The 141,334-nt window shown below is 40.9% G+C and overlaps 9 protein-coding genes and 1 long non-coding RNA gene across 12 annotated transcripts; 5 read left to right on the top strand and 5 right to left on the bottom strand.

Moving 5' to 3' along the window:
• The first annotated feature begins 29,647 nt into the window (after positions 1-29,647).
• On the top strand, positions 29,648-38,724 carry LOC110014428 (adhesion G-protein coupled receptor G2-like). The gene is made up of 9 exons (XM_078944683.1): positions 29,648-30,104; positions 32,323-32,368; positions 32,482-32,576; positions 33,472-33,587; positions 33,718-33,986; positions 34,075-34,174; positions 34,282-34,411; positions 36,840-36,996; positions 37,153-38,724. The coding sequence occupies exons 1-9, from the start codon at positions 30,081-30,083 to the stop codon at positions 37,260-37,262; spliced, it is 1,047 nt and encodes a 348-aa protein (XP_078800809.1). The 5' UTR covers positions 29,648-30,080; the 3' UTR covers positions 37,263-38,724.
• A 136-nt stretch (positions 38,725-38,860) lies between these two features.
• LOC105358498 (adhesion G-protein coupled receptor G5) lies at positions 38,861-50,183 on the top strand. The gene is made up of 14 exons (XM_011494142.4): positions 38,861-40,145; positions 40,320-40,381; positions 40,504-40,725; positions 42,283-42,451; positions 42,646-42,805; positions 42,885-43,007; positions 43,095-43,220; positions 43,333-43,375; positions 43,970-44,064; positions 45,042-45,160; positions 45,956-46,224; positions 46,292-46,397; positions 49,453-49,760; positions 49,839-50,183. Exons 1-14 carry the CDS (start codon positions 40,132-40,134, stop codon positions 49,949-49,951), a joined length of 1,929 nt encoding a protein of 642 aa, XP_011492444.1. The 5' UTR covers positions 38,861-40,131; the 3' UTR covers positions 49,952-50,183.
• Positions 50,184-51,800: 1,617 nt separating this feature from the next.
• Positions 51,801-63,321, top strand: LOC101168278 (adhesion G protein-coupled receptor G3). The gene is made up of 12 exons (XM_004067537.5): positions 51,801-51,936; positions 52,191-52,248; positions 54,163-54,253; positions 54,339-54,467; positions 56,099-56,257; positions 56,344-56,398; positions 56,473-56,564; positions 61,213-61,331; positions 62,071-62,354; positions 62,436-62,538; positions 62,610-62,920; positions 63,006-63,321. Exons 1-12 carry the CDS (start codon positions 51,879-51,881, stop codon positions 63,119-63,121), a joined length of 1,575 nt encoding a protein of 524 aa, XP_004067585.2. The 5' UTR covers positions 51,801-51,878; the 3' UTR covers positions 63,122-63,321.
• A 5,654-nt stretch (positions 63,322-68,975) lies between these two features.
• slc7a6os (solute carrier family 7 member 6 opposite strand) lies at positions 68,976-76,082 on the top strand. The gene is made up of 5 exons (XM_023953701.2): positions 68,976-69,237; positions 71,606-71,932; positions 73,762-73,968; positions 74,263-74,389; positions 75,403-76,082. The coding sequence occupies exons 1-5, from the start codon at positions 69,049-69,051 to the stop codon at positions 75,525-75,527; spliced, it is 975 nt and encodes a 324-aa protein (XP_023809469.1). The 5' UTR covers positions 68,976-69,048; the 3' UTR covers positions 75,528-76,082.
• Positions 76,083-77,284: 1,202 nt separating this feature from the next.
• On the bottom strand, positions 77,285-84,048 carry slc7a6 (solute carrier family 7 member 6). The gene is made up of 10 exons (XM_004067482.5): positions 83,701-84,048; positions 80,277-80,828; positions 80,067-80,192; positions 79,059-79,203; positions 78,862-78,985; positions 78,685-78,788; positions 78,490-78,586; positions 78,241-78,390; positions 77,850-78,033; positions 77,285-77,771 (listed from the first exon to the last, which is right to left on the bottom strand). The coding sequence occupies exons 2-10, from the start codon at positions 80,764-80,766 to the stop codon at positions 77,704-77,706; spliced, it is 1,488 nt and encodes a 495-aa protein (XP_004067530.1). The 5' UTR covers positions 80,767-80,828; positions 83,701-84,048; the 3' UTR covers positions 77,285-77,703.
• A 4,650-nt stretch (positions 84,049-88,698) lies between these two features.
• Positions 88,699-108,720, bottom strand: adgrg1 (adhesion G protein-coupled receptor G1). 3 transcript variants are annotated; one of them, XM_011494133.4, is made up of 15 exons: positions 108,595-108,720; positions 98,845-98,919; positions 95,557-95,822; positions 94,586-94,772; positions 94,473-94,512; positions 94,203-94,290; positions 93,146-93,268; positions 92,927-93,043; positions 92,671-92,710; positions 92,492-92,598; positions 92,288-92,403; positions 91,955-92,217; positions 91,783-91,882; positions 91,433-91,707; positions 88,699-89,867 (listed from the first exon to the last, which is right to left on the bottom strand). In XM_011494133.4, the coding sequence occupies exons 2-15, from the start codon at positions 98,909-98,911 to the stop codon at positions 89,740-89,742; spliced, it is 1,917 nt and encodes a 638-aa protein (XP_011492435.1). In that variant the 5' UTR covers positions 98,912-98,919; positions 108,595-108,720; the 3' UTR covers positions 88,699-89,739. The 3 variants fall into 3 exon arrangements, with proteins under 3 accessions (XP_011492435.1, XP_011492433.1, XP_078800808.1); XM_011494131.4 differs by lacking the exon at positions 108,595-108,720 and adding an exon at positions 106,888-107,283; XM_078944682.1 differs by lacking the exon at positions 108,595-108,720 and adding an exon at positions 100,847-100,933.
• A 4,020-nt stretch (positions 108,721-112,740) lies between these two features.
• LOC144991034 (uncharacterized) lies at positions 112,741-114,860 on the bottom strand. Its single transcript, XR_013654947.1, has 3 exons — positions 114,722-114,860; positions 112,962-113,003; positions 112,741-112,882 (listed from the first exon to the last, which is right to left on the bottom strand). It is a non-coding gene; the product is annotated as an uncharacterized LOC144991034 (long non-coding RNA).
• A 1,430-nt stretch (positions 114,861-116,290) lies between these two features.
• LOC101174736 (adhesion G protein-coupled receptor G3) lies at positions 116,291-125,500 on the bottom strand. Its single transcript, XM_004067481.5, has 12 exons — positions 125,334-125,500; positions 123,083-123,137; positions 122,571-122,661; positions 122,087-122,215; positions 121,769-121,927; positions 121,629-121,683; positions 121,467-121,558; positions 119,996-120,114; positions 119,490-119,773; positions 119,250-119,352; positions 118,850-119,172; positions 116,291-118,752 (listed from the first exon to the last, which is right to left on the bottom strand). Exons 1-12 carry the CDS (start codon positions 125,470-125,472, stop codon positions 118,637-118,639), a joined length of 1,665 nt encoding a protein of 554 aa, XP_004067529.2. The 5' UTR covers positions 125,473-125,500; the 3' UTR covers positions 116,291-118,636.
• Positions 125,501-127,758: 2,258 nt separating this feature from the next.
• Positions 127,759-133,911, bottom strand: syap1 (synapse associated protein 1). Its single transcript, XM_004067480.5, has 9 exons — positions 133,583-133,911; positions 132,287-132,405; positions 132,140-132,206; positions 130,615-130,688; positions 130,392-130,531; positions 130,164-130,318; positions 128,640-128,689; positions 128,409-128,556; positions 127,759-128,333 (listed from the first exon to the last, which is right to left on the bottom strand). The coding sequence occupies exons 1-9, from the start codon at positions 133,782-133,784 to the stop codon at positions 128,203-128,205; spliced, it is 1,086 nt and encodes a 361-aa protein (XP_004067528.1). The 5' UTR covers positions 133,785-133,911; the 3' UTR covers positions 127,759-128,202.
• Positions 133,912-136,040: 2,129 nt separating this feature from the next.
• On the top strand, positions 136,041-139,471 carry phospho2 (phosphatase, orphan 2). The gene is made up of 4 exons (XM_004067479.5): positions 136,041-136,131; positions 137,453-137,530; positions 137,606-137,700; positions 137,775-139,471. The coding sequence occupies exons 2-4, from the start codon at positions 137,460-137,462 to the stop codon at positions 138,341-138,343; spliced, it is 735 nt and encodes a 244-aa protein (XP_004067527.1). The 5' UTR covers positions 136,041-136,131; positions 137,453-137,459; the 3' UTR covers positions 138,344-139,471.
• The last annotated feature ends 1,863 nt before the right edge of the window (positions 139,472-141,334 follow it).

Below are 141,334 nucleotides of genomic sequence, written 5' to 3'. Positions count from 1 at the left end.
AACCACGAAGATTGGTGTAGCGTCATATACAAGGATAAGTGACAAATCAAGTACTGAGAGCACTGCAAAGACCGGTAACAGGTCAAGTACTAAAAGCAGTGAGGAGTTTAGTACAAATAACAGTGAGGGATCACGAACAATAGGCAGTGAGGAGTCAAGTACTAAAAGAGGTGCGGAGTCTAGTGAGAATACCACTGAGGAGTCAGGTACAAAGAGCATTGTAGATTTCAAAATAGAATCAAGTACAAAGACCACTGAGGAGCTGAGTACAAGAGGGAATACCAGTGATGAGTCAAATACAAAAAGCAATGAGAAGCCAACCACCAAGAGTGGTGTAGGGTCAAACACAAGGATCAATAACGATTCAACTACTGAGAGCACTGCAAATACCAGTGAGGACGCAAGTACAAAAAGCAGTGAAATGCCAACCACAAAGAGCGGTATAGGGTCAAACAGAAGGATCACTAACAATTTAACTACTGATAGCATTGCAAGTACCAGTGAGGAGTCACGTACGAAAAGCCGTGAAGAGTCATTAACAAGTAGCAGTAAGGATTCAATTAGGAATACCAGTGAGGAGTCAAGTACAACTACTAGTGAGGAACCAAGTACAAAAAGCAGTGAGGATTCAAGCATTGAAAGCACTGCAAAGTCAATAGCAAAGATAGCAAAGACCACTGAGGAGTCGAGTACAAGAGGGAATACCAGTGAGGAGTCAAGTACGAAAATCATTGAGGAGTCAGTTACAAAAAGCAATGACTATACAACCACGAAGATTGGTGTAGCGTCATATACAAGGATAAGTGACGAATCAAGTACTGAGAGCACTGCAAAGACCGGTAAAGGGTCAAGTACTAAAAGCAGTGAGGAGTTTAGTACAAATAACAGTGAGGGATCACGAACAATAGGCAGTGAGGAGTCAAGTACTAAAAGAGGTGCGGAGTCTAGTGAGAATACCACTGAGGAGTCGGGTACAAAGAGCATTGTAGATTTCAAAATAGAATCAAGTACAAAGACCACTGAGGAGCTGAGTACAAGAAGGAATACCAGTGAGGAGTCAAGTACGAAAATCATTGAGGAGTCAGTTACAAAAAGCAATGACTATCCAACCACGAAGATTGGTGTAGCGTCATATACAAGGATAAGTGACAAATCAAGTACTGAGAGCACTGCAAAGACCGGTAACGGGTCAAGTACTAAAAGCAGTGAGGAATTTAGTACAAATAACAGTGAGGGATCACGAACAATAGGCAGTGAGGAGTCAAGTACTAAAAGAGGTGCGGAGTCTAGTGAGAATACCACTGAGGAGTCAGGTACAAAGAGCATTGTAGATTTCAAAATAGAATCAAGTACAAAGACCACTGAGGAGCTGAGTACAAGAAAGAATACCAGTGAGGAGTCAAGTACGAAAATCATTGAGGAGTCAGTTACAAAAAGCAATGACTATCCAACCACGAAGATTGGTGTAGCGTCATATACAAGGATAAGTGACGAATCAAGTACTGAGAGCACTGCAAAGACCGGTAAGGGGTCAAGTACTAAAAGCAGTGAGGAATTTAGTACAAATAACAGTGAGGGATCACGAACAATAGGCAGTGAGGAGTCAAGTACTAAAAGAGGTGCGGAGTCTAGTGAGAATACCACTGAGGAGTCAGGTACAAAGAGCATTGTAGATTTCAAAATAGAATCAAGTACAAAGACCACTGAGGAGCTGAGTACAAGAGGGAATACCAGTGATGAGTCAAATACAAAGAGCAATGAGAAGCCAACCAACAAGAGTGGTGTAGGGTCAAACACAAGGATCAATAACGATTCAACTACTGAGAGCACTGCAAATACCAGTGAGGACGCAAGTACAAAAAGCAGTGAAATGCCAACCACAAAGAGCGGTGTAGGGTCAAACAGAAGGATCACTAACAATTTAACTACTGATAGCATTGCAAGTACCAGTGAGGAGTCACGTACGAAAAGCCGTGAAGAGTCATTAACAAGTAGCAGTAAGGATTCAATTAGGAATACCAGTGAGGAGTCAAGTACAACTACTAGTGAGGAACCAAATACAAAAAGCAGTGAGGATTCAAGCATTGAAAGCACTGCAAAGTCAATAGCAAAGATAGCAAAGACCACTGAGGAGTCGAGTACAAGAGGGAATACCAGTGAGGAGTCAAGTATGAAAATCATTGAGGAGTCAGTTACAAAAAGCAATGACTATACAACCACGAAGATTGGTGTAGCGTCATATACAAGGATAAGTGACAAATCAAGTACTGAGAGCACTGCAAAGACCGGTAAAGGGTCAAGTACTAAAAGCAGTGAGGAGTTTAGTACAAATAACAGTGAGGGATCACGAACAATAGGCAGTGAGGAGTCAAGTACTAAAAGAGGTGCGGAGTCTAGTGAGAATACCACTGAGGAGTCAGGTACAAAGAGCATTGTCGATTTCAAAATACAATCAAGTACAAAGACCACTGAGGAGCTGAGTACAAGAGGGAATACCAGTGATGAGTCAAATACAAAAAGCAATGAGAAGCCAACCACCAAGAGTGGTGTAGGGTCAAACACAAGGATTAATAACGATTCAACTACTGAGAGCACTGCAAATACCAGTGAGGAGTCAAGTACAAAAATCAGTGAAATGCCAACCACAAAGAATGGTGTAGGGTCACACAGAAGGATCAGTAACGATTTAACTACTGATAGCACTGCAAGTACCAGTGAGGAGTCACGTACGAAAAGCAATAAAGAGTCAATAACAAGTAGCAGTAAGGATTCAATTAGGAATACCAGTGAGGAGTCAAGTACAACTACTAGTGAGGAACCAAGTACAAAAAGCAGTGAGGAGTCAAGTATGAAATGCAGTAAGGAGTCAAGCACAAACAGTCCTAGAGAGACAAGTACAAGGAGCAGTGAGGATTCAAGTATTAAGAGCACTGCAAAGTCAATAGCAAAGACCACTGAGGAGTCGAGTACAAGAGGGAATACCAGTGAGGAGTCAAGTACGAAAATCATTGAGGAGTCAGTTACAAAAAGCAATGACTATCCAACCACAAAGATTGGTGTAGCGTCATATACAAGGATAAGTGTCAAATCAAGTACTGAAAGCACTGCAAAGACCGGTAAGGGGTCAAGTACTAAAAGCAGTGAGGAGTTTAGTACAAATAACAGTGAGGGATCACGAATAATAGGCAGTGAGGTGTCAAGTACTAAAAGAGGTGCGGAGTCTAGTAAGAATACCACTGAGGAGTCAGGTACAAAGAGCATTGTAGATTTCAAAATAGAATCAAGTACAAAGACCACTGAGGAGCTGAGTACAAGAAGGAATACCAGTGAGGAGTCAAGTACAAAAAGCAGTGAAATGCCAACCACAAAGAGTGGTGTAGGGTCAAACAGAAGGATCAGTAACAATTTAACTACTGATGGCATTGCAAGTACCAGTGAGGAGTCACGTACGAAAAGCCGTGAAGAGTCATTAACAAGTAGCAGTAAGGATTCAATTAGGAATACCAGTGAGGAGTCAAGTACAACTACTAGTGAGGAACCAAGTACAAAAAGCAGTGAGGATTCAAGTATTGAAAGCACTGCAAAGTCAATAGCAAAGATAGCAAAGACCACGGAGGAGTCGAGTACAAGAGGGAATACCAGTGAGGAGTCAAGTACGAAAATCATTGAGGAGTCAGGTACAAAAAGCAATGACTATCCAACCACGAAGATTGGTGTAGCGTCATATACAAGGATAAGTGACAAATCAAGTACTGAGAGCACTGCAAAGACCGGTAACAGGTCAAGTACTAAAAGCAGTGAGGAGTTTAGTACAAATAACAGTGAGGGATCACGAACAATAGGCAGTGAGGAGTCAAGTACTAAAAGAGGTGCGGAGTCTAGTGAGAATACCACTGAGGAGTCAGGTACAAAGAGCATTGTAGATTTCAAAATAGAATCAAGTACAAAGACCACTGAGGAGCTGAGTACAAGAGGGAATACCAGTGATGAGTCAAATACAAAAAGCAATGAGAAGCCAACCACCAAGAGTGGTGTAGGGTCAAACACAAGGATCAATAACGATTCAACTACTGAGAGCACTGCAAATACCAGTGAGGACGCAAGTACAAAAAGCAGTGAAATGCCAACCACAAAGAGCGGTATAGGGTCAAACAGAAGGATCACTAACAATTTAACTACTGATAGCATTGCAAGTACCAGTGAGGAGTCACGTACGAAAAGCCGTGAAGAGTCATTAACAAGTAGCAGTAAGGATTCAATTAGGAATACCAGTGAGGAGTCAAGTACAACTACTAGTGAGGAACCAAGTACAAAAAGCAGTGAGGATTCAAGCATTGAAAGCACTGCAAAGTCAATAGCAAAGATAGCAAAGACCACTGAGGAGTCGAGTACAAGAGGGAATACCAGTGAGGAGTCAAGTACGAAAATCATTGAGGAGTCAGTTACAAAAAGCAATGACTATACAACCACGAAGATTGGTGTAGCGTCATATACAAGGATAAGTGACGAATCAAGTACTGAGAGCACTGCAAAGACCGGTAAAGGGTCAAGTACTAAAAGCAGTGAGGAGTTTAGTACAAATAACAGTGAGGGATCACGAACAATAGGCAGTGAGGAGTCAAGTACTAAAAGAGGTGCGGAGTCTAGTGAGAATACCACTGAGGAGTCGGGTACAAAGAGCATTGTAGATTTCAAAATAGAATCAAGTACAAAGACCACTGAGGAGCTGAGTACAAGAAGGAATACCAGTGAGGAGTCAAGTACGAAAATCATTGAGGAGTCAGTTACAAAAAGCAATGACTATCCAACCACGAAGATTGGTGTAGCGTCATATACAAGGATAAGTGACAAATCAAGTACTGAGAGCACTGCAAAGACCGGTAACGGGTCAAGTACTAAAAGCAGTGAGGAATTTAGTACAAATAACAGTGAGGGATCACGAACAATAGGCAGTGAGGAGTCAAGTACTAAAAGAGGTGCGGAGTCTAGTGAGAATACCACTGAGGAGTCAGGTACAAAGAGCATTGTAGATTTCAAAATAGAATCAAGTACAAAGACCACTGAGGAGCTGAGTACAAGAAAGAATACCAGTGAGGAGTCAAGTACGAAAATCATTGAGGAGTCAGTTACAAAAAGCAATGACTATCCAACCACGAAGATTGGTGTAGCGTCATATACAAGGATAAGTGACGAATCAAGTACTGAGAGCACTGCAAAGACCGGTAAGGGGTCAAGTACTAAAAGCAGTGAGGAATTTAGTACAAATAACAGTGAGGGATCACGAACAATAGGCAGTGAGGAGTCAAGTACTAAAAGAGGTGCGGAGTCTAGTGAGAATACCACTGAGGAGTCAGGTACAAAGAGCATTGTAGATTTCAAAATAGAATCAAGTACAAAGACCACTGAGGAGCTGAGTACAAGAGGGAATACCAGTGATGAGTCAAATACAAAGAGCAATGAGAAGCCAACCAACAAGAGTGGTGTAGGGTCAAACACAAGGATCAATAACGATTCAACTACTGAGAGCACTGCAAATACCAGTGAGGACGCAAGTACAAAAAGCAGTGAAATGCCAACCACAAAGAGCGGTGTAGGGTCAAACAGAAGGATCACTAACAATTTAACTACTGATAGCATTGCAAGTACCAGTGAGGAGTCACGTACGAAAAGCCGTGAAGAGTCATTAACAAGTAGCAGTAAGGATTCAATTAGGAATACCAGTGAGGAGTCAAGTACAACTACTAGTGAGGAACCAAATACAAAAAGCAGTGAGGATTCAAGCATTGAAAGCACTGCAAAGTCAATAGCAAAGATAGCAAAGACCACTGAGGAGTCGAGTACAAGAGGGAATACCAGTGAGGAGTCAAGTATGAAAATCATTGAGGAGTCAGTTACAAAAAGCAATGACTATACAACCACGAAGATTGGTGTAGCGTCATATACAAGGATAAGTGACAAATCAAGTACTGAGAGCACTGCAAAGACCGGTAAAGGGTCAAGTGCTAAAAGCAGTGAGGAGTTTAGTACAAATAACAGTGAGGGATCACGAACAATAGGCAGTGAGGAGTCAAGTACTAAAAGAGGTGCGGAGTCTAGTGAGAATACCACTGAGGAGTCAGGTACAAAGAGCATTGTCGATTTCAAAATACAATCAAGTACAAAGACCACTGAGGAGCTGAGTACAAGAGGGAATACCAGTGATGAGTCAAATACAAAAAGCAATGAGAAGCCAACCACCAAGAGTGGTGTAGGGTCAAACACAAGGATTAATAACGATTCAACTACTGAGAGCACTGCAAATACCAGTGAGGAGTCAAGTACAAAAATCAGTGAAATGCCAACCACAAAGAATGGTGTAGGGTCACACAGAAGGATCAGTAACGATTTAACTACTGATAGCACTGCAAGTACCAGTGAGGAGTCACGTACGAAAAGCAATAAAGAGTCAATAACAAGTAGCAGTAAGGATTCAATTAGGAATACCAGTGAGGAGTCAAGTACAACTACTAGTGAGGAACCAAGTACAAAAAGCAGTGAGGAGTCAAGTATGAAATGCAGTAAGGAGTCAAGCACAAACAGTCCTAGAGAGACAAGTACAAGGAGCAGTGAGGATTCAAGTATTAAGAGCACTGCAAAGTCAATAGCAAAGACCACTGAGGAGTCGAGTACAAGAGGGAATACCAGTGAGGAGTCAAGTACGAAAATCATTGAGGAGTCAGTTACAAAAAGCAATGACTATCCAACCACGACGATCGGTGTAGCATCATATGCTAGGATAAGTGACGAATCAAGTACTGAGAGCACTGCAAAGACCGGTAAGGGGTCAAGTACTAAAAGCAGTGAGGAGTTTAGTACAAATAACAGTGAGGGATCACGAACAATAGGCAGTGAGGAGTCAAGTACTAAAAGAGGTGCGGAGTCTAGTGAGAATACCACTGAGGAGTCAGGTACAAAGAGCATTGTAGATTTCAAAATAGAATCAAGTACAAAGACCACTGAGGAGCTGAGTACAAGAGGGAATACCAGTGATGAGTCAAATACAAAGAGCAATGAGAAGCCAACCAACAAGAGTGGTGTAGGGTCAAACACAAGGATCAATAACAATTCAACTACTGAGAGCACTGCAAATACCAGTGAGGACGCAAGTACAAAAAGCAGTGAAATGCCAACCACAAAGAGCGGTGTAGGGTCAAACAGAAGGATCACTAACAATTTAACTACTGATAGCATTGCAAGTACCAGTGAGGAGTCACGTACGAAAAGCCGTGAAGAGTCATTAACAAGTAGCAGTAAGGATTCAATTAGGAATACCAGTGAGGAGTCAAGTACAACTACTAGTGAGGAACCAAGTACAAAAAGCAGTGAGGATTCAAGTATTGAAAGCACTGCAAAGTCAATAGCAAAGATAGCAAAGACCACGGAGGAGTCGAGTACAAGAGGGAATACCAGTGAGGAGTCAAGTACGAAAATCATTGAGGAGTCAGGTACAAAAAGCAATGACTATCCAACCACGAAGATTGGTGTAGCGTCATATACAAGGATAAGTGACAAATCAAGTACTGAGAGCACTGCAAAGACCGGTAACAGGTCAAGTACTAAAAGCAGTGAGGAGTTTAGTACAAATAACAGTGAGGGATCACGAACAATAGGCAGTGAGGAGTCAAGTACTAAAAGAGGTGCGGAGTCTAGTGAGAATACCACTGAGGAGTCAGGTACAAAGAGCATTGTAGATTTCAAAATAGAATCAAGTACAAAGACCACTGAGGAGCTGAGTACAAGAGGGAATACCAGTGATGAGTCAAATACAAAAAGCAATGAGAAGCCAACCACCAAGAGTGGTGTAGGGTCAAACACAAGGATCAATAACGATTCAACTACTGAGAGCACTGCAAATACCAGTGAGGACGCAAGTACAAAAAGCAGTGAAATGCCAACCACAAAGAGCGGTATAGGGTCAAACAGAAGGATCACTAACAATTTAACTACTGATAGCATTGCAAGTACCAGTGAGGAGTCACGTACGAAAAGCCGTGAAGAGTCATTAACAAGTAGCAGTAAGGATTCAATTAGGAATACCAGTGAGGAGTCAAGTACAACTACTAGTGAGGAACCAAATACAAAAAGCAGTGAGGATTCAAGCATTGAAAGCACTGCAAAGTCAATAGCAAAGATAGCAAAGACCACTGAGGAGTCGAGTACAAGAGGGAATACCAGTGAGGAGTCAAGTACGAAAATCATTGAGGAGTCAGTTACAAAAAGCAATGACTATACAACCACGAAGATTGGTGTAGCGTCATATACAAGGATAAGTGACAAATCAAGTACTGAGAGCACTGCAAAGACCGGTAAAGGGTCAAGTACTAAAAGCAGTGAGGAGTTTAGTACAAATAACAGTGAGGGATCACGAACAATAGGCAGTGAGGAGTCAAGTACTAAAAGAGGTGCGGAGTCTAGTGAGAATACCACTGAGGAGTCAGGTACAAAGAGCATTGTCGATTTCAAAATACAATCAAGTACAAAGACCACTGAGGAGCTGAGTACAAGAGGGAATACCAGTGATGAGTCAAATACAAAAAGCAATGAGAAGCCAACCACCAAGAGTGGTGTAGGGTCAAACACAAGGATCAATAACGATTCAACTACTGAGAGCACTGCAAATACCAGTGAGGAGTCAAGTACAAAAATCAGTGAAATGCCAACCACAAAGAATGGTGTAGGGTCACACAGAAGGATCAGTAACGATTTAACTACTGATAGCACTGCAAGTACCAGTGAGGAGTCACGTACGAAAAGCAATAAAGAGTCAATAACAAGTAGCAGTAAGGATTCAATTAGGAATACCAGTGAGGAGTCAAGTACAACTACTAGTGAGGAACCAAGTACAAAAAGCAGTGAGGAGTCAAGTATGAAATGCAGTAAGGAGTCAAGCACAAACAGTCCTAGAGAGACAAGTACAAGGAGCAGTGAGGATTCAAGTATTAAGAGCACTGCAAAGTCAATAGCAAAGACCACTGAGGAGTCGAGTACAAGAGGGAATACCAGTGAGGAGTCAAGTACGAAAATCATTGAGGAGTCAGTTACAAAAAGCAATGACTATCCAACCACGACGATCGGTGTAGCGTCATATGCTAGGATAAGTGACGAATCAAGTACTGAGAGCACTGCAAAAACCGGTAAGGGGTCAAGTACTAAAAGCAGTGAGGAGTTTAGTACAAATAACAGTGAGGGATCACGAACAATAGGCAGTGAGGAGTCAAGTACTAAAAGAGGTGCGAAGTCTAGTGAGAATACCACTGAGGAGTCAGGTACAAAGAGCATTGTAGATTTGAAAATAGAATCAAGTACAAAGACCACTGAGGAGCTGAGTACAAGAGGGAACACCAGTGATGAGTCAGGTACAGAAAGCAATGAAAAGCCATCTACAAAGAGTTGTGTAGGGTTAAATGCAAGTATCAATTGCGATGCAACTATTAATAACACTGCAAAGACAATTAAGGAGTCAAGTACGAAAATCAGTAAAGAGTCAAGTACGAAAATCTGTAAAGAGTCAAGTACAGAAAGCAGTTACGAGTCAAGTACATTTACCAGTAAAGAGTCAAAAAGCAGTGAAAAGCCAACCACAAAGATTGGTGTAGGGTCAAACACAAGGATAAATAACGATTCAACTACTGAGAGAACTGCAAATAACAGTGAGGAGTCAAGTACAAGAAGCAGTAAGGATTCAATTAGGAATACCAGTGAGGAGTCAAGTACAACTACTAGTGAGGAACCAAGTACAAAAAGTAGTGAGGAGTTAAGTATGAAAAGCAGTAAGGAGTCAAGCACAAACAGTCCTAGAGAGACAAGTTCAAAGAACAGTGAGGATTCAAGTATTGCCAGCACTGCAAAGTCAACAGCAAAGACCAGTGAGGACTTAACTACATTCAGCAGTGAAGAAAAAACCACAAAGAGCAATTTAGACTTGAATTCAGAATCAACTTCAAAGACCAGTGAGCAGTCAAGTACCAGAATAAATGAGGAATCAAGTACGAAAAGCAGTGGGAAGTCAGGTACAAAAAACAATGGGACGCCAACCACAAAGATTGGTGTAGGGTCAAACACAAGGATCAATAACGGTTCAACTACTGAGAGCACTGCAAATACCAGTGAGGAGTCAAGTACAAAAATCAGTGAAATGCCAACCACAGAGAATGGTGTAGGGTCAAACAGAAGGATCAGTAACGATTTAACTACTGATAGCACTGCAAGTACCAGTGAGGAGTCACGTACGAAAAGCCGTGAAGAGTCATTAACAAGTAGCAGTAAGGATTCAATTAGGAATACCAGTGAGGAGTCAAGTACAACTACTAGTGAGGAACCAAGTACAAAAAGCAGTGAGGAGTCAAGTATTGAGAGCACTTCAAAGTCAATAGCAAAGATAGAAAAGACCACTGAGGAGTCTAGTACAAGAGGGAATACCAGTGAGGAGTCAAGTACGAAAATCATTGAGTCAGGTACAAAAAGCAATGACTATCCAACCACGAAGATTGGTGTAGCGTCATATACAAGGATAAGTGACGAATCAAGTACTGAGAGCACTGCAAAGACCGGTAACGGGTCAAGTACTAAAAGCAGTGAGGAGTTTAGTACAAATAATAGTGAGGGATCACGAACAATAGGCAGTGAGGAGTCAAGTACTAAAAGAGGTGCGGAGTCTAGTGAGAATACCACTGAGGAGTCAGGTACAAAGAGCATTGTAGATTTCAAAATAGAATCAAGTACAAAGACCACTGAGGAGCTGAGTACAAGAAGGAATACCAGTGAGGAGTCAAGTACGAAAATCATTGAGGAGTCAGTTACAAAAAGCAATGACTATCCAACTACGAAGATTGGTGTAGCGTCATATACAAGGATAAGTGACGAATCAAGTACTGAGAGCACTGCAAAGACCGGTAAGGGGTCAAGTACTAAAAGCAGTGAGGAATTTAGTACAAATAACAGTGAGGGATCAAGAACAATAGGCAGTGAGGAGTCAAGTACTAAAAGAGGTGCGGAGTCTAGTGAGAATACCACTGAGGAGTCAGGTACAAAGAGCATTGTCGATTTCAAAATACAATCAAGTACAAAGACCACTGAGGAGCTGAGTACAAGAGGGAATACCAGTGATGAGTCAAATACAAAAAGTAATGAGAAGCCAACCACCAAGAGTGGTGTAGGGTCAAACACAAGGATTAATAACGATTCAACTACTGAGAGCACTGCAAATACCAGTGAGGAGTCAAGTACAAAAATCAGTGAAATGCCAACCACAAAGAATGGTGTAGGGTCACACAGAAGGATCAGTAACAATTTAACTACTGATAGCATTGCAAGTACCAGTGAGGAGTCACGTACGAAAAGCCATAAAGAGTCAATAACAAGTAGCAGTAAGGATTCAATTAGGAATACCAGTGAGGAGTCAAGTACAACTACTAGTGAGGAACCAAGTACAAAAAGCAGTGAGGAGTCAAGTATGAAATGCAGTAAGGAGTCAAGCACAAACAGTCCTAGAGAGACAAGTACAAGGAGCAGTGAGGATTCAAGTATTAAGAGCACTGCAAAGTCAATAGCAAAGACCACTGAGGAGTCGAGTACAAGAGGGAATACCAGTGAGGAGTCAAGTACGAAAATCATTGAGGAGTCAGTTACAAAAAGCAATGACTATCCAACCACGACGATCGGTGTAGCGTCATATGCTAGGATAAGTGACGAATCAAGTACTGAGAGCACTGCAAAGACCGGTAAGGGGTCAAGTACTAAAAGCAGTGAGGAGTTTAGTACAAATAACAGTGAGGGATCACGAACAATAGGCAGTGAGGAGTCAAGTACTAAAAGAGGTGCGAAGTCTAGTGAGAATACCACTGAGGAGTCAGGTACAAAGAGCATTGTAGATTTGAAAATAGAATCAAGTACAAAGACCACTGAGGAGCTGAGTACAAGAGGGAACACCAGTGATGAGTCAGGTACAGAAAGCAATGAAAAGCCATCTACAAAGAGTTGTGTAGGGTTAAATGCAAGTATCAATTGCGATGCAACTATTAATAACACTGCAAAGACAATTAAGGAGTCAAGTACGAAAATCAGTAAAGAGTCAAGTACAGAAAGCAGTTACGAGTCAAGTACATTTACCAGTAAAGAGTCAAAAAGCAGTGAAAAGCCAACCACAAAGATTGGTGTAGGGTCAAACACAAGGATAAATAACGATTCAACTACTGAGAGAACTGCAAATAACAGTGAGGAGTCAAGTACAAGAAGCAGTAAGGATTCAATTAGGAATACCAGTGAGGAGTCAAGTACAACTACTAGTGAGGAACCAAGTACAAAAAGTAGTGAGGAGTTAAGTATGAAAAGCAGTAAGGAGTCAAGCACAAACAGTCCTAGAGAGACAAGTTCAAAGAGCAGTGAGGATTCAAGTATTGCCAGCACTGCAAAGTCAACAGCAAAGACCAGTGAGGACTTAACTACATTCAGCAGTGAAGAAAAAACCACAAAGAGCAATTTAGACTTGAATTCAGAATCAACTTCAAAGACCAGTGAGCAGTCAAGTACCAGAATAAATGAGGAATCAAGTACGAAAAGCAGTGGGAAGTCAGGTACAAAAAGCAATGAGAAGCCAACCAACAAGAGTGGTGTAGGGTCAAACACAAGGATCAATAACGGTTCAACTACTGAGAGCACTGCAAATACCAGTGAGGAGTCAAGTACAAAAAGCAGTGAAATGCCAACCACAAAGAGTGGTGTAGGGTCAAACAGAAGGATCAGTAACAATTTAACTACTGATAGCACTGCAAGTACCAGTGAGGAGTCACGTACGAAAAGCCGTGAACAGTCAATAACAAGTAGCAGTAAGGATTCAATTAGGAATACCAGTGAGGAGTCACGTACAACTACTAGTGAGGAACCAAGTACAAAAAGCAATGACGAGTCAAGTATGAAAAGCAGTAACGATTCAAGCACAAACAGTCCTAGAGAGACAATTACAAGGAGCAGTGAGGATTCAAGTATTGAGAGCACTGCAAAGTCAATAGCAAAGACCACTGAGGAGTCGAGTATAAGAGGGAATACCAGTGAGGAGTCAAGTACGAAAATCATTGAGGAGTCAGTTACAAAAAGCAATGACTATCCAACCACGAAGATTGGTGTAGCGTCATATACAAGGATAAGTGACGAATCAAGTACTGAGAGCACTGCAAAGACCGGTAAGGGGTCAAGTACTAAAAGCAGTGAGGAGTTTAGTACAAATAACAGTGAGGGATCACGAACAATAGGCAGTGAGGAGTCAAATACTAAAAGAGGTGCGGAGTCTAGTGAGAATACCACTGAGGAGTCAGGTACAAAGAGCATTGTAGATTTTAAAATACAATCAAGTACAAAGACCACTGAGGAGCTGAGTACAAGAGGGAATACCAGTGATGAGTCAAATACAAAAAGCAATGAGAAGCCAACCACCAAGAGTGGTGTAGGGTCAAACACAAGGATCAATAACGATTCAACTACTGAGAGCACTGCAAATACCAGTGAGGAGTCAAGTACAAAAAGAAGTGAAATGCCAACCAAAAAGAGTGGTGTAGGGTCAAACAGAAGGATCAGTAACGATTTAACTACTGATAGCACTGCAAGTACCAGTGAGGAGTCACGTACGAAAAGCCGTGAAGAGTCATTAACAAGTAGCAGTAAGGATTCAATTAAGAATACCAGTGAGGAGTCAAGTACAACTACTAGTGAGGAACCAAGTACAAAAAGCAGTGAGGAGTCAAGTATTGAGAGCACTTCAAAGTCAATAGCAAAGATAGCAAAGACCACTGAGGAGTCGAGTACAAGAGGGAATACCAGTGAGGAGTCAAGTACGAAAATCATTGAGGAGTCAGTTACAAAAAGCAATGACTATCCATCCACGAAGATTGGTGTAGCGTCATATACAAGTATAAGTGACGAATCAAGTACTGAGAGCACTGCAAAGACCGGTAAGGGGTCAAGTACCAAAAGCAGTGAGGAGTTTAGTACAAATAACAGTGAGGGATCACGAACAATAGGCAGTGAGGAGTCAAGTACTAAAAGAGGTGCGGAGTCTAGTGAGAATACCACTGAGGAGTCAGGTACAAAGAGCATTGTAGATTTCAAAATACAATCAAGTACAAAGACCACTGAGGAGCTGAGTACAAGAGGGAATACCAGTGATGAGTCAAATACAAAAAGCAATGAGAAGCCAACCACAAAGAGTGGTGTAGGGTCAAACACAAGGATCAATAACGATTCAACTACTGAGAGCACTGCAAATACCAGTGAGGAGTCAAGTACAAAAAGAAGTGAAGTGCCAACCACAAAGAGTGGTGTAGGGTCAAACAGAAGGATCAGTAACGATTTAACTACTGATAGCACTGCAAGTACCAGTGAGGAGTCACGTACGAAAAGCCGTGAAGAGTCATTAACAAGTAGCAGTAAGGATTCAATTAGGAATACCAGTGAGGAGTCAAGTACAACTACTAGTGAGGAACCAAGTACAAAAAGCAGTGAGGAGTCAAGTATGAAATGCAGTAAGGAGTCAAGCACAAACAGTCCTAGAGAGACAAGTACAAGGAGCAGTGAGGATTCAAGTATTAAGAGCACTGCAAAGTCAATAGCAAAGACCACTGAGGAGTCGAGTACAAGAGGGAATACCAGTGAGGAGTCAAGTACGAAAATCATTGAGGAGTCAGTTACAAAAAGCAATGACTATCCAACCACGACGATCGGTGTAGCGTCATATGCTAGGATAAGTGACGAATCAAGTACTGAGAGCACTGCAAAGACCGGTAAGGGGTCAAGTACTAAAAGCAGTGAGGAGTTTAGTACAAATAACAGTGAGGGATCACGAACAATAGGCAGTGAGGAGTCAAGTACTAAAAGAGGTGCGAAGTCTAGTGAGAATACCACTGAGGAGTCAGGTACAAAGAGCATTGTAGATTTGAAAATAGAATCAAGTACAAAGACCACTGAGGAGCTGAGTACAAGAGGGAACACCAGTGATGAGTCAGGTACAGAAAGCAATGAAAAGCCATCTACAAAGAGTTGTGTAGGGTTAAATGCAAGTATCAATTGCGATGCAACTATTAATAACACTGCAAAGACAATTAAGGGGTCAAGTACGAAAATCAGTAAAGAGTCAAGTACAGAAAGCAGTTACGAGTCAAGTACATTTACCAGTAAAGAGTCAAAAAGCAGTGAAAAGCCAACCACAAAGATTGGTGTAGGGTCAAACACAAGGATAAATAACGATTCAACTACTGAGAGAACTGCAAATAACAGTGAGGAGTCAAGTACAAGAAGCAGTAAGGATTCAATTAGGAATACCAGTGAGGAGTCAAGTACAACTACTAGTGAGGAACCAAGTACAAAAAGTAGTGAGGAGTTAAGTATGAAAAGCAGTAAGGAGTCAAGCACAAACAGTCCTAGAGAGACAAGTTCAAAGAGCAGTGAGGATTCAAGTATTGCCAGCACTGCAAAGTCAACAGCAAAGACCAGTGAGGACTTAACTACATTCAGCAGTGAAGAAAAAACCACAAAGAGCAATTTAGACTTGAATTCAGAATCAACTTCAAAGACCAGTGAGCAGTCAAGTACCAGAATAAATGAGGAATCAAGTACGAAAAGCAGTGGGAAGTCAGGTACAAAAAGCAATGGGACGCCAACCACAAAGATTGGTGTAGGGTCAAACACAAGGATCAATAACGGTTCAACTACTGAGAGCACTGCAAATACCAGTGAGGAGTCAAGTACAAAAATCAGTGAAATGCCAACCACAGAGAATGGTGTAGGGTCAAACAGAAGGATCAGTAACGATTTAACTATTAGTGAGGAACCAAGTACAAAAAGCAGTAAGGAGTCAAGCACAAATAGTCCTAGAGAGACAAGTACAAGGAGCAGTGAGGATTCAAGTATTGAGAGCACTGCAAAGTCAATAGCAAAGACCACTGAGGAGTCGAGTTCAAGAGGGAATACCAGTGAGGAGTCAAGTACGAAAATCCTTGAGGAGTCAGTTACAAAAAGCAATGACTATCCAACCACGAAGATAGGTGTCGCGTCATATACAAGGATAAGTGACGAATCAAGTACTGAGAGCACTGCAAATACCAGTGAGGAGTCAAGTGATAAGTCCTTTGCGACAAACGGTGAGTATTTCAAAACTGAAACCATTCTACTCCTGTTTTCAGTTTTCTTTGGAGTCTGCCATGAGACAAGTCTAACAAAACTAGATAAATGATTACAATATATCATTTGAGGCTATTATATTAAAATAAAAGTGGAAATGGATGCATATGAAATAAGAGTAGTAAGAGAAATATTGGATAAGAAGCTGTCATAGCTGACAAAGCATTTAAAAAGTCAGTGGTTATAGGGGTGGGGCTCGGGCCCTTCCAGTTCCCAGTGGGGCAGGCGGTGGGGACCTAGTTAGACGGAAGGTCGGATCCGTTGCCTGGGTGGGGCAGGCTGGGGTGCTGTGCGGTCTTTCGGGCTCGCTTTTTTTGTTGTTGTTTTTTTCTTTGGGGGGGGGGGGGTTGATTGGTGGTCTGGTTTGGCTTGGGGAGTGGTCTTTTTGCCTGTGCCGGTGGGGATTGGCGGGGGACGTGCTCGGGGGGGATCCAGCAGCGCTGGATGGGCTGCCCATCTGCACCTGGGGCTAGGATCACTCCTTCCCTGGCTCTGGGACAGGGCGGGGCAACCCTCTTGGGGCCCGCAGTCGCTCTGGGTGACATCCACCAGGGCTGCGGGGTCTGGGGGTTGGCTGCCTGGGGAAGGGGGAGGGTCCACTAACAGTACGGGACCTTAAGAGCTTTTAATTTCAGACTGTAGCAATAGCTATGGTACAGGATACAACCAAAGAAATGACGGTCAAGGAGAAGACGGTATGGCAGAGACGAGAAATATACAGACAGAACTGACAAGACAAAGGTGAAAGCAATCAAGGGAGATTGGGACAAGAGAAGTAGATCTCAAAACCATGACATGCAGGAAAACTTTCAAAATAAAACAGCAAACAGAACTCAAACATGACAAAAAACAAAATGGATGTCATGGTTTTGAGTTGTTGTCTTGTTTTTCGTCTTAGTTCTTGTTCTGTCTTGTTTTCTGTTTCCTGTTTTATTTTATAAAGGTCCTGTCTTGTCTTGTTTCTTGAGTTTTACTTCCTTTGGTCCCCATCAGCCCTGATCGTGTCCACCTGTGTCTTGTCTGCCCTGTCTGTATTTAAGTCTTGTCTTTGCCTTCCTCCTGTGCTGGTTCATTATTCCTGTCTTGGTGTTCATGTCATGCTGTATAGTTCCATGTTCCTTGCCATGCTCTCGTTTCATGTTTCACGCCACGCCAATGTAAGTTTTGTTCTGACATCCTGCTCTGCAGCGCTTTTTGTTTGTTTTTGTGAATTAAATCCGTTAGACTCTGATCCTCATGCCTCCGCCTCTGCATCTGGGTCCAACCGACTCTCGAGCCACCCTCCACCGTGACAATGGAAGCCAAAAACTAAGGCAAAGAAACCCAAACCATGACACAATCAGAGGATAGCGTGATGTTGAGAGTAAAATGAGAAAATTAGGATGCTTCCCTATGTTTAGATAGACCAGGAGTCTGCAACCTGAGTTTTCAAGGTCACATTCTTTTACTTCGCAACTGTGGCTAAAGAAGAATAAAATAATAGAAATTTTATTTGATGTAATTTTAGTCAGATTAATGAATTATGGTAAATGGCGTATACTTATATAGCGCTTTTCTACCTACAAGGCCCAAAGCGCTTTACAGTCACAGACCCATTCACACAGTCACACACACATTCACACACTGGTGGCGGCTCTGCTGCCGAACACTGGCACCAACCTCCCACCAGAGGCAAGGTGGGATTCAGTGTCTTGACCAAGGACACTTTGACTCATGGGCGTGCAAGACGGGAATCAAACCTGCAATGTTACGATCAAGGGTCGACCGCCCTACCGCTGCATGGCCACCCACGACCGGGCCAATTATATCTGAAGTACTTGTTTTTTTTCCACCACTTCTAACATTGTAATAAACCAAAAGGCTTTGTGTGATCAACCATTGAATGCACAGATTTCAAATACTGAGCAACATTTAGACGATGTGTTTTATCTTCTCCAAGCTTTGTTTGTAATTGAAAACTGTTAAAATCACATTATCTTGTGCTTCTAATCAATGTTTAGTTGCTGCCCAGATAGGTTTAGCTAAAAATACTTTTACATGTTTTAAAAACGCTTCTATTATTCTCACGCCTTATATAGCAAATTATCTATCTATAAGCATAGATACGCCGAACGAGGCAGCAACTGACCTGAAAGACAAGATCATGTATAGAATGAACACTAGACAACCCAGACACCAGCTACAACGATTAAGTGATGTACTGCCTGAAAATCTCCTGGAAGCTGGGAATGAAGCATTGAGGGCAATCCCTATCACAACAATCACAGAAACCAATGAACTGGTTTACACCTCAGCAACAGTAATTCTTGAGATGCTTGGATATAAGAGAAACCATGGGAGAAAACAATACCCACCATGGAAGCAACGGTTAGAGGCCAAAATCAAGGCAACTCGGAAGGATGTGAGTAAGATGACAGAGACTCAAAGAGGTACAGTGAGAAAGCAAGTACCTAAGAGATACAGCCAGATGCCCATACCTGAAGCACTGGAAACTGCCAAACAAAGGCTCTTAGCCTTGAGCAGCCGCCTAAAAAGGTACACAAGAGACAATGAAGTCAGACAGATAAACAGGCTGTTCGTTACTCAACCTGCGAAAGTGTACGCTCAATGGCAGGGTCAAAACAGCCGAGCAGAACCACCAAGGCTGGAAACTGAACAGTACTGGAAAAGTATATGGGAGACAGAGACAGCACATAACAGCAATGCCCAGTGGCTGGTCTCTCTGAGAAAAGAACATAGCAACCTCCCTGAACAGAATCCAGTAACCATCGCAGTGGCAGACATCCAAGAAAGAGTTTCAGGTATGAAGAACTGGACAGCACCGGGCCCTGACATGAGACATGCCTACTGGCTAAAGAAACTCACCGCACTCCACGAGCACCTGGCAGCACAAATTAACCAGCTGCTAAGAGATGGGACTCACCCCGAATGGCTAACGGAAGGGCAAACGATCCTGATCCAGAAGGATCCCTCAAAGGGTGCAGTCCCATCCAACTATCAGCCAATAACCCAATAACCTGTCTCTCCACAGCATGTAAGCTCATGTCAGGCATCATTGCAACCAAGAAAAATAGGCACATAGATCAATACATGAGCAACACACAAAAGGGCATTGGTAGAGACTCCAGAGGAGCCAAACACCAACTCCTGGTTGACAGAACAGTCGCTCAAGACTGCAGACACGACACACCAACCTGTGCACAGCCTGGATTGATTACAAGAAAGCCTATGACTCAATGTCACACACGTGGATCACTGAACAACAGTACTCTAAGAGCCTTCATGGGAAACTCGGTGAAGCTGTGGAAAACCATCCTTGAAGCCAATGGCTAGCCACTTGCACAAGTGTCCATCAAATGTGGGATATACCAAGGTGATGCTCTGTCCCCACTGCTGTTCTACATAGGTCTGAACCCCCTCAGCCAAATAATCAAGAAGACTGGCTATGGTTACCGACTCAGAAATGGGGCCAACATCAGTCACCTCCTCTATATGGATGACATCAAGCTATATGCTAAGAGCGATCGTGACATTGACTCCCTGATCCACACCACAAGGGATCTACATCGGGATGTCATTTGGGCTCGAGACATGCAGCCGAAGGGCGACAAAGAGAGGCAAGGTAGTCCATACAGGAGGGGTCTCACTCCTAGAAGGAACAATACCAGACATTGAGGACAGTTACAAGTACATTGGAATTCCTCAGGCAAATGGCAACCTGGAGCAGGCAACAAGGAAAGCTGCAACAGCTAAGTACCTCCAACGAGTAAGGCAAGTCCTGAGAAGCCAGCTCAATGGCAAGAACAAGACCCGGGCAATAAACAGCTACGCACTGCAAGTTATCAGATACCCTGCAGGAACAATATGATGGCCAAAGGAAGAGATACAGACCACGGATGTTAAAACACGAAAGCTCATAACCATGCATGGAGGGTTCCATACCAAATCCAGCATCCTGAGACTGTATGCTAGCTGCAAGGAAAGAGGCCGAGGACTAGTGAGCGTAGAAGCCACTATCCAGGATGAAACATCCAAGATGCATGAATACATCAAGCTCAAGGCCCCAACTGACAATGTGTTCAGTGAATGTCTCAGGCAATGGAGAGCAGAGGAAGCAGTGCTGGAGGACAGATCCTCATGGAAGGACAAACCCCTGCATGGGATGTACCACCTGACCATAACTGAAGAAGCTGATATCAAGAAGTCCTACCAATGGCTAGAAAGGGCTGGCCTACAGGACAGCACTGAAGCACTCCTCCTAGCAGCTCAGGAACAAGCCCTGGGCACCACAGCAATAAAGGCTCAGATCTACCACACCAGACAAGACCCAAGGTGCAGGCTGTGCAAAGAGGCACCTGAAAAAAACCAGCGCATAACTGCAGGGTGTAAGATGCTGGCAGGTAAAGCATACATGGAGCACCCCTATCAAGTGGCTGGAATAATATACAGTAACATGTGTGCAGAATATGGACTGAAAACCCGAAGGTCTAAATGGGAAACACCTCCGAAGGTAGTAGAAAATTAGAGGGCAAAGATCCTGTGGGACTTCCAGACCCAGACTGATAGGATGGTAATGGCGAACCAACCAGACATTGTAGTGGTGGACAAAGAACGGAAGAAAGCCGTTGTGGTGGATGTGGCAGTGCCAAGCGATGGGAACATCAGGAAAAAGGAACATGAGAAACTGGAGAAATACCAGGGACTCTGAGAATAACTGGAGAAAGCCTGGAAAGTGAAGGTGACAGTGGTGCCTGTGGTAATTGGAGCACTCGGGGCAGTAACCCCCAAGCTGGAGGAGTGGCTACAACAGATACCTGGAAAGACCTCAAACCCCTCAGTCCAGAAAAGCGCACTGCTAGGAACAAATAAGATACTGCGCAGGACCCCCAAGCTCCCAGGCCTCCCAGGACCTAAGCTTGTGTGAGAAACCACCCGTGGAAGGGTGCGAGGGGTGTTTTTTTTTAATACATATATGATAATATATTACCTTTGGCACACAAAAGAACAATTTTTAAATTAAATATTAGTTATTTTCCTTAGTTCTTTTCCAACCCAGAGGTAAGATGCCTGGATCTCTGAGGCACCGCCTTTTGTTCCTTGTTGATGCCGCCCATTTCATGACGTCAACCTAGTGCCGGCCTCAGCAGTGTGTCTGCATGTTGCCCACGAAAACAAACAACATCCGAACTTTTACTAAGATGGATTTGCATATTGTGCATATAAAAGTAAATTGTTATTGCCAAACACCACTTGCTGAGTCCCGTTTGACTGCAGAAAGTGAGTGTTGTGACGGCTTCACGGTTACTGTTCACAAGCCTGTCCCTGAAGGTGAATGGACATTTAAACAGCGCATCCACTTAAAAAGAAAAATCAATAAATGAACAGACAAAAAGTTCTGATAATAAACACAGATTGTTTATTTTGATGGCTACATTGCTGTCAAAATATTTCCTCCATCCATCTTGTAATCCGTTTAATCCCTACAGGGGTTATGGGGGTCTTGGTGTCACGGGCATCACACTCTGAAACTGTTCAAAACTCCAACTGGGAAGCGAATCCCAACAAGAATTGTGCACAGATGTTTGAGAACGGCCGAGAATTTTGTTGTTGCCGGTAGGGCCAACAACGCAGAAGAAGAGTGAGCACTGATGTCATCGCCCCGCCTCCCCCCTGTAACTGCTGACTGGAATTTATTTATTTATTTATTTATTTATTTATTTATTTATTTATTTATTTATTTATTTATTTATTTATTTTTTAACTTGTCCTGTCCAACAGCTAGGCAAACAGATGAGAGCTGAGGGCCTTTTGTGTTGGACATATTTTATTTTAACAAGAGGGGTTATTCATCTTCAGACAAACCAAAGGTATGTCTGAATAAACCCCTTTTGTAATTGAGGCCAAACTTTATTAATTTCAATCATGTTTGAAAATCTTTGGTGTTGGACCGGACGGAAAAGGAAAGAGAGGAAGAAGAGAGAGGGACGTTAGAGAGAGGGGGGGGGTAGGAGGGTGATAATCGGAGGGGAAAGGGGGTAAGACCATGAAGCAGTATAGAGCAGACAGACTTACTGGTTGTTTATCGTTACGGTACGGTTCAAATGTAGTACAAAAAAGGCGGGGCCTGTTCACACACACTAAAATATTATCAACACACCTGCTAGCCGCAAAAATGTTCACGTCAACATGCACACAAAACAGATAGTGTTCACGAACGCATACCTATGCCTTTAAACCAACTAGTGTGAAATCTTTCATTCATTCAATCATGCAAACTATTAGTGCAAAGGTGAGCCAACACCTGTGCTCAGGTGAGTGTTTATGTTCTTCTAAAATGGGTGGTGGAATGTGGAAAGAAGGAGGAGGAGCGCCCAGCCACCCCCACACCCACACCCCCGCCGCAGCAGCAGCGGCAGCCGGAATTCCCCCAACGCCACACGGGAACAGGCAGGGAACAACCGCCCCCCGGGCGACCAAGACCGCCACCCAGGCCAGGGCCAGCAGGACCGCCGCGAGGCCCCCAGAGCCAGAGAGCAGGGAGGCGCAGAGGGAAAGAGAGCGCCGCCCCAGCCCAGCCAGGAAAGCAGCCCCCCGCCGCGCCGGAAGAGCCCAACGCAGGGCCCCACCGGAGAGGGACGCCCACAGCCCCAGACTAGCACCCCACCACCACCCAGGAGTTCCGGGCATCCCCCCGCCCCGACCCCAGGTACGAGCCAGGACCCCCCAAGGGAGACCCGCTCCGCACTCCAGGCAGCCACCCACCCGGCCCACGGTTGGTCCAGGTAGGAGCAAGGCAGGGGCCCGCCGCCCCCGCCCAGGAGGGGGGAACCCCGGGGAAAAAAGGGCGGCCCACAAGGGGTGTTATAAATATGGCCCGACCAGGCTCGGCCATGTTGGAAGTTTGGCGGGGCCCAGCGCCCAGGGGCAAGGACCAGGACCCACCCCCCAGGGACACGAACACCCCCGGCTCTGGTGTAATATGAACCCCCCCACCGCGCGGAGAGAGCACCGCCGGGCCCAGGGAGCCGGCACCCAAGGGACACGGCCGCCATCGCCAAGGGGCCCACACCCCCCACCAGGGAAGGGGTAGGGGACAGATGGACCCAGGTCCCACCTTCCTTGTAAAATGTGTGTGCGTGTATGGGTGCTTGAGAGGGTGTTTGTGTGCATGTGGGTGTGTTTATGTTTGAATGTATATATTGAAGGGGGAGGGGTGTGTGTACTAAGGGGGGTGCAGTTAAAATTGGCGAGTAGGGCACTAAGGGGACATCTCCTGATTACTCACAGTGATGTCCCTTCACCCTCCACACCAAGGGGCCCTAAATGTCTAAGGTGCGGTTAAAATTGGCGGGTAGGGTGCCAGGAGGACATCTGCTGCTTGCTTGCAGTGATGTCCAAGCACCCCCCCTACCAAGGACCCTACATGTCTAAGGTGCAAATAAAACCGAAAGAGGGGGGGCCCACTCCATACGGCAACCATAGGAGGGGGGCCACTCCCAAGTAGCCCCCCCCCAAGGCGCATCGCAGGCTAGACCCCCCACCCCCTCACCCTAATATGAGGTTATATAAGGAAGGGGGTAAGTTGGGGACAGCTGGTAAACTGTCCCCCGGTGGTCAAACTGCCGTCCCCCAGCCCACCCCCAGCAAAAGGGCCAGGGCCACCCAGCCCAGGGGCCCACCCCCGGAGGCGCCGACACCCCAGGCCCGGCACCACCCGCCCCACACAGAGAGAAAGGAGCCAGAAAGCGTCGCCCCCCCCGGAGCAAGCCCAGGCCCCCACCCCCAGACGCCGGCCCTAGAAGAGCTCTGGTCAGGCCTCGACGGGATCGAGGAGGCCAACCGGCCGAGGCAACCACTGATTGCCTCAGCGGAGACCCCGACCCGCTAGCCCCCCCGACCCGTACTAATAATGGGCCCCCCCTCCCCCCCAGAACGCCCCCCCACAGGACAGGGCAGACAAGCCCCCCACCCCACCCCAGACCCCGCAGCCGAAGCGGGTGACACCCAGAGCGACCGGGGGCCCCGAGAGGGTTGTCCCGTCCCGTCCCAGAGCCAGGGAAGGGCCGATCCCAGCCCCAGGTGCAGATGGGCAGCCCATCCGGCGCCGCTGGGCCCCCCCCAGCCGAGCAGGGCCCCCCGCCAACCCCCCCCCAGCACAGGCAAAGGGACCACCCCCCCAAGCCAAGCCAGACCACCACCCCACCCCCCACCACGCACCCCCACACCCAAGCCCAGAGGACCACGCAGCGCCCCAGCCCGCCCCACCCAGGCACCGGACCCGACCCCCCGACCAACGGAGCCCCCCACCGCCCCCGCCAGGCACCGGAAGCCCCGACCCCCACCCCAAACCACGGCAGAAGGGCAAGGAGCAGCGACGACCAAGCCCCCCACCCCCTAAGTCATGGAGTCAACCACAGGAGACCAGAGAGACTGAATTCTTTCAAAGTTACTTGAGCTTTGGGCTGACATTTTTTCCAAGCTGATATGATCAAACAGCAGATTTCTGTGTTGACTTATGTTTATATTTTTCTTGTTTTTCCAATTTATTAAAATAGTTTTTTTGGCAATACAAAGAGTTATGAAAATGATAGATGCTAATCCTTCTTCTATATCGATGGCACTCATGTCACCAAGCACACAAAGTGACGGTGAGGCAGTGAAATTGCAGTGGAATTGATTTTTGCGTGGTGGACGTGAAAATGAAAATGCGATCCCCTCTTTGCATTATCCATTTAATTGTGTCACAGAATGAGCAGTGTTAAAGTAGAAAATGAAAAAGCATTTTTGAGGATTGATTTTCAGTTTTATTTTTGAGTCAATTAATGCAGTTACATTATGAAAATGAAAAAGCATTTCTGTTAGTCCATTTTCAAAAGATTTTTCTAATTGAATTTTGGTATACATTGAACTTTTTGAAAATGAAATGTCAAATACCATTATCTTTGTCATTTTAATTGACAGAATAAGCGGTGTTGAAGAAGAAAAAGAAAAAGACGTTTGGCAGATTTTTTTATTTTATTTTATTTTTTTATCAAACAACTTTATTGTGAAAATGAAAAAGCATTTCCAGGATAGACTTTTAATTTGAAATATGAGACATACTCAGAAATGAATGAGTGGATCCAAATAACACTTTGGCGTTTCACTTTGTATGGAATTAACATTATCGTACACTTTAAAGATTATAAAAATTGATTTTGCATGGTATTGGCCCTTTGAGGCAGTGGTCCCCAACCCCCGGGCCGGTACCGGTCCGTGGGTCATTTGCTACCGGGCCGCACAGAAAAAAATCATTTCTTTATTTTCTAAATCAATTATTTATTTCGGAATCTGAAAAACGCAGGCCAATTCGCCCGTCTCGGTCACGTGATAGGATACCGCTAAAATAAAACCCAGGAACTAGCAAAATGAATAGAAAACAAACGTCTTTGGAAAGTTTCTTTGCCAAGTGGAAAAGGCCCAGCCAGGAGACAGAAGAGGAGCCTTCGACTTCCAAAAAAAAAGAAAGCTACATTTAATAGACAGTATCAGGAGGCCTACTTAAAATACTGATTTATCCCAAAGGAAGATTCCCTGGAACCATTCAGCCTTGAATGGATTTTCCATGCACTTATTTTTAAGGCATGTTCAAATGTTATCATAGCGACCAGAGAGTGTTGCTGGCATAGAGGACGTTGCTCATGTCATAATTCGTGTTAATTGTTAGGTTTAGAAAATACCACAGTTTTCTTGCAAGTCATATTATTTTGTTGTACTGTAGTGTTGGTCACGTGCACGTTTGGTCTGCTGTTGGAGTTCCGCAGGCTGCAGGGGTTACTGTCGGAGCTGGCAGCACAGGGAATTAAATCAATCCCCTTTGCCTGCTTTGGTCAAAATAGGGTTGAGCACAGGTGTTTCTTTTTGCCTACGTGTCCTTTCATCTGGCAGTTATGTTGTTTCACCCTTAGTTATTTCTTCCTGTTTTGTTTACTTCTTTTTAGCACCATGAGTGTGGGAAGGGGAGAGGATGATGACACCTGTGCGATGTACAATGTTTAGCGTGTCAAAATAAAAGCGCACGTCAGTGACGTGCGGTGAGGTTGATGAATGGTGAGGCACTGATTCCTCTGGAGTCATATTTACAATTTTCATTATTTCACCATTCATCCAACGGCAGCTAACAGCTTATAAAATACACACAAGAACATATTTGTCCTACAGAGAATATTTATAGATGGATAGAACACTCTTCTTGTGTATAAATGATTCATATATACTGTATACAAATTAAAGAATAATACAGATGTGTGCAGCACACATTTGACCCTCAGTAACTATTTCCGGTATTTTTCCAACTTCAATTCTGGTTCTTGATCAGTGTTACTAAATGTTGTCTGTAAAAATGTTCATAACAAATAAAATAAATTATTTTACTTACATTTTTATCCACTTACTCCCATGATATTTAAAAAAAAACAAATGTTGAAAAACGTATTTGGCCTTACTTTTTGAGTCCATGTGTTGATCCTTCTCCACAAAAATCTCTATGATCTGTTGGAAAGGTCTTCTATATTTTCCTTTATTTTATGAGTTTCTCCCTCTCAATGAAGACAGACGTTCTTAGTCTTTTTCTACGGCACCAGTGTAGCTACAAAGCAGCTGTCAGCTCACGTCTGCCCCCTGCTGGTGAGGCATGCCTCATCTGAAGCCTATTTTGCATACCTGGAGCAGCATTTTGACCGCACATCTGTGTTAACATTGAGCCCTACCATCAGAAGTGAGGCACAGCGCTGTCGAGCCTCACCCGGATATTCAGCTCTGTCTGTGATCGCGCAACACTCAAATTCGGCCATTTTAACGTCAAAAACTGTGGAAAACATGTTGAGTTGACTGAAAATGTAGATTTAACACAGATCAGTGGAAAATAATATTTACTTAATTTACCTTTTTCTATTTTACCACGATTATGACAGGTGATTAGACGTCACTGGAGTATGTCTAATCACGTGTCTTTGCCTTTATTGCAGCATTGCTGCAGTGTGTGTCTGCCACATATAACATACCGGTCCGTGAGAATTTTGCCAGGCATCAAACCGGTCCGTGGCGCAATAAAGGTTGGGGACCGCTGCTTTAAGGTATAAAACAAGGATATGCCTTTTTTTAGCTTGTGTTTTTTAAAGGTTTTCATTGGAGTACCTTTGCTACAAGATGATAAAGCATGGTGGGGCAGTGGTTAGTGCTCTTGCCTCACAGAAAAAAAGGCCCCTGGTTCAAGTCCCGGCTGGGAGACCTGAAACAGAACATCAATGGGGGACATTTCTGTGTGGAGTTTGCATGTTCTCCCCGTGCATGAGTGCGTTTTCTCCAGGGACTCCGACTTCCTCACACCATTCAAAAATATAATAGAATAGGTTAATTGGTTGCTCTACGTTGTCCATTGGTGTGAATGGGTGTATGATATGTGGCCCTGCGACAGACTGGCTACCTGTCAAGGATGTCCCCAGCCTTCCCCCACAAGTGGCCGGAATAGGCTCCGGCAGCCCCGTGACCCCGAAAGCAAACAAACGGATTACAAGATTAATAAATGAATGATAATCCTATGTTGCACAAGATGTTTAAATTTGAAAGGAACTTAAATGTAACATGTAGAAAAAGATCTGTTTTTATTCGTGACATATTTCATTTATGTTTAGCATAAAAGAAACCAGAACATAAATACAGAGCTATTTCATATTTTTTAAAGGGTGAAGTAAAGATTTTTGGCTCTTACTAGGTTTTGGTCAAAGAGCAATCAGCCTGAGTGTTGAAGGTTGCAGACCCCTAAAATTGTCCTATCAGGGGATTGTAGATGGTCATCAGGTGATCAAGACTTAGTTCTTCTTTTAAACGTTAGTTAACTTAGTTCACATTAACTCTGTTCATTGTCTTTACAGATAATTCTACGACTGTAATTTTAGGAAATTTGATCAGTGACATGAGTAATTCAGGCGGGAATGACATTTACAGGTAATATTTTATTTGTCATAAAAAAAATGTACCACAAAGTAAATGAAAGTTTATATTAAAGTTGTTCTCACAATCTTCTGTTTTGTATTTCATATAGATTTGCAAGGAACATAGAAACCCTTTTGGAGAGCAAAAGCGTGAACAAAACTACAACCATTTCTGGCAAGAATTATGTTGTGATGTTGTACAAGCACACCAATCCCTTCAACGGGGCGGTATTTTATGCCAGTGAGACTCAGGTAAATGATTTTTGACTGATCAAAGACTATGTTCACTATTTACCTGAAGAAGTTGGTTCACCACAGGACTGCTCAGTCATGGTCAACAAGCTCTACCACCCCACTAGTTTTCCAGCTACCTCTGCCGTACTTGCTGCTGACATAAGCAGGAAAAGAGATGATGGATTTTGGTTGACTGATCATGCCAGATCCAGGTGATCAGCAGTAAGTAGGACAGATATAGTGTAGCTGGAAAAGTAGAATGGAATTTGAATGCACAGTAAATATTCAGGGTTCTAAATTTCAGACATTAGCTCACATTTAATGCAGTTGCTCTTCTCTTATAAATCCAGAGTTTATGTAGGCTTTTAATGCAAATGCACTCTTTGAGAAAGCCATTGTGAAACATAGAAAAAGCTACAACAGAGAATCAAAAATTGCTACTTTCAATAAACTGCACTACTTAAGAAAATGGATTGTGATTAGTAACTTATCTTCTGATGTGTGTGTTTGTGTGTTAAGTTGCGTGGCCATCTCTCTGAGCTGTACAGTAGAACTGTAAACTGCTGTTAGTAATTTTCTATTGATCTCACATTAACGCATAACATGTTTCATTTTCTGTTTCTTTTACTCACAGGCAGATTCTGATAAACCTGTCTACAATCCTACTATAACTGTTCAACTGCCGGGAGAGTTAAATCTTAGCAAGACGGAGGACATGATTGTTTTCATCAATCTCAAACTTTCGGATTCGGTCAGAAATTACAGTTTTTGGACTATAAGTACTAACATAGTAGTCAGAAAGGAGTACATCAAATATTTTTATTTTATAAAATTTCAACTACACAAAGCCATCCTTTTTTAAGTTATCAAGTTTTTTTTTTGTCAAGGCAGCATGCAGAAAAAGCTACCTCTGCATCTTGTTACCAACCGATATGTAATTCTGCCCCATTGCTGTAGTGCTGTCTGTTCCTGCTTTAAGTACTCCGTCACTGTACTCATGCACACTTGCAACTTCATTGGTTGCAATGGTCCCTGACATGAGCTTCCATGCTGTGGAGAGACAGCTTATTGTTCAGGAAAGTTCCCCTTTCTATTAGCCATTTGTGGTGAGTCCCATCTGAAATGAAATGAACCAGCTCCTATAGGAGCTGGTTCATTTATGCTGCTAGGCGCTCATGAAGTGAGTTTCCTTAGCCAGTGGCCAAGTATCCTGTACGGGCCCGGTGCTGTCCGGTTCCTGATACCTGAGACTCTTTCTTGGATGTCTGCCACTGTGACATGTCATCTTATTAAAGAAAAGTAATGTTTAATATAAGTTTCCTTGTCAAAATAATGGAGCATAATAACAAAAAGGAACCAAACATGTCTATAAACATTTATGTTTGTCACCACATTACCTTGATACAGTTGTGAATTCAGCCCATCTAGTGTACCAAAGGGTATTTCAAACATTTACTAAGGAATTGCTTAAATCATGGTATTCATATAATAATAACAACAGTAACTTTCAATTGTGCTTTTGCTCTAAAATAGTATTTAAAATCCCTTAACATTTTTTTTCTTTCATTGTAGAATAATAGCTTCCCTCAGTTAAATGAAAACAGACTGGTTGGCCTGAGTGTGAAAAACAGAAGCATCACTGGACTTAAGACACCTGTCAATATTACCATGAGTTACTCAGCGGGACTAAATGTAAGTACACCTTTGACTCTTCTTAAAAAATTTAACTGAAACAACAACAGGGCATCTTTATATCTTCTTTAATGAAGCACTTTTTACATCTCAGGAAATGTTCCCAAAAGAAAATTTGATAAAAAACCGATTCAGGTCCATTTTTATTGTTGTTCATCTCTCGGCATATCCCTATAGGGTTCGCCACAGAAAATCAGCTTTCACTGATTCACACAGGTGGTTTGGCAGAGAGTTTTACGCCAGATGCCCTTCCTGACACAACCCTGTATTTTGTCTGGGCTGGGGTCCAGCACAGAGAGACTCAGACTTGGGCCCCATGTGGCTACATAGCTAGGCAGTAGCGTGAAAGGTCTTGCCTAAGGACCCACACTAGATGGAGCTCATTGTTGCGCACCACTTCAATCGAATCCTGGTTTCCTGCACGCCAGTGGTTATTTAAATTGAAAAGAATCCCTGGAACTTTCAGCATCTGCTGCAATTTCTCCCTCCCCTTCTCAAAGTAGTGTTGTTGTGATCACACTAATGACTGGACCTTTGAGTTACAAATTAGATCTGGGTCGTACAGCAGAACACACTTTTGCTCCCTTCTCCCTCTCAGGTGTACTACACACATTTAAAAAAGCAGGTTTTGAGGACCAGGCAGACCTGGCCTACATGGCCAAGTCTACAAGGAAAGACTTTTCTCCAGTGCTCCTGCGTTGTTGGCACCGTTGTTTGTCTGTAACATGCTGATTGCCTTTCTTAAATTGGGAAGACTTATACAGGTGAAGTCTTCTCCTCATCGTCCTCTTTCCCAATTATCAGCCTTTTAGTCTGCTAACATTTAAGTCTCATGTGGTGAAGCTGTTTCGGCTATGAATCCATTGATACTGGCATGTCTTCATCAGAGGAGGAATCGGAGAGGATGAACTCTGATTCCTCAACAAAAGACCCTTCTTCACAAGCCCAGAGTCCACATCTGGGAGTGCTTGGAAAAGAGCTTCCAGAGGAGTGACTTTCTTGACTGACGTCTTGCTGCCATTGGGGCGTTTGTCTTCTTGACTTGAAGATGTGTCTACTTTTATAAACATAAGTCCACATACATCAAGTAACTCCAACCCGACACAAACTGTTAGTTGTGGTGGGTTGTTAGTTCAAGTGCACATTGGGTACTGAATGCTGGATTAACATATAAATGAGCAAGTGAATGGCTCATTAGTCAACCAGTGTCCCAAACCCAGACTGGAAAACAAATTTATTTTGCTGCTCATCTAAGTAGCATTAAGCCTCTTGGATGAGCAGCAAAACGTTTTAAGGAAAAATTTCAAGACACACCAATTGATACTTAATTACTAAGCAGACATTGAGCTTTTATCAAATTTGATAAAATTCAAAGAACTTCAAGACATTTGAATTTGAAATGTAAATCTCTAATGTTAACTTTTATTTAGCTTTAAGTTTGAGCTATTTCCACACTAAGATCGTTTTAGCTAAAAAAATAAGTACATGATCTGAAGGCCCGTACACACCGGGACGTTACACACCGGGACGGGCGTTATTCGCCAGCGTTTTTCGCCACGTTTTTTGTGTTCACACCCAGGCGATTTTCGCTGACGATGAGCCGAGCGAACATGCAATTTCATTCCCTGACATTAGATGGCGCTTAATGTAAACAGAAATACCCCTGTACACAAGGTGGCGCTGCGCAACTTTACGCTTCTTAAACTCGCTTTTCCCTCAGAAGAAGAGAGCAAGTATTTACGCGCTTGTCAGAATCATACAAAGAAAACATGAATATTTCAAACACCAGTTGCTCCAACTGGTGTTTGGTTCGGGGATATTTTAGAATGTCTGTCATTATTTCTTCGCGGCAGTGTAGACGCTATTTGGCGTCTATCTTCTTCGCTGGTATATGTGCTCAGCAAGGCAGTTTTGTGTTTGAGCGCCCCCAAGTTGTGTTTTACTGTAACTTCAGAAGCTCCAGACACGTGTGCAAAAGCGCCATTCTCATTGGTCGTATAATTTCGAAGTGACGCGTCAAAAAAAAAACAACGAACCCGAGGCGTTTTTTTTTTTTGACGCTTTGACGCTTGGCGTTTTTTCGCGTCGGTGTGCACACTCTCATTGGTGCCCTTTGTTTAGTCACGAGGCGTTAAACGTCGAAAATCGCACGCGAAATTCGTCCCGGTGTGTACGGGCCTTGAAATCTATGTAACCATCTTGTGCCTTTTTCACACAGAAAACTACAAGACCTCAATGTGTGTTCCTGAACAATACAAGTCAAGGTCAGTGACCCAAAAGAGTATAAATCATCGATAACTGCTTTTGTAATCATGTAAAATTATAATTATTGGTGCATCTTAATTGTATTTACAATATAAATGTGTTTCATCACCAGCATTTAGCACAGAGGGCTGCAAAACACAGTGGGAGTACGGTCAGCATCAGGTGATCTGCTCTTGTGATCATCTTACATACTTTGGCATTCTCATGGTAAGATTAGATTCTGTATTTTAAATAAAATAATATTTGATTAATTCATTTATTACAGAAAAAAATGCTAAACAAAAAAGAAAAGTAAAAGTAGTTTCAGCTATAAGGGTGATTATCGCTACAATTGTTTAAAGAAATCTCTTCAGGTTTGTGTGAAAGTGTAAAGCACATTTAAAGGAAATTAGAAACACATTTTTACTATATTAGGCCAAATTGTTGGGAAGTTGCTCTGATTTCAGAAATTATTCTTCTTTTAAAAATATTCACTTCTGACCACAAGGAACTTTTATTCAATCTGCCCTCATGTTTAAAAGAAACCATGAGGTGTTTTCATTTGCATCTTTTATGACAAATATTTGTACAGAATAACACACAATCTGTTCAGATTATGATTTTGAATACTAGATTTAGATTACGGTGAAACACAACTTTTTCTCCAGCCTACCTTCTATTGATTTAAGCTGTTTGTCTTAAAGAAGTCAGCCAAAGAGAAACTCTTTTCCAAACTCCCTATTTAATTCTTAAGAAGTATGCTACAAAAAAACCAATAACAATTAATTTCTGTCAGTGCATGAAACCCAAAACAGCACAAACATCTGTGAAGAAGGCAAAAGTGTTTTGAATTTTTCCAGTTTTTACAGAAATCAGACACAAGATAGGAAGATAAAAAGCAAAATATAAGACTTGCCTTTCCCCAAAGAGGGCTGTACAGTCAGAAATCCTGGAGGGAAGGCTGAGATATTCCTAATAGATTAGGTGTTTAAAGTCACATTGCGAAGCCACTGAACAGCCTGACTTCTACTTGCTGGGGGTCTGACACAATGATTGATCTGGTTACATTTGTAGCTCTGATGTTTAATATATGGATCAATATCAAAATGAACTTTCCCTGCAGGTATCCTCTTCCCTGTCCTCCACCGACCAGCAGATATTGTCACGCATTACTGATTTCGGCTGCGGTATTTCTCTTTTTTGTCTAGTGGTCACAGTTTTTATCTTCTACACAAGGAGGTACTGAAATCATTTTTGTTAGATATCCTACATCCAATAAGCTCCATTTAAAATGTTCTTGTTGCCAAGCTTTCTTACTACCCATATATGGTATTTATTAATTATTGCTCATCACATCTCTGTTCAACAGGAAAATCAAAGTTGATGATTCTAAAAAGATCCACATAAACCTGGCAATCGCTTTGATCCTCCTCAACCTACATTTCCTTACCAGTGAGATGGTTGCAGAATCCTCCTCTTCTGGTCTTTGTGTTTACATGGCTCTTGCTCTCCACTACTCTCTGTTGGCTACCTTCTGTTGGATGGGCTTGGAGGGGTTCCACCTCTACCTTCTAATCATCAAAGTCTTCAACATCTACATCAATAGATACATGTTGAAGATTAGCATGGTGGGATGGGGTGAGTGTTGTTTGTTGAATGGAGACATGTTTCATGTTGAACGTTTCACTTGAAGAACCAGTTTTCTTGTTCGGTTTTTGTGTTTCAGGTGTTCCAGCGGTAATTGTGTTGCTTTTGCTGTCAATAAACACAGAATTTTATGGCAGATATACATTTGTGGACTCATCCAACTCCACTAGTAGTACAATGTAAGAAAAACTAAAGAACAAAGTTGAACATCTAAATATTTATAGTATTATAACTTATTAAGTAACTTATTAAGTTATAAAAGTTTTCTTTCCTTTCTTTTTTGTAGATGCTACATAACCAACAAGAACGTAAAGTGGGTGACCACAGTGGGAGTGTTTGGTCTTATATTCCTCTTTGTCATTGTCGTGTTTTTGCTAACAGTCAGAAATATGATGCCAAACTGCTGTCAGAAAAAGGTGAGAGCCTCAAATTAGTTTATTATTTTCTATTCATTTTTAGAACACTAGCTTATTGAATGATGTTGAAATTATTTGGCGGCAATGGTGGGGTGGTCGACCTCTGATCGGAAGACTTCAGGTTCGAGTTACGCCTTGAAGTGTTGTTGAAGTGTTGACCTCACCTTGCCTTTGGTGTAAGTTTGGCACCAGTGTGTGTAAAATGGGAATGGAGAGTTAAATGTGTGAATGGGACTGTGACTGTAAAGCACATTGAGGATTTTGTGTTTTACATTTCACCCATTTCATGAAAATGTTTCTTTATTTGATCATAACCACCAATGAGCCTGTATGTAACAGAGATGCTAACGAAATGAAATGAAAAATGAAATACCTTTTTTGTCATCATTGTACATGCACAACGAAATTACAGTGCAATTTTTCCGGTGGTCTGTAGTTGGTTAGATGTTTGATCCCTTGCCACACCTGTCGTGTGTTGTTTGTGCTGAGGTTGTCCTCTATCCTCTGTTTGTAGTCCATTTTGGCCTGTCGGATGCCTCTCTTCAGGTTGGCTCTGGCAGAGCTGTACAGGTTCCTGTCACCAGACCTGAAGGCTGTGTTCATCTCCCGCAGCAGTAGCTGGACCTCTCTGGTCATCCAGGGTTTTTGGTTTGGATACACTCGGATGCACTTGTCCACAGTAACATTGTCTGTGCAGTGGTTGATATAGCACAGGACTGCTGCTGTGTGCTCCTCCAGGTCTGGGTGGTCAAAAATCTCCCAATTAGTTCTCTCAAAGCAATCCTGCAGCTGATGAGAGGCACCTTCGGGCCAAGTTTTGATGGTCCTTCTTTTGGTAGGAGCCCGTGGTGACATGTGGTCTGACTGGCCCAGGTGTGGGAGCTGTATAGCTCTGTAGCCATGTTTTATGTTGGAGTAAACCTTATCTAATGTCTTATCTCCTCTGGTGGCACATTTCACATGCTGATAGAACATAGGGGAACATAGGGGAACAAGTTCCATTTTGCAAGTCCAAGTCAAATCCTCAATGCAAGACTCATGAAATTAGGTGAAATTACCCACAGTATTTCCATTTTTCTTCGTTTAAAACTAATCAAACTTAAAAAGTCCAATTATATTTAGATTTTTTAAAAAGGCTGAATGTTACTTAATAAAAGGTGGTTAATATTTATTAGATGGATTAGTTTCACTGCCATTTGCAAATGCTTTTTTATTATTTTGTGCATTTTTTCACTTTAAAAAAAGAACCAGTGAGTAAAATTTCATTATAATTGGTGAATGTGGATGATCCATCAAATAGATAATAATAAAAAAGAAAATATTAGCTAAAAAAGAAATATCCTGCAGGACTTTGAGCTGATAGAAATGTGATATTTTACTAATTTATCTTTAGCTACCAAGAACCAGCAGTAAAAAAGAATGAAGGGCCATGCAACGTATTAGTCCACTTTAGCGTTGCTGAGGCAGAGACTTGAGCTAAAGCGATTAGCATGGAGGGACAGCGGATCGGCTTAAAACGTGGGCGTGCAAAAAAATGACTTCATTCAGTCCTGCCTCTTTTCAACATATTTGTAACGTCCAATTCAGATTGAGTTAACTCCAGCCAATGTGGCTGTGCCCGTGAGCTGACAATTTAGGCTTCAATTAGGAGACTGTAGAAGTCAATGGGTGATGTCAGAGATGCTCCGTCCTATAATATATATGTCTATGGATTAGGTTCAGACCGGTTCAGAGTTAGACCATAAACTGCACGGCCGGTTCAGAGTGGTTGGCAAAAAAATTTAAAATAAAATATAAGTGCATTTCCACATATCAGTACACTGGTACATTGTGAGATGATTTAAAAAAAAACTATCCTGCACTGGTTGCACTCATTCCTGTTATGTGTAATTAAAATGTCTAAATGATGTTTTCTGTTAAACTAAAATGGACAGTAAATTAGGTTATTGTTGAACATAAAATACTGGACAAAATATATACATTGTAGGCCGATAGACATCTAGAACTGGTTTTCGACAGACAGACGCTAAATTGCTGGATCTGCATGTCCGTATGATGTCTAACAAAAATGTCAATCTGATGTTCAAATGTTGAACTGTAATTGACGTTGAAGTGAGTTCGTGATTAGACCTATGTTATTAGAATGTATGTATATGAGTAAGTATATACAGTATGTATGTGTGAGTGAGAATATAGGTCTGTGTCATTGGTTCCGAAATAAATATGTCTTGTACAGCCCCTCAAAAAATTGTAAAATTTAATAGCACAGACTAAACAGTTTTAATTTAGAACACTGTTATGGACAAAATAAGCCCTTTTAAAAAGTGCATTTACATCAAGCAAATTCCATTGCAATGATGGTTTTAGGCATCAATATCCTGGTACAGAAAATGCTTTGATTGTGTTTTGATTATATTTGGTTAATCAGTTCAGGCAGAAGAACAGGAGTGGACTGAAGCAGAACGTTTGCACCGTGCTGGTCCTCATCACTCTGCTTGGGATTACCTGGGGAATCATCTTCTTCTCGTTTGGACAACTGACCACTCCTGGCCTCTACGTCTTCTGCATTTTGAACTCACTGCAAGGTGTGGACAGTTTAAAATTTTACTTTTTAACCACATACAGCATTTAAAGATGGTCCCCACAGTGAAAGCAAAAGTCAATCTCTGTTTCTTCTTCTATGACATCATGCTTTCTCCTGTATGAGTTCTTCAGCTTTATTTCTCTTTTGTCTCCTGCAGGTTTTTTCATCTTTCTCTACTTCGTTTTCTCTCTAAGAAAAACCAAAGACATCCCAACTTCATCAAGTGAGAAACCAACCACCACAAAGTCCCTGGATATTTTGAAGTAGCATCTCATCCAAGTGGACTTGTGTTCTTAAATCACGGACCTGAGTTCGGTGATTCTGACATTTTTAACTTTTGCTTTCTTTGCAACATTTTTTTACTCCGGCGTTGTGCATTTTGCAGATATTTAGCCGCAAGTTACTTTTCAACAGGTGTTACAGTTACATGGGTCTGTATGGGATGTTATTCTGGAGAAGCATGAAAAAAATCCACAGAAAAACTTTGAGCGATGCTACAAAAATGCCCACAAGGAACTGTCCAGTATTCAAAAAAATCCTGTCAATGTTAAACATTAGTACACCTTCATACATTACAATTGCTATAATTATTTTGTCTTGAAAAACAGGAAAGTCTTTATTTTATTTTTAGAATGCATTTTATTTAAAATGGAAATCATCTGGAAAATTGCTTGCATTTAGCCTACAGTGCAATCTAAAAAATCTCCCTTTTTTGCATGTGATTGTTTTGCACAGAATTTCAAAAGTATTTGGGGAATGGTGTTTAAATATATTCTGTTTTTAATGGCAAGGCCTTATTTTATTGCCAATTATTGGAATGTTATGGATTTAAAATGACTCCGTCCCTCTTCTGGTCCTATTTGTAATGTTCTCGAGACTATCTGTGCAGTGTGTGTGTAAATGTCAATAGAATCCACATGAATAAATAGGTATTTGCTTATGCCCAAATTCACTCACTACTCTCAAACCACCAAAATTTCAATTTGAAAGCTCACTGCTTTTTTTAAATGCCAAATAAGACAAAACCTATTTGTGAATATGAGCATCCACTGTGTTCTGATGATGAAAACTTGGGCAATTCATAAAAAATGTGTTTACATAATTTTTTCAAATGATAAATTGTTCAAACGCAATACATTGTGGTCCTTATTTACCAATCTAGTGAGCGTCAATCCACGCTGTTTTTTTTGGAAACTTCTGGGAAATTTCCAGGGAGATTTTAACACCCCAACAAAATTGCAGGGGACCCCACACACCCATCCCAGAGACACTTCAACCTGCTGCCATCAGGGAGGAGACTGCAAAGTCTGCAGGCCAGAACCAGCAGACTAAAAGACAGTTTCCTCCATCAGGCGATAAGGACACTCAACTCCCTCCCTGCCCTCCCCCCTCTGGCCCCTCCACTCCGTCCTACAAGCCCACACTGAAAACTTTCACAACAGTTCAGATCACCACCTTCACCAAAGACTGCCGTCACTAACTCATCCACTTACTGTTCTCAGCACTGTTGTCACTTTAAACTGCCACTTTAAACATCTCATTGCTCTCTGCACTGTTTAGACTACTGTTATTCTTCTTATTATTGCTGTCTTTTTATCTATTTTTTAAGTCGTTTATTTATTTATTTTTTATATGCTGCTTGCACTGTGGGGTGAGAGGAAAGCAATTTCATCTGTGCTGTATGTCTTTATGGATGCAGTACATTTGACAATAAAGCCGACTTTGACTTTGACTTTGACTTTGAAAATGATGCACTAAAGCAGTGAGAGAATTTGGACAAAGCCTTGTCTTTATCTGTGGTTGTCAGGATTGTGCGTCACCTAGTGTCTCTCCTCCCAGCAATCATCCTCATCACATGCACCTGTTCACCCGCCTTTTTATTGCTCTGCTCACCACTGGTTCTCTGTCGGAAAGTTTTTGTTTCCTTGAAGTTCTCCAGCTTATTTGAATCATCCCGATCCTGATCTCTGCTGGAATCCTTCCTTCCCGTCCCTGTCAGAACTTTTACCTGTCTTGAGAGAAAATAGCTGGTTTTGGATTTGGACTTTGGAAACCTCATCTAAGAAGACTGTGGACTGGAGTTTAAAAACTGTTGAAAGAGGAAGGCTTGGAACTTGATTACAGTCAATCAGTCTGTTAGCCCCCCTTCACTGCCACCAGTGAACTTGTCTCTAAAGGAACTTTTCTTAAGTCTAGACATATTTTGAAGAGCTGAAGCTATTTGAAAAAAAAAATGGCAAAGATTGGACAGTGCTGTGCTTGATGGGATTTCTTTTTTTATTGTTGTCTTGTACTTTTCTTTATTTCTTTTCTATGTTTGTTCTGGGTCATGGCGATGCTGGAGCCCACCCAGCTTCTGTCGGGCGACGGCAAGGTCAACCTTGAACAGTTAACCAGTACATCGCAGACCCACACAAATACAACCTCAAACCCAGTTTTACCAATAAACCTAACAAGCACATGTTTGGACTATGGGAGAAAGTTCCTGAGGAAAAGCTGTACATGAGGGGAACATGCAAACTTCACAGTTTCAGCTGGAATTAGATCTGCGGTCTTCTCTTTGTGAGTTGAAAATGCTTCAGTGTAGCTATCCTTATTTTTATTCATTTTTTTACATTCTATTTGATCATATTTTTTTATAACTTGTAATATTTTCCATAGCATTTTGAAGTCTCTCTGGAAATAAAACAGTGCTAAAGCTGCTTTTTGCTGGTTGAGGTAAAGTTCTTTCGCTTTGAGAACTCTTCTGCAAACAAATTCTTTTATTTTAGTATTTTATGTTTCTCTTGTGTCCTGAATGTTAATCGGGGGAATTTCCTTTGCTGCCAACAGGACGCTTATGTCTATTGATTAACTTGGTTTACTGCTCACTGACAACACTGAGCTGCATTGAACATTACTGTCAGTATAGGTGTTATATTGATCTTACACAGAAAATTTGCATTAGGCAAACTTATTCATCTGCCCACACAAGCAACACTGTGTTGAACTTGAGTTTACTGAGCCATAGTGACGCACTGCAGACCAGTTCATCCCTTCTCGTCCTGAAGAAAGGAACTTCTGGATTCTTCTAAATGCACCTGTGAATGTCTTTATTGGTTTGTTCCAGCAGATCTTCCTTTTCCTCTGTTTTCACATGGACGCAGTAAAGTAAGTATTTAAGTTTGGTCAAATGTCTTTATAAGAATTCTTGTAAACTTCATTTTAAATGTAAGTCAAACTAAATGTGTGTTATCTGGTATTGCCTTTGATCTTTTCTTTTAGAAATCTTTAATCCTTTTATGCTTTGACTAATACTGGTTTGTTTTTGTCCTAATTCTTTAGAAGGAAGGCTGTGTTTTTTGCACTCCTGCCCCTGCTGCTGCACAAACTACAGGCTGAGGAAGGTAAATCTTCAAGTAAATCAATTGCATAAATTAAATGTGTACTTTTTAAATAAAACGTACTTGCATTTTTATGAACATATTTGCTATTCTCACTTTGATCTTTTATTTATTTTCTCCTGCAGCATGGATCGCTATATTCAATTATGGCCTTACCATAGACGTGGCTGAGTTCAATACTTCGATCTTTGAACAGAAATCTGAAATACAATGTAAAAGAAGTTCAACACAGTGTGTCATTCAGTTTCCAAACGGATACCAAGAGACGGGGTTCGATAAACCACCTTTCTGTCTGAATGCTTCAGTGACAGAACTTCCAGACAGAGAGGAGTATGACATCCCTGGATGTAAGTCATATGTTCATTTAAGATAAATCTGTATCGTGTTACAGCTTGGGCACAGGTTTTAAAAGTTCTAAGCACAAGTTTCCATCTCATTCAAATGATAAAATTTTTGTATTTTTAAAAGATTAATGGTAGAAAAATTGTGAAACATTTAATGTTTTTTGTGACATTCTGAGTACAGGTTTAACTGAGGTCTCCAAGCATTTGCATTTTTCTTTGCAACCTCGTTTTACTTTGACTCTTCAGCTGCAATGACTGTAAACAGATGTGCACGCATACGAAGCACCTTAACATGTCCGTTTATCCCTCTCTTTCATTTTACAAACCTCTATAGCTTAGCTATACTGCTAGCTTGTATTTGTATTTATTCATTAAGGGGACAATGCATACAAAAAACAGTGTGGAGTGCTCTAAAAAAAGAGAAACACTGTACATACGCAGGATTGTACCCTTAGCTCATTTTCATCCTCTGTCCCGTATTGACCATGGCCAGCCACCAAGGTAAGTTAACTTTTAATTGTTAGGCTGCATTTTACTCACAAGTCGATCTATTTTCTGTCAAACAAGTTATAGTCTCAGCGGCTTGTCTAAATTATTCGTCTCTGAGGTTTTCATACGATGCACACTTTTTTTTTATCACAGAACTCTGTGTCCTGATTGGTTGTAGACTATAGTCAATCAGTCTCCTCTGTAAAGTATCTCAGATCTTTGTTTTGCTCTATTCATTTATTTTTCTACAAAGGTCTGAACATTGGGAATTTAGATAAGAAAGAAAAGTGTGGAAATGTTCATGTCTGTCTGAAAAAAGTGGATAAAGGTTGTAGTGAGGGATTTAACAGCCTTTTTTTTTTATTATTTAATTTCTCTAATTTGTCCTGTCCAGCAGCTGAGCAAGCAGTTCAGAGCTGAAGGCCTCTTGTGTTGGACAGATTTTACTGTTACAGTAGAGGGTTGTGGATCTTCAGACAAACAGAGAGTACACTTGTACAAACCCCTTTTGTATTTAAGGCTAAGCTTTATTTAAATAATTATATTTGTATGCATTCCTTGTTGGACTGGATGGAAGGAAATAAGAAAGAAAGAAATAGAGTGGGATGTAAGAGATGGGGGATAAGGGGTTGGGGATTTAAAAGCCTTAAAACACTTTATTTTTTTTTTATCCTGGGATGTTTTTAGAAGTAACCCCTGCCAGTCAAGTTGTGATTTCTGGTTCAAGTCAACATACCAGGACCCGACAAATCACTTAAAAGTATCTATCCTAGCAGTGGTAAACCTGACCAGTCTTCTGCTCAGTTTTTGGTGACGAAGCATGTATGTAAATAAGAACATTCATCGACATTTATTTAAAGCTTATAGGCATCTCACTAAGTATAAAGATAGAGGCCTCAGAAGGTGCCGTTAGAAAAACTATTGCAAAAACAAGGTCTCAATGCTATATGTTGCTCATATTGATATCACTCATGATATGCATCACTGTCTTTCACAGTATCATCAACTGTTCTTAATAACTGCTGGAACCACTTTTCTTAAATTTTTATAATGATTCTTGTCTTCACTTAGTTGCAAATTTCTCCGTATTCTGGTGCCAAAATCACTCCATCTTCTCACTGTTTGAGAGTCAATGTAGTGAAGCTTGTGCCGTTGAGGATTTGCTGAATGTCGTCTGGATAAAGGATTGGTGCGAAAATCTCTTCATTCAGAATTTTGACATCAAGAAAATCTACGTCAAGTAAGCCCTAAAATCTGCTTTGCTTGCCATTAATAATTGTTATTTTCTAAATTATTACCCAATATTTGGGTATATATTCTAACTTCTCTTGTTTTATTTTAAAAATAAGATCTCTCAAAAAAAGACTTTTTCTAATCAATACATTTCTTAAATTGTCTTCTTAGTGTTTCATGACCCATATTTTGTTCTCATAGAATTGAAAGACAGATCATCCATAATCTTATGGAACCATGCCAGAACAAAAGCTTTACTGAGTACAACCTAAAGAAACTGTCTTTAAACATGTACAATATCTCAGACAAAGCTCTGAATATGACAGACGGAAAAACAGCCATTCAGTTGGAAGCACCACAGGTAAACGTGTTCCCGGATCAAACCAACGATCAATCAGAAACCTGTTTCCTGACATTTCCCCCCCCATGTCTACGATAAGCTGCCGTCTAAGAATAAGTCCTTCATTCCTGAAATCTGGATGCCTGTGGACGCTTTGCACAAGATCCCAGCAGAAAGGAGGGTGGTCGCTTTGGTCAGTTACATGAACCACAACCAGTTCCAGGTACCACGCCATCCACATTCTATTTAATGTTCTTCAGATGCAGACATGTTTGCAAACATTTTTGTCATTGCGGATCCCTGAACTTAGTTCGAAGAGGAAAACATTTCATCCATGGTACTCAGGATTGAGCTGCTGGAGCAACACCACATGCAGAATCTGATTCAGCCAATTACCATGGTTTTCAGAATCGGAGAAACAGAGTCCAGACCGTCTGTGAGTCTGGTCCTCCTCCCCTTTAAATTACTGACCTTTATTTGAACTGATGTATAAAAAAAGACAAAAGCCAAAGTTGTTGGGTTTAATGTCTTTTATTTGTGTTTTGCAGAATGACACAGAGCTGAAGTGTTCCTACTTTGATGAGCAGCACGGTTGGTATCTCCACTGTTGATCAAAGCTCAATGAAATAATACATTTTCTGTGCATTAGAAGAGTGCCCGTCTTTTTTCTTCAGCTGGAGAACCATGGTTGTGAATCCTGTTAAAACAAATTGCCATTCCATTCCATAGAAATGCTCTGATGAACCATTAAACATGGCACAGAAGTAGCAGTTGTAGAGAAGAAAAAGGAAGTTCAGGTAATCCTGAGGTCATGTGGTCCGTTTGTGCAGGCAGAATGAGGGGGTCATCTCTTTGACCCCCCCTTAAACTGAACATGATGAAGCGCATCCCACAAACCCCTCAGAACCAGGAAGACAGGATGAAAGGCAGCCCAACAGATCTCTTGGAAGGGATGGCAAGAATGAGCAATTAGGAGAATTGACCATATCTGAAAAAAATGGTTCACCTCAATGAAATCAAGTCAATTTATTCGCCTTTTTTCCTGCAATGTTGGAACTAGAAATCGTCAGTAAGCAGTGATTGGTTTGAGCCATTGTTTCCATTGCAACCACTCTCGCCTATTTTTGAGTATAGGAACTAAACTTGCTTACTCAGATTTGTGTTTTTTAATTTTTTTTATTGCAGATTTTGATTGGAAAACTGATGGATGTGAAACTACAATCACCGAGACCCATGTTACCTGCAAGTGCGACCATGCAACACCTTTTGCTGTTCTGCTGGTATCAATGCATATAAGACACATGAATAACAAACATAAATATCTGTTAGAAAGTGTTACAACATCGCCTTCATTTCTCAAGGCGGTAGTGTTCAGCAAACATAACCTCAAAGCCCAAAGGCCACAAACACGACACTATAGACTTGGGCCTTTGTTCTCCTTTAGCATTCTGATTGCTGGTTTCACAAAAGAAGAGAAAAAGAAATTAAAAAATAAAAATAAATAAAAAGAAGAAGAAGAAGAAACTCCTCCTCCTTAAGTTAAAAATAAACTATTGTGCCACCACCGATCCAGTATTGACAAAGCCTCTTGGGTAAGAGGCGAAACATCTTCTATGAAAATCCGGCGCCCGGTGGCCCCCATGGCTGCCGCCTGGTACGGCGGTGCGCGCCTGTCCTATGGCCTGGGGGTCCTGACGCTGGGTTCGCCTATGCGTCCCGGTGCCGGAGGCGCTTGTATCCCCCACTTTCTCCCCCTCTCTCCCTTTTATTCTCTTCTACCCCCCACCTCACACTTTTCCCCTCTCCCTCCCCACACACACTAAATGTAACAAATAAAAAAAAGGGGGTTTATACAAATTCACACTCTGGTTTTCTGTGGATTCATAACCTCTTTTTGTGATAGTAAAACCTGTCCAACACAAAAGGCCTTCAGCTTCAGTTAAAAAAAAGAAAATCCGGATGACTGATTTAAAAAAAATTTTGATATCAGACAGAGATTTATTAATCATGATTTTTACATTCCAATTCAGCCCATTTAAAGCCAGATTATCACATTTGTAAGCTTTTGACCAGCAGTTTGCATTGAAGGGTTTTTCTTGTGACTGAGCAACACAAGGCGACACATGACAATGATTAGGTTGTTTTTGCTCAACCACAGTGATCAGAAATGTTTCCATTAAACGTGAAATGGGAAGGAAATGACTTTTTCACTAAGTAAAAGAGGTAAAATTTTGTCTAAATCTTCTCTGTCTTGCAGATAAATATACCAGGGATAGCAGAGATCCACTGGAAGATCCTGTCGTACATCAGCTACATAGGCTGTGGCTTGTCAGCTTTCTTCTGTGCAGTATCTCTCTTGATATACATATTTGGCAGGTAGGAACACACGCGTTAAAGACACAATACATGGATGACATGTTAAAGAATTGTCCTCTTTATGACTTTCTTGTGAAAACATCTGGAAAATAATACTTGCAACACTGCATAAACATATTTTAGTCCGTTGGTGAGCATTGCTGTCTTTCATTTTGAACTACTGCCACCTGAAGCTCAAAAACAGAACTACATTCACACATTTGAAATCTAAAAAAACCACATATTTGATTTTAATCAGGCTGCTATTTGTCACATTTTAGGTGTGATCGTTGAGAGTAACAGGGTAAAAGCCACTAAAGTAATGAAAAATAAGGCAGAAAAGTGAAATCTTAATGTTTTTTTGTACCGATAATTAAAAAAAACAATATTTGCAACAAAAGCTTAACTTTTTTTCAGAATGGTTGACCAAATAAAGTAAAATGTTGAAGGTTGAAGAGTAAAGAGAGGATACAAAGAACCAAATTTCAGCTCCATCTACTAAACCTAAAACATCAGCGGTAAAAGCAAATTAAACTGTAGAGAGTGACTGAAGGGAAACCAGCTATTAGGCCTCATCCAGAAGGTAAATAAAGTGATCTGCAGGCCTTTCCCATATATATGAGCATGAAAAATTAATAAAAAAGAGTTTCTGTTAACATTTTTCTATTAGAATCAGATCAAAACCATGTTAAATTCAACTACCTTACCAGGTGTAGACAGCTGGCCTTGTTTGTTGGGCGTTCAGCAGGATTCTGAAGGGCAAACGGCACCATTTACAGAAGTCTGGCGTCATCTTCTATCTGTTTCTGCCAACAGGACAAACAAAATGGACCACTCCATGTCCATTCATGTGTCCCTGAGCGGCGCCCTGTTTCTGCTCAATTCAACCTTCCTGCTGACTGAGTGGGGCGCCAACGTGGAGCTCAGCTGGGTGTGTGAGTCAGTCGCAGCTCTCATGCATTACTCGCTGCTCTGCTGTTTCACCTGGATGGCCATAGAGGCTCTGCACCTTTACCTCCTGCTGATTAAGGTGTTCAACACCCACTACAAATACTACCTGCTCAAGCTGTCTGTGGTGGGATGGGGTAAGTGTTGAATTGGTGTCAGGCTCAACGTTAATCGGTGGTTTGTGTTTAACCGAGTCAATCGCAGGTGTCCCCGGTCTGATTGTGGCCGTTTCTCTGGGAGTGCGGGACTTCAAGCAGCTTTATGGAGCCAAAGAGTTAGCCATGTTGGATACCAACCAAACCAGCACCATGTGAGAGCATTTCTGACCGTTCCATTTGTGAATTGATGATTTGCTTTGTCTGATCGAAGATCGCTTGCGAAAATGCTAAGGGTCCTTTTCCACACACACATTCCCATCATGCAGTACAGTTAAAAAAAAAAAAGTAAAGTACGGTCAGGTTGACGACTGCACAAACTATTGTTCTCCTGACCTTTAACCTCCCTTCTCATTAATGATCAGTTTAAAAAAATTTCACTTTGCGGTAAAAATTATATCAAAACCCCAAACACCCAAATAGTTTGTAAACAGAAAACGACACATATGTGTGAAATTCAAAGCTTATTTACACATCCTAATTTAAAGCCAGTAAACCAAACAGTTTCTTGTTTGAAAGAAAGTACCAGATTTCAAATATGCCTCTGTCAACCAATACTGTCAGAGATTTAGACGGAATAATAGCAAAAAGATATATATATATGTGTTTTAGATGAACTGTAAACAAACCTCTATACATCCAAGTAGGAAGAAATTTAGCTTACAGGCTGTTATGACCATTTTCATCAGAATTTTCTTGGACATAGTTTCTGTAGAGCAGCAGGAGTTAATTAGAAATTCACCTCTGAGTTGTTGGCAGGACTGTTGGCATGGAGCAACCCAAACCCCCCCTTCCCCTCCACATTGCAGGGCAGAGGAGCAGGCAGCTTTGGCTCACCTGGCTGTTTTTTGGTCACAAATAAGCTCTTTTTCAAAAGGCATCTTTTCGTCTGTTACTGATTATCATCAATTTGAATAAAGAAATACTCAGAAATGCAATCTTGAGCTTAACTATCTTTATATACATCCTTTATTGTCAGAAAAATGCCACAAGAACATGTTAAAAATAGCATTTTGATCAGAGTGGGTCTATAAAAGTTCAGTGGCGTTCTTTCCAAAATTCTGTGTCGTCAAACTACAGCTAAAAAAAAGATAGAAAAACCTGCACTCCAGTCTGAGAAAAGCTGCAGATCTGCTCGGCTCGGGACAGAAAAAAGATGCTAAAAGTTTAGCTGACTGCTTCTTTTTCACGAACTAGAACTTTGTTTATTTGTATAGCGCCTTTTATTCCGGTTGAAAACCCAAGGCGCTTTACATAAAGGCAAATAAAACAGTCCTACAATATGAAAATGTTCTGCTGTGAGGAAGCGGTACCCTGGGGATCCATTTACTCCAAGACCCAGCCCGACCACGGGGGTCAATGCCTCAGCGCCAGCCCAACACAGCAGCTCAGTATGGAAGCGATTGTGTAGCATAAATAATTTTGAAATATTGCTTTTTCATTTTAATTTTGAGTCATTTGATGCAGTTACATTTTGAAAATTAAAAAGCAATTCTGTTAATCCATTTTAATTCTCTAATTAAACATTTCTAACTGAATTATGCTACACATCTACTAGATAACTTTTTGAAAATGAAATGTGAAATACCATTTTCATTATCATTTTAATTGACAGAAAAAGCTGTGTTGAAGTAGAAAAGGAAAAACCATTTTGAAGTATTGCTTTTTCATTTTAATTTTGGGTCATTTGATGCAGCTTCATTTTGAAAATTAAAAATCATTTCTATTAATCCATTTTATTTGTCAAATTAGACATTTCTAAATGAATTATGCTACACATTTAGCAGAGAACATTTTGAAAATGAAATGTCAAATAATATTTTCATTATTATTTTAATTAAGTGACAGAATAAGCTGGGTTGAGGAAGGAAATGAAAAAGCATTTTGGTGGATTGCTTTTTCATTTTCATTTTGAGTCATTTGATGCAGCTTCATTTTGAAAATGATAAAGCATTTCTGTTTTTACTTTTCTTTTTATTTATGCTACATAATCGCTTCCATAGCTCAGGGCCCGCTCTACGGCTATTAGACCACAGAGTGGGACTTCAGCCAGCCTAATGAAAAGGAGCACCCTAGCAACACCACCCCCTACAGGCGAAGCCGGTAGTGTCCCAGAACAATGGGTTCTCAATAGGAAACACTGGAGTAAGAAACATCAGAATGTAAACGATAATAATAAAAATACTGAAATAAATAAAAATAATGAGATATAACATTGATAGTGATCAAAATAGAAAATAAAATAATTTAATTTAAAAAAGGCAATTAAAAATAGATACATTAATAAATAGATAATAAGGAAAAGAATTAAAGAATTATCAAAATCATGTAAAAGCCAGATTAAAACAGTGGGTCTTTAGCCTCTTCCTTAAAAACCTCTACAGTCTCTGCGGCCCTGAGGTTCTCCTACAGGCTGTTCCACAGGCGAGGACCGTAATGGTGGAACGAGGCCTCACCGCGTGTTTTGGTCCTCACCTTAGGGACAACTAAGAGGCCGGTGCCAGGGGGGCCACCGTAGCCAGAGGACCGCCGAGTCCACGAGGGTTCATATCTTAAAAGCAGATCAGATAAATAAGAAGGCCCAGGACCATAAAAATAATATATAGAAACCATTAGGAGAACTTTAAAATCTCAGTTCCCCTATTTCTCCTGAAAGGTTGACAGACACGTGAATCTTCAAAACTGATCAGAAAACTTCTTTGCATAATAAACCTCAATAAAAGTTTAGGTGAATTATTTTACTGTTAACTTTTTCACACTAACCCATGAACACAAACTCCTCGAACACATTGAAGAATCAAACTGACATCAAAAACATCAGAGGCTCATTTACACAAATGATTTTTTTAATGAATTTAAAAGTTGTTATACTTTTTTCTGTAACTACGATGGATTTAGCATAGATAAACGTCCTCTGTCCTCGGGACATTCATTTGCATTCACACACCAGTAGGAGGATGAAGTGTCTTGCCCAGGGACACAACCACAGTTGACTGGGGGGAGCGGGGATCGAACCGCCGACCAATCAATCACTGTATTTAACTTCTTAGTGGGGGGAAAAAACAACAATTTTAATTTAGAAAAACGACAACAAATGAGAAACGAAACCTTTATTTCAGCGATTAGTTGTGGGCTTATTGTGATCTGAAAGTCAGCACTTCTTCGAATGATGTCTTTTTGACATTTGAATGTCTTTTATTCATCTTGCAGCTGCTGGATCACAGATGACTCCTTCTTCTACTCTTTGAACCTGGTTTATTTCACCCTCATCTTCATCTTTAACTCTGGTATTTTGATGGCGGTGGGCTCCAGCATCTGCAGGATGAACACACTGGTGAAGAGAAGTGCAGGGAAGACGCAGGGAGACGTGGACAGGTTTAATGCTTCCTGCAGGAGCGGCCTTACTCTGCTGGGTCTAACCTGCCTCCTGGGGACCACCTGGGGTCTGGCCTTCCTGGGATCGGGATATGTCAATTACCCAATCCTCTACCTTTTCTGCATACTGAACTCCCTCCAGGGTGGGTGAAGGGGTTTGTTCAAAGAGCCTTTACTCTGCACTGAAAGGTGTGATCTGATGTTTTTTTCTTTTCTCAAAGGTTTCTTCATCTTCATGTGGATCTGCCTCACAGCCAAGAAGCAGAGGAAGAGACAAATGGAAGAGAAACTGACCTCAGCTCCAATAAGGACTTCAGCGATTAAATCTGAATAGAACTTAATCCTTAATCTAAATCCTTTAACTAGCAGATTAAAGTTTTTTTTCTTTTTTGCAAATGACAGGTTTCTTTATAAATGATTACCTTTTTGTCAATTGAAGTTTTAAATAACATTAAACTAATATTTTACATCCTTAACAATGTTTGCATGTTTATTGTTAATTATTTTCATTTCTGTTCAATTCTTCCTCTCTTTACAAATAATAAAGAATCTTTTTTTTCATACAACTGTTGATAATTTTTTAATTACATTTGAACAATTACAAATACTCAACCAAACTCTATTCTTCTCTGAAAGGAAAATGAGTGGGGAAATAATCGTTTTTCTCTTCTGTTTTAAGATTTGGGATTTACCTTGAAACTGTAGTGAACAAAACAAAATTAAATTGAAAAATCAAATAGAAAAAAATGGCGAGAAATAAATGACATTTACAATTTTTCTCTGTTCAGAAAATGTATTAATAAGTAAAAAGATCAACATATTAGTGCGGTTTTACATTTTACATTTTAGTCTTTGCTTTTTTGTTTTTTTGTAGTTTTTATTTATACATTTATGGATTTTTATTTATATTTGTCCACAATTGAACTTATTTCTACTTTCCTACATTTCTTTTCTAGCACATTTAAACGAGGTGGGCAATACTATAGTGCTACTGGCCCCTCCCACACATTTCCTGTCTGCATAGCATCCTGTCTTGAACTGAATCTGTGTGATTTATAACAATTTTAGGGCATTTGTTAATTATTTTTGTTGTTTTTCCACAGTTAGGCTGTGAAGTCTTGTCTGTAGTTTTTGTTGAATGTTGCCCCTTCTTATCTCTCCAGTCTGCTTTCAAAATGCCCCCCCCTAAAGTCCTTACCATCCACTGACTAGTTTGTGTTTATGGTTCCCAGAACCAAACGTACGTTTGCTGTGTTGGCTCCTAAACTCTGGAATCAGTTGCCACCGGAGGAGAGGTCGCGCTCTTGGAGAGTTTTAAAGAAGAATTTTTCCTCCATTTCAGTGCTTTAGCATCATTCCAGCCCTGTTAAGATGCTGGTTTGAATCTCTGTTTTAATTTGGTTTTATGCTTTTAATTCTTTTGTGTTTTATGATTGTACAATGTTTTGTTCTCCCTACAGCACTTTGGGCCTCCTTGGCTGATGGTGGAATTGGAAATAAATGAATTTATTGCTTGAATCAATTTTGTTTTTGTTCACCTCTTTTCTTTGCCTAGTTTTTACATTTTCAACATTTTTTGAGAAAAATTAAACTTCCGTTTTTTTGCTGACTTGTCTCTTTGTTTGCTCGGTCCCTCACAGTTCCATGAAATGTCTTCTCGTTTTGCCAAATGTGGGTTTTATTTTGCAATACGTATTGTTTTCTGGAATTTCATTTTCATGTATCATTAAAAAGGCATCTATTAAAAAGCAAAGAAAAAAAATCCCCTTACTGATGTTTGAACATGTTTAAGTTCACGGTTTACCATATTAAACTTTTTCAGAATTGTAAAAACATTCCTGTGCTGAACTCATTGTTGTGGGTTTTTGTATGTCACAGTTTTTGAAAACCGAGATGACGCAACGATTTCTATACCTGTTTTTAGGAACTAAGGCAACATTTATAGAAAAATAAGATATTTATTGCTGAATTTTGTACTTTTTGCCCACCAGGGAACATTAGTCCCACATGATGCTGGGAGTTTGCCTTGTAGTTTGTTGTTATACTTTGACTGTGGGTTATTTTTTTGTGACCAAAAAGGAAATATATAAAATAAAAGCTTTTGAGAAACTTCTTGTTTTGAGCGGTAACCGCCCTCACCAGACTCCTCCTCCTCCTCATGTGGTTTGGATTGATGTGAAACTTGTACCTCTTGTCATTATGCAAACTTGTGTTTAGCAGAACAGCGTCAGCACGGCAGGAAGCAGAAGACAGACGTCGATATGTGGGTCATTTTTGTTCTTTTCACGTCCGCTTGCTTCTCTTTGTCCCAAACTGCTAGTAAGTATTTTTTTACATCGTATTTGAAGGTTGTTTGTTCCTAAGGTTGAGTGGATGTTCAGTTATTGGGGGTTACATCTAACAGCATCATCACTCTGATGAATTTTCACAGATTAAGAATAAAATAATCCAAGTGTATGTGTTTTGTATTGATGATATTCTGTCTTTTATATTCTCTGCATTTTATCTGTATTCTTTTTTGCATTTAATCTTTTTTTGTACTAATTTAAGTTTTTTTTGTGTCATCTTGACAGATTGGTGTGAATCGGTTCTTGGTGATTGTCTAAAAAAATATCCTTCAGATTGGACCAGGTGTGTTTTCCAGCATTTTCTCATTTGATATGGAGTTTTTTACTTAATATGTATGATATGTATTACATAATCCAGGCTACTCTTACTATCTGAAATAGCGACAATGAAATACATTTTCATATGTTTTTAAAATCACAGTAAGTTGTCATCAGTAATCCAGAATGACATCAGCCAACCCTTAGCAGCTAAAACTACCTTAACTCCTCTGGAAAGGCTTTCCAAAGGTTTAGGAATTGTTGATGGAAATGTTTGACCATTCTGAGTTTAGAATTATTGGGATTGAGAAGGTCTGGCTCATAGACTTTCCTTGAATTCACCACAAAACAGTTTTGCTAGGTTAAGGCAAGCCCTACACTTTGACTGTAGTGCAGAGGTAGAGCGATCAACCTCTGATCAGAGTGTTGCAGGTTCAGTTCTCAGCTTACCTGCCTACAAGTCAAAAGCCTCATTTCCACTCAGCTCAGTACAGTCCAGTCCAGTCCGGTTTAGAATGGTCCAGGCAATTCAGGTGACGGTTTCCACTCAAAGGTGGACTGTCATGGCACATGCAGGGTGAAGCTAACAACAACAACAATGGAGGTCACCCAGCAGCTCATTTTTCTCCGCTCGGCTTTTGGTCCTTCATACATATAAAGCATTCAATGCTGTTTGAGGGAAGAGTATGGGCGGAGAAAAGGATTACAGCCGCTTCCTTTGAGTTTTCTTTTGTCCTAATAACCTTCAGCCAATCAACGGGGTTCAACAGCAGCTCTGCCCTAACCGATCTGTTTCATGTTTCTCTGGCCCTACAACCAACGGGGCCCAAAAACGGTTCTGTTCGGTCCAGCTTAATGGGTCCGTTTTATAATGGAAACGCTCAAAATAGCAGGCTGGACCGGACCAGACCATTGCTCAGAGGTAACGAGGCTAAAGTGTCTGTGGACAATGTCACTGAACCTCACATTGCTCCTGGCGGTTACAGGTTGTCAGTGGATCTGCCATCAGTGTGGGGATGTGTTCATGGGTGAATGGGATTATGACCATAACCCCTATGGACTTTAACCCTTCAACACCGGAGATGTTGCAGATGACAACTAAATGACATGTGATCTTTGACCTACAGTGACCTTTTGACCATTTACGTGGTCAGCAAGAACCAGCTGATTCTGACGTGTAGCAAACCAGTTTTTAAACATTGACTTTTCCTCACTTCAGAATTTGCTGGACTTACATAAAACATTTGAAGAGTTTTGGTAGCTGAAAGAATGTTTCCATAGGAGCTAGAGCGCTGTTGTTAAAGAGTTAAGCATGGTTAAGTCTGAATGGTCTTGGTTTTTCTGAAGATTTTGGAGTTCATCTCTAGAACTGAGAGGCTGAGTCAACAACCCGCATATTAATCCTTCCTCCCCCAATTAACCACTTTAAACAGTGTGGTCAGGCAGCAACTGCTAACTCTGGTCTGTCTGTTTACGCAGCTCCCCACTTTATGGCGTAGGTGATGTTATTCCATAGAATTTCCACCGTGGTAAAACCGTTTCCTACAGAGTGAGAACAGGTGCAGTGGTCTGTTGTCAGTGGCGGCTCTACACTGAATTACTCCCTGAGTAAGATCCCCCCCAACCCCATTAGAATCACAACTAAATATTGTTCATCCATGTTTACTTGATACAAAAGACGTCTAACACTGTATAATATATACTATATCAATCTGTACTTCAGAGAAGAAAGACCAGCTCATGGTCGGCTATGATTGACACGTTTCTAGTAATGACTTAAATTAACTTTGTCACCAGAGTTGTAGTAAATGGTAAATATTCATCTTCAAAACCACAGATTTATAAAATTCCATTGAGAACCTTTTTGCTAAGAAGAGCTGTTGTAGTAAAGAACTTTTTTTCCTGTTTGACACATTTTTTTAAAATGTTTTTTTTACAGTTGTTATGAAAATGGAATTATGACCTGTAAACTGCGTGGCCGCCGCCCAATTCCAGGTTTAGTTCAACTGAATGTGAACTCATCACTTGAGGTGAGGCTGTTTTATGTATGTTGTATGAAATTATAAAAAATAAAGAGACAAAACAGCCTGAATCATGAATCTTTTTTTTTTTCAGGCTGCTGTGAACGTCACATCTAACGTCCAGGTTGTGATCCCACCCTCAGCTCTCCAGAAAAGCAGAGGAAATAAAACCCATGACGAAGTCAGGATGGTGGCCTCTGTGCTCAACAGTACTTTTTTTAAGGTAAGAAGAACAAGCAGAAAATCTCCCTCTGAGGTTAAGTTTGCTATTTTTGTATTATTACAAAAGAGAAGGAAACATACCTGATGAAAATTCTTATCAGGTTTTCCTCCTTATTTGTCTACCATGCAAATCAAGAAAAGGCACACACTGTTAATAACGTAGGAGCCAAAATGTGTCAAAGTAAGACCCTTTGTTCAATCTAAACCACGTTCATAGAAGTCATATTCACCAACCAAATTTAACCAAGTTAGCTGCAGATGATAAAACCATTAGGGTGACTAGTCTTCCCATTGAAATCCCCTAACTTGAGTGAATATGCTGGAATAGAAGTTTGAAGGAGGCCAAACCAACTGAAGCTTTAAAAAAAAAGTAAATCAAACAGGAAGACAACAAAGACCCAAAAACTATGTTATCGAGTTTCCTAGTTCCTGTTAACAGATAAACAGCAGAGATCTGGACTAACTTGGGTTCTTCAAAGTACAGTGAGTAAAATGAAGGTGTTTGTTGTATATTCAAATGATTTATAAAATAGCTAATTGATAAAAAAATAATAATAATAATTTCAATACAACAGTTATCTGACACCAAAGCTGTGACTATAGAGAACATGTGATCATTTAGAGGGTTCAGGTCATTTCATTATTTCTTTGGTACAGGGTTGCATTATTTTTTGCTTGATAGACTTTAAACTCACATAAATATTTTAGTAAAGGTGTTTTTTTGTGACATGTAAATTCAGCAGTCGTCAGCATAAAAATGTAAAAATGACCATTTTTACAAATTACCCTAATGGGAAAATATAAAGGGCAAACAGAGAAAGGATCCAAGAACAGGATTTTGAAAAACTCCAAACACCAAAAGATGTAAAAAGTAGTCTTCCATTTTCGCAGAGAAAACATCTTCCAGACACATAAAACCTGAGACACCAGGCCTCCAGTAGGACCAAAGCTGGACCAAAAGTATTTTGTCTCCTGGTCAACCGCATTATAACACACCAACGAAAACGGTCAATGCCCTCATCGTGACATTGTTAGTAATGTATCCTCAAATTGGTATGAAGTTGAAACTCATAGTTGAAACTCAACTGAAAATGTTATACACATCATCTGAAAAATAGAAATGAATAATATTTGGATTTGAGTTTCCATGGAATACGATTCCAAAATGGCTAAAAGTCTCACTCCAATCATCTTTTGATCTCTTGTCAAAGCATTCTCAGTGGTCTTTTAATTATGATTATGCTGTTTTTAGTCAAAATCAAAAAAACCTATGACATAGTTTCTGCAGAGCGGCTGTCGTTAATAAGAAATTCACCTCTGAGTTGTGGCCAGGATTGTTGGCAGTGAGTAAGCCCACCACCACTTCCCGTCACCCATTTATGCATTCTCCTACTAGCTAACAGCCTCTCACACCCTAACCCAAAATTAGGGGTGCAACAACAATGACAAGCAATAGTGAAGCTATCCAGCCGTACAGTTTAGATCCAGATTCCAGCTCAGACGAGGAAAACAAGGCGTTTGTGGAATCTATTTGTCTGCAGGTGGATGCATCAGAATGGAGCAGAGCAGGGAATTTATAGCTCGCCTTGCATTAGTTTCTATGTCACAACTACACTGTTTGTATCTCATCAGAGCTGGCCACCAACAAAAGGAGGAATTGTGTCTCCCCAGCAGCCAGACATCAAAGAAGACTCTATTTTAGACTGGACAGTTCTGTCAGTGAGGAGTGGAACAAGTCCAGTCAAAAATCTAATTGAACCCATTAAGTTAACCTTCAAATCCAACAAAAAGGTAAACTAACAAAATAAAAATGTGCATTCTGCTTGTAGAAATGTTTTAAATTCTTTTTTAATCTTAGAATTCACCAAATGTTTCAGGTTGAAAATGGGATTTGTGTGTTTTGGAAGGTGCCAGAGCAGCCTGGTGGAACAGGTGGATTTTCATTCTAGATATATTCCTGTATGTACAGAAGAACCCAAACTCTAAGCTTTGTTGTTTGCTCACAGGTGAATGGAGCACAGACGGCTGTCAGACCACTCGCAGCAGAGATACGTTTATTTGCAGCTCCAGTCACATGAGCTTCTTCGCCGTACTTGTGGTAAGAGGCAGTGCACACACATTTGAAAAAAAAGAAAAAACTAATAACAGGCTCCCTTATATGTTGTGCATCGTTGTCAGTTCAGCCGATTTGTTGTGTAATACGGTGGCCCAGAAGGGTCACAACACAACACATTAACTTACCACACAACACAATAACTTACCTAAAAACACATTAATTCACAACATAATAACTCACAACACATTAACTCACAACACAACACATTAACTCACAACACAACACAATAACTCACAACACAATAACTCACAAAACAACACTATAACTCACAACATAACACAATAACTCACATCACATTAACTCACAACACAATAACTCACAACGGAAGTAAAGCTGCAATGGAAGTGCTTTTATTCTGAAATTTCAACTGGGCTGAGCAGCTAACTGCCTAACAGAAAGTAACGTCACAGTGAGCTGTGGAGGGAGCACGTTTTTTCTACAAGAGAAGCTAGCAGCAGCGTTGCTAGATTGGGCGGTTTTGGGTCTAAATTTGCGGTCAAAAATGGCTTTGGGCGGGTATGCATAATTTGGGCGGTTTTTTGGGTCGGTTCGGCGGGTTTTTTCCCCTCATGAATATATAATGGCGGACTACATTAGGCTGTGTGGCTGTTGGACTTCTATGTACTGAAGCTAAACGCACCAGGCAGAGACACTTAACGGGCTCTGTCATCTAACCTGTTGTTGGGGATGTGCAACGCCCCGCCTCTTAGAAATTGTGTTTTTAAAGCTTCATACCGCGGCTGCGTGTGGGAGGAGCTACCAGCTAAAGTTATGGTCTGATCGCTACATGGAGCGGTGTCTGTGTTTATCAATGCATGGTAGACACGGAGAATGTGGAGAGATGAGGTTTATTATTTTGAAGAGTTCTACTTGGTAATCATGTTTCCATGTTTGAGTTCATAAAATCATCCCAGAGAAAGTCTCTGCTACAACTCCTGCACTGAAAGCTGCGTGTAAATCTGACGCCCGTGTTTCCATCTCTCTGACAGAGTTTGAAGCCAAAGCCCCTCTCTACCTGTTCACCTGTTCATATCCTCTGCAGCTGAGAGTTGTTTCCTCCGAGCTTCTCAGTGTATTCTACACAGAGACCGCAAAATACGGTCATCATGGCAGCAGGTTGACACGATTGTCGGGGCGCTCTGGCGCAAGCGCCGCACAAGGATGAAACAGCTGCACGCAGGTTAGAGCGGGGATAGAGCGGTTTAAGAAAATGAATGGAAGAAGGCTGGTCCGCTAAAGAAATTTCCAATACTGAACTCCTTTTATAAGATCAGGAGACACAGGAATACACAGCTTTCCGTGATTTTTTTCCCCCCTACTGGACTAATTTAGCACCCGATCCAATGATTTTTTTTTAAATAAAAGATAGTTCAGACTAATAATAAAAGGAGTACAGTAGTGAATATTTCTTCAGCGGACCGGCCTTCCATTCATTTTCCAGCCATTTTTACCCGCAAATTTAGAACCAAAACCGCCCAATCTGGCAACACTGCTGCTAGCTTCTCTTGTAGAAAAAACGTGCCCCCTCCACAGCTCACTGTGACGTTACTTTCTGTTAGGTAGTTAGCCGCTCAGCCCAGTTGAAATTTCAGAAGAAAAGCACTTCCATTGCAGCTTTACTTCCGTTGTGAGTTGTTATGATGTGTTGTGAGTCATTGTGTTGTGTTGTGAGCAATTGTGTTGTGAGTTAATGTGTTGTGTTGTGACCCTTCTGGGCCACTGTACAGAAGTCTTTTTCATGCATTGGTGCAGGAGTCAGATAATGCAACCATTTCGGTGTCAAAACAAAAGTGAGCGGGGCAGCTTTCCTCTGGAAATGCAGAACAATTGTTCTACGAATTCTCGTCAAGGCCAGATGAGGCATGGGATGTCCAGAGCAATACTGCACTTTGCAGGAAACCAGAGGAGAAGTGGGCTGAGTGTTTCTGCCTCTTCTAAATACTGTTGAACAAGAGGGGAAGAAAGGAAATTTCCACAGAGAGGGTGATGTTATTTCACAAGGACTGAAAAACAGTCTTGACCTATACGGTCAACTGACCACAAATGTTTGAAGAGGTTTATGTCAAGCGTATAAGAAATCTAATATGCTCCCACTGACTTTCTGGGAACTAGAATGGATGACCCCTCCCCTCTGGGGCTCTAAACAGGAAGTCCCCGTAGGCTCCAGGAAATCAAAATCCCGGAGACTTCTATAGAGAAATAAAAAGCTGATATTCAGTCATTCTATTGTCAGAATAACCATTATTGCTCTGGTACCTTTTTTTTAAAAGGTATCAGAGGTTTATATATATATATATATATATATATATATATATATATATATATATATATATATATATATATATATATATATATATATATATATTCAGTAGAGCAAGTTATTTAAGTCATAAACTGGCCAATCAGATGTCTCAATATAAGTAAGTGGTCTCGCGTCAAACATTCAAAACAAACCCTAACCCTAACCCTAACCCCTAACCCCTAACCCCAACCCTAACCATAATGATTAACAACCAGTAAACTTGTTGCTTTATGCTGCTTCATGGTCTTACCCCCCTTCCCCTCCTATTATCACCCTCCTACCCCCCCCCTCTCTCTAACGTCCCTCTCTCTTCTTCCCCTCTTTCCTTTTCCGTCTGGTCCAACACCAAAGATTTTCAAACATGATTGAAATTAATAAAGTTTGGCCGCAATTACAAAAGGGGTTTATTCAGACATACCTTTGGTTTGTCTGAAGATTAATAACCCCTCTTGTTAAAGTAAAACATGTCCAACACAAGAGGCCCTCAGCTCTCATCTGCCTGCCTAGCTGTTGGACAGGACAAGTTAAAAAAAAAAAAAAAAAACATTCAAAACATTTGATTGACAGATTTTGTGGGGTGTCAACTTCCAACAAGTTCACTCCTGATTGGAGAGAGTGGTCTTCATAGAAACGGTTGGACTCTGACAGCCTTGGACCAATCACTACTTATTGACACAGTGTAGCTCCAACACGGCGGCGTCCATTTCACAAAATAATGGCGACTGAATCGACTTAATTTTGTTGGAACCAGAAGTAAACCATTCCTTATGGATGACGCCACACTCACTTGGTTCAACTCTCACAGTGTGTGCTCCTTTGCAGTCTGTCCTCAGCTCTTACTTTTGGTGGGTTAGAAAAATTTATAAGAGATCAAACTGAAACTGTTGCTAAAATATTCAAATAAGATACACAAAAAAACTTGTGTGCTCTGAATTCGATGGGTACGTGCTTCATACGGCCAGTATGTAAATTCACTTCTCAATTGAAAACTACATGTCAAAAGATGTCAGTGTTGTCAAAGCCAGATGCTCCGTTCCAGTCCAAAAAGCTGTCCCAAATTACCATTAGGGAAAACGTGTTTTTTTTAATTGAATAAAGCATAAAAACGAATGTGTGCTGTTTTGTGAGTTACCCTCCAACGATGACCTGTACCTGTCCAACATCCCTCCTTAATCTAATTTATGCTTCTGATGATCCTTGTTCTTGTTTGAAGAGCCACTCCTTCAATGTTTGGGACACTGAAAACATCCCAGACCAATGCCTGTGCCAGGTCCTCGTCTTCCATCACTGATGGTGGTCATGGTTAAGACCAGAAAGAAGTGCAGACTGTGTTTCTCCCTGACTTGAGTCTTCTTTCTAAAAAAAAGACCTTAAACCCCATGTAAAAAATATTATCTGAACTACAAGCCAACCCAGCAGCATCCACTTACGAAGAATCTTCTTGCTCTTGTGACTGAATTATTTGAATTGGGACTTTTGTCTTAGGAAATGCTTTTCTCACTTGGCCATAATTGAAGGCACATGTTCCCACTCAAACAATAAGTGGACACAGACAAGTCAACACTACCTTCTGTTTGTAACACCACTGTACTGGAAAAATAATTGCACCACAACTGTTGGGGGTAAAAGGGAAAAATCAATTAAATAATATAATTTGTGGACAAATAGACAAAAGTCATAAAAAGTTCCAGAAGACTCCAACAAGGAAAGACTGATCTTCTTTATCATGGCTTCCTGTCAGATGGTGGAGTACATGTGGTTGGTGAATTCCATTAAGATCCGAAACAAGATCAATCTTGCATGTTGAGGGGAACAATGAATAGTTTCCTTTGTTAAAATGGTAAACCAAATGAAGTGGTCTTCCTTTAATCAACGCAAGTTTGTACGTCTTTTCTTCACCTGACGTCTGTAGGTTTTGGTTTTGAACCTCAGACACTAAAGATGAGCTTCCATACCCGGTGCTTTCAGTAGAGTTTGCAGACATCCTGTACATGGTTCGCTATTAGCTTTGTTCTAGTATTGTTGCCAACTGAACAAAGTCAAATCACAGAACATTATCACTCAGAATTTCTTTTATGTAGGATTCGCACATTACGGTAGTTTTTGAGCAGCTGCTTCTCACTTCCACTAGTTGTTTTTTTCTAGCTCCTCTAATCCCACCTGAAAGTTTTTAGAAAAAGGAAAAAATTAGGAATGCGTGCTTTGTAGTTTCACCGGACAGTCGTCTTTTAGAATTGTATCAGTGGGAAAAATACAAACATTCAAAGCGTAGAAACTTTCTTCAGCAGCTGGAAAGTGAGAAAAATGTCTTTGTGTTTTCTTCTGCAGAATCCAGATATATCAGTCGACATGGAACAAGTCAGGAACCTCAGTTACATCACCTATGTGGGATCAGCACTTTCTGTCGTCTTTGCAACTATCAGCATAATCATCTACATTTGTGTTCTGTGAGTCTTTTTCTTCCTTTTTTTTAAATTACAACATACGTTAAATTTAAACATGTACAACTAATTTGTTGGCCAATAGACTAGAGTAATGTCTTAGAATTATAAATGTCTTCATGCTGGAGTACTTTGACCAGTTACTCCATTACTTAACGTCTTCTGGGTAATTGGGCAAAGTGTAAATGAGAAGTTTCTCTTCAAAATAAGCCTTCACTGGATGACCATGCAGAAATGACTCACTGGTGTCACAGAGAGCAGAAGTCTTGTGGTAACTGTGGTAATGTGACGTGTGAATCATATCAGCTGACATATCGACAAAACCTGTTCGGCATTTGAAAACACATGTCAAAAGTTGGCATTCAGAGCAAAAAAAGAAAACAAGAAAACTGCCTGATCGGGGAAAAATCCGGTCTGAATGACGACGTAAGATTGGTAAAAAAAAAAAAAAATTGAAAAGAACCTTTGAATTTTTGAGTGCTAAAAACTCACACTGAGGAAAATTGTGTTTTTTGGCTTTTTTCTCTAAACTCAAAGCTGTCCCTCTTGCAATGGACTCAACAAATGGTGCACACAAGATTGACTTTGTTTTTTAGCCGAATTCTTATTAGTTTTGTATTTTACAAGAAGTCTTACTTGGTCCTAACCTCATGTTTTATCTTTGCTATCTGTTTTTAAATTCATGCAACCCTTGCTGCCTTTAAAGATAAAATCAGATAGTGATGCATATCTGCTTCCTTTTCAGTCGGCGGGGGCGTTCTGAAAAGGCCATTGGAATACACATGCAGCTGACGGGGGCGCTGCTCTGCCTCCACCTCAGCTTCCTGCTCAGCAGCTTGTGGTTTCAGATGCTGGAGGATCAGGAGGATGGGTGGGTTTGCAAGGGTCTGGGTCTCATCCTACACTGGTCTCTGCTCGCCACCTTAGCCTGGTTGGCTCTGGAGGGTTTCCACCTTTACCTCCTGCTGATTCGGGTCTTCAACATTTACGTGAGGAGATACGTGCTCAAGCTCAGCCTGCTGGGATGGGGTGAATAACATTCTTTTATACCATTGCAGTCAAGAAATCGAAAATGACAAGCTAAGATGAGTCCTACTTCTTCTTTGTCAGGTTTTCCAACAGTGGCTGCAGTGGCTTGCGGGATTTCCGGTGTTTACGGAAAATTTGATCTGGAATTTCAGGATGGGAAAGACTCCAACTCAACAGCCCCAATGTAAGACAGACATGGACGATGTGCATTGAAAGGCCTTAGAATGAGCTCATTGAATTGTGAATCCACAACAGGTGCTGGATGAGCAGCGGGTTCAAACACCGGCAGGTGGTCGGCTACATCACGGTGAGCTTCCTCTGCCTGGTGGTGCTGTACAACACCTGCATGCTGGCCCTGGTGGTCTTCAAGATCCACGGGATTAGAAGTGGAAGAGGCCAGGGGGGCTGGAAGAAAACTAAAGTAGAGAATGGATCCCAAGTGTTAAAGGACTGTGTCACCGTCCTGGGCATCAGCTTTGTGCTGGGTTTACCCTGGGGTCTCACCAGCACCACCTACGTCTCTCTAACAGGAATCTACGCTTTCACAATACTCAACTCCATGCAGGGTCAGTATATATCAGACAGACGAAGCATGTGTGCCATGACTCATGGTCATTTTCTAGATGAACTGAGTATTTTTCCTTCTTGCAGGTTTGTTTATCTTCCTGTGGTGTGTGGCTTTGTCTTGCAAGTCTCAATCTGAAAACAGCTCTTCGTTCAAAGACCCTTCATCACAGAAAATGATGAGCACCAGCTTTAATAACTGAGATGTTTAAAGAAGAGAGGAGCTCATCTTTAATTGCCTATATTAGGTGCTGACTGGCCGTTTGCCTACAGTTACATACAGTTTTATATTTCCATATGTTTTTGTGATTAGTGATTTACAAGGAGTAAGTGTTATAATTAAATAATTCTTGATTTTTTATGAGAAACAGCTCAAGTGAAATAAAAAAAAAGTTGAGAAATATTTCGTGGTCACTTAAGTTCATGTAATGTGCTGTGGCGTATGTTGGCCAATGCTTTAGTTTGTTGAGCAGTGAGCGTGTGTCCGATTGTGTCAGATCTTACACTTTGGTGTTACTTTCTGAAGTGTGTTAAGATTGGAGCCTCCTTAACTTTTAAAGCTGCACGTTTCCCAGAAGTGTCTGCCTAAAGTTTCCTCTCTGCGAGCGGAACAGCATCATCACACCAGCTCACAGCGACAGACGAGAAGTGAAAGTCTGACTGTTTCCTCAGGCATGTGCCTTTTAGTGACCCCAGGCCAGATTACCAAAGTTTGTTTTCATTTCAGTATTTGACATGTAGAACGGGGCACGAAGGCCCTCTGTCTCAGATGTGGTTTGGAAAGCTTCTCTTTTATTTTCTGTGCTCTGGTTGTGCCACTTCCTTTATTTTGTACTTTAATTTCACATCCGAGTGGAGTTTCTAATCTCCTGACAACAGAAAAGTGCCAGAGCCGAACTGAATCAAGGAATCCGATACGACCGCAAAAGTTTCTACATCACACAATGAAGTGAGCGGCTGTGAGGTGTCGGGGTCGTCCTCGCACACCTGCCTGAGGATCCCCTTTTCTGCATCCAATCAGACAAACTTTATTAGTCCATCACACCCTCCAGCTATTGTCGATTTGTTTGCTTTCAATGGAAGAATTCACCAATTGCCTAAGCCAAAGCCAAAGCCAAGCCAACTAATGCCAAGCCTAACCCCTGAAAGCCAAGCCAAGTCACTCCTAGCCAAGTCAAGTCAGCTCCGGTCTCATCAAACCCAGCCAAGCCACGTCAAAGTCTTCTGGATTCATTCCCTCCACGCCATCTACTTCTGCAGGTAGTTCACTCTGGATCTACAGCCCTCCTGCCTGTTCACCGCTTCAGCAGATCAATCATCCACGAACATTGCCACCCAGCCTTTCATCTCTACGTTCATTAAACTGCACAACTTCAAACCTGATCCCTGTCTGCTTTTAGGTCCAACTAACTCTATACCTGATAGCGGCTTTGTACGGCCTGCGGGCGCTACCCGCCCCTGCCCTCTTGCAGCCCTCCTGACACGCTCTCACTGGCTGATTGACTGCTACACGCCCCTCACTCTCTCCCTCTGCCCCCACCACCTTGGTCAGAGCTACATGTGACAAATTCATTAAGATAAAATCACTTTTTTTTCAAAATGTCGGCTTTTCTCTTGCTTTTATCTCCATAGCAACCATTTTGTATTTGGGTGGCCTGGCGGTGACAAACATCTCTATGTCATTTTTAGAAGAATCTGCAAAAGTAAATTTTGGGATTTCCTTGGCAACAGAGGTTTTTTGTTAACCCCACCCACATTCCTTATATGGTATAGATATGTTATATCGTTTTGTTCAGTTTGAGCCACCAATTTACATATTACATTTTAACAACATTCCTGTAAAAAATGTGTGAGCAACATATGAACACCTCTTTTGCTAGCTTGCCTCACGAACGTAGTTAAAAATCTGCAATTTCTAAATCCGCCATCTTTTTCCTAGCCGCCTCCCAATCCTCCAGGATGTAGGAGGCGATAAATCAAAATTTCTAGGAGAAGATGAAATCTTTAGCTGGTATTGAAGGGGATTTTGGAAAAATCAAGAAAGAGGCCTCTTCCCAAGGTCAAAGGTCAACAAAACTTCAGTTATGATCGTAAACCTAACCAGGCGCCATGTGTGTAAAATATTATGAAAATCTGCTGATAAAAAGTTTTCTATTCACATATTGTGGGAAAATGTGAAAAATGCTCAAATTTACACTTTGCCACAAAATAGGTCCTTTGGTCATCCCATAATAAGGTTAATTTCCTTTATATTATTTGAAGAAAAAAATACTTTTAAGGAGGAAATACGGGTTTAAATGTCTTATGTTCTCCATCTTCAGAAAACTATCTTTTTCATAGTAGGGAGTCTTTAGAACATTTTAAATGAGTCATTTGCAGAATTTACGTTTAAATTCATAAATATTGCTAAACATGTTTTGTGAAGACATAGGAGAATTGAATGTAAAACTTATATTTCTACTCTGTTCTTCACACACTTGCGATAAAACCCCTCTGAAAACGTTAAAAGTCATTTCACAAACATCTATTTCAAAGTTTCAGCTAAAACTGAATTTGCCTAAAGTACTTCTGGACCATTGGTGGATCTTCTCCGTCCATTTACGGTTTTAAAATCAAAGTTAAATGAAATTAAGCCCTGTAATGTCTCCTTTACATTGTTGTTGTTTTTTTTCTTTTTAAATGTGTGCTTTGTGTCTTGAAGCCTCTTATATTTATCTTACCTGTAGAGTAGACTTCTCGTTGGTGCGACATTCCCTGAAATTGTTGGTGCCACTCCCAGACTTTACATCATGTTTTTAGCAAACGTTCATGTCGAAAGTGTGGCAGAAGATGTTACAAACTGCTGCTGTTTGGAGGCTGATTGGGGATTAACAAATGCCTCTTCTATGGACACGTCGAGGCGTGTGACGAACCATCAAGAACGCACATTTAGCCCACGGTGTTCACAATGGACAAGCAGGGAAGGGTCTTCTTCTTTTACTTTTTCTACTGTTCACTGGCGAAGGTCCGCCAGTGGTGCGAAATGTCAAAGTGAAGCCAATCTCGCAAATTTGGCTCCAGGCTTCCTCTTTCACAGCTCTATTCTGATTTATGAAAGACTTGGTGTCATATAATCTTGGCCGGGCACAAACGTCAGTTATTAATTTCTCCTCAGTGATCAATTTTCAAACAATTGAAAAAGGGACGCCATCCATGCACCACCAAATCCGAGTCCCTGATTGGTCAAAGTTCAACATGAAGCTGTGAGTTTTGGATGCAGGAGGCTGACAGGCACATTCACGCGCATTCACATAGAGCTTTCATTGAAAGAGGCTCCTTGAACGCACGTTTGCAGAGGGCGGTGTGAACGCAGCTTCTCGTTGAATCAGCGCCATTCCCAGATTTGGAAAAAGTCTGTCACAGAGGCAGGCGGAGAAAAGAGAAGTCTGCTCCTCTGTGAAACTGCTTTACTGAAAAATGATGCATCTCCAATTCACCAAAAGAGATGAGGAACATCAGATGCAGCCATATTCAGTGCGTGGGAGCCTGGAGACCAGCTGCTTAGTGCTGTTTATGCCAAGTTCTTCGAATTATTCTGAAGTTCCCTATTCCAAGTCATGCTCCATCCCCTAGAGGGATTTGACATGAAATGTTCCTCAATGGAAAGTCTCACCTCACAGAAATCTTTTATGACCTTTGCAGTGGAGGGTTTCTCACATTTGGGCATGGGGGGGGGGGGGGGGGGGGGGGGGGGCTTGGACTGTACCCTGGGCATCCAGGGGCCTGGTGTCTACTCATTTCTGCACATATATGGATGTTTGTGTGCGTGTGGGCATGCCCAGTTTATGAAATATATGCGTGTTTGTGCACACTGTATATTTGTATCTAAATGTCAGTATAAGAATATTGTTTGATTCTTGTTAGGAGTGATTAGAAACAGAATAGTTAGAAACTCCCTTTACATTTTATTAAACTAACTTTTACCTTTTATCACATTAATGGCTTAACCTCGATTTACTATGTATTATCATCTCAAAATTAAATTACACTCCAGACAGAGCACAACCAAGACTATTGTCTCGCAAACATTCCTTTAACATCCTCCCTTTTCATCTTTGTGTGTTCTGGTGTATGCGTTCTGGCAAATGTCTGCAAGAGATCTGACACTTCAGGTGCTCTGACCTTCGAGCATCTAGCCTGCAACAGTCTGTGGGTGTGTTTTTCACACCATGATCCATCGAATGAGGTTCTGAATATGCAAATGCAAGGTATATATGCCAGGCCTTTTTCTGAACCCCTTTGTTCAGACTTTGAATGCACCTTGTTCATCTGTCTGTAACCCTGCGTACAAATCTGTGGTCTTTGTGCGGAGTAAATCTACAAAAGATAAGTTTTGTCTCTGAGTCATTATTCATTATTTCTGTGTGCAAGAAACTGACGGGGTTACGAACTAATACAATACAGTCCTTTCTAGAGAATCCAGCTTCTTCACAATTCTCATACTTTAAACTATTTGAAATCCGTCTGCAGTTGGGGGGGTAATTGTGGTCTCACGGCTACAGCAGCAGGTTCTTTTTTTTAATTTAATGGGGGTTGTTTAACCCTTGTGCTATCCTAGGCACTTTAACATTGGGAGTTGGGTCATCTAGACCCACTAGACAGTGCACTGAACCTTTTTTCTTCAATGATCACTGGTGTCCATGGATTACATGAAATCTTTCCACCTTTATCCACCTTTGTCAAGGTAGGGAGAACACGTCAAAGTAAGGATGGGGTCATAGGACAGCACAAGGGTTAAAGTAACGCATTGCACACTTTTGCAGCCCTGTACTCTATTAGTTGCTTTGATAATGGCTTTTGTTGTGATGTGGATTTTTTTCTCTTTTTTTTACTTGTTCCTGAAAATGAAAATCAATCAACTATAAAAAAAATTAAAACAATTTAAAATCATATATGGTAAAATAAAAGTTGAATAGTTTGGTGAAAAGCACTAAAAAAAGAACCATTTGAAGAGTTAGAATCCAAACAAGCCTTTTTAAAATTGCATTGAGGTGACACTACCTAACTTTTTTTTTTAATATCTGAAATTGTAGAAAAATAAAACTTTTCTGTGTTGTGTTTAGGAGGTTTTAGACGTTAATCGATAATTTAGACTCAACCAGCAAATGAAAGCTGAGTTGACTCAGTTTTAAGAAAATAGGAACCCACCATAAAAGAACGAGAACTCTGTAAATGTTTAACGGTTCACAGGTTCAATTTATTTTAGGTTTTTGGGATCACAACTTCAGAATTGCAGATGAAAATGCAAGTGTGCCTCCTTGTGGTATGAATAGATAAAATTAATACAGAAGGTGAAACGTTTACAATCAATTATTTATAATTTGATCATTTATTAACTTTTGATTTAATATTTTTATTACTATAACTTTTGATTGTTTTAGTGCATTTTTGGATCATTATTTCTTTCTTTAAAATGACAAAAAAAACAGACAAAAGTCATTTTATAGTGCTCATTTCTATTCATGACATCACACAGCTTTGCCAGTAGGTTATTTTTATGTTTGTATTTATTCATTTTTTCATCATCTTATAAGATTTTAAAAACACATCACATGTTTTGCGGCTCGATAGATATTTGAAATGTTTGGAAAATATTAAGGTTCTTGTGCAATTAGTGGAAGTAAAAGTTGCAAAACAAATGGAACATTATTCTTTCCTACAAACTTTAGTTAAGTTATTTAGATGTAGAAGTAAATTAAAAGGCTAAATGGTCATCATAGGGACTGACCTCAAATTGTGACAGTTGAGCTGCAAATGTTTAAAGCAAATCTTATCTCTTTATGAAATGTTTAATGCAAATTCAACTCAAGAAGTTTTTTCTGGTGTAATTGCATTGTTTAAAATGGAAACGTTTTTATCTTTATGATATCTTCTTAAAAAGTTAAATGATCTTCTGCTAATTATTTACATAGAATATAGTGGACTCTTGTTTTTTTGTTTTTTTTCTGGGTGACATATTTTTTTCGTTTTGCGTTTCTCATCAAACCATCATTTGTTGAGGGTCCCTAACTCCAGACGAGTGTCTGCTGGATTCCAAGTCTGAGGCTAACTTCACGCAGTGTGGTCTGCGTCTGTCAGACGGAGGAACAACATGGATCCGAACACGACCATCCTGCGGGTTAAAAGGAAGCGGGGGACAGATCCCGCGGACGCTTTGCTGCTCGCATGTAAACGGATCCGGCCCGAGTCTTCTCAGAACTCCGGTGAAACGGTACCGGAGCCCAATGAGGCCGAAGTGGAGAACTCCGTCTTCAAACTCGTGGCGACTGTCGGGACTCAGGTGAGGGCCCTGCCGCCGCCGAGACCGCCCTATTAGCCGAAGGAGCGCTAGCTGTCGGTCGGGAGGCTGTAAACACATTAGGTTAAATCATTTTTGCCCTGAAATTGTTTTTTTCACAGACGTAGTCAATCGGAGGGCCCGGAAGTCAGACTAGTTTATGAATTTGAACCGGTTTGGTGTTTTTATGTGATGCTGTGTTAGCTAGGCTTTTGCTATGCTAAGTTAGCAGTCGAGCTAACGGATGCTAGCAGACGCCACAGCGTTTGCAGATTCAGCAGCATGTGCCACATTGTTTTGTTGTCGTCAGTGTTTTTGATGGAGCCGCCGCGCAGTCAGTTCCTTCTCATTATTTTTTATTGTGATAACCAATAAAACATTTCGTTTTCGCTAATTAATGTTTATTGAGAAAACCGACTACTGCGTGTTTTTTATGTCTGCATACTGTTTGTTGATTATTATACAACAATAATTTATTGCGGTCTTTTTTGTCGTCCACAAAAGATATTTAAGGAGTTGACAGCATGACGTCATCTAGATCAAAGTAAGAGCAATTGTCGCTCATATTTGTCATTGGAACAATTTAAAAGGCTTTATAATTATAAAACACTCAGCATTAGCCCGCCTGTATTGTCAACAGTTTAGCTTCCTGACATTACCGTAAATCCCGTTTATTACGCGCACCAGAGATTTAAGCCTGTTGACGAGTCAGAAGCCAACTTTACTGCGGTTTGTTTTGAAAGAACCAGTCGACTTATCTGATTTTCTCTTGCATGAAAAAAAAAATCTTGTTTTTTTTATTGAACTTCAAACAAACACATAGCTGCAACAGAAAGAAAGAAAAAAGATTAAAATAAAAAAATAACATTATAATTGTAGTTTACACTACAAGTAAGTTTAGTTCCCTAGTTTATACTAGGGATTTTTATACAACATGTGATCTTCAATGAAAATAGACAGTTTTATTGCATTTTTGTTTTTTTAATAATTTCAGAGATTTAAAGCAAATCTTATCTCTTTATGAAATGTATTGAATAATGGTTTGGTTTTTGAAAATCTGCTCTTGATGAATGAAAAATTTCCCAGATATTAATAAAGTATTGAAGGTCACATCAAATAGATTATCACCAGGAACTACTCTAAATAATAAGATCTGCTTTTGTAATTGAATAGAAATAGGAAATGGTAACTTTGAGGAGCATGAAGAAAAAAAATCCTCCCAATTTCTGGGGAGTAATAACTGTTATTATGAGGAAACATTATTTGGTTTTCTTGGAATAAAGGCCCGTACACACCGGGAAGAATATTCGCCAGGCGTTATTCGCCAGCGTTTTTCGCCACGTTTTTTGTGTTCACACCCAGGCGATTTTCGCTGACGATGAGCCGAGCAAACATGCAATTTCATTCCCTGACATTAGATGGCGCTAAATGTAAACAGAAATACTCCTGTACACAAGGTGGCGCTGCGCATCTTTACGCTTCTTAAAGTCGCCTTTCACTCAGAAGAAGAGAGCAAGTATTTACGCGCTAGTCAGAATAATACAAAGAAAAACATGAATATTTCCAGCACCAGTAGCTCCAACTGGTGCTTGGTTCGGGGATATTTTAGTCATTATTTCTTCGCGGCAGTGTAGACGCTACTTGGCGTCTATCTTCTTCGCTGGTATATGTGCTCAGAAAGGCACGTGTGCAAAAGCGCCATTCTCATTAGTCGTATAGTTTTTGACGCGGCGCGTCAAACCAAAAAAACGAACCCGAGGCGTTTTTTAAAAAGTGACACTTTGACGCGTGGCGTTTTTTTGCGTGGGTGTGCAAACTCACATTGGTGCCCTTTGTTTAGTCACGAGGCGTTAAACGTCGGTGAATATCGCGCGAAATTTGTCCTGGTGTGTACGGGCCTTAATGGCAGCAAAAATTTTTGTAGGCACACCTCGATTGTGTTTCATAAATGACTTAGAAATGTTCTTTTCTTAAGTTGCTGTTTATTCTAACACTTTCATAAAGAAACTATAACATCAGTTTTGTGAATATGCACTTCAAAATCAAGATAATCTGTTTTATTGTGATTTGATATTTTCTATATGATCTTGGAAAAAGCAACACTAGTTTTCTGATTTGGAGAATAATTTTGTTACCAGCGTGTTTATTAATCCTGCATGAAAGCAAACCACGATTTCATCTTCATGAAGTAAAACCGAAGGTCAGGGTGGAGATTCATTATAAGCAGTAAAAGTCTTTGTGCACCTAAGATTTGAAAGAAAACAATCAGAAACGCTTGTAAATGTGTAAAATTTGATCGAAGGTATGATCTCATGACTTAGCAGAGGTGAAAAGTGCATTTCTTCCCCGCCTGTGTGTTGTCTGCATCCAGGATGCTCCCGTGCAGACGCAGGTCCGGCAGGCTTTGGCCCGGCCCCGCGTGGCCCACGCCTTGCGGCCCTCTGCCACCAGCTTCCAGCGGGTCATCGGAGACTTGCGGAGCACCAAGTGGAGCACCCGGAGAGAGGAGCGCTACAGAATACTGTCGAGCCACCGTTCAGAGCTTCCAGCCCCGGCGGAGCACCAGAGCGTCCAGACGGAGGCTCCCGAGGCTGCAGACGAACGCGGCAAAGCGACGGTCAAAGGCTGGGATCTGGGAGAAATCCAGGTGGTGGATCTAATCCAGGAGGTGGAAGAGGACGACAAACCTTTAGACAAGGTGAGCTCAAGGCTGTTCCCGAGGATGAAGCCGTAGTTTTCACACAGAAAAATGATCTGATGTCATCTTCTCAAAATATCTAAACTGTGCAGCATCACCGATGCTCCTGATCCGAATTTCAGGAGGAACAGCTTCAACGGAACAATTCTTTTCAACACCCCCCCCCCCCCCCACACACACACACACACTTGGGGGGGGGGGGTTGTTTACGTATTGTTTACATATTTGAGAGAAATTGTGGATTTCCTTTAGGACAATAGTCTCTGCATTTTCCCTTTTATTTTGAAAGAGGATGCCATAAATTCATTTGTTTTTTTAAAGACAAAGTGAGATTGTCTGTTTTTGTAATATTTCAGACCCAAATAGCTAAATATCAAGGAATGATGAAGGATTCTGTGACGGCTTAGAAGATTATTCCAAAATATGACGGATTATTCTAAATTTGATATATTTATGTTTAGATGAACGTTTCTTTAACAAATTAAGAAAATAAAACTTTTTTTCTTTACTGTGTAACCTTTTAAATATTTATTAGAAGTTGCTCCATTTGTTTTAACCAGAAATTGTTTATTTATTACTTTTTAATCTAAAATGTTGAACTTGAAGCAAAAGCTGCGTTTACGTGGACAAAAGTAATCGGAATGAACGCCTCATCAGAATAAAAATGTGTCACGTAAACACGCTGTTCGGAATACTCTGCCCCGATCAGACTCATTCGGATCACAGTTTCTTTCTGATCATCTGAGATGGGTGGGTTTATTGATCCAATCGTGGTGCACGTAAACAGTTCATTCCGATTCTGGCTCACTGCTGCGCTGGTTTTATGTCACGCGTAGGCGGTGTGGCGATCCAGAGGTGTCTTTGGAGCGCAAACGGGACAGGCCGTCTGCTCCACGTGAGCGAACCGTGTCTCTGAGCCGGACTTGTAGCTTTGTGTTTGCGGGCAGGGGAGGGTACTTTGTTACCGTGTGCGCTTCGGAGGAAGCTTCGGACCGTGTCTCCAGGGAGATTTGTGTCTCCAAGCAGAGGCTCTGGGACGGTTTGTGAGCTGACGGAGGCGGCTTTCCGAAGCAGGAATGCTGTGCAGTCCTGAGAAACCGTGTAAACAATCACGTGGATTCATGTTTCCAATCGTGTCCAGACTTAATAAAGGCTGATGTTTGTGCAACATTCTTACGTTCAGTTAAGATGAACATGACAGCATTGACCACATGAATTTTTTAACTGCATCCAAGGCTAAATGTTGTCATTGACACGTGTTAGCCTAACCTTAACCCTTCTTCCGGCTCCGTTCGGCCAAGAAAAAGGCACAGATTAAAAAAATTATGAGCCTAACAAGCACTGAATGATAATCATGTTTAGAAGATCATCTCCCTCTGCAGCTTATTTACAATGGAACTCATTATTTCTTCTTCTACAGTCGTTTCCGGTTCTTTAGAGAGTTCTGCGGATGTTCACATGATTTATTCTGACTGAAAGTGTGGCGTGTGTAAACATTTGTTATAATCAGTTCAATTCTGATTCGATCTTTCATCCGATCAAAGATATTTTGCACATAAAACGCAGCTACTGATGTCAAAGAAGTGGGGGTCAGCCGCTGTCACCATGACAACAGGCTGCCGTGGTTCTCGCTCAGTGGTAAAGTCTATTGCATATTTTTGATGCAGGAAATATCCCAGATCCCATTGGGATCTCATCTTTTGCTGTCTGCTTTCTGGTCCACGTTTGGTTTATGAACCTTTAGATTCAAGGATCTGGAAGAACGGCGTTAAAAGCTTCAGTTTCTGATCCTCCGCCGTTCCTGACATGTCTGCTTTCTTGGTTTGAAGATGCTGCCGTCGGACCCAGAGGCCATTCTGTGCAACAACACCAAGATGCTGCGCGAGCGCCTGAGCATATCCGGAGACCGGCTGGGAGAGGAGCACCGAGAACGGGACGAAGATTACGTCTATGACCTGTACTACCAGGAAACGTCCACACCAGGCTGGATCCAGGACATCCTGTCTGTCAGGGCCTACGCTGATGAGGGAGAACTGGTGTGTGTGGATAGATGGACGGACAGATGAATGAGTGCTGAAGCTCTGAGTGAGTGACTGAAGTCCTGTGTGAAGATGTTGACATTAGTGTAACCCTGTAAGCCGCTCCTCTTCATCATCTTCAGTATTTGCAATCAGACAATGATGCATTAATAACTGCTAACTTTAGGCTAACAAAAATGACCCTTTTCCGTCTTTTTAACTGTTGAGAATAATATATAGAAGTCTAGTTTCACTGCAGAAAGGCTCTTAGAGGAGCCAGGACTCAGGTCCACCTGTTTTTATCTCCTTCAGGTTCCAGATCTGGTGGTTCATGAAGAGGAGGTGTATGAAGACGAAGATGATGAGAACGAAGAGACCAACTGGAGGAACGACTATCCCGATGAAGACAGTGACTCGGACAGAGAGGAGCGCTTTGGAGGTACCGGGGTTCACATCCGTCTCAGAACACGGCGGATTTTATCCACGTTTTCTACAGAATCCTCGTAAAATTACATAACGCCTTATTCCAGAAGATTTGAGCAAAAACTGTGCTTTACACCGCAAATGATTCATTAAAATAGTTTGGAAAATTCCTGCCTATGAATAAATAAAGCGGTTCAATTGGTCAGCAATGGATGCTGAGGTCAGACGAGCGTTAGCATTAGCCTTCCTATGGGAAATTCCATTATACGTTAGCATGAAGCTAGCAGACTTTGCTTTTTGCTACTGTTATGGCGTTAGGTCACCGGAAAAGGAAAGGCATAAAAGATTGATCTCTACTTTTAGGGATCGGTTATTGATCTATTTATCTTACACTGATTCAGATCAATTAATTGATTTTATCATCCCAGCTCCTAGTGTTTTTTTATTTTGATGATGCCATTTTTAGCCAAAAATCTGTGTGCCGTTTCCTAGGATCCAGTTTCTTCAGAGGGCGTTTTTTTTTTTTATAATTAAAAATGTGTGTCAGAGTTGAGGGCGGGACCATTGTTGAGGGGCAACCCTGCACCCCCCCTCCCCCCCTCGTCTCTCAGTTCTGTTTACGCACTTTCCTGCAGTTTAGATCCAGATTCCAGCTCAGACGAGAAAAACAAAGACGTTCATGGATCTATTTGACTGACAGTGAATGCATCAAGATGGGGCGGAGCTAGGAGCTTGTGACCCCGCCCATCCTATTTTCTACGTCACAAATGCGATCTTTTTCCAACTGCATTTTTGCCTCTGCTCCTGATTTACGACGACTTCAATACAGAAATACCCAGACATGCGATTTGGAGCTTAATTTAGTGAATATGTCCTCCAACAAGAACTTGTTAAACTCCACAAACCAGATTTCAAGTGAGCAATTGTTGCATTCAAAAGCGTCCCGCTGGTTGATGATCTCGGTCTCACTGAGTCCAAGCTGTGGATGGGGAGGAAGCGTCTCTGTAACGGGCGGCGTTCTGTGTCCAGGTTACTGGGAGGAGGAGCACTCGTACAGCCGGAGGAGCTGGCAGAGCTACCAGCGGGAGATGCTGCAGGAGCTGGGCGGTGGTGAAGAGGAGGAAGATGATGCAGACAAATACGACTCTGACTGATCTGAGCCTTACCGCTTCCCGTCTCCCCGTCCCCCCCCCTCTCTCACGACACCACACTCTGGGCCTCTGTGTAGTCGATGACGCAGAAAACGGCGAGCGCCAGCTTGAGCAGCGCAGGTCGGATGTTTAAATCAAGCCGTGTGCCAAAGTGATGGAACTGGAGGAGGTTCTCGTGGTTCCAACCGTCTACTACACAGAGCGGGAAGGAGTTGGTGTCTTTTCCACTTTTATTTTGAAATCCTGTTGTGGAGTAAATTTGCGTGTGGATGTTTTGTCAAACTGTGTGTATGTCAAGAGTTGTTGCACATTAGTGTGAAGTGCTGTAGTGAAGCGTCTGGGCAAAGTGTGCTTGCATTTAGGGTGTTTGCATTTTGTGCATGGTAGCGCGTTTGTCGGCCTGTGTGGTAGACTTTTGCGGGCGCAGCGTCAATTTTCTGTTGTGTGCTGTGGTTGTTTGCTTCTGGAACTCCTCCTTTTGAAGTTTACTCCTCGGATGCTTGTTGGAAATAAAGGTTTTTGTAAATATGTAGATGTAAATTAAACTTTGAAAGGAAACAGTTTGGTCTTTATTGCACACAGAATACACAATCATAAATGGTTAGTTGACACTCAGAACTTTTTTTTCCAATCTATTATTGACTACGAGGTCCAATCAGGATTAGTTCAGGAAAACCAGATTGTAAATTTTAAAAAGGAAAAATTCAACTGCTTTGAACTCAAAAGTACGGATTGTAAACTTAAAAAAATTGTATATTAAAAAAAATTTAATTAGTAAAAGAATAGTAAATTTCAATTCACTTAGGGGTGGAGCTTTGAGCCCATTGGCCACCAGGAAATGATTGAATGATAAATGATTGTCCTTCCGCTCCAGAACCGTGTCTGTGATGGCTGTGTTTAACCCTTGTGCTATCCTAGGCACTTTAACAATGGGAGTTGGGTCATGTAGACCCACTAGACAGTGCTCTGAACCTTTTTTCTTCAATTTGTGATCTTCACTGGTGTCCATGGATTACATGAAATCCTTTCCACCTTTATCCACCTTTGTCATGGTAGGGAGAACACCTCAATGCAAGGGTTGGGTCATCTGGACCCCACAGATAGCACAAGGGCTATAGGGATGGGTGATATATTGGTGCCAGTATCAGCCCATCCCTCCTGCTGAGCATCATCACTGCTGATGCAACGATTCGGTTTCAGTTCAATATTACAAAATCCTTTTAATTCACTAATAAGCAAAAGAAAAACCTTAGTGGGTTCATACTATGCTTGGTGTGATGCAACACTATTCTTAAATTTAGATGACACTTAACGCAAACATCCTGGTATGTGGTAGAGATGCAACCATTTACTTTGTCCACCAATCGGTTCAAAGGTGCAGCAAACTTTCAGTTTCCATTCTAGAATCGTGGCGTCCTTACGGTACACCACAGAGAAGGGATGACAGGCAGCACCAATAGCAGATGCTGTTTTGGGAAATGACGTCACCTGATGTCAATCATGTCCCAGTAGCCAATGGGCTCAAAGCCCCTCCCCTAATTTAAAATTAGGCTCAAAAGAAGTGTAATACCAAAAAAGAAACAGCTGGTACATTTTTCATTTAGAAACATTTTAGTTTGTATGAGTGTCATATTGAATTTATGAAGTTTTAAGTACATATTTTATGTTTTCAGTGCTTCAAGTTTACAATCAATACTGTTTAAAACATTTTTAAAAATCACATTTAATTTTTTGTTTAGTTCACTTCAAGTTGCTCCATGTTGGACCTCCCATATCAAACAGATTTATTGGGAAATATTTCATCCAAGCTCCATGTCAGCTTTTACAAATACAGCTCAGGTTATAACAGTCTGAATGTTTTTATATTGCAAAAACAAAAAACATTTAGAAGCCACTTAACTCATATGTTTACACGTAAACACCAGTAGCTAACATTTCCCTGTTTTTCTTTGGGTTAAATCCATAACATTCAGGTTCCTGTCATTTTCACAGCACCAGTTAAATCTCATAGAAACACTTTATTACAGATTTCCCTGAAAAGGGTCCATCATTTCCAATGGAAGACAGTACATGAGGCGATAAATATTTCATAAGTTGCATAATAGTTGGCATCATCTCCTGTAAACAGACTGAAAGTGCTACAGAGCAGCAGGTTGTTCCCTTCTGCCATGAGGGAATGCTACTCGCTTTTGTCCATCTCTGTCAGCACACAGAAGCAGCTGTACTGCGTGAAGTACGTCAGAGAACCTGCAGCCAGAAATCACACATTACAGGAGTTTTAGTCTTAAAAGTAAAAAAAGTACCGATGCGTCAAGGTGGACTCACGCAGCAGCTTCGTAATGATGGGTGGCCTTTTGGACTCTGGGAGGTAAACGCCCAGGAAGTAGACGGGAACGCCCGACAGCGCGATGGCAATGCCTATCAGAGAGTTTACGGTGTTGCTGTAGAGCGGAACCGCCACCAGGAAAACGGAACACATGCAGAACACCAGCGGGTACACCAGCGTCAGCTGCAACAGGCCAAAGATGCCAGGGTCAAGAAACCGCAAACCGGCCATTTTCATGCATTCACATGTGGTGGAAACATTTTATAGCATGAAACTACAACCTAAAGGCAGAAGCATGTGTATGGATACTCAACCATCTCCATTGTTTCAACTAACCTGTGCTTCTAAAATTGATCAGTTCTGCAACAAGAACCGGGTTCCAGATTTTACCTTCAGAGGTCTGGCTCTGTCCGGCTGCTTCCAGCGGAGGTAGATCTGCCCGGCAACAGACAAACCCATGAAGAACCAGTAGCTGAAGCTGTAGTAGTTGATGAGCTGGAAGACATCCTCCACTGTCAGGTAGATCAGTGACATGATGCACTGAGAGCAGGGCATGATGGGAAACAAGACAGTGTCAGTCATTTTGACACATTTCTTTTTAACTTGTGCCAGTAGATGTTAGTGTGAAATGTTTGGTACATTGAAGATGAGAGCAGGAATGGGCGTGAATCTCTCTATGTGGATCATGGACAGAGCGTCTGGAAGGTGACCTTCTCGAGAGCCCACAAAGAACAACCTGGACAGAAATGTTTTCAAACTCAGAAGGCAGCAAGAAAGATTCTGTACGACGAGATCAAATCAGGGACTGCAGAGTTGGAAGTCGAGTGATTCTACCTGGACGCTGCAATGATGGAGGCGTTCAGGCCTCCGTAGCAGGACAGAGCGACAGCGATGGGGATAGTCCAGCTCATGAGACCGAGGGTGTGATCTGCAAAAGTCTAAAGGGAGAAGAAGACTGATCATCTGCAGGCTGTGCTGGAAGAAAGCTCAGAAACCGCTTGGTCTCCTCACCACGGCGACAGCATCGCTGCCCAGTATGGCTCCAACATCCAGAACAGCATAGTAGGCAACATTGGTGAGGATGTAGATGGTGGTGACGATGGGCATGGAGATGCCGATGGCCAGCGGAAGGTTCCTGGGAAAACAAAGAAGCAGGTTTATGTAGGCAAACTTCTCACTGCTAGTTTATAGTGGGTAACGTTGATTACCTTTCAGGGTTTTTGATCTCCTCCGTTACAAAATTTAAGGTGTCCCAGCCAGAGTAAGAAAAGAGGGCGGAGTACAGAGCCAGAGCGATGTCCCCGGGGTCTGCAGACGAGCCCTGGAAGGCTGACTCAAAGTTGTTTGTATAACCTAGAAAAGAAGGTTTAAAGTCTTCGTCACATGGACCGGTACAGGGGTTTACCAGGACACGTGCGGCGGGTTTTTGGGCTGTCCGGGTCTGTAAGAGTCGTAGAGGTGAGCGGCCGCATCTTAAGGGTAACACAGTTTGGTCTTTCAGATCCCTTGAGGATCGTACCGCCACAATGTTGAGTAACCTCACCAAAAAAAAAAAAAAAAAAAACATAAAAATTAAAAGGTATTCCTTTTTCAAGCAGTGACCTATTTTTGGTTTTTCAAGTTTGTGCATGAGCAACTGCATCTATAATAACACAGATAATCACAGCATGTTTAATACATTTACACAAAAAAGGACCAGCATTATATTCATGTTTAGAAAATAAATCATATAAAATTTTAGCTAAAAACAAACAACAAAAACATAATCAAATATGAAGACACTGAGGTTTTAGTTTTTATTTTGCCCAAATCAAAAATGTAGTTGTTTCTTGCATTTTGTTATTATATTTAACTTTTGGAAAGTGCTTGAAGCCTGAAACTGAACTCGTCCTTCAACCCAGACATCTTGAGAAACCAGCTGGTCGATAAAAATGACCAGAAATACCAACGGTTTGGTTCAAGTCATCTGTCTAACTCAAAGATCACAAAAGATTTTGATCTCTGTTTAAGATGCTTTAATATTTTCAGCTACTCCGTGTAAAACCTGGACCTGTTTGGATGAACACAGCGGAAATCCTGATGGCGTTTGATTTATTTTTTAATACCAATTAGGTGAAATTGAATAATTTCCTTAGACACGGCCGACCATCTTTTACACTAGTGAATGATAGGTGACACAAACAGAATGGACATGTGGCAGATGTGGGAATTCTTACCCTGACACAGCTTAACGATCCCCGTAACGATGATGACGATGAGCGCCGCCACCTTGGCGTAGGTAAAGATGTCCTGCACACGGGTGCCCCACCTCACATAAGCAGAGTTGATGAACGTCAGTAAACCTGTGGACGAAAGTGTCACTGGTTCACGTCTACCCCAACAAACAAACAAACAAACAAACATGATGCTTCGCAGCAGAGACCTACAGAGGCAGGCTGCAGCCAGGAGCCTCGCTGCTACATAAGGAGGCTCGCATGTCGGGAAGAGCGGCTGCACCAGGTAGTTTGCAAAGGTGATGGCTATGACCGCCTGGCTCGTAGGCTCAATGATCAACAACGACGTCCACAGACGGATGAAGGCGATGAAGCCGCCAAACGACTCCAGGATGTAGGCATAGGAAGCCCCAGACTTGGTGATGGTGGTGCCCAGCTCAGCGTAGCAGAGAGCTCCAACCACAGAGAACAGGCCCCCAATGGCCCAGATGACAAGCGAGAGCCCATAGGAGGCGCTGTAGATGAGAACACCCTTGGGGGAGACAAAGATCCCGGAGCCGATCATGTTTCCTACGATCAGGCTGACGCCGTTGAGCAGCGAGATTTCTTTTTTAAGCTGCACGGTCTCTTTGGGAGACTCCTGAGGACCGGATGAGAGACTGCTACTGCCGTTCACCTTCTCGGGTTCGTCTTGACTGGCCATGGCGTTGTCCGTTCAGGGCCGAGCCAGTAGAAACTCTGCCGTCCTTCTGGTTCCCCAGGAACCTGTCCAAAAGATTTGAAAGATTGCAGTTCATCTGTATGACAGTCAGTTTTAACCAAATTCTCTGCATCTGAAGACTATTGTGAAGCAGAAGCGTCTTATCTCAGACATCAAGTGTCACGAGTTCCAACACGAGAGGAGCAAGTTTGAACAGAACTCGGTCCTGTTAGATCAGGATCTGCAGCTGACAGAAGCGCAACACAAACGCCACAACACTGGTGGTAGACGATAAAACCTTCCGACTAAAAGTAATTCAGACACCATGTTCCCTTTTAAACAGCGAATATGACATCATCTTATCAATATGAGCGTTTTGCGATGACCGTTTTATGAATCCACTGTGTTCTGAAGATGAAAACGTGGATATTTTATTAAAAAAATATACATTTAAATACATTTTCTCTGCAAAAATTGTTCTAATGCAATGTATTGTGGTCTATATTCGCCAAACTAGGGAGCATCGATGCACACTTTTTTCACAGAGACTTCTGGGAAATTTTTAGGGCACTGGATTTTGGAATTTTAGATTCTGACAGCAATACAAGGTGGCACACGCACTATATAGTGCACTCTATGGTGAGTAGTGAAGGAATTCAGACAAAGTACAAGTATACTTGAGTAGAAGTATATCAATTATACTACAGACCATGTACATGTAGTGTAGAAGGTATACTAACTGAATACTCCTCCAGACTAAATTGGAACATTATAAGTTTACAAAAAAAAAAATGGTGTATGAAAACTTAAAGCTTTAGTAGACCAAGTACACTTGTAGTACTCTTCAATAGGATACTTTTTTTGCTGAAGGGATGGCGTGGGTTTGCCAACAGTTTTGTAACTTGTGACGTGCATCTTGTCAGAAGTTCTGTCAAGTCCGTCAGCCCAAAAGTCTTCGTGTGTCTCCTGTTGAAGTTATTTCTCAATGGTGGTTCGATGGTAAACCAATCAGGGGAGGCTGTGGCCCAAACGTGGCGATCGTCTTCTGTGGGCTGCTCATTCTGACTCAGGCTGGAACACAATATGGTTCTGCTGCAGCCACACAGACTGCAGATGTGCTGCAAAGCAGGCGTTCTGACCCAGATCAACAGTCTGCGGTCTACATTACATTAACCAGAGTCATGCAGGTCTTCTTTTAGCCCATGAAGACAATTGATTTGTCTTTTGAAGAGCAACAGGAAACAGATTTCATTGACAATTGTTTGGGGAAAAACGGGCAACAGTTCAAGCGCAGCTTCCATTCTGGAGCTCCTTATCCAAAGCAGACTATTGTTGAAACATTTTGAAAAATGTTTCAGCATTAAAAGAATCTTGTAAAGACATAAATGTATTCAAATGGACTCCTTTGTTTTACATTTTGACCCACATTTATTCACATTTTTTGGTTGATCAAAAAAAGAAAGAAAAGGAAATAAAGATATGAAGTTATTTTTTCCCCCCAGAATTCTTTGAGCACATCCTGTAAAGTAGGTTTTTGACAAGCAGTTCAGTGTCCTCTGCATAAACATGTCATCGAAAGTTGTTTTAACTCCAGGGAACATTGTAGGAGGAGCTACAGACAGGTAAGGGGTCAGTGTTACAGACAGTGTACCTGAATGCACAACTAAGTCCAAATTTAGTCTATTATGTTAAAAAAGGAATATTTTGGCATCACTTAAAGTGGCACATTAAAACATTTTCAATAATAACCAGAGCTGTTCCTAAACAAACAAACTTTAACTTTTGTTGTAGCTGTAGCTACATAACACTAACTCATAGTTTTAAAATCAGAATTTTTCACCGTCACGTCAACAATGACTTGAAAGATGAAAGCATCCGGTTTCTCTCTGCAACAGCAGCAAATACAGCTAGATACACTCAACATCCGCTTCACCCTTTCAAAATAAAACCACGCCAAAGCATCATGCCGTCTGACAACCTTCTAGAAGTGAATCTTTTAAACATTCAAATTAAAAAAATATTTATTGTAATGTCAGCCTCAGCCAAAAATAAACTAAAACTAACTCTGGCCAAAACGTGTGTCGTACCCAATACAAGGGACCCATAACTTTTACCAATAAAATATTACTATATTTCATTTTATTTCAGACTCAGTTGCAGTCAACCCAATTCAGAGGAAGAAGATACAAATACGACATACATAATAAAATAAAAAAAAATTGATCAGGTTCATCAGAACTAATCAGCAATGCGTCACAAAGAAGAACATTTTGAATCGAGTAACAATAATACATCACTTTCTTTATGATTTATTTCCTAAACCACACAGTGAATAATAAAATGAGCATCTAAAACATTTTAAGAGTTGAGATTTTCTAGTTGGAAACATTTTATTAACATACTTCTGTACACTTTTGTCGGGGGAAAAAAGTATTCATCAGTTTGAAGCTGGTATAATAAAAGCAGTTAATTCAGAAGAAAATACAGTTTTCTGCCTCAAAACTAGTTTTGATATTTTTATATGAAATTAACTAAATGTACACATTATTTTAAGGCCCTTTAATTATCTTTTTATTTTGGCAGCTTTAAAAATGTTCTGTTCTCTTACATCTAAACCTTTTTGGAACCATTTTGATTTTGTGCTTTTTTCCCAGAAGAAGATATAAAATAAATTTAGCTCCTTCAGTTTTAAGCCCTGATAAGTTCATGTATATTTGTGTTATTGTTTTAGTCATTTAGTAGAAACATTTGAGAGCCTTGGGAATATTCCTGTAACTGCGTATCTTCCTGTGAAAGCCTCCAACTTGACTAAAGTCGCTCTTTCGTCCGGTTCGTTTCTCTGATTTAAAATTATTTTAGAAAAATCTCTTCCACAAACACAGGATCATTCAAGTCGCTCGGTAAACGCGGAAATTCCGTTTTTTTTAGCAGCCTTACCTGCGATGGTCTGGCCGTCCGTCCGCCCGCCTGCGGCTCCAGTCAGCCGGGACTGCAGCGGTTGTTTTTCCGCAGCTGTGCGCGGAGGAAAGGCGCGCGACGCCGCTTTATGCGCTCAGCGCGCGCGCGTTTGGGAACACGCAGTCCAGCCGGCAGCTCCCCGCTGAAATGAAGCCGTTAAAATGAGCTGCTCATTAGAAAAAACATGTACAAGCGTCTAGAAGTCAGACACTGATGGGAAACGAGCTTCGAGTGAGTCTGTTCCTCAGATTCCAGCCTGCAGCCTCCAAACTCATTAACCTCAATGGAAACAGGTGAGGAACGTGACGCACCACACAGCTAAAAGTCCAAAAAACAGGGATTTATCCATCTCTATCCAATCACAAGAACGAATCTGCAAATGCAGACAGCAAAGTCACAGTCACCGTAAGAATATAAATGTAAAATAGATGTAGATTTAACCCTGGAACACTTTCAGCATAAAAAGTTACACCATCACTTTTACCTGCTATAATAAACCCAACAAAAAGTACTTGTCATAGAAAATAGATCAAAACAGGACAACAGTGATAAATTGGAGTAGTTTTCTTTTATTTTCTACTGTGGTATGTGTAACAAAATGACAAAGAATAACACAGGAAGTTCCTAAAAACTTGACTGAAAAATTAGAAATTTGAGAACAAAAAAGTCCTAAAAATAAGAAAATGATACTAGAAACTTGGTCTTTGGTCCTCCCATTCCTGGGACATGTGAGACTTCCCTGGTGAAGGCACAGACTATTTAATTCTAAGTTGTTTTTTTCCTCTGCTGTCAGTTGCTATGGTGACAAACAAATTTCTTATTCTGATTCTGATATTGAAATTTGTGTAAATAGTGGAAATCAGCCGGGGACAGTTCTCTGGGGTTAAAAATATTCATGCTTTTATTTATTTATAGGAGAATTTGCATCCCAAACATTTCAAAGTTTGAGTCTGTTTAAAATGTTGAAACACTTCTCGTCGGCTTGTATCTTTCTAATTCTTCTGAATAATTCTCAACTCTGTAGATTATTTTTGTCGGTTGTGTTGTTTGCTTAAAGGCATCAAGTCTGACACTTGGATGTGAGGAGCAGAGCAGCAATTAGAGGTGTTTTGTCAGAACCCTGCAGCAGGAACCACCGCTCTGTTAGCCCCTGTGGATCAGATTAGGGTCAAACTGCCATCAGTGCAAAATGCCTGAAGCCATTCACGCATTTTTTGAAACGGAATCCAAGAATCCAGTATGTTTCATTCTTTTGAATGATCAGATTTTACATCTAGAGGGAATCGAACCTTCTGCCTCTGTGAGGCAGATGCTTTTAAAAACACCCACAGACCTTTTTTTCATTTCATTTCTGTAGCTACATTTGTTTTTTTGTTTGTTTTTGCTGTGATATTTTTAATTTTATGTTTTTATCTTTACCTTGTTTGATCCTGTTCCTTGATAGGATTTTTGCCTGTTTAGTTCATCATTTCATGATAAACTTTACTTACTTAAATCTTGTATAAATTAAATTGCTACTTAAAGTGTTTATTGAAGTCAAACTGCTTTAGAACGTTATCTAAAAATGTGAAAATCTGCATTTTACAGTTAGGTCATGTTTTAAATTTAGAAAAAACGTGGATCTCAGAAACCAAAATTCATGTCAAAAAATGTTTTTTAACCCTTGTGCTATCTTAGATGACCCCCCCCCCCCCCCCCTTACATTGACGTGTTCTCCCTACCATGACAAAGGTGGACAAAGGTGGAAAGATTTCATGTAATCCATGGACACCAGTGAATATCACAAATCATAGAAGAAAAAAGGTTCAGAGCACTGTCTAGTACAGGGGTCGGGAACCTATGGCTCGCGAGCCACATATGGCTCTTTTGATGGTCACATGTGGCTCGCAGACAAATCTTTAATTATACTTTTTTTTTCATTAGTCCAGTCCTTCTCGGGCACGATGCGATGCCAGAGGCGCGCAGTAGTAGCAGTGCTTAGAGAGAGAAAACTATCAGTTTACTATTATCTATTATTTCACAGAGTTTGCACCGGCCGGAAACCTGTGATTTGTCGTGCCTAAAACTGCGCGTTCCCGTCTCTGAGAATGAGCGCGCATTAGCGGGGACGGGATGTGAGAGGAAGAAAGCAGAGAGGGGGGGGGGGGGGGGGGGGGGGCACGGCCAGCAGGTGAATCGCGCAGGGATTGTAAAAACTTAAAACCCGCTGCCCGTCACTCACTGCAGCGTGTGAGTGTGTGCTTAACTCCCCGCCTGCATGTGAGCAGTCTGTCTCACATCTACAGAACATTCAGACCTACGATCACGTTTAAAGTCTCAACGCCTGAACGAAGCAGAAACTCACCACCACCTATCAACCAGACTAGACCATCAGCAAAACTACCACGAGAAATACTCATCATTTATTAGCAACAGCATAACAATGTTATTCAAAATAATCCACAGACTTATTGTACTTTAAAATTGTTGAAATTACATCAAACATTTATTTGTATATTTAGTTTTAAACATATTGTCGCGGACAGAGTTTAACTTGGCTGTTGGGCCGCGTTAAAAGTTCTGGATTTCACTAAATGCATCATGCAGAGATCTGATTGGCTCTCAGTTCTGTCACTCAGCCTGTTGTTAGGTTGTTTGGACCAATGGGGTTCAGCTATGGGCCAAATAAGGGAAATGGGAGGGCTGGAGCGGGAGCAGGGGAATATAAAGTTGGGAGAAGCGCTCTCTCTTGTCTCGGCGGGAGAGATTCAGGAGTTGCTGAATTAATTGTACGGCGTTTGTTGCGGTCTATAGTAACCAGAATAAAGAACTTTAAAAGAGGTTAAGTCTCCGTGCCTCAGTTGGGAAAGGGACACTACATTATTGTATGGCTCTTTTGAAATTAGATTTAAAAATATGTGGCGTTTATGGCTCTCTCGGCCAAAAAGGTTCCCGACCCCTGGTCTAGTGGGTCTAGATGACCCACCAACCAATGTCAAAGTGCCTAGGATAGCACAAGGGTTACGTGTTCAAGAAGCACCTGCGTAAGTGAGGTAAAAGTCTTGAACCGCTTCCCTGAAACACACAGACATGTCTGAAGTTTTTCTGAAGTTAACAATGACTTTCTTGTCTGTGAAGGATGACATTTGAACGCTTTTATTTAATCCACTATTTGTATGCGTTCTTTCATGGATTGGAAAGAATAAATCCCTTTTACAGCTGTTTATAAGTTTCAAATGAGCACTTTTAGAAACTAAAAAAAAAGTTCAGACATTTATATCTTGTCCTGTTATTAATAAACTGAAAAATATTGACTGGTTTGATTTAAAAGTCAAAGATTTTATTTTACTAAACAACAAAGAACAACATCCTTGCTTTCCCTGACACTTCTAGATGATACTAAAACCCCCAAAACTATTAAAGTTTAATTGTAGCCGCCATTGTTGTACAGTATCTGTGTCACATGATCGGGGTTGAATTAGTTTTAATGAGCCTGCAGGTTGGGTCTTTTGTGGCAGTTTGTGTTTGGAGATAACGATGGAGAAACCAAAACGAATCGTGTTGAAATGGTTCAGGGTGGTAAAGCATTAGACACACTGTAACTAGTGACATCTAGTGGTCAGACTACAAAATTGCATGTTCATGGAACAAACAAGACCTGTATGTCATGACAGAGGGAGGTGTTTGAAATCATGTGGAGCAATAACACTTTTATGATTTAGATGTCCCAATGTATAAACTATTGTAAAGAAAATACAGTTTGTTTGCTAAATCAGTTTAAAAAAGATAAATTGGAACATTCAAAACAGCAAACATTATAAAAGAGAACAGTGAAGATGTCAGCCTACCCGTGCTGAATGTGTGGATAAATGTATTTAAGTGAAAACATGTTAGATTTGTAAATCAATGTCTGATTTCAAATGTTCTACCAAACAGACTTAAATATTTTCCCCTATTTCATAAAGGAATCACTTGGTTGTTTTGTTGCTTTTAATTAATTTATCGTCAACAATAATAAATTAACTATGAACAAAATGAATTGTCAATGTTTAAATAACAAGTTTTTCATTACTATAAGTAATAACTATGCTTTTATTTTTTCACTGCAGATAAAATTAAAAAATAGATAATAAAATACAAAAAACTACAACTTAAAAATTTCTTGTTGCAATATTTTGTCTTGTGACCCTTGTGCTATCTTAGATGACCCCCCCTTGCGTTGACATGTTCTCCCTACCATGACAAAGGTGGATAAAGGTGGAAAGATTTCATGTAATCCATGGACACCAGTGAAGATCACAAATCATTGAAGAAAAAAGGTTCAGAGCGCTGTCTAGTGGGTCTAGATGACCCAACTCCCAACGTTAAAGTGCCTAGGATAGCACAAGGGTTAAACAGATTTAAAGTGAAATCAAACAAAACAGTCCAATTACAATCCAAAATATAAATTAAAATGTGCAAAACAAGAATAATAAAAAAAAAAAAAGATTTTATTCCATCACAATAAAAGTTGGCATTTTGCACAGCCAAGTGTCTGAGCAACTTTGAGGAGCTGATCCGGTTTCTTCAGTCAGGAATGATGTGCTCCAGTTTTTGGACTCTCTCAGTTCTCTGGTGCCGTTTGGTATTTTTTGTTGACGGCATCATTTTCCAGATTCCTTGAGATTTTCTTTTTGCTATTTATGTTTCATGCTCAAGCATAAATTCCAACACTTTATAGGACAAAGAGTATTTTGTTTTTTCCTTTTGTACGTCACAACCGATGAACCGCCGCAGCGTTTGCTCAAGCATTAAAGTCGCTACATTAATATTGAATAAAAGAAGAAGAATGTCACAATTTGGATAAATACTGACATTTTTGTGATTGTGTGACAAATTCTAAGAAAAAGTTTCCTTTAAAATTTTCCACGCACAGTTAAAGTTGTAGCATGTAAAATTGAATATTCTACATTTGATTTGTAAAAATGTATTTTAAAAAGTAAAAAGAAAAAAAATCCGTTTGTGTCTTTCATTTATGTTTTATTAAGCAGAGCTTTGACACTTTCACATTTCTTTTTCAAACAACAGCGTGGAAAACAGGACCGATTTCTAAGCACATCACAACAAAGCGGAGAAACTCACAGAGACAATCTAAAGTGCTTTACAAAGAGGTTAAATTAAAAAAGCACATTCAAAACATTTTTCCATTTAAAATCCTTTTTTAACCCTTGTGCTATCTTAGATGACCCCACCCTTACTTTGACGTCTTCTCCCTAGCATGACAAAGGTGGAAAGATTTCATGTAATCCATGGACACCAGTGAGGATCACAAATCATTGAAGAAAAAAAGGTTCAGGGCACTGTCTAGTGGGTCTAGATGACCCAACGTTAAAGTGCCTAGGATAGCACAAGGGTTACAAAAAAAAAAGCTTATCTAAGGTTCAAGCTCAACAAAAGTTTTGATTTTAGAGAAATCTCTAAGATAAAACGTTCCCAATAATCCCTTTTTGAAATGGATTCCCAGCCTGTGTTCAGCAGCTTCCAGGCTGCTGGGATTTCCTGAGAGAGCACGGAATTTCACCGATACTGGCCAAAAGAAGAGAGGATCAAATTCCTTCGTTTTAACTCCTTTCCATCACTTTAGAGAATATTTGGTGTCACACCTTTACAGTTGAAGTCAAACACATTTCATGTCTTTTTCTTGATTAATTACAGCTGAATGTTTATGATAAAAAAACTATTTATGTCTATTTCCGGGTGCAACATCTCTGACTATATCACTTTTTTTCAAACTACAACCATGGTTCCATGAACGCAGCATTTTCCTGAAAAACCTTTGATGTTTGGAACAGAATCCGGGTCATTTCATGACTTCAGCTCAGCGTTTAGACTGAAACGCCCCACTTGGAGCTTTGCTGTGCTTCAATAACCAATCCAGCTGGTTGGAGGTTGTCGTCTTCTCTGCCACGAGCTATGAGCCGTTTCTGCGAGGAGCGCCGCCTTCCACAGTAGAACGCGCTTTCACACACACAACACACACGCAGCCTGCACTGGCTGAGGCTAGCTCTTGTCCTGGGCCTGCAGCATGTGCTGCCTGGTGGATCCAGAGCTGGTGCTGCTGAGACCAGAACCTTTGGCCTGTTTTCTCATCCAGTTCAGCAGACAGAACCTCAGCATCAGGAAGAAGCCTGTCAAAGCAGAAATGACCTGTTAGACATGAGCATCGGCTGTGGGGGAAACACAGTTTAATATCATTTTTATATCGTTTTGTCTAAAAGAAAAAGTTGTTTAACAATATTAGATATGAATATGTGTGTTGCTTATCCCAATAGTTCAGTGCACTGTCCAGTGGGTCTAGATGACCCAACTCCCAATGTTAAAGTGCCAAGGATAGCACAAGGGTTACAGATCCTTTGCATACTGCTTGGTCCATGTTTCCTAGTCTGCAGTACATAATAATTCCACTGGGGGGCAGTAATGTGACTTTTCCTGCTCATTTCAAAATGCCTGCTTTCATGAAATCCCAAAAACATCTTTAGCGTCTTTAGGTTTGGCTAATTTTCAAGACTTTATGGGGAGAATAACTCATCTATTGTTTTTTTTTTTTAAATAACTACTCGATGTATTGAAAGAAAACAAAATGTTCTCCAAAATGTCGTCACACCATGCTAAAACGTGTGGATCAAATTTAAAACAGCGACTGTTTTTCTGAACATTCAGGTGAAAATTTATGCATGTTCAGCAGATGAAAACTGTATTTTGGGTATTTTTAACACATTTTTGTGGCGTTTTTCTGAAGATGGAGGACTTAAATAAAGAAAACGAGGATTAAAATTGCATCTCTGAGTCTTAATTCAGATTGTTGTGAATCAGGAGCAGACGAACAAACGCTGGGCGGGCCACACGCTCCCAGCTACAGGGACGGCAAAAGGGGGCGGGGTTGCTCAACGCCAACGGTCCCGCCCATAATTCAGAGGTGAATTTCTAATAAACTCCTGCCGCTCTGCAGAAACTATGTCCTAGAAAACACCACAGGTTCTTAGATTTAGGCTAAAATCCACAAAAATCATAATTTGAAGACCACTGGAAGTGCTAGTTATGAGCAAAAACTTACCGCATACCCCATGTATCATAACTTATGCCATTCATTTCACAATAAAGTATTTGTGGATTTCATCAAATCACATCTTAATCACAAATGATTTGAATTTTCTGTGAATAGAGGACTGAAATATGAATCTAAGAGACGACAGGGACAATCACACCGTATTACTTTATATGTCTATTTTAAACTACTGTGTTTATTATTTTTGTGTGTTTTGTGTTTGAAATAAAGAAACTGAAAAACACTGAAGACGCTTTCCGCTCTTGGGTTACATAACTGCGTGGATGGGAATACTGAGCGAGCGTTCTGCACGCCGCAGGAAGCATCTGGACCTCCGATAGGAATAAAACAGAAAAGAAAAGGACAGCCGTCCCTGATTAGACAGACAGTGAGTCTTTCCCACACTGATATAAAGGGTCTCAGTCACTGTTTTCTGAGCCAACAATGAAGAAAACCCAGAGACAAAATCCCTGTTAATACTGAAGGGAAACCCTTCAGCTCTTTGGCTGTGATGGAGCTACTGTCCTTCAATGTCAGGATTTATCAGAGAAAACGATTCACCGTGTGTAAAACTAAGCTGGAAAATGGTTCAAAGCACCCAAACGAAGAGCAGAGGACTGTTCCCGTCCGGATTTCTTCCAAACAAACCTTGAAATGAGTTGAGGATGCAGAAGAGAAAGTGAATGAAGTCTGAGAGAGGTTCAAAGTCCAGGAAGATCAGGCACCAGGTGGACCCAAACAGGCAGCTCAGGCCCCAGATGCTGAGGAAAGCCACTCGTCTCTGCTTCCACTCGTCCCTGGTGCGGATCTCCCGGAAGACGAGGAAGAGGATCACCATCCCGGAGGAGACCAGGAGCGCCAGGACGGTCATGGTGGTGAAGCCCTGAGCCAGCAGGGCCTGATGGGAAACCTTCATCCAGCACCTGCAGGACACAAAGCCATCGCTTTTCAAAAACAGCATTTCAAGGGGCAAGAATTTATTAGGAAGAAAAGCTCACATCCGTAAAGCTTCTGGGGGGTCACTGGTTGAAAACACCTCCCTCAGTCCATAAATATCCCCCACGGCAAGCAGGACCACAACAGGAAGCACAGGAAGTGCTGGAAAACGACATTCAGGGATTAGATACCGAGGAGCAGTGAGGTCACAGAGAGTCTTCCTCACAGACTCACCAAAACCAATGAGGTTCCACACGTAGAGCTTGGGGCAGGGCTTGAAGACCATGTAGACCAACCAGAAGGTGTGGAACACCTCGATCCCCATCCAGGTCAGGGAGCTGAGCAGGGCGTAGTGAAGGAGGGCCCCCACCCAAACACAAACACTCTCCCCGCCCACATTAGCCAGGACTCCGGTGAAGAAGAAGAGCAGACTGAGGAGGGCCAGGGAGCAGGTCAGGCCCAGGTGGATGGGTAAGGACTGCTCTTTGGAGCACCTCCTGAGGGCGGGAGGAGAGCGTTATTTCCAGCAAACAATCCTTTTAGTGTGGAAACGTGTCATTTATTTACTTTTTTCTGCAGAGGAGGACAATCAGGACAACACAGCTGATGAAGGAGACGGCGCAGCCCACAGATGTAATGGCCGTGAGCGCCAGCAGATGGCGCATCGGTCGAGGCTCCATTTGCTGCGGTGGTGGAATCAGAAGAAACATGGAGTCCTCGCACCGACACACATGATCTGACTATTGTGCAGACGACTGCGGCACGGCTCACCACCATCACAGAGAAGTACGTCAGATGGTTGCACAAGCACTCGGTGTGCCGCGGCCCCTTCTCATTCGTCACACATCCGTCCTTTAACCAGTTCATCTGCAGAGGATCTGCACGGAGCAAAACGCTGCAAGTTTTTATGTCTGCACAACCATCCATGAAAAACGTGGAAGAATTCTGACCTTTTCGAGTGTCCCACGACACGCAGCTCCTCGGATACCTCTGCAAGCAGAAGGAAGAACTTGAGCTTTGCATGGAAGAAGCACTCAGATCTAAAGTGCAGCTGTGCAGCCGCACAGCAGAGACGACAAAAAGTCGCCACCAAAGCATGGTGGTTGTTTCAGACACGTTCTCCTGTCGCCCAAGCCGCATCTGCTCACGCCACACACCTACGTGACCTTACCTCTGCCGACAGAAACAGGAAGCAGAGACACTTACCGACACGGCGTCGTGGTGGAAGTCCATCTTCACCGGCTCGGACAGATCCACGATGAGCTCGTTCTCCACCGTGATCTCAACCACCTCTTTCAGCAGCTTCACCTTGTCGTGGACTTCCTGAAGAGAGCAGAGGCGTGTTTTGACGTAAATCTCATGATGATAAGCGTTTGCCGTTGGGAGGTGGAGCTGGCGGTTCGTCTGCAGGTCTGACAGGCGTACCTGAAAGACGCTGCTGTTGTAGAAAGTGACCACCAGCTTGCTTCTGGCCTTGAGGGTTCTCTTCCCCACAGCAGGAGGGATGTAGACGGACACGACCGGCTTGGAGGAGGAACCCGCTTTGACCTGGAAAGCAGAGTCCATTTGAAATCTGCCTCTGAATTATGGGCAGGACTGTTGGTGCCCCCCTCCCCGTTGCTGAGAGTTCTTTGTTTACACTATCTCCCAATAGCTTACAGCCCCTCACAACCCCAACCTAACGAAACAATATCAGCGCTGTCCAGGTGGATCCAGATTCCAGATGTGACGAGGAAAACAAAGACGTTCATGTATCCGTTTGTCTGCATCAGAATGGGGCGGAGCTTGTGGCCCGCCCCGCGTGTGTTTCTACGTCACAAATAGAATCTTTTTCAAACGCCATTTTTCCGTCTGCTCCTGATTTAAATAAAGAAAAGGTCAGACCTGAAAAGAAATTGCATGAATTTGCATTTTGCATGACTAGATTTAAGATTTAAACTGTTCCTTTCAATAAGTTGGCAGGTAAATAAATGTGTTCTCTTGCTCCTCTTTTTCTTGTTTTTGAATTTTAAAGATCTTTTTAGAACCTTGTTATGGTCCAGCTTTGATCAATTCTATTTCTTGCATTCTCTTAATTGGGTTTTAAGATTTTCATCATCAAATCCCCAAAAACACCATTTTCATGGAAGTGGGTCTGTAAGAGAAAACAACCCCCACGCTACGGGCCGCTGTAATGAGTGGAGCTGATTGCTGGGTGTCTTTATTTCTAAGGTGATGTGGAGAAAAGTGTTGGCAGGAAATTACAGCTGCTTTTCACTTTCATGTGGCAAAAACATTTTTGGACAGCGTTAAGCAGACCTGGGACTTTAGCAGAAGTTTTCTGAAGTTCTGAAAGTGTTTGAGAACAGGTCATACGACACAAAAAACAGTTGATTAAGCCAAACTCTGCCCACCAGAGGATGTGACGGCGAGGACTGTGGAGCCCCAGAGAACTTTTTAGAATCGGTCAACACTGTGAAACTGCTGGTTGTTTTTGTCTTACGGGTGATTCCACGCTGAAGCCTCGAGGATCTGCTTTCTTCAGCTCCTTCTCAGATCTGTGAGCGCAGGGACGTTCGCTCAAATGCGAGCTGCAGAGGCAGAAAAGCACAAACTCATCGTTTATGTCACACTACGCTCGTCACACCCTCACAAAGTTTACCGCTTAGCTGTCTGTTTGTTAGGACTATTATATCACAGCCACAGGCTCACCAATCAAGATGAAGAAAAATGAGGAAGGGTGTTGTCAAAAACAAGCAGAAAGAACAAATACCTCTCCAAGTCCGACTGGGCTGCTTGAAAACACAATTTTGCTGCAGAAGAAAAGAGAAAAAATAACTAAGACAGAAAATAAGACAGAATCAGCCCAAAGTGCTTCCTCCTTACCGTAGCTTGTGGACTGTCCATTGAAGCTGTAGGTCGACAGTGTTTCCTCTGCGAGTAGATCACCTCTGACGGATCCTTTTTTGATGCCATACGTAGCAATGTTCCCTTTCTGACCATTGCTTAAATCAGTGCAGCAGGAGTCTCTCGGCCTCGTGGGCCAGCACAGAGTCAGAGTCCGACCTCCCACCTGAGCAGAAAATAGGAAACGCAGCACTAAACACAAAAGAAGGGCTTCAGGTGAATGACGTTATTTACCCGGAACTAGGGATGAGTACCGTTTGGATTTACTCCGTGTGCCGAAAAAAAAACACTGAACACTTCTGGCATTTTGTGGGTTTTTATGGTTTTGAAAATATCATCTCAGTAGGGATTCAGTAATGAAACTCTGTGCCAACTTGGTACCGGTATCAACGTAAACCGGACAACCAGTACAGGATAAAAACACAGGTTTCAGAGTCAATCACTTGTTTTCTATTCTGTTTTGCTGTGCAATGCTGGCAAATCTCTTTACCTTCCCAGCGATTGTGGGTGGACTCATATAAGAACAGGTGATGCTCTGAGGCTGGGCGGAGCTTCAGTCAAAATGCTAAAGGTGAAGCGGGTAAATGTTTGCCTGTACATCACAGCAAAAGATTATCCTGATGGACAAGAGTGTCGTGTACAGTTCTCTGAAAAAAGACCGTCGTCATGGGGATGAGGGGTGAAATATCTGATGACTTCAGCGTTTGTGAAAACAAATGCCAGAAAGAATGAAATATAGCGCTCTCTTTCACTCCATCACGCTGCTTCGTTACTCCTAAAGGTTTTTGGACAAAATTAGTGTCGTTTTTCCTTCTTGAACCGCCGGTTCGAGCACCGTTTAGACACCAGACCGTTTGTCAGCGGCACTGAGTCCAACAGTAAACAACCCTTTTTCACACCGACTGAGTGCTCGATCTAAAAAACGTAAACCTCAAGAAACTTTGATTGACCTGCAGGAGCAGCATGTCCAGCAGTGGCTCCCACTTTACACAGAAGTCCGTGTCCTGCTCCGTATCCAGGCCATATTGGTTGAGAGGAATGACGTCAGAGTTTGTGCAGTGGGCGGTGATCTGCCCGCTGATGGACATGGAGTTCTCATTGGCTGAGATTAGCATCTCATTACAGCCGGTGGAGATGTTGACGTTCAGGTTCAAGGCGGTGTTGCCATGGTGCCAGGTACCACAGAATGACAGGAAGAGGTCATTTTCACATAAGCCTGTTGAAACAGAGAAGACCATTAGGCCGAAAACTAATCTGGAAATGCTATACAAAAACATTTATCTTCAAAAAATAGTTTTCAAACAGAACCATAATATCCTTTTTTCATGAATATTTTCTTCAGCATAGAAATATTAAAAAAAGGCAGCCAAAGATTTTTTTGGATCAGAAAAAAATAAATAATACATCTAAATAATCTCTAAAAGGTAACTAGAGCTGTAGAGAAAACAGAATATATAAAAAAAACAATATTTAACGATGGAGGGGTAGAGCAGAGCTCAATCAATAAAGCCCAAAATGGATTCAGACAACCAAACATGAGATTTGTAGATGTTTCCCACTTTTGCTTTAGTCGTTTTCTTTATCACAAAAGACCAGATCCAGGATCTGCTGCGCTTTAAACGTTCTATGATGTCATTTCCTAAAACGCTAGTTCAGCTACTAATAAAGATATAATGTGAAGAGCTCCAATCAAAGTGGATTCCATTGTAATAAATACCAGGAGCAGCTCTTTGAACCTTTGAACTCTGTCACTACAACCCAGTAAAAGGTAGAACCACACATTGGTTGGTACGATCCATCTACATAGAAATGGGTCATTTTTGACCCAAAAACTGTAGTTAAACAGTTGCAGCACTCATATCTGAGAATCTTTTAACTGTTTGTTAATGTTAAGAAAGAAAGCCTGTCGTTACGGGATGAAAACGATGGACAATATAAAGGTGGTCAGTAAACAATTCTGTTTGGTCAAACCATGTTTTGTAAAAAGCTCCAATCCGGTATGCCACTTTAAGGCACCTTTAGCCCTGAAACAGGCCAGCTCATTTGATACACAGTCCAACATTGAATAGGCCTGAGTCATGGTCTCTTGCAGTCCAGACCACAAAGCCATCTTTGTCATACCAAAAGGCGGACTCAGACAACCAAACATACGGCATCCTATGCGCTGGTTCCTGCTGCAGGTGTCTTTTTTAACAGGTTTTTGCATCAGTTCACTGATCAAAATCCCAAAAGTCAACAGTCAGTTCCAGATCTACAACTGAATACACACTAAGGAATGGAGAACCCATGTCAACCAAAACAAACGTTAGTTTAGATGATTCTGTTTACGTCCTAACATCCGTTTTAATAGACACACATTACAAAGAATTGTGCAATCATTTTTTAAAAACAAATAAACTGACAGATTGATGAATCCTCCTTTCAAACAATTTAACAACATTGTGCAAAAATACCATCATTAATGGAAAGTCAGTCCAGATGGTGATCTGTTCAATAAATCTTTAAAATGAGTAAAAACTTGATGTTAGTAGTGAATTCCAATGTTGATTAAATTCCAGGCTGTTTTTTACTGCCGTCATTGAGTCCACTGTTCCCCTTTCCATTATCTGCTGGCGGGGGAAACCTCAGTAAAATGGTGAGAACTCAGTCAGGATTGTGTGGGTAGCCTCAAAAATGGCGTTGATGGAATTCAGCCAAAACTACATTTTGAACACGCAGCTGCTCGAGACAAAAAAAAAGTTCATTTGTGTAGATGTCCCTCATTCCCCAAGACATTTTCTTCTGGTCTTTAATATATGTCTTAGTGCCTCCTTCAATCCAGCCATTAAACGCAGTAGCAAGGTGTTTTTTTATTTAAACCTGGTGTAAACATGAAATGTGTATAAAGCAAACCAGTTCATACTGACCTGTATTGTTGCAGAGAAATTGAAAAGCACGCTCATAAGTTTTTGTATCAACCAATTCCTTTCACTGCTTTGTTGTGTTTTACATCATCTTTTTGTTTATTTGAGGCACACTTGTCATTTCTAAAATGTATGAGAACCAGATTACGGTTACTAACGTTGTTCCAGTGTTTTTGTGTTTGTCTGATTCCGACAAGTCACAGTCATTTGGCACCAAAGCATTTTTTTTTACCAGGAATGTCTGATTTGTTTGGCAAGTATGAAAGCTGACCTGATCCACAGACTCTGCTCTGCATGAAAAATTGTTTCTGGGAGTGATCTCAGGTGTGGTTCACTTCAGTATGAATACGTGGAAGATTAACTAGCAGCAGACACCACCCAAAGATAGTAGATACCATAAGTGCCATCCATAAATAAATAAAAACAAACCAACAAAAAAAAATGATATCCACCTATAAAGGTAGTAAATGAGCAGCTTATTATGCACATTTCATTCAGCAGGCAGGACTAGCCGTTTTTCTTCTTCATCCTGTTTTCTCTTCCTGGACAAAGCCTGTTTTAACCTTTCAACCCTGGAGTTGTCATTGGTGACAGCAAAATATACAACCTAACTCTCTGAGTGTTCACACAATAATAATAATTTCAGAAATTCTAAATCAGCTGATTGACTTTGATCAAATAAACACTTTTCTACTGTAAAGTGTCACATATCAGTGCAAAGCTGCGTTTCTCAGCTTCCAAGTCTGTTGGAATTATCCTCATTGAATGTCAACAGTGACGCTAAGGCTCTAGAGTTAAAGGTTTAAGCTCCACTAGCCTTACTTATGGGCTCTTTAAGCTGTGTCATTTAATGAGGTTTTTCTCACAGTCCGTCTTCAACCAATTGAAATAACTGAAATGTCAATAAAAAATGAAATTTAAACTGAACAAGGGACTTGTAAAGTAAAGTGATTGGACATAAAAACTATTTACAGCAACCTCTTTGATGAGTTACTCAAGCGGCAGGGATTTATGCGTTAAGTCAAGATTCAACTGTTGCTTTAGACAAAAATGGGACGAAAGCAGTAAACCCTGAAGAAAGTGTCGTTTCCATCACTGCAGACAGAACTTTCCACTTAACTTTGGTTTAGCCTGTTTACATGTTAGGTTGAGTTGATCTCCAAACAGACTGATAAATCCAGTCATCTTTTACTCCATGGTCCTAACCTCCTTTTTTTGTCTATTTGGTTTATCCTTCAAGTCCATGAACCAAATACCTTAGACAGAGACACCATCAAAACCATCTAAATTCTTCTCTTCCCTCCATAACTGCTTTAAATGTTTTGGTTTTCTTACCTTTGGAAAGAAGGACAATGAAGACGAACACATTCTTCAGAGGATCCGTCAGCCGCATTTCCTTCATAATTTCGGCTGTAGAGAAAAAAATGCAAATAGCTTCAGTTAAGGAACGGACTCATATTTAAAAGGGGAACCAAGAAGCCATTCATGGACTAAATCAAATATTGTCTTTAAGAAACAAAGACGTATTTGCACAGAGGTTTGGCTGTTTTTTTTTTAACACTCTCACAGAAACATCTCATGTCAAACAAAAGTTTCCTAACACAGCTTCGGTTTGACATGAGAATAGAATTGAAAAAAGGTCTTATCCAGTGTCTTGGTTTGGTATCTGTACTCGCCTATCACTGAATACAAACGCGCTAGGGCTCAAAATACACACAAGGACCTTTCTGTGTTCTTATCAGTGGAAACAGTCTTCCCCTCCAACTGCCAGAAGACGAGGCGCAGCAGCAGCTCAGCTTTGCTTTTCATCACACTTACTGTATTCATCTTTCTGCAAGGTTTACAAGAACACAGCGGATGGACAGTTTCCTTTACCATCAGTTCATTCCTTTCCCAGATTGCATTGCATTAGACTGAAAATAAAGCGTGTATATTCATCAACCGCAAAGAGATATGCCGAAAGGTGACGAAAACTCGTCAAACTTGTTTCATTTTCTATTTCACCAAGCTTTGTGTTCAGACAGACAACCCAGCAGACTAAGGTTTACCAACTTCCCACACGATACTGCACGTGTCAGCTTGTCTAAGCTCCCTGGTGCTGACACTCTAAACTGTAGGGTTACAGCATAAAGTATGTAGGTGGAGAAAGATGTAGATGTTTGCTCTAACATCAGAGGAAAGAAAGGAACTAGTTAAACCGCAGACAAAGCAGATGGTATGACAAGCGACAACAAAGTCAAAAAGCTAAAAGGAGGAGAAAGAATGGTATCTTTATATATAAATATATATATCATAAATGAAATACTTAGAAAGACTCTAGGTTTGGGTAACTGTACAGTAATAAACCAGTCGGACAAACACAAAGTCCATTACATGTCCCGGTATGAACATCATGCACTTCTTCACGCATGTGTTGTTAAAATCCGAGAGACTGAAGATGTCAGTTTAGGTAAAAGTGACAACACGCTGCTCCTGAACTTAACTAGTTATCCAAAAGTTAAAGTAAAAAAAAAAAAAGCCGACTGGACAAAAACACAAGAAAAACGGCTGCTAATCAATTAGTTTATTCAGATGGTAAATTGTTGCTCATTCAGGTTTTCTTTTTATTAACTGTAAACAAAAACATGCATAAAAATTATTTTTTTTGCCCAATAAAGTTTTATTTTCATTGTAAGAAAGGTTTAAAAACACGTTCCAAATGAAAAAATTTCTAACACTAATTCATGCTGAAGAGTGACGGAATATTACTGTTTGAAAGAACTACAAATGAAGTTTGTTCTGTAGATTGTTTGTTTACATCTTCTATCAGCTGATTACAGACGTCCTAGATTTGGCTCTACTGTTGTAAGGGTCCTTGTAAAAAATGAGTAATGGTAAATTTACTTCCTGCTTGGATTGTATCAATCATTAATTCGTGTGATTTTCCCTTCAAACTAAAAATTGGACCTAAAATTCTGATTTAAAATGATTTCTACCACCAGCAAGTCTTTTATGAAATCATTTTATGAAATCGAATCAAAACAGACGTCTCCCAGGGGGTGACAAGAGAATGCACAGGAGGCAGTATAATGAAAAAACAAAAACATCTTTTGTTTGTTTTTTTACCAAAAAGTCACATGTCCAAACGTTGCCAGGGGCATAAAAATTTTCAGGCAAAGCAAAAATCTTCAGTCTAAATGAATATAATAACACGATGCATCATAAATGAAAACGTCAATATTTAATATTGCCAAAAAATTGAAACAATACATGCTTCATTATTCAAGGTGGATTTTATTTTTAAGGTGTACTTTGCTATAAAACATTCCCAAAGTATAAACAGACATTGATCCTTTACCTTTCTGATTCACAGTTACTTCAATGCAAGCCCATCAAAACGGATAGAAGTCGGTTTCCAAACTGCGCCGTATTGAGATGAAAGAGTAACACATTGAAGACTTAAAAGAAGAAAGACGTGGGAAAGCGCAAAGCCTTACTTTGTATGCCATGACTTTGAGGTTTTACCATTTCCCCTTTTTTTATGACAAAGAAGATACTTTTGGTTTCCACAATGTGACTTAGTGTGGTTCCTTTCTGATGCGCTAAGACTTGGAAATCCAAACAGAAAACACCACTGGGTTCTGGATTTAAAGACCGTGTTGCTTCATGAGTTAACTGGTCATTTTTAAACTGGGTGTGTAAACATTTATGGATGCAGTAAAAATCCACCATGGCAGTGAGGAAAGAGGGAGAGATGGCCCAACTTTTTAAGCCACATTGAAACAAAGTAGTGAACGCCATGTCCCGCTGTCGCCACACCACTACGCCGTAACCATTAAGCCTGAAACTTATCTGTCCTGTAAAAAATGATGAGGTGATACCGGTGTATCGTTTGTGTATGGTGTCTGAGTGTTGGGCTTTTTTTTATGCGTCACTAACAAGGTTATAAATTAGCGTAGTTACAGTAGTGTTTGGTTTAGCAATATAAATCTGTTTTTTTAGGTGTTGGAAAAGAGGTTGGGAGTTAAATGTACTGTGAATACTTTAACAGGGTCAACGTGTAGCGTGTTACAAACAAGTTTAAAAGATACTGTGAACACCGTTCATAAAGCCTGACTTACTGACAATTTTTTTTAAACTGTTTTGCTTAATCCGCCTCATAGTTCAGAACCAGTTACAGTGTGTTATAATCTGTTGTACCCTATACTGAAAATACACCACTATAGATCTTTTCAGGCTGTCAGATCACTTACAACACACTTCATAGTTTTTTCTTCAATTTCATTGTATAATGGAAATTGACAATAAAAGTATATCTATCTATCCATCTATCTACCTCTACAGACAGATATGAACATTTTCACACTGTTCTCTCTTGTTTAAACTCTCAAAATGCAAACACTCCTGGAAATTTAAGTCCAGAAGCAAAACAAAGATCTGGTAGCAATAAAAATGTTAGATTATTTGGCACATTGAATGCATTCTGTACAGCAGATGCGGTAGACGACACACAATCAGGACACACAACACAATGGGTTGTAAAAATAAAACAAGTAAACTTGCAATTTTTATCTGCAAAAGTGCGAGGTTCGGAAAGAAGAACCATGTTACAGCAAGGGACCACTGCTAAAGAAACGACAAAGCAAATAGGGAAATTTAGATTAAAAACACAAATTGCTATTCAAGGGATGTGCTGAGACCATAAGACTGAGAACTAAACATTTTGAACTCTAATGTTCAAAATGTTTAATTGACACTGACGAGTCTGCTTTCAGTGGAAGGGGTATGGACTTCCAACAACCTTAATTCTAATTGGCAACAGTAATTGACATAGAAGCAATGACTCAGGCCAACTCGGACCAATCCCTGTCGTCTGGCTCTAACATGGCGACGTCTGTATCGCGGAAAAATGGTGACGGATTTGGCTTTGTTTCGCTGGATTCGGAAGAACAGGGTTTTCGATGGATGACATCACTCTCACTCAGTCCAGTTCTCTTATACAGGCAATAGTGGTAACCTCCAGACCACCGGGTAGCCCAGAGAGCAGTCCAGTTACATATAAACCAAAACAAATGCACTCACATCTTAAGTTACTTCAGTTCATTTCAAGACGCTAACAAATGGTTCAATCCAGTCTGGGGTTTTTCTGCTTCAAAACTTCTAAACAAAATAAATGCATATTCAATAAACAATGTGCACTGCAGGATTTAATGGGCCATACCTTTATGTTAGCTGGAAACTGTGACAAAGGCAGCATAAATGTCGGCAACACAGGGTAGGAGGGTCTGAGGCCAAAAGAGGGTCTAAGGGCAGGGATGCCCAGTTTAGTTTAGTCTGCTTAGTTAGTTCAGTTTAGAATGTTCCTATTGAATTCTATGTCTTCATGATCGTGTGATTTTATGTTTACTTTACAATTACTGGTACGAAGCCCATTGAGACGACTATTGTTGTGATATTGGGCAATATAAATAAAATTGAATTGAATTGAACACAGGTACATTCACACTGTTGTGTAATATTGAACATTGTAGATCAGCAAGCCCCATTATCTGATGCAGATAGTAAATTTTAGATTGATCAAATAAACTTCTTTAAAGGAAGTTTATCTGATCAAGCATCTCCTTTCCCTCTTACGCAGCATTTCAACATGCTGATCTGATATGACATGTTAAGTAATGCAGTCTTCCCACGCTCTCTCTACTGTCTCTGGAAGGTATCAATTCAGCACAAGAATTTCCGTTTTTTTTCTACTTCCCATTTCTGCAGAGCAGCGACAGCGATGAGGTTTTTTTTGTGAGGCTAAACATTTTAGAAACCCAAAACTGGTACCCTAGAGTATTACTCATTCCGCAACTGCATGTCTAATACTTCTTCTTGAATGCAAATGAAGAGAATGAAGCTTTGTTCGTCATTCTGTGTATTCATGCGTATCCTCTCTCTGAGCGTCGCCCTAACCTCTCAGATACCACTTTGATGTTTTGTGTATTCCAGTAAACTTTCTGCTCCTCTGATTTCATTTGGGGGTCTGACTCACCCGTTGCTTTACATCATCGTCACACATTTTGTAGAGAAAAAGTCATTGTAGTGTTTGAGACTGAAATAGAAAGGGGCCAAGACGACCTCCTTCAGGACTGTTTGTATTTATTACAGAGTATATGACAAAATATTTATCTTAAATTAATTCATGAAGTTTTAGCCCCCGTTTTTTTAAAATGTCAATTTAGCTCATAAAACCACACATTTTTTATGAAGATTCCCCCAACAGCTAGTTGTTCCATGCAAATCACCATAAATAACTATTGATTGAGAGATAGTCCAGTCTGTTTTTGTCTTTACTAATCACATACAGGCCTTTCACAGCACTTTCTCCATCTCAGTTATCAAGAACTGAGAGATTAAAATAAAGAAAAATACTACATATTATTGGTGGTGGTGGTGTTATGGTGCGGGCGATATTTTTTTTGGTACACTTTGGGTCCCTTAGAACCAACTCAGCATGGTTTTAGCGCCACAGTATTGTTGGTGACCACGTCCATCCCTTTATGACCACAATGTATCATCTTCTGATTGGCTACTTCCAGGAGGGAAGATGTCATAAAGCTGCAATCACCTCAGACTGGTTTCTTGAACATGACAATGAGTTCTCCAGACCAGTGTTTATCAACCTTTTTGAGCCACGGCACACTTTAACCTTGACAAAAATCCTGCGGCACACCAGCATACAAAAACAAAATATTTAAAAAAGGAGAAATTTATAGTTTTTAGTCTACAGCCCCTCCGCAATCTCATATGCTTTTTTAGTGATAATTGTGTCGGAAAAAGTTGCAGCTGTTTTTTTCTAAAAGATGTAATAAAATTTAAGTTAGAAGATTTAAAAACTTTTAGATGTGTGTTCGTTGTGGTTTCAAGACTTTTAACAGAGAAGACTCATTGTGCGCGGAGGCGCTGTCACTTTAACACAATGCATCATGGGCCTGTTTGGATGAACACAGAGCTGATATCCTGGAGATGGAAAATGTTTTTAGATCAGTTAATTAATGAGGGCAATTTCCCACGGCACACTACACTGGTTGAAAAACACTGCTCTAGACTCAAATGGCCTCCACAGTCACCAGATCTCAACCTAATAGATCACCTCTGGGATGTGGTGGAACGGCAGAGTTGCATCATGGATGTGCCGCCGACAAATCTGCAGCAACTGCGTGATGCGGTCATGTCAATATGTACCAAACTCTCTGAGGAATGTTTCCAGCACCTTGTTGAATCGATGCCACTTAGGATTAAGGCAGTTGTGAAAGAAAAAAGGGGGTCCAACCCGGTACTAGCAAATGTAAATCACCTTAAAACACAAAGTCCATATTGGGAGCAAATATCAAAACAGTTACTGTAAAAACTGATAATTTTATACACAATCCTGTTGCCTTTGATGTTGATTTATAGCCTTACAATTCAACTTTAAATGTTTATGGATCGCAGACCTCTAACCTGCACTTTCAGTCAAAGGCAGGACTTTTTTTGTATACAGTACGCTGAAAATACCCACTTCCTGGCTTTCACGCTTTCTACTGCTGATTTTCATGTCTGCGTCTGAAAACGAAGACCTCTTCGCTGAAAAAAGAAACTGCAGAATTTCCTGGAGAACTGTTTGCTGAGTGTGAGTTTTACATCTAGAATAACCTAAAAGATGCACAAAAAGTGCATTAAGCAACACAAACGGCTTTGTTGGTAGCTATTTTTTTTTGCTTGTTATGTGTGCAGCAAGATTACAGTGACTTAATAAATTAATACATTTCCTAAACTTGTCCACAAGGAACAGAGCCAAACAGCAAAGAATGTGCAGGGAAGAGTAACGTGAGGAACAAAAGCCGCTCTTTGTTGTTGAGCTTTGGAGCTGGAGAGACAGCGAGCATGAACACCGGGTCAAAGATCCCAGGATTATTCAGAGGCTGTTTAATAGGCACACAAAGGCGTGCACCGGCACAACTATGCACACACACACAAGTACCTTTTACACTCACAAAAGAGGGTATGGCATGTTTTTAAACCCCTGGTTCTCGTCTGGAAACCTATTTTCTTGTGAAATATTTCAACCTCCTTTCATGCGAGGCATTTGTAGTCAGAAATCAAGATAAGGTTCTACCATTTTCATCCAAGGAAGCAAATGCAACAATGATCAGATATTGCAACTGTATTTGAAACCTCCTTCCTCTCATTTTGTGGAACTAAACAATGAGCCAGACAGAATATGAAAGTAAATCTTTCATGCCGGGGGGGTAAGATGGCAGATCTGGAATGCTCCCGAGGCTGCGCTGGTTGTGCATTCTTTGCTTTAGCACCATAGTGACACATTGTGCACTTCTGTGTGTGCTTGTGCGCTACACCGTCTCCAACTTGACATCTCTACGGAGGAAATTGAAGGAGCAGGTGGAATGCCGCAGAGATCTCCTCCGGGGCCACAAATGAATCAATAAAACAGCCCACATGCACACTAAACTAACACAAGGCCAGACAAAAGATAGCACATTATCAGGTCTGCATCAGCTCCAGTGTGTGCAGGGGTGTGTGGGTCACAGTCTAATTTGCCATCAAGGGCTTTTTTTTTCTCATTATGAAACTGCAGGCAGGAAGAGTGAATGTTTGACACATTTGTGTACAACAAGTTCAAGAGATGGGCTGTTTTTTTTTTCTGAAGTGCTGACTCTTAAATGGCTTTTTTCCCCCCTTTTGTGCCAGTTTTGTTCTTGTATTCATGTGAGTGAAGTCTTCTGATTTACACCTTTAGGCACAGTCAGGAAACCACAAGCTACAGCTGAAGGTAGAGAACAAGATGCAGCTCCTCGTCTTTGATGTGCGGCTTTTCAAACCAGCATGAACCCATGAATTACCCTGAATACAGTCAGGAGGATGAAGATAAACAAAACAACACACAGCTGGAGCACTGTCAGTTACAAGGTTGGGAGATCTGGAGCAACTGACTCCAGAGAAATATGTCAAACAGTAGTCTAAAAGCAGAATAAATAAAGTCTAACATGAAACATCCCACTGAATCCACTTAAATGAAATGAAAACAGTTGATGGTATTAAATACAACAAACCCGTTCAGTGGATCAAACTGGTCAAATGATTGTGTTTATGTAAAAAGCAATACCCTAAATATATGTTTTATGAATAAGTGATAAATAGGGAGAGAAATGCAATAAACAACGCACATAAAAATTAATAACTAATGTGAAGTAGCTTTAATTGTAATTAATTCTTTTCACGTGAAGAATTGTGGTCCCCTACCTAAGGGGGTTGTAAAGTGCTACTACATAAATAAAGATTCGTTCATTCAAAATAATAGCCGTTTTTGTTGGGATTTACAGCAGGCGCGAGCGTTTTAACGGAGGGTCGACTCACCTGCTTGAGCTCTTCGGTCGTCTTCTTCAAGGTTTCTGATGCTCCAAAACCGGAGGTTAAAACTTTACCGAAAATCGATCTGGAGGTAAAGAAAAATAACCAAAAACATCCGCGACCAGAACATAAAAAAAAAAAACAACAACAACACTTATACGGGTTCTTAACACGCGAAAAACGCGAATATTACAACCTAGCAAGCTTAAATATTTCTTGACAAAAAGATAAAAACAAATCCACTTTCTTTTTTTAAAATACTTCGTTCATTTCGGGAAAAATAAAACTAGTTTGTTGAGATTTTAAAAGTGGCGGAGAGCGTTAGGTAGAACCGTCTCGCGCTCCGGTCTCTGCGCCAAGTGATCGCCGCGTGCAGTCGACCCATCGGGCTTCGTTTCCGTTATTTCCTTCACAATAAAAGCCAAACCAGAAGCAGCTTTTATTATGAAATACGTTGACACAATTGTTAACCGTCTTTTAATAAGTATTTTTGATGGGTCGTTTATATATATATATTTTTAAAATATCCGTAATAATTTATTAGCGTAAGTAATTTGAGCAGGTGATTTGTGGTTTATTTTTTTTATTTATATTTATTTTTATATTTATATTTATTTTTATTTCATTATATTTTATGCGAATTACGATTTGTCTTTGTGGTTAAGGTGACATTTCCCCTTTTTTGAAGTGGCGTCACCATAAATAGTCAGGGATGACTTTATTACAAGCGAACCGTCATCAAGGACTGAGCAAGTGCAATGGACTTTTGAGATGTGTATAGTCAAATTTATCTGATGGAAAAATACAATTTAAAAAAATGGGAAAATTAAATAAAAAATTAGATGAATTTAAACAAATATTAAAAAGAAAAAAAATCTTCATTTGTGAAACAACAAAACAACAGAAATTGTGTTACAATGGTCCAACATGACCACAATTATCAACTTCTTGTTGTTTTTTCTTGGCATTTTTGTCTGACTTAATCTCTGTGTGATGGAGGTAAGGTGCAAAAGAAAAGCTGACAGGAAGATCTTTGTTAAAAGTCAAATGAACCTGACTGAGGACTGAAATACAGTTCTTGGTTTTTTTTATAAGCTTCTCAGTCTTTATTGCGCTTCATGGAGCTTTTAGTGTTTGTTTACTGTATAATTAAACCCATTACATCATTGCCATGAGCCCAAATCCCATTATTACATAAGGCTTTGCTCTCACAGCTTCTAATCCTTGTAAAAGTGTTTGAATGGATTTGAGGCGTTGACGTTGCTCTATGACCTTTTCATCGTTGGTTAAAGGACAGCAGACAGTTTTGTGAATGACAAATTCCCAAATGACATCTTGGGAAGCCTAGCTGTCTGTCCATAAGTACATTAGAAAGGACCTATGTACATATTTATGAACAACAGTTGACAGGTTTGTTGTTCCGTCACACCACCTGACTGAAGCGTCAGTTTAACCACAAACCACAGTCTGATCTGACTAATTTTGGGAGAGAAAAGAAAAGGAACAAAAACAAAATATAAAACATGAACTTGGGCATGTGAGAGGAAAGTGAAAAAAAGAGAAAGCAAAGATACATTCAATCATCACAAAAAGGAACTTCTGAATTTTTCTGGGATGATGGATTCATTCCTTTCAGGAGAAACTCCACAGAACAGATGTTCACACAGCCATAATAACAGCCTGAACGTCTTAAATTATTTTTACATCATTTACCTGAAGGTGTGGGGATGTTGCCAAAGCAGGTGGCTTAAAGCAGGGATGTTGGTCCAAAACAGCAGCCCAGAACCAACCGGTGATCATAGCTGGTGTGTTGGACCACACACAAATCAAACCTCTAACAGCGCAAAGGAATCAGTCTGCAGATGCACAGAAAGGGAAAAGCACAAATCACGTTAGAACTGACTGAACCAGAATCTAAAAGGAGCACCAGCAGAGGACCACAAACCAGAATACGTGCACACCTCACGTTATGGGGCAGAAGTCGACATCAACCCACTGGTTAACGTTTCCTGTTTTTCTTCTAAAACATGTCTAAACCAGCTCGATTTGACCTCAGACTATCATAGTTATGTCACAAAAACAACTTATTGCAGTTCATATCTATTTGTGGTAAAAATATTTTAAAAAACAACAATTACAGCGCTATTGTTTAATCACAGGAACTATCAAATCAAAAAGCACAAGCTCATGTGCCTGTGTTTCATCAAAGAAATACTCTCATTGAGCTCCAACACTGGTTGATTTGTGGTCAAATTGAACATTTTACATGAATATCTTACTAAATGTGTCACATTAAACTAAAAAAGGGGGGTTAAGTAAAAACAAGGATAGAAAGAAACATCATCTCTCCTCTGTTTTCTGTTCAGCAGTTAAATGTTAACACATACATGAGTGGTTCAGTGTGCTCTACAAGTGCCAACAAAGCTCTGCCGTCTCTGAAATGACAGGTGGGAGAGATCTTAAAGACCGGAAAGGTTTGGCAAAATGTGGGCTGATGAGATAAGATAACATTGATTGTATCTGAGAACTACACCGAATGATGTCACCCATAGAAAATGATTAATTACATCTGGCTCCAAACGAAATTCAGTTGCTATTTATTCGCAATACGGACGTCGCCATGTTGGAACCAGGAATTGCCAGTGATTGGTCCATGTCGGTATAAAACAACATTTCTATTACAACCACTCTCACCAATCAGAAGGGAGCTTGTTGGAAGTCCGGACCCTTACCACTGGAACGTTGGACGTGGGGGCTCGCAGACTCCACCTTCTTAGATTGGGGCATCTGATATAACTTGAATGACAAACAACCGAAAAATAAAAAATAGGATTTCTATGTAGAGAAAAAAAAGGAATTAGAACAAGAATGGTTATTCTGACCAATAGTAACTTAGTTATTTTTATCTATGGGATTATGGCTTCTTGGAGCCAGCGGGTACTTCCTGTTTGGAACGCCAAGGGGGAGGAGCCACTCAGTCCAGTTATCAATGGCTAAAATGGATAAAAACGATGGGACTCAGACTGTGGGAGACTGCAGAGGCAAAAGTCAGCAAAGCAGGTTTATCATCATCCTCATGCAAGGCCACATCAAGTTCTGTGGATGTCTGGACTCCTCTATAGACAAACTGTTAAAAAGACAAACTCGGCATTTACAGAGTGAGGGGGAGGGCAAATGTTTGCCTATAAATGTCAGCAGCCAGTAATATCCCACTCTGGTGACCATAACGATGCCTCAGGGGGATTTCCTCTCACAATATTCATGCTTGGGCTAAATAAACAAAGTCTAAACGGGAAGTCAAGCTGTCTGTGAGACAACTGCAAATTAATTATTAACAGCAATTATGGGTTTCCACCTGCAGTGGATCAACCATGATCCCTCAAAACCCCTCAAATTGTTGTACGTGCCTGAAAATATGCAGCATTGTGATGGGAGTTGTGCAATTTCCAGTGCATGCAGGGGCTTGTTGGGTGTTTACTCCATAAGGAAGAATCCAGGCTTGTTCTTGCTTCTTGAACCTGAAAGTTTAGGTTCGATTTGTGGTGAAATCCTGCATTTTTTGTGCTCCGTGGGCCTTCGCACCTGACACCAGCAGAGATGCAGCCGCTGTGGCTCAGACTTCTAGCTTCAGTGCAATATTCTCAAGAGATGAAAGTTCTTACATGTGTTGCTGTTTCCTGCTCCACGTCTGTGCTGCTCTACTTGTCTGTATGCAAAAGGGCAATTTTGGATGTTTGAAGAAAAAAAAAAAAGGTGAAACAAAGTGCATCCCTCACGGGCGGAAAACAAATTCCACCAAGACAATTTCAGCATAAAATAGTGTACTATGTACATTGTGAATGTAACTGTATCTCATGAAGGCAATGGAAAACCCCCATTTGTCCAAAAGGGGAAACACATTTTATACCCTGAACTACTCAGTCCCAAAGCAGCTCTGGTGAAAAAGTACCGTTTTGCCTCCACTGAATGTGATGAAGACCAAAATACTCCTCATCTTTTCAGATCTCTTACAAATTTACCAATGGAAATACAGAAATATACCTTCCAATAAAAAAAAAACATTATATAGATAGATAAATAGTACTTTATTGTGTCCAATAACAGTCCCGAGCTGCAAGGATAATAATCAACAAGACCAAAATCACTTATGGGTCTCAAGAAAAGTGTCAAAATCCACTAATGTGATCAAAACACGCATGTGAGGAATATCCAAAGGAGGTTTTAAAACTATAATGGGATTATATTGTCCCGCAGTATGGGAAAAGAAAACTTTCCACAGAGTTTCCAATACACAAGCCGCCAGGTTAAGTCTACAACCACAACAACGTTTTTAAATAGTGTTCTTTGGTCAGTGCATCATTCATACACCGAAACATTAATTTTGCTTGATAAACTTTATGACTAAAAACAATAGTGTAATAATAAAAAGGGCATCAATCGGTCAATGAAAAGAAAAAATGATAACCAATTAGTTTACAGCTAATCAAAAGGTGCATCAGTTATTAAAGAACTAGGATAGACAATTCACAAGAGTGTTAAAATTGTTAAATCAGAATTAAAAAAAGACATTTACCTGAAAGAAAACACTACATTCCCACAGCACAGCAAATTTCAAACACAGTCCAGACTTAAATTTTTAAAGTTTTTTTATTTTCTTCTTAGTCATGTTTAAAATATTTACTCCAGTTGGATAAAAACTGCCTGTTTGTCTTTGCTTTGCTTGACCTTACATCGTACACAAAGGCGATGTCCGACCAGTAAACACCATTCTGGGCGCCATTTAAGCTCAAATGAACGCCTTTGGCCATATGATTTCTTTAAGTGAGGTATTCATAGTTTCATCTCTCAATGCCTGGACTAGAGTAATACCATTTATTACAGCTGGGTTAATTTTAGAGTCCACCAAAGTATGCACTATTCGAAAAGTACAGAGCACAAAGTTTAACTCTTTACTTTAGGTATGATCCAATGTACTTCCTCTATTTGAAGGAAAATCTCAAATATAAGAATGATATTTCTTACATACTTCTTAAATTGGATGTACAGTATATAAGAATAAAATGATATAATTATGAATTCTATAATGGATCAAAAAACTGAATTGAACATCCATCCATCAATCCTGTGTCACTTTTGGGGTCCCGGGAGCCAACCCAGCTCCTGTTGGGCGAAGGCAGGGTACACCCTAAAGAGGTCACTAGGCTGTTGCAGGGTCACACACTCACATGCAAACCTAAGGTCTCTGTAGAGATACCAGTTAAGCTATGAAGCAGAGGGAGAAAGCCCGAGTCCCCAGACTAAACCCACGCATGCACCAGGAGAAAATGCAAACTCCACACAGAAAGGTTCCAGCCGGGATTTGAACCAGGGCCTTCTTGACCCTTGACATTGGAGCCTCTGACAGACTGGAATCCAGACATCCCCATGATGGATGGATGTAGATGGGTATCATGCAACGCTTCAGCTCTATAATTACATAGTGTTTAGTTTTGATTTTGATTGATCAATTGGTTTATTTCTAGATATTTCAATGATGACCATTTCAGTAATAACCACCTTAAAAACAACAACAAATGTATGGAACAGCAATGACAGTGAATATGGATCGTGTGTGGATTAATAAGTCAATCTTAAACCAAAATTACAAACACCTGGGTCCTCTTCTGCTGGGCTTTGTCGCTATGGCAACGGCTGCTTGCCTCTCTATATGAGAGCAGCTGGAGATTGTAACGCTGTGAAGCATGAGACCTGCGTGTGAATACAAATGCGAAATGACACAAAGGAGAGCAGCCATGCTGGGAGCCTTTTTACCACATTGGTTGCTTTTACAAACCTAAACACCCCAGAGGTTTTTTGGGGGAGGGATCCCACTGCTGTATTGATTCATGCATTGGTTAGGGGCTGACATTTTCGTCTCCCGTTTTGGTGGGCGGACATTCCAGACAGCAGTTTGCAGCGAGCAGAGAGCGTGTCGAGGCAGGCCTGACCGTCTGGCTCCTTCCTGCAAAAAAAGCTCGTCTGGTTTCACATAATCACAGACTTTCTACCTGCACGTCGTCTTTTCACATCGGCTGACTCACTCGCGTCTGCCCCCGTCTCCAGCTCACACTGGCCTGAGAAACCTGCATGTGAAACGGCATCATTTGGATATTTTTGTTTCAGTGTTGTGGCTGTGAAATGTCACTTTGTGTAATCAGGACATGAACTATATTTGACCTGGATAACAAACATCCCTTTTCTCATTTTTAGAAAAAACTGGTTAACCAAAAAAGCTATATACGTATATTCTCTGTTTTATCTCATTACTGTAGTACTTATGACAAGATTTTCCTGTGTTTTTTTCATGAAATAAGATCTTTTCATTGGTTTTAATAAACAGAAGCTGAAGCCTTATTCCAAAAATAAAGATTTTGAATGTAAAGTTATCAAAGACAGCTTTGTCAAAACTCTAATAAATAAAGTATTTATTCTCTTTAAATGTCTGCCCAGTTTGACTGAAAGTTTACATTTATTTAGCTTCTTTTTAGCCCAAAATGAATTTAAATCAACTTCTTCAATTAATCTGTTAAACTCCTAAGGATTCCTCATGATATACCTTCAAAGTCAGGATTTTCTGAGCGTTCAACAATGTTTTCTTTTGAATGGTTTCTGACAATAGTGACTTTTAAGAAATAAAAAATATAATGCAAAGCCTGGAGAACATGCAAACTCCACACAGAAAGGTCCCAGCTTATTATTGAACCACCTCGCCACAGTGCAAATATATTTAAGCAAAAAAATAAATAATAACCTAAGATTATTTTCAATGATGACTAGATCACGTCTGGCACAAGTTGCGACTGTAATTTGATCATTTCAGGAAAAATGACTCAGATAAAACCACTGTAAAATAATTTTTTCAATTATTTTTATCCTCAAATGATGCATTTACAGACATGTAAAAAGTTCCCATGACCAATATCGATAACACCTGCGTTTTAATCAACTCTCATCACCTGTTTTTATCGGAAAGGTAACACGTTAAAGTTCTGGCATTATTTCTTGACCAAGTGCAGATTAAAATATAGTTTCCTTTAGCACAATCCACACAAACCCTGACTATGTATCTGTTACTTTTTCTATTTTTAATTCTTGCTGTAAGTCTTCTGTCGCATTTAATCTCTTATCCCTTGTGCTATCTTAGATGAGCCCACCCTTACATTGACGTGTTCCCCCTACAATGACAAAGGTGGATAAAGGTGGAAAGATTTCATGTAATCCATGGACACCAGTGAAGATCACAAATCATTGAAGAAAAAAGGTTCAGAGCACTGTCTAGTGGGTCTAGATGACCCAACTCCCAATGGTAAAGTGCCTAGGATAACACAAGGGTTACTCTGTCTACCTACATCTGTGGGGGTAAGGGACCTTACAGGGAATCAAAACACAGACGGAAATGTTAAAAACCTAAAGTCAACAATATGAAACATGTTTTTGCATCGATCTACACACAAAAAGGACTCTGTGAGCTGACAGTCTTCACCACTCGTCCTCTGTGCAGCTCCAAGTCTTTTATTTCTATCATTTTTGTCTGTTTTTCTCATTGAAAACATGAAGCATCTACACATGAATTCCAAATCAATGGTTGTCTCAAATTCAACTTAAATACATTTCACCCAAACTGAATTCTAAATTTAATAAAAGGTTGAGTTTTCTTACTATGTTTTCTCAGAGGGAACGTTCTTGGGTAATGCATCTATCTGTTATGGTTCAGATCTGCAGCTCACAAATTTCCCAGCAGCCTTTTCATATCATGTTTGTACGAGACAACACAACAGGAGCTGGAAATGAAAGTCTGCACCTGCATGGAGCGACGGTTAACTTCTGAACCCTCATGAGGACATGAGAGGAACCACAGTTAAAGCCAGTTCCTCCCTGATGGGCCTCAGGGTTTGTTCAGTATCACAGCTGGAGTCGGTTTACAGAGTTTGTGCCTCTTGATGGAAGAAATGCATGTCTAGTTGCTGTTAGATGTCTATTATTCAAAAAAAAACAACAAAAAAAACATACGTAAAATCATGTGTAAACGTTTTTCGGGACATTCAAACTTTTTCTTCTTGTGCATTTTACAGCCTTTTAAGAGGGAAGAATATTTTAACTACACATTTTACTCTAAGAGAAAACTTGATTAAATCAATTTGACTACAGAACGTAACATTTGATACCAACCTTGGATGAACTATGCAAAATATTATAGTAAATTATCATATTAATAATTACAATATTATAATTACTGTTATTAAAGATCAAAACTATTAAGCAGTCATTTTGTTACCAAAAACATTGATAACAAAAATAATTTCAACAACAAACTGGTGTAACACAGAGAAGCAACGTTTTTGAGCTGCCTGACAATATTTCTAACTTATGTCCATTTTTCCATACCAATAGACGGTAGAAACACAACCAGGCATCATTTTAGGATTCATCAAACAAGCCAGCACTGTTTGAGAAATTTGAACTTCTGTAGCGCCCTCTTGAGGCCATTCCATTCCCATCAAAAACAGGATGGTTGAAGAAATACAAGTTGCAGCTATAGTTCCCAAAAGTCTGTTTTACTAATACATTGTATTACCAAAAGCATTCGCTCGCCCATCCAAATGATAAGAATAAGGTGTCCTCATCACTTGGCCTGGCCACAGGTGTGTAAAATCAAACCCTCAGGAGTGCAGACTGTTTTTAAAAACATTTGTGAACGAATGGGCCGCTCTCAGGAGCTCAGTGAATTCAATCAACAAATCCAATCAGGAAATTTCCTCAATCCTAAATATTCCACAGTCACAGCTCTATCGGAACAAAATGGAAGAGTTTGGGAACAACAGCAGCTCAACCATGAAGTGGTAGGTCACATAACCTGATGGAGAGGGGTCAGTTGATGCTGAAGCGTATAGTGCAAAGAAGGCGCAGACTTTCTCTCATCTTTTTCAGTGGGAGAAATTGCACAACTGCTGGCTGACTAAATACTTTTTTGCCCCATTCTATGTGAGTCAAGGCAAGTGAGCCAATTCTTCTGGTAATAGTGTATTTCATCGCACCATCCAGTACCTAAAAAAAAAAGGATTCTGTCTTTCAGATTTTTTAAATAGATATGTCAAACCTGCCCATCAGTTTAGGGTAATATCAGCAAATATTGTACTACTGATACTGTAGGAAGACTTTAAGGACTTAACTCAATTAAGTGAACTTCTTACCTTCATGATGTTTCTTTTTGTTCTTGTGTTGGTTCCAAGCATCTGGCCTTGTTATGGCAAAAAAGTGGCTCCTCTGACGATGGTCAGGTATCTGGACCGAACTCAAGTTAACAAAGAAGGAACTACTTTCTAAAGAAATGGTTTGGATACCAGAAAGAGAATAATAAACGTCCAGGCAATTTTTTTTAATTGTTAATTTTAATGTAATTGTAGCTCATACAAAGCATATAACACAACACCAAATTACATTTAAAAAATATTTTACTTCCATAACAGGACAACAGAATGAACAGACACATAAATGTGAATATTACAGTGTCTAAAACTGGGTAAAGTCACAGTTTAAGACAGAACACCAAGTAAAAATTGAACTTCACATGTTTGTCGTCATGGTGAAATAATATTTATTCCTTCTTTTATAGGTGTGTTTATTTTTTACATGATGCATCTGCAGGTTTGGACCGGTTTTACAGGGCTGTGTGTGATCATCAGCAATACTGTTACAAATAATTTCCACCCCGTCTTTTGACTGTTCTGTTTCCTCTGCAGAAACGTCCTCATCGTCCTGAAGCCTTCGAGCTTCTGCTCCTTTACTGACCCGTTTGAACGTTTTTGAACCAGATTCCTCCCCCGAATGTCAAATCACTACAATAACTTGAGTTTGTGGATCTGTGTGTGTGTTTGTGTGTGTGTGTGTGTTCACTCACAGAGAAAACGTGCATTCACGCATGATGCAAAGATTTCTAGAGACAGAAAAGTTTTGACATTTTAAAGGTGTGAATCTGTAATTTGCTTGTTTTTGATTTATGGATTTGAACCTTTTTTTTTACAGATTCTTTGCAAAATTCAACCGATTTTGTGGACTTCATTGTAGAATTGCAAAGTACCTTTGTAAAAACCATGATTCCATTGGAATTCAGAGTTGGACGTTTGTTTTTAATATAAAAAAAATCATTTTTAGCTCGCTTAAAAAAAACTGAGAACAGTTAAATGCCTTGAACTACTGCTTTGGATTTTAAGGTAACACCATAGTGGACCTTCCATGTTCCGGTAACTCTGTGCCCATAAAGTGGGACGTTTGTTCAAAACCGTCTTCTATCCAGAACCAGAAAGGAGCACATGACACCAATGTGGAAATCTCTGCACTGGCTCCCAGTCACCTTTAGGGTCGATAATAAGATCCTTTTATTCGTTTATGGAAGTCTTGATAGACCTGGACCTTTTTTTTTTTTTTTTAAATCAGAACTGATTTAGTTTATGAACCTTCCAAAGCCATTTGATCCTCAGGTGCAGGAGGTCCCCAGGTTCCCCACAGCAAGACCTCATTCCAGTACCAAGACCCTCACTTGTGGAAAGGCGTGCCTGAGAACATGAGGACTAAAACTTTGGCTAAAAACGGTAGTTATATTTAAAATGGCTGTCTAAGCTGCTAAAAGTGCTAGCATTGCCATCAGCATCATCAACTGACTCAGAAAAACACAATTGCTTAAAGTACTTATAATGCTAACTCTTCTAGTTATGCTAATGTGGCTAAAAGTGCTAGCATTCAGATTGGCATAATCAACTGACAGAAAAACATTGCAGGTACATGTGATAAGTTAATGTAAAATCCACTTTTTTCAAAACGGTGGCTTTTCTGTTGGTTTTATCTCCATAGCAACACAACAATTTTGTGTTTTGGTCTCCAAGGGATTTCGAACAGATCGACCTCTGTTTCAGACGAATCGGAAAAAGCAAACTTTTGGATTTCCTTGGCAACAGAGTTTTTTTGCCAACCCCACCCATATTCCTTATATGTTCGTATACAATGTTATATCAATCAGGTCAGTTCTAGCCATGGATGCATGCATTCAATTTTCACAGAATTCCATTAAAAAAGGTGCAAGTAATAGGAGAACGCCACTTTTGGAGTTTGCCATGCACAAGCCGTTTGAAATCCAGTTTCGAATTACATTTTTTCCAGAACTGCATCCTAATGATGGCTGAGAAGTTAGAAAATGATCAATGAAAATCTCCAGAGCGAGTTTTCGTTAGTATCTGGTACTAAAGGTGCTGAAGAAAAACTTTAAGATGGCTGCCTCTTCCTGAGGTCAAAGGTCAACAAAACTCCTGGGGTCAATGTAAACTTAAGCAAGCGGCATGTGTGTGAAATTTAGTGAGAATCGCTTGAATAAAAGCTCATTTTCCCATATTTTGGAAAAACGTAACTGTCATTTACATTTTACTTTTGGCTCCATAAGCTATTTTTGGCCCATTCATTTTCTTATAATATTGCTCATTGTGATGTCATCGTCTGGAGAGGGGGTGTCGTGTGCTATGTCGAAAATTCACTTGCGCCGGGTCCTAGGTGTGTACAAATTTTGGTGACTTTTTGAGCGTGTGGCGGGGGCGGAGAAAAGGTGGAAACCTTTCCAACTTCGAAAACAATTTGGTCATAATTAAGAAGACACAAGTCATGCTTAACTGCATACTCTGCATCAGGATATATCAAACATTAAATGATAATTTCCTTTTTTTAATGAGCATCAGTTACTTGAGCTGACAGTTATCATTTTCTGCGTGGACAGGTCTTTGCTTGCTGGGCTCTTGTGAGATTGAGACTTGCAGAGCAACGAAACAGACCACAGGAACATAAACAAGCCTGGAAAAAAAAACAACAACAACAGGAAAATGCTGAATTTTTCTGGAGGATTCTCACATTTAACAGCACCAATGAGAAAATGACCAAACTTACTTACCCTGCAAGGAGTTGAGTATTGTGAAGACATAAACTCCACTTAGAGAGATGTAGGTGGTGCTGGCGAGCCCCCAGGGTAAGCCCAGCACACAGCTGAGGATCAGCACTGCCACGCACTTTTTCCACAAGTCCAGCCCGTTCTCATTTTTCTCCTTCCTCCATTGGCTGCTGCTTTTAAAGCCCAAACCGTCACCTCTGCTCAGATAGATCTTGAAGACCACCAGCGCCAGCATGCAGGTGTTGTACAGCACCACCAGGCAAAGAAAGCCCACCGTGATGTAGCCGACCACCTGCCTGTGTTGGAACTCGCTGCTCATCCAGCATCTGCTCATAAATCCACATACACAGAGTGAGCAATTCTGTGCGATTCTTAGAGAAAATCTGTCATTGTCGTTTCCTACATTGGGGCTGTTGAGTTGGACTTTTCTTCGTCCATCAGTTCTAGATTATATTTTCCATAGACGCCTGAAATCCCACATGCCAGTACAGCCAGGGTTGGAAAACCTGACAACAAAGAGATAGGACTCACCTCAGACCTCAGTAAGTCAAAAAACGTGACGCACAACTTACGAAATACAAAAACCCAAGAAAAGTGCATTTATCTGACTTCATCTGAACCCAGTCCAGACTGCATGACTCACCCCATCCCAGCAGGCTGAGCTTGAGGATGTATCTTTCCACAGAGATGTTGAAGACTCGAATCAGCAGGAGGTAAAGGTGGAAACCCTCCAGAGCCAACCAGGCTAAGGTGGCGAGCAGAGACCAGTGTAGGATGAGACCCAGACCCTTGCAAACCCACCCATCCTCCTGATCCTCCAGCATCTGAAACCACAAGCTGCAGAGCAGGAAGCTGAGATGGAGGCAGAGCAGCGCCCCCGTCAGATGCATGTGTATTGCAATGGCCTTTTCAGAACGCCCCCGCCGACTGAGGAAGAAACTTGAGATTACTCACAGTGAAAATTGCTTGACAAGCTCGTTACAAAGCAGACAAAGGCAAAGCAACAAGACTGAACTCGTTTGAGAATTCCAGCATCAACCAGTTCTAAACATTCACCCATTTCTGTTGAATTTGGACTGAAAAAACAGGTCTAGTCTTTACGCAGCTTGAATCTCAGTTTTATTTAAACAATGATAGTGAAATACTCACCGCAGAAGGGAATATATAAAGAAACTGATGAATGCAAAGATGACAGAGAGGGCTGACCCCACATAGGTGATGTAGCTGAGATTCCTGGAGTGAGCTGCACCCACCGACATTTCTTGGTTCTGAAGGAAAAAGCAGATATTTTGCATCTAGACGTCAGAGTTTATTCTTAGCGAGATCTGGAACTGTCTTCTAATGCTCCTTTTCATGCAGTTAATCTTTCCAATGATTCGATTCTGCATCAACATTACTCGTCTTTTGTTTCTCCTGCTTGTATTCAGCACCTAAAGTCAAATCCCTCCGCCGTTCAACTGAGCAAAAGAATTTTGTTTATAAAATGGAAGAACAAAAGGCAGAAGTAGCGGACTAAAGCTCTACCAGAGGAATGGCTGAAGTGCTGCTGACTCCGTATCATCAACCCCCCGCCCCGTGAATGAACATATCTATGAAAATGGGTCATAGATTCAACACTTCCAGCTTTCCCATGGAAGGGGTCAGCCAGATGCTATCTACAAAGTCACAAATCCACAAATGTGAACAGGAGTGCTAAGCTGTTCCTCTGTTCGTAGGTCACAACCATTGACTGTAATAGAGAACTGGACACCAATCATAGAAAACATTTCAATTAAATTAAGTCTATTCAGGCGACATTTTTGTCACGATGGAACCAGACGCTGTCAGTAAGCGGTGACTGGTCTGAAGTCATTGTTTCTATGACAACCACTCTGGCCAATCAGGAGTGAGCTTGTTGGGAGTCGACACCCCTTCTACTTAAAAGCGGGCTACATGAAATCTGTCAATCAAACGAATTGAACGTTAGCAGCCTCCACCGACTTTAATCGAGGCATTCGATTGGTCAGAGTTGATAAGGACGTTGCCATGTTGGAACCAGACATCGTCAGAAAGCAGTGATTGGTCTGAGTCAATATTTCTATGGCAACCACTCTAGCCAATCAAGAGTTAGCTTGTCAGAATGCCATACCTCTACGTTACATGAGGTCTGTTGAGACCACATACTTTTATTGAGCCAACCTGATTGGTCAGTTTATAACTTAAAAAATTAACCATAGTAAAAATAGTAAAAACTCGTCAAAAAAAGTCAGCATGGCCGAAATATTCATTCTGACCAATAGATCTCTATAAAAGGCTTAGAGATTTTGGCTTCTTGCAGCCAGTGGGTACTTCCTGTTTGGAACGCCAAGGGGGAGGAGTCACTCAGTCCAGTTCTCATCTACAGTCAATGGTCAGAACAGATCCTACATTGTTCCAGTTGATTCTCCCAGAGTTTCCAGGACTTAACCTGGGGTTTCTCTTCTTCTGTCATGAGGACAATTCTGCTTTAGGGTGATTCGTCCCCGACAATAAATTGTTGGGGTCCAACTAGAGGGTCGGGCTCTACCTTGATGAGGTCACAATTTAGGGAGATTTTTCATTATTTTTTGTTGATGAATGTAAACGGAAACTTGGTGTTTACCACAAGTACGGCGAAGAAGCTCATGTGACTGGAGCTGCAAATGAACTCATCTCCGCTGCGAGTGGTCTGACAGCCGTCTGTGCTCCATTCACCTGTGAGCAAACAATGATGTTCAGACTTCCTATTTAACAGCAGAAAAACGGTTTAAACTTTGTTTTATACCTTTTCCCCCGGGACTTTCTGACTCCTTCCAAAACACACACATCCCATGATGGACCTGAAACATTTCATTCAAAAAAAGAAAAACAGAACAATGAGGAAAACAAGTCGTTACAAGTCAGAAGCTGCAGTTTTCTCATTACCTTTTCGTCAAAATTGAAGGTTAACTTAATGGGTTCAGTGAGATTTTTGACTGGATTGGTTCCACTCCTCACTGACAGCACTGCCCAGCCTAACACAGACGGGGGTTTGTTGTCTGGCTGCTGGGGCGACTCATCCTTCGCTTTTTGCTCCGGGGGGGTCTGATGCAGAGATAAAAAAGACAAAATGAGCTAACATGAATTAAAAAAAAAAAAAAGTCTGATGATCATAGCTTTAGACTCTAACTGAATAAAATAAACTTTAGTAGTATTTATCACACAAAAACAAAAAAACAAAAAATATTGGAATGCTTTTTTGACCTCAAAGAGAGTGCTGTTGAGCAAGGAGGCCACCACCGTGACCTCCTCTGAAGCTGCAGCTCCTCTGATTTTCTGGAGGGCCGAGGGCGGGATCTGAACCCTCACGTTATCCGTCACATTTACTTTAGCCTAAAAAAATAAAATAAACAAACAAGTCTGACAAATGAAGTTTGTAAAAGACTTTTTTACAGTTTAGGTTTTTGCTGCTATTTTCAATGAAACTGCAGAAAAGAAAATTCTTTTTCTTTTTAATCAAGTCAGCTTTTAGTTTAGTTTTTGAACTTTGCAAATGAGCAAATAAATACATATAATAAACAAAACAATCCCTAACAACACCCCAACTCTTTACTGTCATTAGTAATATTAAACAAATTTATAATAAAGCGTTTTACTGTCCAGAAAAAATGTCCCTACGTTTTTATGTTGCATCTTAGATAAAAATGCTCCCTCTTTGACCCCTAAGAACCAAACTTTACAGCCTTACCTCTAGTGAAGTTGGAACACTCTTGCGACGGAAACCTGGCATAGGACTGCGACCGCGCTGCTTGCAGGTTAGAATTCTCTCTTCATAACACCTGTCACAAAAAAGAAAGACGTTTAACCCAAAGCTTCGGTGTACAAAAGGAGGTGTAAAGATCAAAAGTTTTAAAACTGTTTGTTCACTTTTCTTTGAGTTTCAAAGGGGTCAACAAAAACCTTTACCTAATTTCCCTAAAATTCTCACCAACAAAAATGCTGTTTCTACCTAAAAAATAAAACTACAAATAAATCAAAAGATGATCAGAGTGGGTCTGTAAAAGTGGTGCATTAAACCAATTTCTGTGCAATTTCTTCATATCGACTGAAAACTGAAATGTTTTTCTGAATATTTGAAAAAACTGAAATAAAGCTAAATAAATCTTTTTTTCCTCAGTTTCAACATTTTGCTCTCTTGACAGTAAACCAATAACACCAACAGATAATAATATCAGCGAACAAACAGGGAGACGTACGCACCTGGTCCAAGTTGCAGGATTTCCTCGACATTCAGCAAGGACATTTTCACACCAGTCTGTCAAAAAAAAGGACATATTTTTTACCCAGAACGCATCAATAAAAAAAATTCTAGGCTTTTTAGGAAGACCATAACCAAAAAAATTGATTTTCTTTGTATTTTTGCTGTCCTCTTTAGGGGTTGTCGTCCGTGTCCCAATCATCTCAGTCTGCTTCCCTGCATTTCTCTCCAAACATCTATCAGGATTTGTTTTTCTGCTGGATTGGTTTCTGATCCTATCCTTCATCATCATCCTCATCATTCCCACAAAGAACCCCAACATCTTCCTCTCTGTTCCCTAAAACCTCACCTTCCTCTCATTCACACACTTCTTTCCAGAGCAAACCTCCACCTCTGTAGATGTTCTTCCACCTGCTCCCTGTTCTCAGTGCAGATCACAATGTCATCTGCAAACATGATGAGCCACAGAGGCTTCTACCCGACTACACACCACCATCTTCCTATATGTTTTCTGGCTACACTCTCCCCTGCCGCAGCATCTCCTTCAGATTACAGCATCTGTACAAGAAGAATCACCCGAGCCTTACTTTGTTTCCGCGCCAAACTTCATTTCCACACGTCCATTGTAGTCTGCTCCAATCATCCCTTTCTCCTCCATAGACACCCTGATCTTCCTCATCCATATACCTCTAGAATTTTCCCTTTGGTTCACTGTCTTTCTGGGGATCACCACAGACAATGTTCAACATCACACCTCCAGAACGTTCTAAGCAAACTCTCTCTTTCTTTCTGTTCCTCCTTCCTTCCACACTATGATTAAGCTGCTCCTACTTGTTCTCTTTCTTTCCATCTGGCGTCTTGATCACACAGGAGATTCAAGTTTTCCTTTTTCTTATCTATCTGATCAGAACTGGATTACAAAAATAATGTAAAACTACAAAACAAATGAACTCAGTAGAGGCGGGATTATTAAGATAGCTTCTCCTTTTCCAACTATAAATCCAGTTTAGCATGTCTTTAGCTAATAATGACTATATTTAATTAAGCAAATGTGACTTAAGTGTGTCTTTGCTTTTTTTTTCTGGTTTTGCATCTATGGATTTCATCAATTCTGTAATGAGTTTGATAAATCTGTGATTTTTTTTGTTGTTTAGCCTATTTTAATGCTTGAAAAAATAAATCAAATCAAATCACCAACTCTTTAGTTTTCTGTCAAAGTTCTAACTCCTCCTTTTCCTTTTTGTCTCTTGAAAACATCTTCTTCTTCTCCTCCTCGTTCCGCCAACGTTAGTCCATTTTTGCTTGTAATGCGTTCTAAACCCGGCCCTTGACTGATCCACTGTGAGCGGTTTCTGAGATTCACATGATTGATTTGTGTTTGGGTTTATCTGCACTTAGGATCTGCACACAAAAGCACAGGATAGCGCCTCCTTGTGGTTGCAAAATATGAATTAAAAAAAGGAAAAACAAAGGAAAACATTGCAGCAAACAAAACTACTGTTTGTGGAACCACAGCCTGAATTAATGATCAAATCTGGAAAACAGAAGAAAAAACTAACAATAAAATAGCAAAAATAAAATTATTGTTTTACAAAATACTAAAAATAAACACTAATGGTGACGAGCTAAACTGAGTAAAATAGATGAAGAAAAAAAGTCTTTATTTGAATGCATTAAATATTTACTATGGTATCTTAAAGAAGATGGATTATCGTGCAAACCTCAGAAGTAAAAAAAAAGGGAATCCAGAGACAGATTTTCTAAGCATCTAAAACGACTGAGACCTGTTTTACAACAACAGAAAACTGAAATGACTTTATGCGTTTAGGACCAACAGAAAAAAGAGAAGCAGCCTGTGAGGATCTGAGACGTCTGGATGGAAGTGAAAGAGAAGCAAAAGACCAACTTAGACATCTTAAAACAATAAAACAACAATTACAACAATAAAAGACAGCTTTTTTTGCTTCTCTTAGTCTAAAAAGTCAGCAGTCGAACTTTAAGAATTTCCAGACTTTTCAGACAATATTCTTCCAATAATCAAATTCTAGATGAAATGTGAGCATTTTGGTGAAAAATAAATCTCTGGAGCTGAATGTGAAAACATCCCAGCAGTCTGAACTGTTTGATCCTCACTAGATTTTTGCTGTAAAACAGCAGAAAACCTGAAGAGAGTTTTCCTTTGGTTTGCTGTCCGTTTGTTTCCCTCTAAACTCTGTGGACTCTCCTTCTCACACACAGTTCAAAAGCACTTACTGGTCGTCCAGGTGGTAGAGAAGCAGAAAACTTCCAGAAGCACGAGAGTGATCCACATCCACATGCCGGGTCTGCGTCTTCGGTTCTCGGCATGTTCAAGCATCTCTGCGCTTTCCTGAGGATTGCACAAGGATGACATGAGCTGCAGGCTTTCTCCTTCCTCACCCCAGCGGGGAGGGGGATATAGGGAGGGAGGAGGCAGAAATCATGTTTATTCATTAGTCTAGAGAGATTTCAGTTCTTTACAATTATTTTCTTTTGGAACTTTATGAAAAAGTACAGAAATCAACCACAAAAAGCACAATTTTGCCAACAAAAATGTGGATTGTGAGAGTTTTCCAAACATGAACCGTTGTCGATTTGAGTCAAAATCCACCAGCGTCAACAAACATTTAGGAAAATCAAACCCAACTGAGAGGGAAAAATACATTCTGTCCAGCATTTTTAAATCTTTTCATTATTGCAGGGTTATATAAAATCATTTCACTGCAGCAGGAGAAATGCCAAGATGCTGTGGTGAAGAGCATTTATTGATTTTTCTGGCCACACGCATCTGTACATTTCCCAACAGAAATTATGTCACGATGAGGGTTAGCATTAATGTTGGCATGGAAAGACCACTTCCTCTGCAGATTCCTTAGAAACCACCCTGCATGAGCCTCACAGCGCTGCATGCTGGGGCACGTCTGAGCACCGTTTCCCTTATTCATCAAGGTGAATGGCCGCCCATGCACGCCATTTTCCCAAACACGCACTCTTTCTAATACTTTGAAAAGTGGCTAACAACAGTCCATGACTCACTTTCCCCATGATTCAGCTCAAACCTCCATTTTTGGGTGATGGTTTGGGTTCAGTCTACAAAGCAACAAAAAATGAGGAGAAAAAAAAATTGCTGAGGAGTAACAATGCAGACATTTTTTCAGTCTGCTTATGTAAAGCCTGATGTGATCTGATAAAACAATAAATAAACACAGTTGGGGATTTTAATGGCTTTCTAAATAAAGTTGGATTAAAACACATGTGGGCTGTTTTCCCCCCCATTTATGTGCATCCATCCATCCATCCATCCATCCATCCATCCATTCATCTATTCATTAATCCATCCATCCATTCATCTATTCATTCATCCATCCATCCATCTATTCATCCATCCATCCATCCATCCATCCATCTATTCATCCATCCATCCATCCATCCATCCATCTATCTATTCATCCATCCATCCATCCATCCATCTATTCATCCATCCATCCATTCATTCATCCATCCATCCATTTGTTTGGAGTTCGTGTCACAGAGACAGTGGTTTGTCCACACCTTCATCCTGGCCACTTCTTCTTCCTCTTCTGGGTGGACATCAAGGTGTTTCCAAATGCAGCCTTTGTGTTGTACACGAGTTCAGCAGGCGTCCTTCAGCGTAATGGCTCCTCTCACTCGCGGTGTCCAGCCACCAGCACCACAGGCGCTAATGGCTGTGCAACCACTGCTGCGGCCAGCCGCCTAACAGCATCCGCCAATATGCCCAAATGCATCAACGCCTTCCAGTCCTCTGCCCGTCAAAGCAGACACTTAGCGAGCCTGGTTCAGTCTGTCATGCATCAGTTGCACATTACAACTGATGTGGAGTTCAATGTCTGTGAGGAATGGCAGGAACCAAACCTGCAACCTTCAGATTTGAGGACCTCTTTAGCACGGTCTACCTGCACACCAAATATACAGGAAGGTCAAACTAAAAGCAGTTTTGTGGGGCTGAAATACCTCCATGGATTACTTGGATAGAAAATCGATTATTGCTATTGATTTTTAAAACAAGGATCAACTCTACATCTTATCTTATTATTTAGCTGTTTTGATATGTAAACTGTTTATCGCCGTTTCATTTTGCATGAAGCTCATGCTAAAAGATGCCGTCCAACCGGTCTCTCAACGGATCTTCAAAGAAAACAAACTTGTTGGGAAGTTGTTTTTTCAGTTCAAAGACGAGCAATTATTTCTATCAGGTTTAGACCGGGGTGGGCAAACGTGTGGACTCGTGGGCAACAACGGTCCCAACATTTAACCGAAAGAGGAGCAGATGTGTGCCGCGATTTGACAACCCGCCAAATGCTGCGTTCATGTGGCGTTGGAATGATCGGGAAAAAACACCCCGAAAACACACAAGAACGCCAGAAAAACAACACCAACATCACAGGCAGAAGAACTTTCTGCACCTCCAAAGGTCAGTTTTTTCCTGTGATGCACCACCTATGGGTAGACACCAGTATTACAAGGAAAATAGAACATTAATAATCAACAGAATGGTTTAGATTTGAGTTAAATCTGTCTTGAAGATGCAGCCTCTCGTTCAGGAAAGATTTTGCTCTGCAGGATATTTTCCACACTTTGAGGAGACTTCTAGAAAAATACGTCACAGTCAGAACCCTCATAATATTAATAACATTTATTAAAGAAGGTAGAACAGAAGAAGAACCGAGTTCTTACAGCATAGAAAGAACATAAAAGTGACGTTTTCACTGAAACTGGGCCAAATTCATTCAACAATCTGGTGCAGGGAAGTCAGTTCTGTTGCAATGTCTTCTATTTACACACATCTTCTGTACAAGGAACCAGCAGCAGAAACGAAGAGCACACCTGACACCAGACTGACCCCTTTGTACTAGAGCGCCCCCTGGAGGCTTACTCCATCAAGAGCAGGAGGGTGGAGAGAAAGAAGTGGGTCAAACTTGTTTAGAAAGCAGGACTTCACTAGTACTGTGGGCGCAGCTACGACCTGCTCTACATCAGTTCATCAGGGCGGTGAGGGTACCGCCCCCCCTCTAGAGTTGGTCACTACGGATCCGCTCTGGATCAACAAACCCCTCCTGAGCTTCTAGCTGTCGTCGGCCTGGAGCATCTTCTCGATCTCTTGGTCCCACTGGTCGTCTTTGTTGTCCGACTCCGTCACGACCTCGTACTCCTGCAGCTCCTGCTGAAGCTCCTTCTCCCAGTCTGCGGCAAAATCTGCGTCGAGCCGAGAAACAGAGTCAGTTATTCGCCCGCGAAAAAGTGGCCAACGAGTGCGGTGGCGAGACCGACCGTCGGGGGTCGGGACGCTGTCCTTCTTGTCCAGCACCAGCTGCTCCATGCCTTTCCTCAGATCTTCATGGCTGAAGGCCGCGGAGTCAAAAGCGTCGCTCACAAACTCCGACACTCCGGGACTCGTGGAAATCTCCCCCTCGTCCTCCTGGGGGGATTGACCCAAAAACAGGAGCGTTTCCTCTTCATGCATAAACGGCGAGGTGATGTGAGCAGACGCGGCGCTTTTACCTTCTTTAAGTCGCTGATGGAGACCGGAGGAGTTCTGGCTCTCACGCTGTCTGCAGAACAAAAGTCACAATGAACACGAGAAAACAACCAAAACAAGAAACTGGGGGGCTGAGTAACACTTCCAAAAGCCTAAATCCATTCAGCTGATAGAAGTACTTTGCTTAAATTTCTACTCGTTTCTAAACTTTCCACTTAAAACTTTGATTTTTTAAATGTAAGAATCTAGAATTTACCTAAAAAATCTATTAAATGATTAATCGATCTTGAAAAGCAGTTTTTTTCTAAAAAAACAAAACAAAAATGACAATTGAATCTCTATATTTTGTTGAAAATTTGTGTTTTCATTCAATTCTCCATCGTGGTTTTTATTAGTTTTGCTTTTATAGACGCTTTTCACCTGTAAAAGACACAAATGACACGTAAAATTAGTAAACAGATTAAAAAATCTTCAAATGATGGGAAAGAAGAGAACTTTAAAAGCTTTTCTGAAAGTTTGAGAATTTTGGCAGACATGCAGGAAAGTCCTGCAGTCGGAGGAAAAAAGGAGGATGATGTCATGATGGTGGGTGCAAATGATGTCATGTTTGAAGGTGGACGAGGCCGCCCCAGAGGAAGAGGTCGTGGTGGTTTTAGAGGGCGCAGCAGAGGGCGTGGTGTTAGTGGTTGCATGAGTGCTGAAAGAAGCGCCGAGAGACGCCATGGGGCATGTTGGGGGCGTGGCAAGCGTGGACATTTTGCCAGAGATTGTTACCAACAGCAACAGCAGAAGTTGGCACGACTAGACCAGGGAAAAGCAGTGGAAGAGGAGGACGGAGAGCTCAGAAATACAGATGATGAAGAAGCAGAGGATCTAGATGAAATGAAATTCAATTTGCAGGATTTAGGCAGAAATCTGATTGACAGTTCATGTCAGAGAATAACATTTTGTGTGTGATGTACTTCTGTTACGCGTTAGAGCATCAAATAACAGCAGCTTCAGGTGAACAAAGGCCAATGTTTTATTCACCTGCTTTCTTTTCACATATTCAACGTAAAACGACTGCTTTTTCTATAAAAAAAAAGTTTATAGGAAACAGATAGATTTAAGTGACTTTGTTATGGAAGTATCTAAAAACAGACAATAGTTGTTACCTCTGTGTAAAATATGTTATCTAGTATTTTTTTTAATTAATTCATTGTTTTGCTTTTTTAAATGGTGGTTGTGATCTTTCATTTGTTTGTGCCTTGAGAGGTTTGCAGATGTAATGTGCACTTCAGGGCCACCGTAGTTCTTAAATGAGCATTTTCTGCTCTTGTTGAGCCATTAAAGCATCTTTTGCAGTGGAGCTTCCCTCCTCTCATGTTCTCACACTGATGAAGAGTCTGGATCTTCAGGAGGAAGAGTGAGTTCTCAGAGGAAACCATCGGTTTGTTGTCTGCTACTGAATTCAATGAACTTGAAGAAGCTCTTCTTCTCTTTGCTGAGATGATCACAGTGAGAAATAGGATTTCTTCTTACATTCAAACACATTTTAGAGCTTTAACCTGTTAAGACGACGTCCTCAGGTGAAGCCGCAGAGCCGCCGCCGTCGCCACTATCCTGCTGCTGCTGCTGCGCCGCCAGCGCCGTGAGCTGAGCAGACTGCTTGATCAGAGACACTCTGTAGAAATAGTTCCTCCAGAACATCTCCTCCTTCACGCTGTCAAACACATCAACACAGGTGAGCCGACTCGTGTCACTCGGGCCGTTCCGAACGCCGCTGCGCTGCTTACTGTTTGGGAACGAGGTCAAAACGCATGCGGTTGAGGAGCTCGTCCTCCTCCAGCATGACGGCCGCCAGAGGGTACATCTGCTCCATGTCGAAGTGGAACTGAACTCCGGCCGGAGGGTCCCGCAGGAAGTTCCTCTTGTCCTGCAATCACAGCCACAGCTCTCAGATTCCACACAAACAGGAAGATCGTCAGACCAATGCGCCGCTGTTGAAATGTCGCTCACAGCGGACAAAGCCAGGATCTGCTGCTGGATGGTCTCCTCCTCATTGTAGCCCACCCAAGGAGGAACGGCTGCTTCTGGAAACACACAGCAGCGCAAGTCAAACACAAACACACACACAATAAAACCTTCGAGTGACAAACGCTGACTTTGTTTCTGCAAAACATCAGTTTGAACTGCGCCGATGCAGGTGGAAGGTCATCATTATGACTGAACCTCCTGGTAAGATAAAGGTTAAATCAATAAGATGAACATTGTTAACCAGAAACGGCAGCATGGAGGTAAACCACTGTGGTCACATGGTACAAGTCGTGACTTAAGGTCATAAAAGCAGCTTCACAGGTTCAGATAAACGTCAGGAAGCTGAGACTGAATCAGTCAATTCTGGGTAATAATGACCCGTTCCAGAACTTGGAAAAAACAAAAAGACGGATTATCGAGCACTACAGAACAACAATAAAAACAGACGCTGACAATATCATGATAACTTACTTGATTGGGAGACTTTTTTATTGGTACAGTTTCTATCGTTCCCAGTGACCTTTAAATTCTGATTATCCTGTTTTTAGGTCAAAAAAACAAAAAACAAAACGGTGCTGTTTTTAGGACATCATCTCTGCAAAGCGACAGTAATTCATTGTAGGCGGAACCGCTGGCGTCCCCATCGCCTGCATCTACCCCCCCCCCCCCCCCCCCGGTCTCCCGCTAGCTTACAGCCCCTCCCATCCCCAACAAAACATTACCGGTGCTACAAGAATGGCGAGCAATTTCCTTGGATCCAGATTCCAGCTCAGACGAGGAAAACGAAGACGGATCTGTTTGTCTGACAGAGGATGCATGGAGATGGAGCGGAGCGGGAAGCTTGCCAAGCGCCCAGCAATTTTCTACCTCATAAATATGATCTTTTCAAAGTGACATTTATTCATCTGCCCCTGATTCACAACAATGTGAATAAAGGAATGTTATTTTTAGCTTAATTTTCTTTATATATGTCCTCCATCAGCAGAACAATACCACTAAAACGAGTTCCAAACACCACAAAACACCATTGTCATCAAAGTGGAGGTGTTTTTAGGAGCAGAAACGGCGACAATTCTGACTAAATCCTTCACTCTATGAGTTTGGAGTCATTTGCTGTAGTTTACATGACAGACCTCGCCAGCAAAATCACATACAGTCTGTCATGACTTTTAAATGGATGTACAGCAAAGTGAATGTTTGCCACTGACAGAAAATACTACTAACCTATTTTTCTGTTTTTCAACACAAACTAAACACAGAAATGCTGCTGCTGCTTGTTTTTAATCCTAATCATTTGCTAAACTGACTTTTTTCAGTTATATTTATTTTTTTTAGCAACTAATGAATTTGATCAATTTATATTCCAATATTTTCATTCGAGGGGATTAAAGCTGCACCTGTTTGTCCAAAACGTCTCTCAGAAAAATGTTGAGAAGGTAAGGTCACATGACCTCGGACGGCATCATAAACAACGCTCACACAAAGATCCCACTGTCGGAAATCTTACCGGACTTTCTGGCCTTCTTCTCCTGAACAAACTTCTCTTGTTCCTTCTGGAAGTCTCCGAGGAAAGTCTGTAAACAAACATCTCTGCGGTGAATATACGACGCTGAAGCAATCGACCATGAACGTTGAAACCAGAAGAGCAGCATGCCTTGTCTATAATGCCGTCGATTTTGCCTTCTTCCACCGTCTTTTTGATGTTGTGCGCCGTCTCCGCCACCGACTCCGAGATCTTCTTTGTGGCGTTGGAGGCAAAACTGAAGATGAAATCTTCACAGTCAGAAGGAAAAAGGAGCAAAAAGGAGCAGCCTGTTAGTACAGCATGTGGTTTTTATAAAGTCAAGCAGTACAACCACCAAAAAAAGGTTACAGTAAATATTACAACAACAGATACAAACGGGCTCACAGATTACATTGATTGATTGATTATTAATTTGTTTCTAAACATTTTTAAACAACTGAACCCCAAATGTTTTACAGACACAGCGAGACACAAATACTCTTGGATTTTTTCATCCTTTGAGTTTTTGTACTTTTTTGTTCGCCTGAGGCCATCCTCCTCACCGTCTCCACGTTCAAACTGGTTCTACGTGCAGCGATGCAGCACAAGACTTTGGACTTTCAGGCTGTTTGGAAGTTCTTAAGGTTAAACCCATCAGTCGCTGGTAAACTGACTACGTTTGATTTCAGTGAAACCGTTTTAGTTTTAACAGATATTAACAATGCTTGGAATTGTCTTTTGATCATCCTGGATATTTTCCCGAATTAAGGGATGCAGTCAGCAGAATGACAAACAAACAAAAAAAACAGAAACTATACAGTGGAAAGGACAGACACAAGTTACAGTAATTTTCCCCACAATCAGAAATTTTTTTGTGACGATAAAAGGGGGAAAAACTGCTAATCAATAAAGCCATTGGCGCAGTTTTCCCTCTATCTCATAACCATGAACAAAGGACTATAACAGATAATAAACAACAACAATTGTGCTTATTGATTTAAGCAGCATTGTGATCTATAGGGAGAGAAGGGGGAGGTTTAATGTGACGTCAGAGGGAGCAAGAGGTGAAGAACTTTTGATGCGTTGGCTCAACCATCCAGAGCTTAATGAAAAAAAAAAAATCCTTCCTTTGTTTGTTTCAAACTTTTATTTTGAAATCTACATTTCGGATCTTTCTATTTTATTTTTTAGTTCTAGTTTTAGGTTTACGTTTCTTTTAACAACTTACTTTTTACTATTACTTGACATTAATAGGGCGAACTACTGTTTAAACTGAAACTCGATTTAGACTATTGTGAAGAAAAGTTATTTGAAATTGAAAGAAAACTTACGAGAGAAGATTCGATAGAAATATGATGATTAACTAACTGAACTTTATTCCCCCATAACAATACAAACCAAATCCCGTCGTTTTCGCCAGTAAATGCTGAAGTATCCCCGGCTTACCGCTGAGTCCTTTCCCGGGATCATGGTTGTCCTGCTCGGCCTCGGTCCGCCGCTGCACCTCAGCTGGGTGTTTGTTATTTTCCTCCGTTTTTTCAGCCTCTTCCTTCACTTCCTGGACCACATTCTGCTCTTCTGCGTCCTCCTGCGTCTTCGTTTGTGCCGGGTTCTCTAGACCCAACCACGTTCCTAACCCTTTAAACATTCTGGGCTCAAAGAAAAATCAACAGTTTAAAGTGGAAGCATAGGAAAAACTACGAATTCAACTGTTATTGATTTTTATGCAACCAGGAAATGAAGCGTCAGCGGTTCTTCTTCTCTATATAAAATGGAGGGTAGTTAAGTCGTACTGCCACCCTGTGGTAAGACAGGGAAGTGAAGGCATTCTGTGCTTTACTGGTCTGGGCAAATAACAATGGAAAAATAAAATAAAATAGAAAAGAGAAACATCTGACACTGTACGTTCTCCAGGGTTAAAAGTATAAAAAAACAGTAACAACAACAATAAAAAATAAACAACAACAATAATATATTATTATTATTAAAATAATTAATATATTAATAATTATTATAATAATTATTATACATTCCTTTTAAAAGAAAAACACTACAAATTATAATTTTTGGTAATGACCATCAATCAACTTAGATATTCATTCATCTTTTCTGTGTTTTCCCTTTCTGGGTCACAGGGTTGCCAGAGCCTATCCAGCCACTTGTGGGCAAAGGCAGGAGGCACCCTGGACAGGTCACCAGTCTGTTGCAGGGTAGAGTGTCCACAATCACACACCCAGGCTCACTCCCATTCACACCTAGGGACAATTTAGATTTAGATTAACCTATGAAGCATGTTTTTGGACAGTGGGAGGAAGCTGGAGTCCCTCGAGAAAACCCACACATGCAAGGGGAGAACATGCAAACTCCACACAGTGTCAACAATGTCCCCTGTTGTTGTTGTTGTTGTTCTGTTTTCAGGTGCCCCAGGTGGGACTTGAACAGAGAGCCTTCTTGCTGTGAGGCAAGACTGCTAACCACTGCGCCACCTTGCAGCCCAACTTGGATAATGCTCTTAAGATTTTTGAATATTTGTTAGTTTAGAAGTTTAGGTTGAGTCTAAATGCTACAACATGTACATAGATTTTATCCTAATTTGATAAGATTTTTCTTACTGTTAGTGTTCATTGTTTATATCAGTGTTTATCGAAAGAAATTATTAGTCAAGGAAAGGTAAATTGACAGAACTCATTAAACAAGCATAGATAAGACTTATCCATATAAATATCACACAAACAGTAAAAAATATGTCAGTACACAAGACTGGAAAATTAAGGGGAAAATGCTTTAATTGATTCATTTTTGTAGCACATGATTTTTCAGCTTTGGTATACAGTTATAAAGGAAAAAATAGATATATTATGTGGGAAAAACACTATTTCTATCACATGCGACTTTTTAATTTCAATCCTAATATAGTGATGCTATCCAGTGCTTATTAAGTACAGCTTAACAGGGGTGTAATTATTTAAGTTTACTTCCTCCTTCTGATTTTCAAGCAATTAAACTCTTCCTGACACTCTTCACTTTTAATGAATGGAATGTGTCATGTACTGTATGGATGAATGCAAATTGATCTATTTAAGATTGAGAGTCAATATAATGGCATCATTTATATGTGTATCCTCTTTCACTTTTTAGTTTTTTACTTTCCAATTTGATTATGACTCATCATCTTAGGTTTGGTAATTCTATATGTTATATGCCGTGTATTTATATACTCTGATCCCTTGAAATAAGCCAGTTTCAACCCAAAAATTCAAAAGAAATTATTTTAGGATTGGCTTGAAGCAGATAACATGACAAGCAGATGTAAACAGGTAAAAAACCTAAATGTCCATCATCAGTCAGAGCTAAAGAAGCTATTCAGATCAGCTGCCAAACATAATCTAGATCAACTTTTAAGGCTACCAAAACATCTACTATTACTAAAAATAAACATTTCAATATAACGTTGAGACAAATTTAAATTTATAAATATGTTTAGTAACTTAAACAAAGATGGAGGTCACATTTAGTTGAGCAGGAATGGGATTATTTCAAAACACTGCAGCTCGGAAAAAAGAAAAAAGAAATCACAGAAGTAAAAAAAGTAAATAAACAAACACACAAACAAACAAACAAATAGATAAATAAAGTAATTAAAAAAATGTACATATCTATTGCCTAATAATTTGAATATAACTTTTTATTCACCGTTAGAACAAGCTGGACAAACTAAAACGGTGGTAATTTTGTATAATAGGATAATAAAATATTAGTAAATCCTTAGTAAAATAAAAACCAACAAGTTAACTGTAAATTTCGATAGATACACTTACAAAACACGTTTTTACATTGCATCAGAAATGTGAGCATCCGCAGAAAGGCCGTTGTGATTTATATTTAGTACTCATTGTGACCAGCAGGGGGCAGTAACTACAGCGCATCGATAAATCCAGTAGAAGAAGAAAAAAGCAGACGAAGAAGACGACAGTGACGGTTGGCTTCCGCGAGCGGTGAGTTTCTCGTTCCATAATTTTGAAGGCATTTTTGTCAATCTATTTAAAGTACAGTTTAGAAATGTCCACATAAATCCTCGGGTATTATATGCTAGACTGTTGACACAGAATGCTACAGGAATTATTAGCTAAAAATGAACCAAATCCAATGAAGAACACGCGCGAATCTAAAAGAAATACAGTAAAAAGAAAAAAAAACGATTATAAAAACAACATTTCTGCGATAATAGATGAACGACTTCTGTTTGTTTAATTCGGCGCGGAGAAATGAAGGATTGAGTGAAAATAAAGTAATTTTACAAGCTAATAAACAGTCATAATTCCTACAAATATAAATAATAATTTTTTAAAATTATAAAGTAAACCATGAGTGGTCACACGACAACATATTCACAAATAAAACTGCCACAATATGACAATAGAAAACAGCTTACAACAACATCTTAATTTAACCAAACTGTAATGTATTGAAATATGAGGTTAATCTTTGAAATCCCTCTGATTCAAAAGGCTTCAGGTCAAAGGTCACAGCAGACAAACAACTCCGTCCCGTCTCTGTTTTTATGTTTATTTATCTCCCAGTCAGACAATAGTAAGAAATAAAGCTGTGCAGACCTTCAGACTGAGAAGGAGCTGGACTACTGTGATGACGCACAGGCCCTATCAGGAAGAGATAAACAGACACAAGCCCACCCAGCTCCCCCACCCCAGACACGCCCACCCGCCTGTCCGTCAGCACGTCCGCGTCCTGAAATGATTTTGGGTTTGATCCGTGTACAGGAATCTCTGAACGTGTAGAAAATCGGGATTTTGACTTCTTTTCCGATCTTCACATTTAGGAAAGAAATCGTTTTTTGTTTGTTATTTTTAATCTAAAAGTCATTTGGATAAAGAAATCCTCAGAATAAACTCAGTTTTCTTTCTATACGTCATCATCATCAACGGAAAAATGCCACAAGGACAAGTTTAAAACAAGATTTTCATCAGAAAGGGTCCTTAAACTGTCCTTTATAAACCTGGAGTAAATACATTAAAACACACAAACCAAGAATTTAAAGCAAATATTGAACTTATACTGGTTTAAACGATAAGACATCGACATTCCTCAACAAACCAGAACATTATGAGCAAATTCAGATTCAGCCGATGGACTGGAACGTTTTTTATTTTAATGATGTATTTACAGGGCTCCGTAAGTTATTTTTTGGAAATGTGGGGAGTGTATAGCAGTTAAACATCTAATCGTGTTATTTTTTCTGTGTTTTTTACATAAACATTCATAAATACTTTTAAAAAATGCTGTTTTTGTGTGTTTCAGGGGGACAATGAGGTTCCTGATGGTGTTTGATTTCGACCACACTCTGGTGGATGAAAACAGCGACCTGTGGGTGGTCAGGTCGGTCACCAAAGGCTTCCTTTTCTGTAAACTGGAGGAGAACATTCTGTTTCATGATGTCTTCTTTGTCCTCAGGTGTCTTCCGGACGGGCGCCTTCCTGCCTCCATCGAGAATTCCCACCGGGGGGGTCTCTGGATGGAGTACATGTGCAGGGTGATGAAGTTCATCGGTGAGCGCCGGCCGTGCCGCTCGTCCGGCGCTCCGCGTCTTTGGTTTCTGACCTCGGCTTGTCTTTGCGCGCAGGAGATCAGGGTATCGGCCCGGACCGCATCCGGAGCGTGATGGAGACCATCCCCTTCGCCGACGGCATGGCGGACCTGCTGGCGTTTATTTCGGAGAACAAAAGCGCCGTGGACTGCATCGTCATCTCAGACGCCAACTCCTTGTTCATAAACTGGGTTCTGCAGGCTGCCGGGCTTGGCGAGGCGGTCGATAAAGTTTTCACCAACCCGGCGGCGTTCAACGAGGCGGGGCACATGGAGGTGCGCCGCCATCACTCTCACGACTGCAGCGAGTGCCCCCCCAACATCTGCAAGAGGAAGGTCTTGGAGCGGTACCTGTCCGAGCGGGCCGAGGAAGGCGTGCGGTACGAGCGCGTCTTCTACGTGGGCGACGGTAGCAACGACCTGTGCCCCTCCTTCTGCTTGAGAGCGCAGGACGCCGTGATGCCCCGCCGGGACTTCACGCTGCTGAAGCTGCTGGCCCGGCTGGAGGCCCAGCCGGGAGAGATCTCGGTGGCGGCCAAAGTGGTTCCCTGGAGCAGCGGCGCCGACGTCCTGCAGGAGCTCAAAGCAAGCATGCAGTCCGAATAACGGAGCAGAAGAAGTCCTGGAGGCAGCGCTCCGTCCAGAACCGAGCAGAAGAAGTCCTGGAAGAAGCGCTCCGTCCAGAACCGAGCAGAAGAAGTCCTGGAAGAAGCGCTCCGTCCAGAACTATGCTCTACAATTTGAAGCACATTTATTGTCGCCAGGTTCTGAGAAGGGATCATTTATTTGTTGGGAATTTTACATTTTTGACCAGCTGAGTGATCCGACTCTGAGTTTCCAGAGGGAAATTAGCTCTAAACAACCTTATGCTCATTTCTAGAAAGGATTGTTGCTTGAAAAGAGCTGATTTATTCAGTCTTCCTGCAGCTTCTAAAAAAAAAAAAAAAGAATTTTAGTTTTATGGGAAAAAAAATGATTAAAAAAGAAAAATGTAAATCAGAAAAAAAACTTTTTTTGACTTTTAAAATCAGCTTTTGCAGAATCAAAGATGGGAGCAGACAAACTTAAAATACTACCATCAAATCTAAACCTAGAGAACCTTCTGGAACCATGTTCTTCTGCAGAGAAGTTTACTTTCACGTTTCATTTGATGATGTATTCAAAAAGATTTTAACATGAGTTTGAATTTTACAGAAAAAAAGGGATTCTCCTCCTTCAATACTAGTTTTCATGTCAGACTTTTGACAGAGCTGCAGCTGCACTTTAAACGGGAACATTTGGTCACTGTTTTGTTTTTAGCTATTTAAATCGTTTAATTTATTTTTCTTTCTATTTTAATTTTTTTTTGGCCACTGTTAATTGCTGCTAACCAAAATGTACAAACAAAAAAATGTTCTTGGCTTCTCCAGAGTATTTTTTTAACATAAATATTTTATGTTTTAAAACGCACTTTTGGCTAAATGCTAGAATCTGTTGAGAGCAGCTATGCTCCTCTGTGCCACAGGGGGGCAGTGTTCACAGCACATCCTGTCTGAACAGGTCAGTTCTGTGGTTTTCATGGCTGTTTTCTCTCCTTTCTAGAAAAAAAACCATACAAACTTGAGGACTGAGTGTTTAGCAGTATTTAATACTTTAAATATGTGATTTGTATGTTAAACAACTTAATGTGTTTTAAAAATATTATTGCCATAAAATCCAATAATTTCTCCTAATAATAAAGTTTCCATAAATGAATCATTTGTATATTTTTTGTTTGTTTGTTTTAAAACCTTAAATTTAGACAAAAAAAATAATAATTTAACACCAAAAAACTCAAATTACACTGTGATTTTTGGTTAGTCTGTCTTTCATTGTCATAATTTTGGAAACCAAAATGTGCATTAGTTCTAAGAATAAGTGCTATAGTTTTAGATTTGATAAGGATTTATTAAAATGGATCAAATTGTACTAATATTCTCATTTTGGTTGCCTCATGTTCTAAATGACTCACTTATTTTTTGTCACCGTAATCAAAATGTACTACAGGTTGTTACATAAAAACCTTTTACACAAAACTTTGGGCTGTTAAACATTCAATTGAAGTAATTTCATCTAACCGTTCACTTTTTTAAATCTTATTTTTCCCTTTTTGAAAGCTTGTGTGAAACTCCTTGTGTCTCGATTTTGAAACATTTTAGGATTTCTTGTTAAGTAAAAATGACTTCCTGATCATTTTACTACAAAAGGGATTTTATTCTAAAAGGGCCTGTATCGTGCAAACTCACCCTTTTTGCGCTTTTAAGTGTATTATTAATTAATTTTGTAATTGAGGCCAAACTTTATTAATTTCAACCATGTTTGAAAATCTTGGGTGTTGGACCGGACGGAAAAGGAAAGAAGGGAAGAAAAGGGAGGGATGTTAGAGAGAGAGAGGGGGGTAGGAGGGTGATAATAGGAGGGGAGGGGGGATAAGACCATGAAGCAGCATAAAGCAACAAGTTTACTGGTTGTTTATCATTACGGTAAGGTTCAAATGTAGTACAAAAAGGGCGGGGCCTGTCCACACACACACTCAAATGTAATCAACACACCTGCTAGCTGCAAACATGTCCACCTGTCGACATGAACACAAAACAGATAGTGTTCACACGCATACTTATGCCTTAAAACAAACTAGTGTGAAATATTTCAGTCATTCAATCATGCAAACTGTTAGTGCAAAGGTGAGCTAACACCTGTGCTCAGGTGAGTGTTTATGTTCTTCTAAAATGGATGGTGGAACGTGAAAAGAAGGAGGGAGAGTGCCCAGCCATCCCCACCCCAAGACCCCCGCCGCAGCAGCAGCGGCAGCCGGAATCCCCCCAACGCCACACGGGAACAGGTAGGGAACCACCGCCCCCCCGGTGACCAAGACCGCCACCCAGGCCAGGGCCAGCAGGACCGCCGCAAGGCCCCCAGAGCCAGAGAGCAGGGAAGCACGGAGGGAAAGAGAGCGCCGCCCCAGCCCAACCAGGAGAGCAGCCCCCCCGCCTCGCCGGGAGAGCCCAACGCAGGGCCCCACCGGAGAAGGACGCCCACAGCCCCAGACGAGCACCCCATCAACACCCAGGAGTTCTGGGCATCCCCCCGCCCCAACCCCAGGTACGAGCCAGGACCCCCCAAGGGAGACCCGCTCCACACTCCAGGCAGCCACCCACCCGGCCCACGGTTGGTCCAGGGAGGAGCAAGGCAGGGGACCACCGCCCCCACCCAGGAGGGGGGAACCCCGGGGAAAAAAGGTGGCCCACAAGGGGTGTTGTAAATATGGCCTGACCAGGCTCGGCCACAGTTGGAAATTTGGCGGGGCCCAGCGCCCAGGGGCAAGGACCAGGACCCACCCCCCAGGGACACGAACACCCCCGGCTCAGGTGTAATGTGAACCCCCCCACCGCGCGGAGAGAGCACCGCCGGGCCCAGGAAGCCGGCACCCAGGGGACACGGCCCCAGTTGCCAAGGGGCCCGCACCCCCCACCAGGGAAGGGGTAGGGGACAGATGGTCCTAGGTCCCACCTTCCTTGCAAAATGTGTGTGCGTGTATGTGTGTTTGAGATGGTGTGTGTGTGCATGTGTGTGTGTTTA

Source organism: Oryzias latipes, chromosome 3 (assembly GCF_053564925.1).
Source record: "Oryzias latipes strain Hd-rR chromosome 3, Olatipes_Hd-rR_3.1".
In the NCBI taxonomy this organism is placed as follows: domain Eukaryota; kingdom Metazoa; phylum Chordata; class Actinopteri; order Beloniformes; family Adrianichthyidae; genus Oryzias; species Oryzias latipes.
Note: the sequence above shows the minus strand (reverse complement) of the source record. Positions and strands in the feature narration are given on the sequence as shown.

What these genes read in the sequence shown, in the direction of transcription:
- LOC110014428 (XM_078944683.1), top strand. Translation starts at nt 30,081, where the DNA reads ATGAGTTACTCAGCGGGACTAAAT. An exon ending in CCTGAACAATACAAGTCAAG is followed by an intron (nt 32,369 to 32,481) that starts GTCAGTGACCCA and finishes TTTCATCACCAG; the next exon opens with CATTTAGCACAGAGGGCTGC. An exon ending in CAAACTGCTGTCAGAAAAAG is followed by an intron (nt 34,412 to 36,839) that starts GTGAGAGCCTCA and finishes TTGGTTAATCAG; the next exon opens with TTCAGGCAGAAGAACAGGAG.
- LOC105358498 (XM_011494142.4), top strand. An exon ending in ATCAAGAAAATCTACGTCAA is followed by an intron (nt 42,452 to 42,645) that starts GTAAGCCCTAAA and finishes TTGTTCTCATAG; the next exon opens with AATTGAAAGACAGATCATCC. An exon ending in CTACTTTGATGAGCAGCACG is followed by an intron (nt 43,376 to 43,969) that starts GTTGGTATCTCC and finishes TTTTTATTGCAG; the next exon opens with ATTTTGATTGGAAAACTGAT.
- LOC101168278 (XM_004067537.5), top strand. Translation starts at nt 51,879, where the DNA reads ATGTGGGTCATTTTTGTTCTTTTCACGTCCGCTTGCTTCTCTTTGTCC. An exon ending in TATCCTTCAGATTGGACCAG is followed by an intron (nt 52,249 to 54,162) that starts GTGTGTTTTCCA and finishes TTTTTTTTACAG; the next exon opens with TTGTTATGAAAATGGAATTA. An exon ending in AGAGCAGCCTGGTGGAACAG is followed by an intron (nt 56,399 to 56,472) that starts GTGGATTTTCAT and finishes GTTTGCTCACAG; the next exon opens with GTGAATGGAGCACAGACGGC.
- slc7a6os (XM_023953701.2), top strand. Translation starts at nt 69,049, where the DNA reads ATGGATCCGAACACGACCATCCTGCGGGTTAAAAGGAAGCGGGGGACA. An exon ending in TGGCGACTGTCGGGACTCAG is followed by an intron (nt 69,238 to 71,605) that starts GTGAGGGCCCTG and finishes GTCTGCATCCAG; the next exon opens with GATGCTCCCGTGCAGACGCA. An exon ending in CAGAGAGGAGCGCTTTGGAG is followed by an intron (nt 74,390 to 75,402) that starts GTACCGGGGTTC and finishes TTCTGTGTCCAG; the next exon opens with GTTACTGGGAGGAGGAGCAC.
- slc7a6 (XM_004067482.5), bottom strand. Translation starts at nt 80,766, where the DNA reads ATGGCCAGTCAAGACGAACCCGAGAAGGTGAACGGCAGTAGCAGTCTC. An exon ending in CCTGGCTGCAGCCTGCCTCT is followed by an intron (nt 80,193 to 80,276) that starts GTAGGTCTCTGC and finishes TTTCGTCCACAG; the next exon opens with GTTTACTGACGTTCATCAAC. An exon ending in ACAGAGCCAGACCTCTGAAG is followed by an intron (nt 78,034 to 78,240) that starts GTAAAATCTGGA and finishes GGCCTGTTGCAG; the next exon opens with CTGACGCTGGTGTACCCGCT.
- adgrg1 (XM_011494133.4), bottom strand. Translation starts at nt 98,911, where the DNA reads ATGAAGGAAATGCGGCTGACGGATCCTCTGAAGAATGTGTTCGTCTTC. An exon ending in CATTGTCCTTCTTTCCAAAG is followed by an intron (nt 95,823 to 98,844) that starts GTAAGAAAACCA and finishes CTGTTTCAACAG; the next exon opens with GCTTATGTGAAAATGACCTC. An exon ending in ACAACAGCAGCGTCTTTCAG is followed by an intron (nt 93,044 to 93,145) that starts GTACGCCTGTCA and finishes TGCTCTCTTCAG; the next exon opens with GAAGTCCACGACAAGGTGAA.
- LOC101174736 (XM_004067481.5), bottom strand. Translation starts at nt 125,472, where the DNA reads ATGTCATCCTTGTGCAATCCTCAGGAAAGCGCAGAGATGCTTGAACAT. An exon ending in TCAACAGCACTCTCTTTGAG is followed by an intron (nt 121,928 to 122,086) that starts GTCAAAAAAGCA and finishes TCTCTGCATCAG; the next exon opens with ACCCCCCCGGAGCAAAAAGC. An exon ending in TCCAACTCAACAGCCCCAAT is followed by an intron (nt 119,173 to 119,249) that starts GTAGGAAACGAC and finishes ATTTATGAGCAG; the next exon opens with ATGCTGGATGAGCAGCGAGT.
- syap1 (XM_004067480.5), bottom strand. Translation starts at nt 133,784, where the DNA reads ATGTTTAAAGGGTTAGGAACGTGGTTGGGTCTAGAGAACCCGGCACAA. An exon ending in GAAGAAGGCCAGAAAGTCCG is followed by an intron (nt 130,689 to 132,139) that starts GTAAGATTTCCG and finishes GTGTGTTTCCAG; the next exon opens with AAGCAGCCGTTCCTCCTTGG. An exon ending in TGAGGACGTCGTCTTAACAG is followed by an intron (nt 128,690 to 130,163) that starts GTTAAAGCTCTA and finishes TTTGTTCTGCAG; the next exon opens with ACAGCGTGAGAGCCAGAACT.
- phospho2 (XM_004067479.5), top strand. Translation starts at nt 137,460, where the DNA reads ATGAGGTTCCTGATGGTGTTTGATTTCGACCACACTCTGGTGGATGAA. An exon ending in AGCGACCTGTGGGTGGTCAG is followed by an intron (nt 137,531 to 137,605) that starts GTCGGTCACCAA and finishes CTTTGTCCTCAG; the next exon opens with GTGTCTTCCGGACGGGCGCC. An exon ending in CAGGGTGATGAAGTTCATCG is followed by an intron (nt 137,701 to 137,774) that starts GTGAGCGCCGGC and finishes CTTTGCGCGCAG; the next exon opens with GAGATCAGGGTATCGGCCCG.